Genomic DNA, 106,904 nt, shown 5'->3' with positions numbered 1-106,904 from the left:
TTATGTGGTTTGTCCCATGCCCTAATGAGATATGCACTTTTATGGAGCATTGTAAAAACCTTTTGGTTATAATGGTCCTTTTATGTGTTGGTAAAAAAGGATGAGGAGTTGCCACAATGTTGAGCAATAAGTTTTGCTCAGTTTTTTGCACAACTTTGATTCAATTCAAGATTTCTATGAATACCTCATTTGTTTGGTACATAGGTGTCATGAGCTCGCAGCACTTTATGTGAGAATCCCAAAATGAAGGCACTAGAATATCAAGTGTGTTTTTTGGATCATTGCATATCCAGCGACCACGCACAGGGCTTGCCTGACAGAGATCTCCGCAAAAAATTAAATCCAGTATAATAACCCTAGGAGCTAGAGACGTGGATCCTCCACCCAACAGCCCATACTTATAGGCTCTTAGCCCTAGGATCCCCTGTCCACACTGCTAGCTGGCCCGTGACCGGGGTCCGTGACCCCCCCTTAGGGTAGGGCCCTGCTCGTAGGACCCGTGTCCTGACATTACTCCCCCCTTTGGAAGAGTTTTCGTCCTCGAAAACAGAAGTGGTGGTATCTTCATAAGAACACTAATGTTTTCCACCGTGGCATCCCTCATGGATCCAACGGTCTGTTGAATCGGAACCCGGTTTATTGGGAGGTTCAATGAAATCAAGAATAACATCTTGATTTTCCACATTGTTGTCCCTGTACAACCGTCTTGATTAACCGACCCATAACCAACATAATGGGAAGACTCCATTTAAAACTCACTTGAGAATGCTAAACGAGTTATCACAACTAAGAGGTGTTTAAATGCATACCCAGGTTTCAGACTTTCTGAAGGTACTGGAATGTGCAATATAACCTCGGCTCATCTTTCCATGAAAGTACTATGCTGACATACTCATTAGCAGCAACCAAGTCCTTGACTTGTGGTGGTTTCTTGCCACTAGTCAACCTCATCCAAACTGATGATTAAGGTTGATAACTTGAGAATAACATGCAGAGACTAGAACTAGCCGTAACATGCCTTTCATCATAAGAAGCAAACTCCAAACCAGAAAGGTAACCGATCTAGTTGTTTCACTTCTTGCTAATGTATGCACTTTGCATATCCTTTAGTGTGCTTTACTAACATATGCACTTTGCATATCCTTTAGTACTAAATAGAATGCTTGTAAGTTGCCCATCCTACGCGGGATGAATAGCAACAGTAAGAGTGAGGTGCTTTCCCCCAACCCCTTACAGACAGTCGCCCACTACTGACGACAAACTATGGCTCAATCATTGAGTATCCAGCCATATACGCGATATGGAACGGAGACAACCAACTAGGTTGAAAGCAGATTGGAGTTTCAAGCAGCCAATCACGAACACCCATACTTAGCTATCACCTTGTATGGCAGGGTGTAAACTCATACTAAATCTGCAAGAGAGATTGCACTGGCAGTGCAAAAAATTGTAAAAACAATAATGTCCATGAATTTTCATGCCGCTTCGAATAAATTTGTGTTAAACACTGGGGCCCATAACACCTAGTGTGCACGCATTTAACACAAACATATCCAAACCGCAATTCCATGACGAGACTTTGGACCATAAGAGAATGTGACAACCCGGTCACACCTAGGTACCAACCATGAGACATTCTCATGTACATAGCATACTTATCTATATGTAGAAACAACCCTCTGTTAAGGTGGTTTCATAGCACTTGTAATCATAACAAGTTTGTACTTAGTACCCGACAATTTCTAGCCACTGAAATTGCTCCTGATACTGTGTGCTCAAAATGGTCGAATCCATGGATGCAACCAGCACCTAGGGACTTCGTCGCGACACATTGTTAGATAGTTGGCGCCAGTGTCAGTCCCAGAGACTCATATTCTCCACATGTGGAATATGTCTCAAACAAGGATATCAAGAAAAGAGACTTCCATCAAGTACGAGCTGGTACTTGTGTGTGGAGGTAACTACAAACACTCTGCGACAAGAGTGAGAGGGACCCTTATTATCATGCTCCACCCGGGCTAAACTGAACTCCTTGAGTTCCTAGACCATGTTGTATCCCATGTGACAACATGTGCCAAATCGAACCCTACAACTAGGTTCGTAACAGCATAAGGTATAGTGGACGCTACGGTCCAAAATACTTTGTTCCAACATGCCCTTGGCATGGCTTTGAAACATTCAAGCGTATTTATACAACTTGCATTGGAAACCGTGGGTGTTGCCTGCGCAATCCAACCCCTTTGGTTAACATCTACGTAGTCAAACCCGTTGGTAAGACCCTCTGTAGAAACTACTCAACTAGCATGCAACGGTAACCAACATAGTTAACCGTGTACATAATGATTGGAATCAACTCGAAAAGTTGAATTCGTGCACTACCGTGTGGTAGATTGCGGAATTCTTTCCGTGAAAGTTTACCTGAGAGAGATCAAACTGTGATCCTCAATGCCTATGGGGTGATTTAGCAGTCACCCTCTGGGTCGTACCCCAAACAATAATGTCCATAGACACTCCGTAGTGCTATAGAGAGAGCAAGAAATCCACACAAGTGAATTGCCTAGCTCTTGTGGACAGCCATGCTCTCTCAACTGATTGCTGCATCTATACTTCCTTGTAGATATCAGCGGATGTGAGTTGAAGATTATCAAAAACTCAACTTGAGTGTCGCACTGAAAACATGTAGTGCAAAAATGATACCCTAAACATCCGTAATGACAAGACTCTTGCTTGTCCATTAACGTTGATGTGTACTCCCCTGGGTAGATCTGTTCAATCTGGAGAACAATCACCCAAAGAATGCCAATACTTGGGTCTTACCCTTGGCCTGATAGTGACTCTTAGCCTGTGTGGCTCATAGCCCTTGTGCCGTTGAAGACGAATTTGAGTAGCATCTTAGCCACATGTTAGCTGAGAGTTAGAGCACCTTGGCTCAGGCTGACTCACGAGCAAAACACGTATCAAAAGCTTCTCAGAATATTTTCATGTTTCCCTTAAAGAGAGAGAGAAGTCGAGAAGAAGAGCATGCTGGGCTGAGGAACTTTCCTTAAGTTTTTTGAGTGTGTGCCCAAGCTATGTGCTCTTACGCATCTTATGCCTGACTTGCAGCTTATCGTATAAGCATTCCACAGTTTTCCGGTATGACTCGTTCATTGAGAGAGATAACAGAAAAACACAACCACATCTTGATCTACCTGCCTTGCAAGGTTGTGATTGTATGAAAATGACATAGCATTGGCACTTTGCCTGTGAAATAAGTTCTAGATTTAGGTTCCTTTTAGTGATGTTGGGTGTTGATAGCAACCAACCATCAGGTTCAACAATCCATCACTTAGTCTGTCCTTGACAGAGTTGCGAGTGTGAGAGTGGAAGCATAATGCATGAAGTGGTGGAGTCCATGCCACCTGCTTAGCATGCTTTGCATGCAAAAGCATAAGCCCTTGGCTACTATGACGGTCTCAAGCGTGAGAACCAAAACCATAAGTGCCTTGCACAGTCCGCATTGGTAGTGGGACATCATAACGAGATATCACCACACCTAAAATGGGAGCAAACTGTTGGTCATACCAGTTCCCCAAACTTGTGTGCCAATGTCCTTGATTCCAAATCAATGGCAATATCGCAGCACAAGGGAGAAGCCGTGGTTCATGTAAAATTGCCAAAGCACTTTGCTTTGCACAATGACAATAATTGCCAAGTAAAGTGTAAACATGGAGAAAAAACAAGAAAAACTTAAACTTGGCTAACCCTAGGAGCTAGAGACCTGGATCCTCCACCCAACCGCCCATACTTATAGGCTCTTAGCCCTAGGATCCCCTGTCCACACTGCTAGCTGGCCCGTGGCTGGGGTCCGTGACCCCCCCTTAGGGTAGGGCCCTGCCCGTAGGACCCGCGTCCTGACATCCAGCCCAGCTCCCAACACTTTATGTGAGAATTCCAAAACGAAGGCGCTAGAATATCGAGTGTGTGCTTTAGATCTATTGAATATCCAGTGATCACGCACAGGGCTTGCGTGGCAGAGATCTCCCCAAAAAATTACATCCAGTTCACCAAATGGTTGAGTGTGTTTATGCTTGAGCACTCGAAGTTGTGTATCTATAATATGAAGCAATCTATTGCCTATCAAAGAGGCCTTGTCAAAAACAACTAGCTTGAGATTTATATACATTTGCGATAGATTGCTTGAGGTCTCACTGGAGAGGTTTAGTTGTTGGCAAGTCAAGATCAAGTTTATAATTGAATGCCTCTTGATGACTCTCTCTTGTGGAAGAATTACATGAGGATTGTTGTTTGCTACTTGTTGCCAAGATCTCAACTTTCATGAACTTTTTCTTATTGTCAGTAATTGTGGCAATGTTGGAGTCAAACTTATATCTCCATGTTGTAATACATGCATCAAACTCAGACTCGTTGCATGTGAAAGGGAGAAGGAGTAAGCAAAGCTCATGATAATATGTCTCAGCATCAAGCTCTCTATTGAAGTTTGCATATCTGATCACATGAGACTTTTTTCGTTTGTGTTCTGCACCATGTAAATTGCTAAATTGGCTCACAAATTTAGCCAAACACAGATGTGATAGATGTGGTGGTCTTTTGGTGTGTTTAATGACAAAATCATCAAAGAGAATTTGTGTGTCATCAGGATGAAGCATCTCTAGAGTGGCTCGTCTTTTAAGCAACAATGTCCTTTGAGATTGAAAGTCTGCTCTCTGGTGGCGCTATGCAATGGCAAGGAGAGTGCAATATATGAGCTTGTTGAGCTGAGATTTCTTGGCTATTGATGAGGGTACTCCCCGTTTTTTTAAAGTCACTCCAAGCTGGGCAAGTTGTTTTTCTAACAATTGCTGAGGACATTTCTTATTGCCTTGCTTGTCGTTGAGTCGTGTTTTGTCATGTACAATGTGAAATATGTTGCAACTCCATGAGCATTGAAAATAAATTGGATATCAATATTACCATCCCATAAGGTGCACAATGATTTATTGAAATTATTTATGTAGATATCTTTTGGATGTCGTTTAAGCAAAAGTGTAGGTTCTATCAACGTCGAACAAAGTGTCTCAAGGTATGATTCCTCATCCATAGATAAAGAGTTCAACCATTCATCGAAACTCAATGTTGGTTCATGGCCAAGGCTTACAAGTGTTTGATCGAGCCTCTTTTTGTTTTCAAAGATTACCTTCTTTCTTGAATCACTTGTCTCAATGGGATGCAGTATAATCGTTTTCCTCATAGGTGGACGAGAAAATCCAAAGCGGTAAAGCTTTTCTATGACTTTTGCACGTCTTTCAGTGTGAATGGGTTTGAACATTTTTGAGCTCGTCCACTAGTTCATCCTTGTCGTTGGAGATGTACGTATCAACAAAGGTAATGACATTGTGATCTTTAGCCACACCAAATTGTGGTGCATTCTCGATCCAAAGCAACCCATGGTCATGTTGGCTTCCTCTATGTTGGAATTCAATCACCAAAAAGAAGTCAGCAATTTTGCCAAGTATTTTCGAATTGCGCTGGAGCTCTTTCTTCAAAGCTTTGAATTTATGAACATAGTAGCGAGTTGTTGTTGTGGGATCAAAACGCACCAAAGAGCATATGAAAGTAGTAGTGCTCAAAAAATCACTTGCTTTTATCTGTGGATTGAGTAGTGCAAGACATTTATGTAGAGGTTCCCACCTTTGTTCTACACATGATATGGTAATGAAGAATGTGGGTTGTCCTACCTGTCGAATCATTGCAAAGATATTGCGCTTAAGCTTTGGCTTTGTAATCACATGATGTGCGCAGAGTTTCAAAATCACGATAGCCAAGGTGTGACTGGAGAAACTGCTGAATGTTAGTGTTGCCTTGGATGTTACTTGCACCCAATTCTTTTCCTTGTAGTTTTCCTTTTTGGAGACGAACCCATATAGAGCCTAAAACCTTGGTAGTGATGATTTTCATGACCTTGAAGAAAATATTTTCAATGTCAAAAGTAAAACGTCTATCTTTGTGAGCAACCTTTTGATAGTTGGTCTTTGCAAGTTGGGCATAAGTTCTTTTCTTCCCAAAGAATAGACTTGGAAATGATAGCTCTTCACATGCATCATCATCAAATAAGCTAACGGGACTAAACCTTTCAGATGGTGCAACACTATATACATGCACACTATGATCAATCACTTGTTGTGAAGAGTAGATCCCATGCACAAGTGTACTAGATTGGTCAGCCATTGATTCCACAAACTCACTTTGTTCATGCAACTCGACATCAAGGCACTATTTGGATAGCGATAGCCCAAGATTCATTTATGGAAGCATTATGCTCGATAAACAACGGCGTTCGAACCAATAACACCAAAGCTTGGAGCACATAAAATGGGCGGACTACTCCACTAAGATATGCATGATGAAACTCAAGCTTTCGTTTCGCCTCGACAAGGATTGTTGCATGTTCATCCGCAAACCGGGGCAGTATTCTTTGAACCCTGGATAAATCTGCCATGACATTCACCGCACTCCCACGCAAACCATATTGCCCCTCGTAATTGAGCTCTCTTGTCTGCACGAAGGGGATACGAAGTGATACAAGCCGTCTCTCAATAGGGTTCAACATCAAGACCTCATCAATTGTTTCATTGAACTTAAGAGTAGCATGCATACAAAGAAGAGGACTTTTTAGGGCTCGCATATGCCCCCTACAACCTTTACAAACTTTTACACTAGCACGCAAATTGGACAAATCTTGCTCTAAAATGTTTTGCAGGCAGTCCACTTCTGACGGAGTTAAACGGTGCAAACTATTTCCAAATATGAGAGTACCACAACACAAACAAGGAAAAGAAGGTGTATCAAGTATTTCTTCTAAGTATTTTTGTTTCTTGGGCTGTTTACATGAAAGGAATCCTTCATTGGTGCCTAATGATTTCCATAAAGAATAAATCTTTGTTTGGATTTGTCTCAAGTTGTAAGGGCAAGCTACTTCCATTTAAAAACTTGATGCTATCTCAACAGCACTACGTTGTGGAAGAGAATGAATAAAATCTTCTAAAGTCGACACAAGTTCTTTTGACCACACACAACGCTTTCTCTTGGACAACAATTTATTTTGAGGGAAGAAGAATGTGCTAAATTTGAAATTGAACAGAAGCAAAGCTTCTCTCCCTGACACCGCAAGGCCAAATGGATAAACAATCACAGATTTCTCAAACTTTAAATCATTGAAAATGTGAACAATGCATGTTTCCCTTAGCACATAGCATGCAAGAGAGATTAAATGATTGGACAAGATTGAAGATGTATTACTCCTTCTCAAACAAGAATGTAGCACAACTTGAAGTGCAACTACGCTTGAGGGTCGAGGCGTACAACCATGCTCCCAAATTTTCAACCATATACCTAAGGTTTGTTCATTATTATCTCCAACATCTTGAACTATCAGTTGGACAATAGATTCATGCAAAAAAACACACAACACATCTTGATTAAGACAATATTTCTTCAAGAAAAGGGGATCAATTTTAATATTTTTGCCATTGACGTCAAAACCTGACTTTGCATTAAATACCATATGTTTTTTGCGGATGCAAGACATTATGGATAACTTGGTTAGTTGGTTGGAAGGACAAAAAGGTTGCAAATCACACCAACAAAAGCAACTATGTCTCTGGCTTGTAGCTTGTTAGATAGCCTTGCTTGTTGATGGAGAATGTACCAATCTTCTTAAGAGTGCACTTTAGATCAACAAGGTTGGAGTCATAGAGATGGACAAAACTGTGAGGCAATCAAAGGACCTCATCAACCACTTTACCATGCAACACCACAGAAATCGCTTTAGCATCACGATCTACCACTCGGGCTTGGACAATGGGGGCATAAACGATCTTCACAGCTTTGTTGCATGCTAAAAAATAAGGGTTAGAGGATTGACAACTTACTTGACTGCTCTTACAACCACCACAACTGTATAAAATCCGAGTCTATTTACTTTGACCACCTCAAGAGTGCCAAAGACCTAAACACAAACAAAAAATTAGAGCTAAAGTGTATAACAGGCAACAAGAATCCACTAGAAATTGAATCTCACCTTACTACTAAATCCTAAAAGGGAAAGCTGCTTAACATGTACATCCTTGAAATTTGTTGTCAAGCTTTCGGGCAAGAGACATAAGATAGTGTAGTCCACAATAGAAAGAGTATTAGAAAATTGCTTGTAGACGTTAATGTTGCGTGCTACACACACATAGAATCCATGTTCTTGGACTTCATTGACCATGTGATGGTAGTCATCTTTAAGGTCTCTTGGGATAGTTTCCTACGTCGTTAAAACTCACTTATTCTTCTTCTTCTTCTCCTAGATGGAACAAAAACAAGCTGCGGCAAAAAAAATTAGACAAAAACAAGAGAAACACGCCACTTAAACCACAAGGTACTCACACTTGCTCTATAGGTGAAATCCGGTCCACCAACAATAGTCAACAAAGAAGAGATTGTGCCATCACACGATTTCTCCCAAGGAGAGCTCGCGATCAACTAGTTCTTTGATTTTGTGCTCGGGAAATAGCACCAAGGCACAATCTAATGGCTTGCCCTTCACAATGGAGGTAGTGGCATCGGCATACAAATAAAAAAGGAGATGTTCCTCCATAATTTGCATTTCTTTTTAGAATAACAGCACCCTCTATGTGCACATACTCACCCGCTTCAAAACACTCCACAAATTGAGAAATGCATCTCTCACTAACAACGAAAGTGATAGTGTGATTAGCTAGCCGATCAGTCAAATCAGCTTTTAAGAGCCTATTGTAGGTTGCCTTTTGGACTTTATAAGCTCCATACTTACCCACGACCTTACCCTCAAATGCAAACCAAGAATGGATAGAGTCACAAAGCTCAGATATAAGCAATGATGGCAAGGGCTTAACAAGAGCAAGTTGAGAGCTGAAAATTTCATCAAAAGGCTCAATTTTGTTTGGACTATGCACACCCACCTCCCCACCCTCGAAGGTTGTCTTAAAATCTCTAGCAAACTTGCTAGAAAACACACCAGCACTATCGTTCGCTCAGCGTGCATAGAAACTACAATCAACACCTAACACACTATAAACTCACAAAGCAAGTTGAAAATTACGTATGACAATGGATAGGGCCTTTTTGATAGCATTAGAAGGAGAATATTTCTCTAGCTTGTATTTTGGACTGAGAAACTTGGATGATGAAGTACTTGGTACACCAACCACGTCAAGTGAAGGGTTGGCATCCACAAATGGGACATAAGAAAGAACTCTCTACCTTCCTATTAATTTTGCATATATCATCAATACCTTCGTTTACCAAGGGATCATTCTCCACATTTAATCAAGAAACAAAGTAAGATTCAAAGGATTTAAAATCAAGGAAGCAAAGTAGATTGAGCAAGGGGCTAACCATTCATCATGGAATCCATTCAAAGCTACAAGAGAGGTGAAAATAGGGTGTTGACTCCTTAACACAGAAGAAGCCTTTCCCAACTTTCCATTTTTTGTATCACTTATTTGCTAGAAGCAACATGACATTTTGTAATGGGTTAAGCGGCCAATATTCTTTGTGAGAACGAGCCTCTGAGGAATTGTATATAAGCCAATTTTTGTAACCCTAAGACAAACTTTTTGAATTAATCTAATCTTACGTTTACAGTGCGGTGTGTCTATGAGAGAGAGAGAGAGAGAGAGAGAGAGAGAGAGAGAGAGAGAGAGAGAGAGAGAGAGAGAGAGAGAGAGAGAGAGAGAGTGAGGCTTCTTATTTTCCCTACGCACTCTACGAAGCTTCCATTGCAAAAGCGACACCACCATGCGTTAGCAATGGGGGGGTTTCAATCCAACACCAAGCTTGCACGATTTCGATGTCATCCTTAAGCGAGCTCCTATGAGATTCCTGGGTGAGTTTTTTTGCAAATCGTGTGTCCGTTTGGTGATTTCTTTGTACCTGTGGGTTCATGGTGAGTAGAGCTACATATTAGGATCATACAAACCAAAAAGTGATGACCTACATTTTGTTACATGTCTTCATACACGATTATCACACGAGGTGGTTCTAGGTAGGATATCGAGTCAAAGTCCATAGAGTATGACCTCTTGATGAGAAGAGTATTTCCTACGAATTTCGTGACTTTTCAAGTGCGTTTGGTCTAGTTTCAGATAGCATGAGCATTTTAGGTTGAGTTGCATTCACAAGCGCATAGGACGTCTAGATTTGGTTTCCTTGAGTAGAGATTGTCTTAGAAGGTCGAGTAGGTGATTGACACGCATATCCTTGTTTCCATGTGCCTACGGGTTGAGCTTCGTCCTTGGCTGACATAGAGTTGTTGGTCTTGTTCTCGCTATGCTAGCATCCACTCGCGGAATATCCGCCAACATTGGCGTCATTGCCGGGGACGAGAGCCCTAGGTAGGTGACCTTAGACCAATCCTACGAGGTAAAAGTCTCTCTGGTTCACCAAAATTTTACTACTTTACTTTAGGTAGAATCCAAATGTAGGACTTTTGAGATCTTAGGGAGGTGTGAGTGGGCATACAGCTTGCCCAGGTCATCGGCATTTGACAGTTTTGTTGTAGTTGGTGTAGTTAGAGAGTGAGTGATTTGCGAGGTGTTAAAAGTGTAAACTAGTATGTGTGTGGCAGTACTAAAGCGTTTTTCTACTCATGAATACAAAAAAACCCATATGATGTGTAGGAGTAGGGTAAGTAGAACTTGTGATTAAGATCTAGAGATGATCATCATAGAATAAGCTTGCTTGTTTGCATTTGCAATCTTAGGAAGAAAAATGCAATAAACAAGCATCAGTGGTTGTTGGGTGTTGTTGGGCATAAAAGATTACATCTGCAAGAATCTAGGTAAGAAAACTGTAATTTTTCATCAGCAAACATCATACGCGTATGATGTCTTAGGGCATACCAAGAGACCAAATTTGGCAAAACAGACTACACCAGAGTGTTGTAGAGGGGTGTCTTACCTCAAGTGCAACTTGAGACCAAGGCTTTGACCAATGGTTGATACCCAAAAGACAAAAGCCAAAAGGTCAAAAATGGAAAACTAGGGAACTGGTGATTCTGAGCACATTTGGTTGCATAAAAATTGGTAAATTTTTTTGAAAATCGTTGCTAAGAACTTGTGGAAGCCTGTGAGTGAAATCTGTGAAAAAATCCATCAAGTAGACATTATACGCGTATAATGTCTCAAAAGGTGATCTGGCAGTCAAATTGAACCTTTTTCATACGCACATTTTGCATGTTGTATGGAGCACATTCACCAAGTTTCATCTCATTTGGGCAAATAAGTTAAGAGTGCATGTTACTCTTTTTGAGAAGTTCCTGGGTAAAAAATAGTGAAATTGTACAACTCTGATATCCAAAATTGGATATGAGCACATATGCATGTTGCACATATAAAGGGGCAGATGTGGTAGAAACATAACTCCATTCAGAGCCAAAAGACATCATACGTGTATGATGTCTTAGAGGTCAGAATTGAGTCAAATTGTGCATATGAGTATACCCTTGTGATGATCTATAGCAGGTAATGAGCACATAGGACCAATTTCATCAAGTGGGAAGCACTATTGCAGCTAAAAGGTGCCAAAAGATGGTTTAAGGCAAGTGAATGATTGCATTGTTCATATCTAGCACAAAAAGTATTGAAACTGAGTTTTAAAAGCTTAAGAGAATTGCTTGCATGGTAGAGAACCTCTGGAGTGGAAATCTTCACATTTTGGCCAGATAGACATCATACGCATATGATGTCTCAAGGGCACATTTAGAGATCATAGCTGACTTTAGGGTTGACCAAGGGGTCTAGCGCCTCAAGGCAAACTTAAGGACCCAGTTTCACCTAATTTGAGTCATTTTTGTTCTAGAAAACCTCTTAGGGAATCCAGGTGTTAAGACCATAGAAGGAGATTGGATTTGAGGCTTAACACATCAAGGAGAACGTAAGATTTGAATTTGAGTTGAATCTGGCACATAGACATCATACGTGTATAAATGTCTAGGGGCCAGATTTAGGACTTATGTGGTTGAATTGAGTCTACCAGAGTTTTCCAACTAACTCTAGCACCCCCTTTGTCAATTTAAATCAGTGTAAGGAACATATATAAGGAGCCAATCCTCCAAAAAAAAAAAGGACGAAAATTACCCGCAAGGTCATACTAATCAACATTGAATAGTACTAAAGTGAGAATCACTATTTCACAAAGATTTACAGAATCTAAAGTTTTTTACAGATAGCCATCAACAAGGTCCAACAAATCGAGACCAATCTAAAGTACAAACATTCAACAAACTGGAGAGCAGTTTGAAGACTAGACTGAACAAAGAACGACTATAAGCAAACTTTTGAGGTGAAAGGTTTGGATTGATAGTTGAGTGTTTAACAGAGTTGATGTATTTGAGATCAGGTAGAAATCTCCAAAGAGATCGGAGATCACTAGGAGACCAGGCCAGCTTCGTATCTACTGAGGAGAGTGTGACCCAAGCAAGAATAGATCCACTAGAACCAATTATAGAGGATGATAGGGGAACTGACACCTCGTCAGAGCAGTCTTTTTACCTCATGGTTGACCAAAACATCACTGTTAACCAACAGAACCAAGTGGGAGGAGGTAGCACCTCTAGGAATTCCACGCGGACAACAAGCTCTACAACCCTATTCTTAGAAGGACCAAATGGCCATAGAACTCTGGTTTATGCCGATGCAAGGGGATGCAAAAGCATATGCACAAAGGAAAAACCAGCCGACGGAGTGGAAGCCCTTCTAGTGTACGATGATGGGGGTAGATTTCGTGTGATGATGAGGTGTATAACACCCTACACTTTTGAGTTAATCTACGAGTGTACGAATGGTAGGGCCAAAACATATTTCAGGTGTCTAGCACCCTACGCTTTTGAGTTAAGCACGGAAAAGATTTTATACTTGTTTTTGTAGGAATCAGGTGAAGAAAGTCTCATAATATATGTTGACAAGTATGGACGGGAGTATGCGTTGATAGAAAAAGCAGAAGTAGCAAGAATGATAGGCACTGGAGTAATTACAACAGATCCAGTTACAACTCAAAGTCCAAACCCTACCGCTAGCAAGTCTACAAATCCCTTTGAGAAGTGGAGGATACTGCCAGGTTTCCATCTAGTTAAGCTAGAGGGGTTGAAACACCAATTTTTCCTTCATGTATGAGCCTAAACGCTGAAACCTTGCAATCATGGTTGCCTCCCATAGTGACAAGGGAACAAGAATTCTATAGAGGAGAAATCCCTATCACAATAGGATCATATGTGACCCCATAGTATCACCGATGCCCACTTATTCTTACTCTTATCCCAAGGAGTGCAAAGGACCGACAATGATGCCAACCATAGCAGGATTCCCCTATATGGAAAGGATAAAGATTGAAAGAATATTTGCCGCGGAACCACCTATTGATAGAACCTATAGAGGATACGAGTTGGAAGAAGCATTTGATGCCATATCTAGACATGAACAAGGACCTGTAAGAGGAGAGGATGAGGAGATTTTACAGTAAGGCTGGTAGACCATAGACGTGTTGAACCCTTTCAAGTCCAGAAATGAGTTAACAAGAAATATTCAGGGGAAAGAGGGTAATGGAATTGATATTTTGTTATTTTTTGTAGTTTTGATAGGTGGAAAATTCATAGCTGCTCTATATAATGTACAAATGATACCAGATTCATTATCATTGTATTATTAAAGAGATCTTTGTGAGCTATAGTCACTTTATGTCCCAGCGGACAATGTGTATACATTTTTGAGCATTCAAAAATCTATAAGTAAATACGTGCAAGAGGAAAATGCTCACTCTTGCAAGGGGGGAGATTGCACCCAGTGTCTGCATTGTTCTTCTCTCCTCTCCACTCTTCTCTCTGTCAAAGTCGACCATGCGGAAGCATAGAGAGCAAGGGGAGTGAGCACGAGAGAGAGAGAGAGAGAGAGAGAGAGAGAGAGAGAGAGAGAGAGAGAGAGAGAGAGAGAGAGAGACTCGAACCAATCAACCTTGACAATGAATAATTGAGTGTGTATACAATGGAGGCAAAGGGGTTGCTTATATAATAATCCCAGTAAATTGCCCTACCCAAGACTTTGACAAATAAGTAAAATAAATACCTAAAAGCCAAACTAAATGATGCGATCACATTGGGCAGTTCACTTGAGATGCCAAAACTTTAACACCTCTCTGCAGTTCATAGTGGACATCAATAGTGAGACCAAGTCGATGAAGAAGGTACCATAGACACCCCAACACCGGCCGAGATACTGGATACACCTCGGTGTTGCTCTCCTCAACTTTGTACCGAAAGTAATGCCATCTTGAGCATCGGTTGCGTTTGTAGAAACTTTGAACTGTAGACCACACTATGTCCAATAATCCCTATTCGTGAACTATGAACACATCACGTCCAAAGCATAAAACTCCAAGATAATGAATTGTTGGAACACATCCTATCCATAATTTGACCAACAACAATGGATTGGTGCACTCATCCATAGTGTTTTAGACGTCTGATTGGTTCCATGCTAGATGCATGTGCATTGAACTTCGACCTACTGGTCCAAATACCAATAACTTGAATTCCAACACAAGGGTCCAAATTAATTATAGGGAGCATTGCTTGCCCCTCTCTACCACTCACAAGCCTCTCTCTGGCTGAAGCTAGTGGTGACACATGTCATTTGACTAGAAATCTGACGTCGAGGCCACTGTGGCCACCACCACCAGTGCCATGCCGATCTCCTCTGTCAAATCTTTATTACCATAATCTCTGTCCAGCTTGCCTTTGTCCTTGTCTATCTATGAGTTCATGCTTTTGCCTTTGGCTTCAAATTCTCGAGACAAACAAAGCGTTGAGTCACATTCATGACAACTGTGATTGTACCTCATGGGTACCGAGGCAGCTAATTGAGTATTGGTACTACCATCCTTGTCCAACTGACCTTTTTTGCCATCCTCTAGCGAACTCCTCCATTTGCTTTTGACTTCATGAACTCGAGACAAACAATCTGTCGTGTACCTTGAGAATTGTGCCGGTGCATAGGCCGCTAAATGGACGGTTGACGATATGTTATCTATAGCCACTTGTTGCTTTTGGTCGTTGTTGTCGTGGGTTTTCGAGCAAGGGGAGGCCATTTTGAAGTTGCAAGATCTGGTAATCGGGTACCTTCTCGCACTCCAAAAAAATAGCCGTACAAACCAAGCCGAAAAAGATCCAAGCCGATTCAATTCCATTGTAAAGGAAACTCCACACGCAATGGGCTCCGCTCAATCTGCTATCCCTCTCTGAAATCCAAAACTCTATCATCGATAGCCGCTTCGCACGTTTGCCCTGTGGTAAGCCTTGAACAAATACAAAGATCCACAATAAACTGTGCATAATAAGGGCTAAGAGTTCCGTCCAAGTTGCACAAAATCCCCAAGCCACTCCTGTCCTACTCTTCGTCTCCCAAGCCGGCTCCGTCGCTTCCAATCCGAACACCAAGAAACTTCTTCAAAAGAATAGCCGCATGATTGGCTCAAAGCCACTCCCTTGAACCATGATCTCCTTTGTCCTTCTCGTGCCCCACACTGCTTGTGGTTCACTCTTTCAAGCCACTATTTTTATTCCCAAGCCTTTTAGGCTCTAGCCTTTTAAAAACGTAGCAAGAGAGAAGGGGAAGGGGTTGGTGCAACGTTTCAGCATGTAGGAGTAGAAGGGGACAAGATCAATGGGGTCGGCAAAGGCTTCTCCTGCGTGTGTTTCAAGATGCCGTTGACTCAAAGAGGCTGCAAGGGGTGGTGTTTTAGAACGCTGCGAGCAGAGAGAGGAGTGCCTAGTAGGCACTGTCGGGCATCATTTCAAAACGCACTGGACAACGACGTCGGGTAGCGCTATAGGGGGGAGAATAGTCGACACCAATTGATGGAGTTGCCAACCTAGCGTCTCAAAACGCTAGTGAAAGAAGGTGAGACCGGCGCCGTTGTGTGCAACTTTTTAGAATGCCGATAGCAACATGGGGCGTTGGATTGCTGGCAACAATTGTGGGTCTCCTTCTCACTGTTGCGGATTGCTCCTCCAAGCCAAGGGCTTCTTCAATCACCAAGATACAGCAAGCTTTGATACCATGTGAAAGTCGACGATGCGGAAGCGTAGAGACCAAGGGGGGGGGGGGGAGAGAGAGAGAGAGAGAGAGAGAGAGAGAGAGAGAGAGAGAGAGAGAGAGAGAGAGAGAGAGAGAGAGAGAGAGAGAGAGAGAGAGAGAGAGAGAGAGAGAGAGAGAGAGAGAGAGAGAGAGAGAGAGAGAGAGAGAGAGAGAGAGAGTCTCCTGAACCAATCAACCTTGGCAATGAATAACAGAATGTTTATACAATGGAGGCAAGGGGTTTCTTATATAGTAATCCCAGTAAATTGCCCTACCCAAGACTTTGACAAATAAGTGAAATAAATACCTAACAACCAAATTAAATAATGGGATCACATTAGGAAGTTCACTTGAGATGCCAAAAATTTAACACTCTTGCTGTGCCGACGTAGCACTCCGCACTAGGAGGTGTGCCTACATGCGCTCTCTCGCTCTCTCCTGCTCTCTGTCTCTCACTGTTCGCGTGTGATTCAATGATGGGCTACGAGATTCATTAAGTATGTAGATTTGTCTATTTTATGGATTCCAATATATTGTTTTTTAGTGTTTTGCAGGGCTCTCCGCGCTCCTGTCTGTAGCAGTAGTATTAGAGCCCATGTTACGCTCTTGGTAACAAGGAAAAAAAAACACTTGAAGTGTACGGTTTGCCATTTGACAACATAGCTCTTCGCGATTGCACAATAAAGCTAAGTCGATCACATGGTTCTATTTTGTTTTACTCAAAGTTTTTTAATTCCTTCTTGAAGTTTTATATATGTTAATGACAATACTTTTTCAATTTGTAATGAGGGAAAGTAACATGAATAAGATAGTAAGAATGATAATATCTTAGGAAAGCCTAAACATTGTTAATATAGTAATTAGTTCTTGTTCGCATCATTATAATTAATCATGAGGTGCATATGAGGACGTATGCAATTAGCAAAATTATTTAATTAGATCGAAGATATATATATGTGTAAGAATAAGAACCAAGCGGAATTGTAGTGGAAAGGAGCAAAAGAATTTATTTGAATATGTTTGGATCAATCTTAGACCTCTTGCTTCAATGCGAGCTCCACCGTTCTCTCTTAGCCGTGGGAACAGAGCCCCAAGAGACTTCCAAGGTATCAAAAGTATAAAATTGTCGTTTATTAATTTGACAGATTGGCCTGGCTTGGCGATAGTAGCCATAGCTTTGAACTTTGCATGGTCTGCTACACCCATGAGAATCGATCGTCATCAGTAATGTCATCCATAGCCAATAAACAGGAGCAATCATAGCACCAATCGCTAGCGTCCGACCAATCACCTGCTAACGACGACTCCTCACGGGCTTCGATACTTTGGCTGTGTACCTTCAGTTAACTACGGGTTTGCCAACCTCGCATGCCCTCGTACTTCTTGCAAGCCTACGACTGCAATTGGATCGATGCACACCTTGAAATCCAGCTCCTCTCCCTCTACCGCTCCACTTCATGCTTGTGCCACAATATCACATCCATTCACAAACTCTCATAGGCTTAGGTCATGTCAACCACCAACATAAGATTTCCCTTCCTCTCAACCAGTCGTCCCACAAACCACCCTCTACACCCGTACCTACCCCAATCAACTCTTGGCCCACCGCATGCAACAAACAAACTGGTGTCAGCCAACTTCTCTCTAGCTCACAACCACGACACACACAGAGTCCAACGCCACCATAGGTCATCGACCGTATCAAACCTTCATGCAGCACCCGCTTTCGCATGCTTTACAATGTGTCTCTCTCTCTTTCAACCACCAAAGCCACTAGAACCTAGAGTCGACACTACTTCTTGTCGTAACATAACCATTCCCATGCACACATCCACAGACAAGCAGTCAAGCTCACTCTCTCCCTCTCCACAGACCGACAGTTAAGCTCTCTCCCTCTCTCAATTGCTCATAGCCATGAAACATCATGCATCTTGTGGTTGACACGCGTCACCTGCCCTCACTCCCCATCTCGCTCTCTCCCAGCCGTTGAATTCTCTCTCTCTCTCTCTCTCTCTCTCTCTCTTATCTCTCTCTCTCTCTCTCTATCTCTCTCTCTCTCATGGCCACCCACAGAATCATTGTCTCTATCTTGACTTCAGCTCGCCAACGGCCATCACTTTTAGCATGCAACTTCTTTAAATATATGGAAAAGCCCCTCGGCCACTCTTGGACATGGTGTCGTTTCCCAGTGACACTACAATTCCTATCTCTTCACTCTCCCTTGTCAACATGCAATCTCTCTCCCCCAGTATGAATGCGTACAGATATGGACATTGCCGAAGCTCCTCATCGACTGCTCCAATACTTTCTACGACCACGGCTGCAACAACGCATCCTCAAGCATCAATGATGATAATTTCTTTAGTCTTTCACTTTACTTTATTTTATTTTGTACCCAAACATTGTATTAGATCCATAAGGCTTGTATCAGTTGGTCCCATAGGCCTTTGGAAGACGACATTTTATTTCATTTCTCTCTTATTGTTACCATATACATGTGGTAGTGATGTGTGTGAACACACTTAGGATCGTCGGGGCATTTTTTCCCTCACTAGGAGGTTTTTTTCCCCGTGCATTGTATATATGCCCATCACTCTATTGCTATCTATCTTTCCATTGCACATTAAGTAAAACACTCTCTATTGTGTGCCTTGAGCTTCCTTAAACTTCTCCAAGCTGTGTGTGTTTTCTTGCAACCCTGATTCCAACAATTGGTATCAGACCAGGTTGCGTCCTCTCGGGCTTAGTTGCAAGCAGCTCCAGCACGTGCCTGCTCACTTTCTCTGATTTTTGTGAGCTTTGGCGAGCGCTCACAGGTCGAACTTTTTTCTTATTTGGGCTCATTGCGGCCTCCATTTCCACTACAGGCAATACTGCACATGCTATTTCGTCATTTTGTGCAAATTTTTTGTTAGTGTCGTTTTCTACATAACAGGTCCCTTACAGTCTTCGACAATTTGTGCTATATAGCACGTGTTGTTCACGCTTCTTTTCTCCTCTTTTCGGGCAGTTTTCACATTAGGTGCAGGCATTCGTCATGGCCGATAACAACACAGATGTGTTCAAGATGTTTGCTGCTAAGAACAAATTGGATGAGGACAATTACCCTATGTGGGCTTCCATGATGCAACATGTTCTTGTGTCAAAGGTTGTCTAGAATATTGTGCAGGGCATTGATGTACATCATGGTTCCATGGTTGAGCAAGAAGCAACCTATTGTGGCCACTTCAAGTTGTGAGGCTGAGTACATGGCAGTCTTCACAACTATGGTTGAGTGTGTATGGCTCAGACGGCTTATGGCTGATTAGGGTGTTCAACAGGGCATTGCCAACACTATCTACACTAATAGCCAGAGCGCATTGGCACTTGCAAGGAACCCAATTTTTCATGCTCGCACAAAGCACATTGAGGTGCATTACCGCTATGTCAGGGAGAGGCTCTCAACAGGAGAGATTGGCTTGGTTTATGTGCCAACACATGACAACCTTGCAGATCTTTTCACAAAAACATTAGCTTGTGAGAAGTTCAATGCTTTTCCCAAAGCTTTGGGCTTACCCCCCTTTGTGTACTGATCATGTCCTCATGGCGCGGCACTTCCCTTTACTCTATGTGCCAGAGCTCTCATTCACCGCATCACTCCAGGGGGGATTTGTTATCATATACATTTGGTAGTGATGTGTGTGAACACACTTAGGACCGTCGAGGCAAATTTTCCCTCACTAGGAGGTTTTTTCCCCCCGTGCATTGTATATGCGCCCATCACTCTAGGGCTATCTATCTTTCTGTTGCATACTAGGTAAAACACTCTCTATTGTGCACTGTGTGTGTTTTCCTGCAACCCTAATTCCAACACTTACCCCTCCCAATTCGAGTCCTTATCATGACAGACATTGAAGAAGCTCTTCAACGACTAGTACAATACTTTCTCAGCCAACATCAGATGCTGGCCATCCTGGAGCATTGACAAAGATGATGACTATTTTAGTCTACTTTACTACCCAGACATTGTACTAGATCCATAGGGATTCTATGGGGTTGATCGCATTTGGAATACGGTTAATATCACATTTCATCTCTCTCTCTCTCTCTCTCTCTCTCTCTCTCTCTCTCTCTCTCTCTCTCTCTCTCTCTCTCTCTCTCTCTCTCTCTCTCTCTCTCTCTTCCCCCTCCCACTATGACTCCAATGCAATACTTTCCCTGACAACGTCCGATGTTGGGCATCCACGTGCATTGACGATGATGATGACGATTTTCGTCTGACCTATTTTAGGGTTTTAGTTTTAGTTCTTTTTAATTTTGTCTTTCACCTTAGTTTATTTTATTTCGTACCCACACATTGCATTAGAACCAACTAGATTGTATCACTTTATTTTCATGAGTTGCCCTTTTAAAGACGGTTCATATAACATTTCATTTCATTTCTCGCTCTCCCCCTCGTCTACTACATCTGACTCCCCCACGACAGTGACATTAAGAGTTTATTATCATTTGTATTGTCTTTAGTTGATACATTCTATGTATTATTTACATTTAGTGATATAAATAAGATGTAATGTATATATATCATGAATTAATGACTTAAATCTATGTTTTTGTTTATTAATGAGTTAAATTATGTAGTTGTTTATCATATAGGTAGTAAAATGTGCTTATTAATATGATATTCAAATATGCTATTTTGAGCAAGGAGGCAATACGACCCATCTATCATGATTGCATTTGGCACACTATCCATGCCCATTACTTGTGTAACAACACAAACACATATACTGTATGAGTGTCTCGTTGATACGCAAACTGGCATCCCTACTTGAGGGATCCTTATTCTTCTATTCCAACTAATTAGACATTTACTTCACTTAATTTTGAATAACAAGGCTCTACCTTGTGTGATCTACGTTATCTGACTTCAAGGCATTATTTTGCCTAGTTTACATACTTTGTATAAGCTGCAGACTCCCATACTACCTACTACAAGTTTAAACGAGAAGTTTAAGTATGTGGTTTTGCAAGGCATTTTCTTGATGCATAGAAACCTCCATATTTTATGTCGAACTGGCCATCCCTGTCGTAAATAGAAACTTCTAGAAAAGAAAAGCTAAGATCAAATTAATTTTGCGCTGTTCATAATATGCTGGACCAATCAATTCCATCTCCCTTTCTATTCGTTTCCAAGGCTAATCATCGTAGACGTCTGTAAGTAATCAATGTAATTTTGTCTCTTACATTTTTGTTAGAATTGCATAATTTTTTCTCTCGCTAAGTTGTCTCATGTTTCCGTTTTTGCAAGGTTATGGATAAATTTTTTATTTGTATTCCAGCTTAATTTATTTTTAACTTTGCGATGGTCGGGTCAAGGTGCCAACACTGTATGTTCTAAATGTGTAATCAAACACTAATATTGAATCAAGTTCTAGATAGGCAGGATATTATTTATTTCATTGCAAATTACTAACACAAAATTAACCCATTTTGGATTTGTTAACTATACTTTGGTGTAAGTTTGATAGTTGCATCTTTCTCTTACTTGTGCCTCCATCCACATGCACACAGACCTTAGCACAAGAAGAGCTCGTAGATTTACATCCTATGCCAGAATATTTTGAATCTTATACCACAGGGGAGCAAAAATTTGTGTATGCCAAAGCCGAACAAATGCCTACCAATGGAAGTAGTGGATGTTACCATATACATGTGGTAGTGATGTATGTGAACACACATAGGACCGCCAGGGCATTTTTTCCCTCACTAGGAGGTTTCCCCCCCGTGCATTGTATTTACACCCATCACTCTAGAGCTATCTTATCTTTCCAATGCACACTAAGTAATACACTCTTTGTTGTGTGCCTTGAGATTCCTTTGTATTCTCCAAGCTGTGTGAGTTTCCTTGCAACCTTATTTCCAACAATTGGTATCAGAGCATGTTGTGTCCTCTCAAGCTTAGTCCCCAATAGCTCCATCACATGCTTGCTCACTTTCTCCCATTTTGGTGAGCTTTGGCGACCTTAAAGCTTGCGGAGCTTGGTCTACTCAAAATTTTCATTTGGACTCGTTTCGGCCTCCGTTTCCACTACAAACAATACTGTGCAGGCTATTTTGTCATTTTGTGCAAATTTTTTGTCAGTGCTGTTTCTGCATAATAGGTCCCTTACAGTCTTCTATGCTTTGTGCTATATAGCACATGGTGTTCGTGCTTCATTTCTCCTCTTTTCAAGCAGTTTCAAAATCAGGTCTAGGCATTTGCCATGGCTGACAACAACATAGATGGTTTTAAGATGTTTGCTATTGAGGAAAAATTGCATGGGGACAATTACTCTAAGTGGGCTGACATGATGCAACATGTCCTTGTGTCAAAGGGTGTGTGGAACATTGTGCAAGGCATTGATGTACGCCCTGGTTCTGTGGATACATGCAATGTTGAGGATGCTACAGGTTTTGCTAGCAAGATTACAGCTGTTAGAGCTATTTTGCCTTACGACAGAGTAAGCTTGTTGGGATGCAAGAGATGCACATGCTCATACATTGATTGTGTTGTTTGTGAAGCACACTATTACTCCTCACATTCGTTCAGCAAAATCTGCAAAACAAGCTTGGGATATTCTAGTTGGTCTTTATGCAAGTGACAATGAGGCTAAAATTGCAATGCTACGTAAAGAGATGGAGTCAAAGATTATGCATGATCAAAATGAAATGGACACTTTCCTTGCTGGTGTCGAGGATATAAATGAGCAACTTATTTCTGCAGGCGAAGTCATTTCTGACAGTTCCCTTGTGCAAACTATTCTTCATGCTTTGCCAGATTCTTACCAGACTTTTGCTAGTACCAGGAGACTTATAACCCAAGGAAATCTTGAAGGTGTCAAGTTTGGTGCATTATGCACATTAGTGTTGCATGAGTCACTTTCTAGAAAAAACATGGCTAAACATCGTGCAATTAAACAAGATTTTATTACTTCAATATAACCACTTCTCATGGTTCTTCCGTGAGGTGAAAATATTATGTTCCTAATGCTTCTATTGGTAGCACTTCATATGGGAATTCTGGTGATAAGGGAAAAAAGAAGATGCATTGCCATTATCGTAAAGCTAATGATCACTTGATCAAGCAGTGTTCAAAATTGAAGGCAAAAGAGGCTAAGAAGAAAGAGGTTGGATCAACTACATGGTCCAATACAAGTGCAACTATTGTAGAGTCTTCTGTGGAAAGGAGATTGTGATGCTGATGTAGATGCAGAGTGGGATTTTAGTGCAGAATGTACTTATGATCCTATTGTCCATGATGCATGCATGTCAGTTGCTACAGATTCACTTGTGTGTTATTTTGACAGTGGTGCTACAAAGCCCATCACCTCACATTGTGATTTTTTAACCTCTCTTGAGTCTGTCCCTTCCCTCATGGTAATAATGTCACTTGTGGCAACAATGCCTCTTATTTGGTTCAGAGAGTTGGAAAGATTGTGTTTATTACTGCAAATGGAAATTCTTTCACACTTCTTGATACATTGGATGTACCTGTGATCAAGAAGGATCTTTTGTCTGTATTTGCACTTGCTAGACTTAGACTTGTAGTCAAATTTGTGGATGACATATGTACAATACATGATCTCAATTTTGGTAATAAAATTATTGTAGCTGACATTTTATGTCGTGGACTGTATAAGCTCACTTTGTATGAGAAGTGTGGGAAGAAAGTTTGCAAATGCAGTTGTGGATTCTAAGGCTATTTCAAATACAAAACCTTGGCATGCTGTTTTGAACATGTGAATTTTGTTGATTTGCTGCGTTTGCAAAATCTAATATGGTTGCTTCTTTGCTGCCTTTTGAAGCACCTATGATTCTAGGCTATTTCAAATACAAAACCTTGGCATGCATGTTTTGAACAAGTGAATTTTGCTAGTTTGCTGCGTTTGCAAAATCTAATATGGTTGCTTCTTTGCTGCCTTTTGAAGCACCTGCGAAACATGTTTGTGAAGGCTGTATTTTGGGTAAGATGCAGCGTTCAAAGTCTTTAAAGGATGGTTCAGTTAGGGCCACATGCAAGTTGCATCTTGTGCATAATGATGTTTATGGGCCCATGCAAACTCCGTGCTTGGGCAATTACTTTTACTTTGTGAATTTCATTGATGATTACTCCAGGCGTGCATGGGTGTATCCGCTTAAAGCAAAGTCCGAAGTGTTTATGTGCTTCAAACAATTTTTGGCTATGGTTGAAAATGTCTCAAAATGTACTATGGCACCCTCCGTTCAGAGGGGGGGAGTATATGTCTCATGAATTTAATGAATTTCTAGATAACCGATAGTAACACCTCAAAAAACTGGTGTTGTTGAGAGGAAAAATAGGTCACTTACAGAAATGGATTGATGTATGGTCAAAAGTCAAGCTTTTCCGCATTTGTTTTGGCTTGAGGCCATCATGTGTGCCACTTGTGTACTTAACAGATGTTCGCAAAAGCTTTGTAGTCTATGACTCCATATAAAGCATGGCATGATAGAAAGCCTTGTATTGAGCACATCCGAGATTTTGGTTGTTTGGCTTATGCTTTGGTGCCAAAAATGCAATTGGATGATAAGACTGTCAAATGTATTTTTGTTGGTTATAGTGCCAAAAACAAATGTACAAGTTGTAGCATCCGCAAACAAAGCGTATCAACTTGGTTTCACGGGATGTTGTGTTTGTGGAAGAATTTGTTCAACCCTTGTTGTCATGTACTAGAGACAATAATGTAAGCTCACATGACATTTATGACAATTTGTTGCCTCTTTTTGTGGTGGAAGTTCAAATGTAATTCCAGTGAGGCAAATGTATAATCTATGGGGTTTTTTGAAAATGTTATGGATCAGCCTATTACTGATGTAGATGTACATGATGTACTTGATGAGGAAAGGGCTAAGAATGAGTAGGCTAGAGGTATGCCAAAATGGCTGGTGCATACTTTGTGTGATAGTAAATTGGGTGCACTTTTGTCTAGTCATAGTTGTTCAGGTTCTCACCATGCATCTTATGCATCAGATTGTTATGCTATGGCTCTGTCTAGCTTATATGATGTCGAGGAACCTCTATTTTTTGATGAAGCACAGAATTCAAAAAATTGGATGGCAACCATGCAATCTGAATATGATGCACTTATAGAAAATGACACATAGACATTATGTATTTTTCTCCTGCAAAAAGGCCATTGGTACAAAGTGGGTTTACAAGTTGAAACACAAGCTAAATGGTGGGATTGATCGCTATAAGCTTGACTTGTTGCAAAGGGTTATGTACAACAAAAAGGCATAGATCATGAAGAGACTTTTGCTCCCACTTGTCGTATGACTATTGTGCATTTTCTATGTGTATTGGCACCTCATTTTGGTTGGGATGTACATCATTTAGACATTGTGACTACTTTCTTGAATGGTGACATATTTGAGGAAGTTTATGTAACAGGATCTTGCGGTTTTGTTAAGAAAGGACAAGAGGATAAAGTGTGCAAATGTAAAAAAGCTTTGTATGGGTTGGAGAAATCTCCTCGTTCTTGGTATGAGAAAGCTGATACTCATTTGGTTAAACAAGGCTTTCATAACAATCTAATAGAAAGCACATTGTATGTAAAAGCGTGAGGGTGATGGACTTCTCATTGTCGTTCTTTATGTGGATGATTTGCTAATCACTTGACCAAATGAAAAACATATTGCTAAATTTAAGACTAATTTAAATGTTACTTTCAAGATGAAATATCTGGGGCTATTGCATCATTATTTGGGTATATAGTTTAAGCAACGTTATGGTGGTATTGCCTTGTGTCAGACAAGTTACATAGAGACATTGTTATGTAAGTTTGGACTTGAGGATTGCAAACCTATTGCCACTCCCATGGAAACAAGTTTGAAATTGAGTCTTCATGATGGTGGTGATCTTGCCGATGTCACTCTGGAGTCCTCATTTATGTATGCAACACGAGGCCAGATATTCAGTTTGCAGTCTCACAAGTCAGTAGATTTATGCATAGCCCAGGGTCTAAGCATTGGCACGCTGTCAAGAAGATTTTTTGCTACTTGATTGGAACTTTACAACTTGACCTGTTTTATCCCAAGGGGGGGATCATTGCCGCTAGATTTACATGCTTTTTCGGACTTGTGTTACGGGTGTGCCCTGGACACTCAAGGTGACACCTTCACCAAGAGGTTGAGTGTCCGTAACTTAGAGCACGTGGGCTGGGAGGTTTGCATCTAGCCAACTTGAGTCCCCTTTGGTGGCTCATTGATGGGCTTGTCCAAAAAACGGCCCGAGATAACGTATAGCTCGATGCGCATGGGAGCCTTCTTGGCACCGCACGTTTGAAATTATGGAAGCATCTTTAGGATCATATTGAGTGAACGAGGCTATTCGAGCCTTGAGTGCATGTCTAAAAGGTCCCTCTGGAACTCTCTCAGGCCACTTTGAGTGTGGGATTAGTTTCTAACCTCACTCCTATCTTATTGTAGACATAGCGAGAACCACGAGAATAATTGTCAGTCCATGGGATGAAACTGATTTGACTAGTGCATAGAGGCTACAAGAGGGTGTCAATTTCTTGGAAAACAATAGACTATTAACATCTAACACAAGCTACACTCAAATGACCTAAGTCATCAAAAGCTAGTCACCAATCGGCAAACAAAACATGACTGTTACAGCATCAAACGACATTTAAATGTTATGAAACTTCTAGGACAAGTATATAAGACCTAAGCACACATGCTTATGGTCTCAAACATCACTTTTGATGAAGTGCAAAAAATACGATTATTAACAATAGTGAGTTTTTGACCTAGTCGTTTTTGATCCCGAATGCATCTAAATGCTTAGCAATGATGCCCCAATACCCCGCCTACGCTTATTTTTTGATTTCCTAGCTTAAATTGCTACTTATGAAATGAAATTAGGCTGCAGGTTGGTGATGCCAAAAGCTATAGTTTACCATGATATGTTTACATCAATACTGTGTAGAGCTCTTACCTACGGTTGCAACGCAGTAGATGGCACTGCAATGTGACAACCGACAAGGGAGTAGGAAGCATGAGAAGGAAAAGAAATGAGTGCCGTTAGCTCACGCTATGTATTTCTTATCCAAAACATAATCAAAACTTTACAAAGTTGGCTTTTATACCTTAGCCAAGGTTTAAAATGTGTAATGTCTTGGCGCCCAAGACCTTTGAGGCTCCACAACTTATTGTATCTGCAACCTAGGTACACTACCTGACCTATTCCTTACATCTTGGAACTCTTATTGATCCCTAATACGTTACAAACAATGGCTAAATAAATCGGGAAATTAAAGACGTAGCCATTTTGGAAAAAGGTGAAAAGTGTGTAACTCTAATCTTCACTACTTCTTCATATTCATCTTCGATGTCCATTCATAAAGCTTCAATCTTTAGGTGCTCATGTTAACTGATGTTGGCTCAATTAACATTCACCCCTCTCGATTTTAGTGGCCGTCCTCGAGCACTTTTGAGAAGTGTTCGTGGAGGCAATGGAAGGTTTTGATTAGTTGTTGATGGGATGATTGTCTTCATTTGTCGTTGAATTTGTTGATGAAGTTTATTTTGATGTAGCATCTTCATTGGTCCAAAAATGTCTCATGTGAGAGATGATGTTGTATTTGTCCGTTGTAATAACATAATGATGAGATTGCTGTTTATTAAAAGTATGCACAAGGGAAGTAGAACGATAAGGATCTAAATTAGGGTCTAATACCTGGATGACCAAAGGAAAAAAACCTCGTGGGAAAAAAGTACCTTTGGGAACGCGCATTATTGGAGTACTTATTAGCATGGAAAATATTAATAAAGTAGTCAAGGGATTATTTGCTGATAGATATGGAATTAAAAAGGCCGCAAATATGAAAGGGTAGCATGATGGAACATTGGTTTGCCTGTTGTAGTCCAGTCAAGGTGCATAGGCGGAAGAAACAAGAGTGTCTAATGCTTATTATCCAATGGTGGGACTTCCTATATATGCATACACAAAAATGCATGGAAAACAATATGATGTGCAAGAAATATGTTTGATGGGTTCTTCAGAAAGAAGGTGTAGCCATGAAAGCATATGTCATGGCTTTACAAGATGGCGCCCTTTTAAGAATGGTTTTCGTTGTCGAGGATATGTGCTCTCATCTTACTGTGCATTGTGCGTGAGTGTTGGACTCTATGACACTCCACCAATTGTAAGTTAATAGACTTTGACTCTTATGCTCATCTCATCTAACATGAGTGACACAACTTAGATATGCTCAACTCTTCCAGCTTGAGCGTAAGCCTATTAATTATGACTCTTAGCACAGAGTTTATTACGAGTTGAACCTTTGGGACTATTTTTTTGCTCATTTTTTGGCTCAACAGCCTGACTTTGACTATGCCAAAGAGTGTGTTTTGCACCATGGCGACTTGAATTTTTACATTCTTGTGCTTACTACAAACATTTCTTCAGGTAAAAGTAAGTTTGAATCCTCAAAAAGAGGATTAGTGAAGGACCAAGTTGGCAATAAAATTTTCTTTTGCCATACCTGTTTTATCATCTTTGAATCAAAAGATTTGTTAGTTGGGTTGTCCTTCTTTGATTGTGAAGACTTCATTATCTGTTTGATTCTCCAATTAGAGATGTTGATAGGAGTCTTTGAGATTGCTATAGGCCTCTGTTGGTTGTCGACATCTGGCTTTTGACTCGGTTCATTGGAAGACTTATGAATCCAAATCTCTTGAGGACCTTTGTAACTCCTTTGTTGACTTTTCTTAGCTCTAGGTCTTGTTGAGTTCTTGAGATCTTCATGCAGGTCTGGTGTAGTTGCAGTTGGCTTGTGATTGATTGGTAGCCAAATCTTTGTATAACCTGTGTAGAATCCTTGTCCAAGAGGATGATTCTTTGAGATCCATCTCTGTTCTGTATTTCCTTGTGAGTTGTGGCATCTTTTGATGTTGTTCTATTGTATACCTTCTTGTTAGGTATCCTAGGATATTGTCGAGGTTGATACTTGGTGGGCCTTCTTTCTTGGGAGGGACTTGATGTTACTTCATCTCCTTACCTAAGGTTTTGGTATCCATATCTGTTTATTTTCTCTATAGTACTCTTGTTCCTTTAAGCTCCATTGTGATGCTATCCATCTCATGTGTTTGTTTTTCTATGTTGATTTCCTATCTTTAATCCAAATCGGATCATTGACTTTGACTGAATTGCTTTGAACAAACACTTAATTTACTTTCTCTTGATTTCTTGAGTACTTGGGCTGACATATCTTTGCTTTTCTAAGTGTCTCTTAGACGTTTCAGTTGGGTTAGCAATTGACTTGAAGTTTTGAAAGCCTAACTTGCTAGAAGTATCTGATCCACGAGGGTTCTTTGATATAGAGGCATATGCTGTCACACCATTTGTGCTAATTAGTGGAAGGTCCACTTTAGCTTTACCTTTGTGCGCAAGATTTGTCTTTGATTCTTGTGACTTTTGCAGCTCTAAATCTAGCAGTAACGGTACCTGTAAATGTTTATGGCTACCTCTTGGAAAAGAGAGTATTATCACTGTATTTTCTTTGTGGGCCTTGTGTTGGTCTAACCACTGATGTCCAAGGATGACATCTGCATGCATGTGTTTTAAAGACTTTACTTGAAACTTTATCTTCTCTTCATGCTTTTGGATGCTAAGAATAATGTTAGCAACAAGTTAACACGGATACCATTTTTCGGAGTTCTCATTGTAAAACACTTATTATTTTGATAAATCGGGAATATTATAACTCCTATTTTCTCGAATAAACTCTGTAATTAATGAGCTGGGGCTACAAGCTTCTAAATTATATCAACCTATCATTACCCATCTTTGGTAGAACTCCCAGATTATTAGTTTTGACCACCAAAAACCTTGGCTAAGGTATAAAAGCCATATTTTGTAAGTTATTTTCAAGTTTTGGATAATGAAATACACAGCGTGAGCTAACGGCGCTCACTCCTCTCCTTCTCGCGCTTCCTACTCCCTCCCCGGTTGTCACATTGCAGTCGCGTTTGTTGCATCGCAACCGCAGGTAAGAGCTCTACGCATTGACGTAAGCAATTCACAGTAATTTGTAGCTTTTGGTGTCGCTGACCTGCGGCCTAATTTCATCATAACTAGGAATTTACACTTTCAAATCAAAAACTAAGCATAGGCGGGGTATTGGGGCATCATTGCTAAGCATTTAGATGCATTTTGGGTCGAAAACGACTAGGTCAAAAATCCACTGCTGTGAATAATCGCGATTTTGAAACTTGACCTAAAGTGGGGTTTGAAACCAAGCATGTGTGCTTAGGTCTTATAAACATGTTCTAGAAGTTTCGTTATGTTTGGATATCATTTGATGCTATAACGGATGTGATTTGTTTGTCGATGAGCGATTGGCTTTTGGTGATTTCAGTCATTTGAGTGTAACTTGAGTTAGATGCGAGTTGTTAGTTGTTTTCCCGAGAGATTGACAACCTCTTGTAGCCTCTATGCACTAGTCGAGTCAGCTTCGTCCCATGGATTGACAATTTAATCGTGGTTCTCGCTAATACAACAATAAGATAGGATGGTGAGGTTAGACATACGTCCCACATTTGGCCCCGCTGCTGAGGATCGAAGAGACCTAAACTAGGAAAAAATACGAGTGTCTTGTGAAGTTATCCTTTAACTTCCTTTAGGATCGCCTAGAGTTCAAAACTTTCTTTTAGAAACCGCATAGCTTAAGATTGTCGTCTTTTGCTGTGTAGAGGTAGCTTGGAAGTAATCATACTTGCTGAGTGCCTTTAGGATTGTAAGATTGTAAGATTGTAGGATTAGATTAGGATTTTGAGGATGATTGGTAGACAAAACAAGTCTTAAGATCAGTGCTCAGAAAACCATAAAAGATAAGAAAATGAGTGTTTGTGGACACTTTTCACAACTCCATTGCATGGGAATCTAGGAGTAGGGTAAGTAGGATCCGAGGTGGATTTCAGAACATTGCTCTCTTTGAAAGAATAAAGTGTGAGTTGTTATATGAAGTTGCAAAATTTTAAGTCTACGGCTAGAAATAGCACAAAAAGACTTGAAACCACTCAATCCGACCAGAGAGTAAGCTTAAAAGTTGTCTGAACCAGTTGGTAAGCTCAAGGACACTTCGATGTAAAATTTTCAAGAGTTGGCCAAAACTCAGATTATTTACTTTTTCTTGACATTTTAGGCCAAATTAAGGTTTGACTTGATTCATAGGCTTAAATAGCTCATGTAAAGAATGTCTTTGAAAAAATTGCAAAAAAGTGTTCATTTCAAGCTTGAAGTAAATAATCGCGATTATTAACTTTCTGCTCCAAATTGACCAAGGTTCATACCATTGACTCATTGCATGTGTACAAACAACTTTTGTAAAGGCCCAAAAGATTTGGATCACCAAACTGACAAAAACTTGGGTAAAAACTAAAGTTTGTACCGACTTTTTTGAATCTTGAGTGTAAATTGGAAAAAATTTGTCCAAACTTGTTGAAAATTGATTCATAGGCTTATATTGATGTGATAAACATGTGTACATGCTCAATTGACCAAAAAGATGCAAAAAATTGACAGTTATAAATAATCGCAATTATTTATATCTGTCCCATTTTTCAACTTTTTTGACCAAGTCAGCATACCACTAGTTTTACCATGGTGTAACAAGCCCACAAACAAAATTTGGTAAGATATGGATCACTAGATTGAAAATTGTGACCAAATTTGCAAAGTTAGTCTGCGGACGGGAAATTGATGACCATTTGACAAAAAATTGTCCAAACTTGATAAAACTTGGTTAGGACCTTAACTTGAGGTACTTAACAGATCTGTGTCAAAGTTGGGACAAAAATTTGCAAAAATATAGTTGGAGTAAATAATTGCGATTATTTAGATCTGCTTCAAAACTTGAAAATTTTGCACATTTGAGTATACCACAAGGTCAAGCATATCAAGTAGACCTCACAAATCAATTTTGGTGAAATTTAAATCACAAAAGTGAGACTTAAGCCAGATTCTTGAAATTAAAATCTGCGGACATAAACAGTTGATAAGCTTGATCAGATTTTGTCCAAACTTGTTGAAACTTGTTCAGAGACTTTAACAGGTTGTATACTTGCCAAACCAATCCAAAAAGTGCAAAAGACTAACAAAAGTAAATACTCATGATTATTTATTACTGCTACCCAGAGACATCAGTTTTGATTTTTGAACTTGTACAGTGTTAGACTAACATAATACAAAGCTGCCGCGCAATTTTGGATTCAATAGGAGATCCAAATTGGTGCATGTTCACTCTGTTTCCAGGTTGCAGATTAATCCTTGATTTTTTGCTAAAGTCGAATCTAAAAGTCAGTTTGACTCACATAGCTCGAGTTGAAGTGATACACGTAGACCAATCACGAAGCTTAGCAAAAAATCTACTGTCTTTATAGAAGAATAGCTAACTTGATCAAATTTACACATGAATCAGGTTGCAGACGAGGAATCAGTGGCTTGATAGAAAACTGCAATCGAATCAAGTGGAAATTGACGACAAGTCAATCCAAAGGTGAGTATTCTATCCAAAGCTTCGTAAGTCTTTATGAACCTGAGATCTGGTCGTGTACTAGGAAATCAAGGCATACTGGGGAAACCTCCAGTAGAGTATCCACCGAAGAAAGCGTGAATCAAGGCAATTCCTTGCACACAATCCTTGAAGAAATCTTAGACACTTTTTCGGATTCAACATCTAAAATGTCTTCTTACTCGACTCATTCGAAAATCGGAACGACAATGCGCTATAAGCATTTACTCTCTTTTTACAAGACTAACAGCCATGGAGGCCACGTTTACTTGGACCCTAACGAGGATTATGCTATTCCATTGATGACCATGGTATTGAGTTTGAAGAAGAGATTATGGAAAACAAACAAGAAAAAATATACATGGACACAAACGGAACTCAGTATGTACAGGCCGAAAACCCTGATGTGGTAGACAAATAGGGGTTAGAAGTAAACACCATAATCCTAGATATTTAGAATTCAAGGGATACGATCAAGTAGATTTGAAGCTTTTGAAACGGCTTAGTACGGATAATCCTAGGATTGGAGTCTATTGTTGGGAGGATAGAAACATAAAAGATCTTCAGTGGACTTTGCATGCCAAATGAGGACAACTAACGGCCATGAAGATCATCTATATCTTCAAGATCAAAGATAAGGGATCAGCATACCTACTAACCTACCTGTTTAGGGATTGTTATAACAACAACTTTGTTATGATGACTCCTGAGGAGGTAGAACAAACCAAATACCAAGGGTATTCCGTAAGAGATTGGATATTGGGACAAGGACCAGAAACCATTCCAAGAGATAAACATCGTGAGAGATCATCTGAGAGTAATGTGAAGAAACTAGAAACCACCTCATCACGTAGAAAACCATGTGACACTAAGGCCAGTCTAGGGCCACATGAGTCACTATTTTCAATAGACTGGTTTGAAGGACTCGGAACAGGACCAACTGCCAGGAGACCGGGAGTTGAACCAAACAGACGCGTCAGACCAACTGATTTTCAAAAATGGGTTAGAAAATATAGCAGATCAGGGGATCCATACGACTACTTAGCAAGCTTTAAGCAAGTGCTAAGAGCAGAATGTATATTCGATTTCCATAATTCGAGGGGTTTGGAATGACATTAGAAAGAAAAGCATTGACATGGTTCCAAAACATTCCACCAAGGTCAATCATGGATTTGAACACATTAGCTCAAGGATTTGTAGCTGCTTGTTCCAAAACGGGGATCAAACATAATACGGTAGCTCAAATCTACAGCTTTAAACAGAAACATGGTGAGTCTGTTAGGGATTGTGGGGGGATTGTGCAACTCAAATGAAACAATACATTGCCAGATGCCCAGGGCTAGAGATACCTGCAGAAGAACGACCCGTATCTTTGTTTTTAGAGGGAATGCTAAACAAAGGACTTCAGGCTATACTCTATAGTAAAAAGCATACAACCCTAGAAGAGTGTGTGTCAGATGCTATTGACTTAGGAGACAATTGTGATATTTTTAATGAAGAAGATGTCCCTAAAGATAACCAAAGCAAGAAAACAGCATCCACTAAACTAGCACAAGTGGGAACGACTGCTGCAACACCACTTTCAGCCATAGAAGATATGCTCAAAATGATGAACGGCATGATGAACAACATGCAAAGAGCACCTATGAGGGGACCAGGACAAGGGATACCTTAACCGGGACAACTAATTAGGCTACAAAAATGATGTGAAATTGAGGGTAAATGGACCAAGCATGAGACCCACGAGTGCTACTTCAGACAAAAGTATGATGGGAATGTTCAGTACGTGCCTATGAGGCCACAAGGACAACCCATGTACAGATATCAGCCTAATATGGCCCAAGCTCAGAGACCACCAATGGGCATGGAAAGACCTCAACCTATGTTGGGACAACAACCTCCGTTCTCAGGACATAATGCAATGCCTGTAAAGTACATGCACTCTGAAGGAGTCATAGATGAACAAGCATCAGTGCCTGTTACACCCTATGCAGAGCCTAGTCCATCTACAGTAATGGTAGAAGGAGATTGATATAATTCACATCCACCACCAATGGAAGAAGCCGTTATTTATGCTCCACCAGAGCTCGCACCAATGTATTATGTAACTAATCAAGGTGGCAGACCTCCCATGGTCATACCCATGATTAAGCCAAGAACTGGAAACTGTCACAACTGTGGTGTTGATGATCACTGGAAAAATGAATGTCCATAGCTTGACAAAAACCTCAAGCCAGTTGAAGCCTATTGCATACAATGTTGCAAAAAGGGAGGACACTTTTTGGGAGATTGTCCTAAACATCTTTAAACAAGGGTAAAATAGTAGTAAATATAGTCCAAGTGATACCTAGTAGCTCATCAGAGAGTGAACCGATTGTTCCAATCAAGGTAATCACTAGAGCCCAAGCCAAGAAAAAGAAACACAACTCCTCTGATGATTCAAAAAATAAAAAAGTTTCCTCTCAAAGAATCAAAAGAAGCAAAAGCAAAAGATATGAGATGAGAAAACAAAAACAACGGGTTGAAATAGAGGAGAAGGCAAAAAAGCTATTCCAAGAAAATGAGAAAAAAACTGGAAGTGAAATCAAGGAAACAACCGTGAAATCTGGAGGATCCATTCTAGTTGATAAAGTTATTGAGACTATTAATGTTGCCTTGAAAGCCTACCAAGCAGGACTTAAAGCATGCCAAAACATGGAAAACAAATGGAAAAACTATCCTTCTCCAGACATGGAAGCAGCTAAGCTGGAAGCTTATCAAAATTTGGTAAGAATCACGCAAGAAATGCTGGAAAAACAAAAACCCAAGCTTGAAAGTATTGCAAAACCTGAAGAGCTTGTGGTAAGAGACATTAAAGAAAAACCCGATGTTGTGGCATGACCCCGCCTTGAAACAAAAGAACTAGAACTTATAGTGTTGAACAACGAAGATGCAGTAGACGGAATTCCATTCGTAGAGGAAGACTGACTAGGACACTTATGGGAAAATGTTAGAGAGATCAATGATGGGAGCCTAACTCTAAAGTCAGCTCCTATAGAGGAAGTATGGTTGGATAACCTACCTATTGATTTGAACATGGATGTACAATCCTTGTATGGGGATTGTGGACTTGAAGCTTTAGGAATGTCGAAACCATTGACCTTAAAAACATTACCTTCTTACTTGGAAGATAGCGAAGATGAATCCATAGTGTGTAAGACCACTCAAGTAAAAAGAGCTGAACATACCCTAGAAGTAGACAACATTCATTCAATCATGTCTACACCCATCCAGTGCACTCTTACCTTGGGAGAACTGTTAAAACTCAGACATACTTATGGAATGTTTTACAGAAAACCCTAGAGAAGGTGGGGATAATGGGGCTAATCTCAAGAAATTTGGGAAAATTGAAAAACGAAATGGACAACAAAGAGATTTGATCTATTCCCATGAACAAAGTCGAAGAATATTACGAAGGGAAAGAAGGAAACACCACCCTTTTAGTGAAATATAATGACATTGAAACCATGGCAATACTGAATAGTGGAGCAGGCATAGCCATAGCCACGAAAGCAGTATGGGAATCTTGGGGACAACTAGCCATTAGACAAACTCGAATGAAATTGCATTTGGCTGACGGACACATTGAGAGACCATTAGGATTGCTCGAAAAGGTGATAGTCAATTCTTGTGGAATTGAATATCAACACACTTTTGCCATAGTAGACTTTGGAAAAAAACTCAATTATGAAATCATATTGGGAAGATCTTTCATGCGGTAGGTACAACTTATCCAAGATTGGGGAAACAATTATCTGTACTTGAAGCAAGTGGGATCTATAACAAGAGTAAATATAAAAGATCACACTTATAGAGATGTCTTGAAAACACCCATACAAGAGTTTGACTCAATCTCTTCAGCTGAAACTAAGCTTCCATCCTGGTTAAACAAAGATACTCTTATTTGGATATGTGGAGCTTCAGAAAATGGAAGTTTAAAATGAGAAGAATGTATCCTAGAAAGGGACTGCACAAACGAAGCCTATGTACTTGAGTTTGAGCCATTCGAGTGGACTCAAATTTTAGCGACAATGGATGTATGTGTGAATACATCTTTGCCTACTCAATTTAGCAATGAGGATGGCTATGACATAATTCCCATCCAAATGTTTTCAACCCTCAACATCGAAGAAGAAGATGAGGAACCCAAGGATTTGATGAAAGCTCAACAAATCTTTTCAAACCTCTATTACGATGCAACAAATGAGCTAGATGAACACTCAGCTACCTCAGAAGGTTCGAGGTCAGAAAAAGAACATATGAGAGCTAAGCTACTCTTGAAAGGAGGGGAGGAAAAGTTTTTAGACTTTCCCAACCAGAAATTGAGAAGACAAAAATGGTATAGACGAAAAAGAGACACCAAAAACGTGAAAACACGACCTATGCCATCAATCTCTAGTAGAACACAATTCTCAATGCAGATAGATGCAAATGATTGTGTCAAGGACAAAATCACTAGTATATATCCTTCAAACAAAAATTCAGAAATGTCTAAAACATGATACTCAAGCAAACCCACAGGATAAGAAACCAATCATGACCCGAGTCGAGCGGAAAAAAAATATCAAGAGTTGAAAACAACTCTAAAGGAGATATGTACGATCGAAATGGAAACCACGGAAGAGGATGGTAAGGATGTAATGAGCGTTCCATCCCATTACAAAAAGTATACTCTCCAAGATCAAAAAATCATAGTTGAACAACCTGTTAGGGAACTATGTAAACATGGCGAGTCCTACGAAGGGCCTGAAAACGCTAAAAAGATAGACCTAGCTGAACTAGGAGAAGAGCCTAGACCGGCTTACATTGCAAATGACCTAACAGAAGAAGAAGAAGAGCTTTTGCTAAGCTTGCTAAAGGAATACCGAGATATCTTCACTTGGTTTTACAATGATCTCAAGGGTGTTGATCTAAAAATCTGTCAACATACCATACCCATGAGAGATGATGCAAAACCAAGTAGACGAAGGCCATGCACGTATAATGAAATATTTTTCAGGAAGATAAAAGAAGAGATTGAAAAACTAAAGGAAGTCGAATTCATTTATGAAATTGAACACACAGATTGGGTGTCTCCCATTGTCAAGAAGAATGGAAAATTACGAGTGTGTGTTAATCTCAGAAAAGTCAATGCAGCTACCATTAGAGACAACTTTCCTTTTCCAATCACTAAGCATGTTTTAGAATGAGTTGTAGGAAAAGAAGCTTACAGCTTTTTAGATGGCTTTTCGGGTTACAATCAACTTTTGGTTGACCCAAAAGATCAGCATAAAACTGCTTTTGCAACAGAATGGGATATTTTTGCCTATCGGGTTATGCCATTTGGGTTAACTAATGCTCCAGCCACATTTCAAAGGTTGATGAGCCATGCTTTTAAAGAATATCTTAGAAAATTCTTAGAAGTATATATGGATGATCTATGTGTACATTCAGCAATCCGGGCTGATCATTTTGAACACCTCAAAAAGGTATTCAAAAAATGTAGACTTTATAGGATTTGCTTAAATCTTGAAAAGTGCACATTCATGGGTAGACAAGGAAAAATTCTTGGACATATAGTGTCTAAAAATGGGATAGCTATTGATATTGAAAAAAATCATGCTATTGATGATTTGCCTAGACCAACAACAGTTAAGGGGGTACAAGCCTGCATGGGGCATTGTGGATATTACCAATGGTTCATCTATATGTACGCTATAATTGCAAAACACATGTATAGCTTGATTACACACTTTGAGTGGACCGAGGCATGTGAAGAATCCTTCATGAGGCTTAAGTAAGCTCTCACTTTAGCTCCTATATTGAAAGCACCAAATTGGAAAAAGATATTCCACATACATGTAGATGCTTCCAATTCTGCTATCAATTGTATACTAGCTGTTACCATATACATGTGGTAGTGATGTGTGTGAACACACTAGGACTGCCGGGGCATTTTTTCCCTCTTTAGGAGGTTTTTTCCCCCGTGCATTGTATATACGCCCATCACTCTAGGGCTATCTATCTTTCCATTTGCACACTAAGTAACACACTCTCTATTGTGTGCCTTGAGCTTCCTTCGTCTTCTCCAAGCTGTGTGTGTTTCTCTGCAACCCTAATTCCAACAATTGGTATTAGAGCAGGTCACGTCCTCCCGGGCTTAGTCGCCAGTTGCTCCAGCACATGCCTGCTCACTTTCTCCGATTTCAGTGAGCTTTGGCGAGCGTTCGCAGGTCGACAAAATTTTTGGGATTGCTCGAAGAGCTTGGTCTGCTCAGAATTTTGATTTGGGCTCATTTCGGCCTCCGTTTCCACTACAGGCAATACTGCACAAGCTATTTCGTCAATTTGTGCAGAATTTCTGTCAGTGCCGTTTTCTGCATAACAGGTGCCTTATAGTCTTCTACCGTTTGTACTATATAGCACAGGTTGTTCCCGCTCCATTTCTCCTATTTTCGGGCAGTTTTCACATCAGGTGCAACATTTACCATGGCTGACAACAACAACACAGATGTGTTCAAGATGTTTGTTGCTGAGGACAGGTTGGATGGGGGCAACTATCCTATGTGGGCTTATATGATGCAACATGTTCTTGTGTCAAAGGGTGTCTGGAACATTGTGCAGGGCATTGATGTACGTCCTGGTTCTGAGGATGTAGGCGATGTTGAGGATGTTGCATGTCTTCCTGCAAGCATTGCAGCTGTTAGAGTTGTTTTGCCTACGACATAACAAGCTCGTTGGGATGTTAAGGATGCGCAGGCTCATGCATTGCTGGCGTTGTCTGTGAAGCGCACCATTGTTCCTCACATCCGTTCAACAAAATCTGCAAAACAGGCTTGGGATATTCTAGCAGGTCTTTATGCAAGCCGCAATGAGGCTAAAATTCCTTGTTGCGTAAAGTGCTGGAGTCAAAGACTATGCATGAGGAAGATGATATCGACACTTTCCTTGCTAGTGTCAAGGATATCAATGAGCAATTTATTTCTGCAGGTGAAGTTATTTCAGACAGTTCCCTTGTCCAGACTGTTCTTGATGCCTTACCAGATTCTTACCAGACTTTTGCTAGTACTTGGAGACTTATGACCCACGGAAATCCAGAAGTTGTCAAGTTTGATGCATTATGCACATTGCTGTTGCAAGAGTCACTGTCCAGAAGAAACAGGACTAGACAGCTTGCAGTTGAACAGGCTTTTATTGCTTCTCAAAGAAAGGGTGGTAATAGCAATGCAGCAACTTCTTATGGTTCTGCTGCCAGTGGCAAAAATTATGTTCCTAATGCTTCTGGTGGCAGCAATTCGTTTGGAAATTCTGGTGATAAGGGCAAAAAGAAGATGCGTTGCCATTATTGTAAAGCCAATGATCACTTGATCAAGTCGTGTCCTAAGTTGAAGGCCAAAGAGGCTAAGAAGAAAGAGGGTGGTTCCACTGCAAATGCTGGTTCCACTACAAATGCAGCCATTGTTGAGTCTTCTGTGAAAGGAGACTGTGTTGCTGATGTTGATGCAGAATGGGCTTTTAGCGCAGAGTGCACTTACAATCTTGCTGTCCATGATGCATGCTTGTCAGTTGCTGCAGATTCACATGTGTGGTATTTCGACAGTGGTGCTACAAAGCACATTACCTCACATCGTGAATTGTTTACCTCTCTCGAGTCTGTCTCTCATGGGAGTTCAGTCACTTGTGCCAACAACGCCTCTTATCCAGTTCAGGGAGTTGGAAAGATTGTGCTCACTGCTGCTAATGGCAGTTCGTTCACACTTGTTGATGCACTTTATGTACCTGGGATCAAGAAGAATCTCTTGTCTGTATCTGCACTTGCTAGACTTGGACTTGTAGTCAAATTTGTGGATGACAGATGTACAGTTCATGATCTTAGTTTTGGTGATGAAATTGTTGTATCTGGCCTTTTGTGTCGTGGGCTGTATAAGCTCACTTTGTATGACAAGTGTGGACAAAATTTTGCAAATGCTATTGCAGATTCAAGGGCTATTTCAGATGCAAAACTTTGGCATGCACGTTTTGGTCATCTGAATTTTGCTAGTTTGCTACGATTGTAGAAATCTGATATGGTTGCTTCTTTGCCGCCTCTTGATGCACCTGTCAAACATGTTTGTGAAGGCTGTATTTTGGGTAAGATGCAGCGTTCTAAATTTCCAAAGGACGGTTCAGTTCGGGCCACATGCTGGTTGCAACTTGTGCATAGTAATGTTTGTGGGCCCATGCAAACTCCGTCCTTGGGCAATTACCTGTACTTCGTGACTTTCATTGATGATTACTCCAGGCATGCATGGGTAATTCCGCTTAAAGCGAAGTCCGAAGTTTTTATGTGCTTCAAAGAATTTCTACCTATGGCTGAAAATGTCTCGAAATGTACTATGGGCACCCTCCGTTCCGATCGGAGGGGGGAGTATATGTCTCATGAATTTAATGCATTTCTGGCTAGTCGTGGGATAAAACACCAATGTACAGTTCCTTATACACCTCAACAAAATGATGTTGCTGAGAGGAAAAACAGGTCATTGAAGGAAATGGCACGATGTATGGTCAAAAGTCAAGCTTTGCGCATTCTTTTTGGCTTGAGGCCATTATGTGTGCCACTTATGTACTTAGCAGGTGTCCTACGAAAGCTTTGCAATCTATTACTCCATATGAAGCATGGCATGATAGAAAGCCTTCTATTGAGAACTTGCGTGTTTTTGGCTGTTTGGCATATGCTTTGGTGCCACAAGTGCAGCGCAGAAAATTGGATGATAAGGCTGTCAAATGTATTTTTGTTGGTTATAGTGCTTGAAGCAAAGGTTACAGGTTGTTTCATCTGCAAACAAAACGTATTCTGGTTTCTCGGGATGTAGTGTTTGTGGAAGATTCTGTTCAGCCCTTGCTGTCATGTACTACAGACAGTAATGTAAGCTCAAAGGACATTTATGACACTTTGTTGCCTCGTTTCAGTGGTGGAAATACGAATGTAAGTTCCAATGAGGCAAATGTACAGCCTATGGGGGTTTCTCAAAATGTTTTAGATCAGCCTATTACTGATGCAGATGAACATGATGTACTTGATGAGGAAAGGGCTGAAAATGAGTAGGCTAGAGGTATGCCAAAATGGCTGGTGCACACTTTGTGTGACAGTAAATTGGATGCACCTTTGTCTAGTCGTACTCGTTCAGGCTCTCGCCATGCATCTTATGCATCAGATTGTTATGCTTTGGCTGTGTGTAGCTTACATGATGTTGAGGAGCCTCTGACTTTTGATGAAGCACAAAATTCAGAAAATTGGATGACTGCCATGCAATCAGAATATGATGCACTTATAGAAAATGACACATGGACTTTATGTGATTTGCCTCTTGGCAAAAAGGCCATTGGTACGAAGTGGGTTTACAAGTTGAAATGCAAGCCGGATGGTGACATCGATCGCCATAAGGCTCCACTTGTTGCAAAGGGTTATGCACAACAAAAAGGCATAGATTATGAAGAGACTTTTGCTCTCACTTGTCGTATGACTACTGTGCGTTTTCTATGTGCATTGGCAGCTCATTTTGGTTGGGATGTACATCAATCAGACATTGTTACTGCTTTCTTGAATGGTGACATATTTGAGGAAGTTTATGTAACGCAGCCTCGCGGTTTTGTCATAAAAGGACAAGAGGACAAAGTGTGCAAATGTAACAAGGCTTTGTATGGGTTGAAGCAATATCCTCGTGCTTGGTATGAGAAATATGACACTCATTTGGTCAAACAAGGCTTTCGTAACAGTCCAACAGAAAGCACGTTGTATGTAAAGCGTGAGGGTGATGTACTTCTCATTGTGGTCCTTTATGTGGATGATTTGCTGATCACTGGACCAAATGAGAGATACATTGCTGAATTTAAGGCTGATTTGAATGCTACTTTCAAGATGAAAGATTTGGGGCTGTTGCATCATTACTTGGGTATACAATTTAAGCAGTGTGATGGTGGTATTGCCTTGTGTCAAAAAAGTTACATAGAGACATTGCTATGTAAGTTTGGACTTGAGGATTGCAAACCTATTGCCACTCCCATGGAAACAGGTTTGAAGTTGAGTCTACATGATGCTGGCGATCTTGTTGATGTCACTCTTTACCAGACTGCTGTTGGCTGCCTCATTTATGTACGCAACACGAGGCCTGATATTCAGTTTGCAGTCTCACATGTCAGCAGATTTATGCATAGCCCAGGGTCTAAGCATTGGCAGGCTGTCAAGAGGATTTTCCGCTACCTTAGTGGCACTTTACATCTTGGCTTGTTTTATCCCAAGGGGGGATCATTGCCGCCAGACTGACATGCTTTTTCGGACTCAGATTGGGCTGGTTGTTTTGACACGCGAGTGTCCACAAGTGGTTTTTGTTTCATGCTTGGCAGTTCATGTATATCATAGTTGAGCAAGAAGCAACCTACTGTGGCCACTTCGAGTTGTGAGGCTGAGTACAGGGCAGTGAGTACAGGGCAGTCTTCACAACTACGATTGAGTGTGTATGGCTGAGACGCCTTATGGCTGATTTGGGTTTTGGACAGGACACTGCGAACACTATCTACACTGACAGTCAGAGCGCATTGGCAGTTGCGAGGAACCCAGTTTTTCATGCTCGCACAAAGCACATTGAGGTGCATTACCACTATGTTAGGGAGAGGCTCTCAGCAGGAGAGATCAGATTGGCTTATGTGCCGATATAGGACAACCTTGTAGATCTTTTCACAAAGGCATTGTCTCGTGAGAAGCTTGAAGCTTTCCGCAAAGCTTTGGGCTTACTCCCCTTTGTGGACTGATCCTGTCCTCAGGGCATGGCACTTCCCTTTACTCATGTGCCAGCTCTCGTTCACCGCATCACTCTAGGGGGGATTTGTTACCCTATACATGTGGTAGTGATGTGTGTGAACACACTAGGACCGCCGGGGCATTTTTTCCCTCTTTAGGAGGTGTTTCCCCCCGTGCATTGTATATACGCCCATCACTCTAGGGTATCTATCTTTCCATTTGCACACTAAGTAACACACTCTCTATTGTGTGCCTTGAGCTTCCTTCGTCTTCTCCAAGCTGTGTGTTTCTCTGCAACCCTTATTCCAACACTAGCTCAACATGGAGACGGGAAAATTGATTTTCCTCTTTCTTATGATAGCCAACATTTGAACATGGCGAAAAAGAATTACACCACCACTGAAAGGGAATGATTATGAATGATATGCTGTTAAAAAGTATAGACATTACTTATTAGCCAACAAGTTTGTGTTCTTTGCAGACCACCAAGCTTTGTTGTACTTGGTTAACAAGCCATGCAACACATGAAGAGTAGTGAGATGGTTCATCATTCTTCTAGAATTTGATTTCACTGTGTAAAAAAGGGCACTACACATCAGCGAGCAGATCATTTGTCAAGGATTGTTTCAGGAGTATCACCTAAAGGGGTAGACGATAATCTACCAGATGCCTATTTGTTCTGCATGGAAATGATACCTCGATGGTCGGAAAAGATTGTGTCATTGATGACAATAGCTCAAGTGGATTCATAGATACCACTTTCTATTACGATCGGATTAATCGAGCAATCGGCTGTGTATCAATTACTAGTTGGTAGGCTATACCAAAGAAATGGAGACGGAATATTGCTCTTAACCATTAATCCTGAAGAAAAAAAACAGTACTTAAGTCAAATACATGTTACCATAGTAGGACTTCACTTTGCGGAAGACCAAACTATGCAACGAATCTTGAGACTTGGAGTCTTTTGGCTGACTATGAGGAGTGATGTTTGATCTTTTGTAAAGGATTGTCCTCAATGTCAAAAACAAACACCCATACCTCATGTAAGATTGTTTCAAATGTCACCCGTTCCTAAGTGGAGTAACTATTTTTTTACTTACTTATCAAGGCGAACATTGCCTGAGGATATGAGTAAACGCCGTCAAAGAGCAATTGAAACTGAAGCAAGAGACTATGCTCTTATTGGGAACCAATTGTAACGGAGAGGTAAGAATCAACATTTGTACTTTGTGCAAATGAAGAGGAGTATATTCCGATTATAGAACAAGCACATGCTGGATTAACTGGAGGTCACTTTTCTAGTAAGACCACCGCAATAGCAATCTTGATGGCAGGCATATGGTGGCCAACACTTTTTGCAGATGCTAAAGAATATGTTCGAAGGTGTGATGCTTGTCAACGAGCAAAAATGCCAACACATGTAGATAGCATACCCTTAAGACCAATGATGTGGGCTAGAGCTTTCACAAAATGGGTTATAGATTTTGTTGGGCCAATACAGCCACCTGCTTATAGAACCAAAGCTCAATATATCATTGTAGCTACAGACTATTTGACCAAGTGGGCTGAGGCTAAAGCAACTCAAAAGAATGATGCCAGAACCACTAATGCATTCTTATATGAGTATGTATTCATGAGATATGGACTGCCAATAGAAATTGTCACTGATCGGGGAACTCATTTCCTAAATGAGGTAATCGAGTATTTTCTTAATGAAGTTATAGTCATCCATAACAAATCAGCTCCCTATCACCTACAAGCAAACGAACACGCTGAGCATAGGAACAAAATTCTTAGCTCGGCGCTGACCAAAGTTGTTAGTTTAGGAAGGAAAAATTGGGAAATAAATCTCCATGCTGCTTTATGGGCTTATCGAGTTTCATTCAAAACAGATTTAAATGCTACACCCTTTAACCTTGTTTATGGTTTTGATGCCATACTGTCAATAGAATTTCTATTGCCGACATTAAGGGTAGCACGGAATCTTGAGTGGGTTGGACATGAATTGTCAAAAAGACTTGAAGATTTGGAAAAGCTAGATGAGCAAAGGCTAACTGCTGTAGCTCACATCTATGCACAAAAGCGAAAACAAAAACAGTTTTTTGATTCCCACGTAATCACAAAAATTTCCAAGAAAGGGGACTTAGTTTTAGTCTATTCCCTTAAGCAACATATTCCCGAGTTTAAGAAAAAGGGAAATGGACCGTTTATCATTGAAGATGTATCTCCAAGTGGAACCGTAAAATTGTCCACCCTAGATGGTGAACCAATGGCTAATTGGATTAGTGGATGTTGTTTAAAGAAATACAATTTGCCGCTAACCAATGAATTGCTAGAAAGAATGCATGCAGCCAAGCAAAGGAAGATTAAACGACAGTAGGTTAATGATGAAGTCCAAGAGGAAGCTCGACTTTGGGTACTCAAACGGAAAGCTGCTCTCAAGAATCAATAGATACCAATTCCTATCAACACTCTGGAAATAGATGATCGACAATCAAAATTATCGAACGATGCCGTTTCAATAGATGGTGACTAGTTAGACGGAATGGACGTGCGCATCAAGGTACAACTCAACAATCATAGCACCAATGCTTTGGTCAACACAGGAGCTAGAGTAAATGCAGTCAATTATTCCACGTACAAGAAGGCAACAAGTCAAGCATTGATAGCAGGAATAGCGACAATCAAAGGATGCAACAAAAAGATGAAACAAGAACCCAACCCCAACATTGGGAGTAGTCAACTTGAACGTGATAGTACATGGATGTTCATGTCCTCATCAATTTGTATGCTTACCAGATGAACACATGAATGAGACGATGATTCTTGGAATTCCCTGGATGCGGACATACAAAGTAGTACTAGATTGGGATACAAATCAGCTCAAGCTAACACCTCAAGGTGGGCAACTCATTGTTCCAATTGCACCAAGCAAGGAGGAATGGAAAGGAAGAAATCAACAAACCAAACCACGAAGTAATCAATCTTCTCCATCCCCTTGACAAGCAAATGCTACAAGTAGCATGCAAGGAGTCAGGCAAATTTGGGTACCAAAAGCACAGCTTAAGGATAAGCCGATTCACATCTGGGTGCCTAAAACTTCACCGACAAAACAAAAGAAGGTTCCAAGGGTAAAAACACAGAGACGAGCATCTCTGAGAAAGGAACTTAACTTGAAATTGGTTTGGAAGAAAAAGGAGCACTTATCTTCTCCACAAATTGTAAAACCAATCATGCAATGGCGAGTTAAGTCTCAAAAGACTCCACCACACCATACAGCACCAAGTAGACCAAGCTACCAATGGAGAGAAAAAACTCGACAACAATCAAAAGTGCTACCAACAGTTCAAGCAATCAGCATGCTGAAGCATCCTGATGGTACAATCAAACAAAGAGCACACAAGCTACAAGATTTGCTCTTTGGAAGACATCAACAACAAACCTCGACATCAGAAATCCTTGAGTTAATTACTCAAGACCCAGCTCTTGCACAGCATAGTGGTTTGAATTGCATTGATCTTCAAAGCATGGTAGAGCCAACCATGGCTATGCATAGACACAATTTTTTCAACCCATGCACACAGTTGTCCCGGAGTACGTCATCTAGGAGGGGTAGAAGGGCACTAAGTACTAACTAATTAAAGGCAATGTTTGAAGAGGGAGAAAAAAGTTCGATATTCACGTGTGATTTTTTGAGAAATTACCTAATAATGCCCTTATAATTCATCATGAAGGGAAAATTCACTGATAATATCTTCCCGATGAGTGTAAATAGTGTATACACTATCAGAAAATCATCAAAAATCAGTTCTTTTTGGGTATTTTTAATCATTTTTATTGATAATGAGACTTAAAAATAGAAAAATCCAACAAAAAACAATAAAGTTATGTTTTTCAAGGATTTTCTTAATTATTGGATTTTCACTTTACTTTTTTAGAGCATTTTGTTATTTTCTTTGATTTTTTAATAAACAGGTCAAAAATTAATAATAAATAGCAAGGAAGCTCTGATGGAAAAACAGATTACACTATGGTGATCAGAAAGACAAGGCGGACCACAAAAATTTTCAATGAAATCAGAAGATGGAAGCGGGAAGCCTAAATTAAGCGATCAGACCTACTTTTGCAAAATTCTTGCAGAATGAGCTATAGGAATCAGATCAAGGAAATTTTTGAGTCTAACATAGATTTCACGGCCTAGTAGGACTAATGCGGGAATCTGGGGAAAATTGGCTCGGGAAGTCCGGGTATAGATATCCAAGGTAGGCTAAAACTACCTCATTTCCACTTGTGGTCATTGCAGAGAGAGCTTTTCGACCTCTTTCGTGCATCTTTTCCGGAGTCTACAGTTGTCCGTTTTCAACGCCGTCTCACACGAGACATGAGGGGTAAGTTCTTTACTCGTCAATGATCCATTTTGTATGGCCGGTAGCTAGTCTAAACCCCTAGAAAAAACCCTAAAAACCGAGCAGTGCACGAAGACCTACGACCAAAAACTGACCATAGCAGTCTGTCAGCTCGACCAAATCAAATGGGATTTGAACAGCAGCATGCCCTAACATAATAGAACCTTTCTATATCATCAGTTGACCATTCAGCAGGGGTCGAGTGGGTCCTAGTAGAAAAGCTAGGTTTTTGACAAATGCCAGAATTTCGATTTGACTCCACAAACAGCTTGCCTACGAGGTTCATATACAATGTATATGATTGGTGTTACAATATACATGTGGTAGTGATGTGTGTGAACACACTAGGACCGCCGGGGCATTTTTTCCCTCTTTAGGAGGTTTTCCCCCCCGTGCATTGTATATACGCCCATCACTCTAGGGCTATCTATCTTTCCATTTGCACACTAAGTAACACACTCTCTATTGTGTGCCTTGAGCTTCCTTTGTCTTCTACAAGCTGTGTGTGTTTCTCTGCAACCCTAATTCCAACAATTGGTATCAGAGTAGGTCACGTCCTTCCGAGCTTAGTCGCCAGCTGCTCCAGCACACGCCCGCTCACTTTCTCCGATTTCAGTGAGCTTTGGCAAGCGTTCACAGGTCGACAAATATTTTGGGATAGCTCGTAGAGTTTGGTCTGCTCAGAATTTTGATTTGGGCTCATTTCGGCCTCTGTTTCCACTAAAGCCAATACTGCACAGGCTATTTCGTCATTTTGTGTAGAATTTCTGTCAGTGCCGTTTTTTGCATAACAGGTGCCTTATAGTCTTCTACGGTTTGTGCTATATAGCACAGGTTGTTTCCGCTCCATTTCTCCTATTTTCCGGTAGTTTTCACATCAGGTGCAGCATTTACCATGGTTGACAACAACAACACAGATGTGTTCAAGATGTTTGCTGCTGAGGATAGGTTGGATGTGGACAACTACCCTATGTGGGCTTATATGATGCAACATGTTCTTGTGTCAAAGGGTGTTTGGAACATTGTGCAGGGCATTGATGTACGTCCTGGTTCTGAGGATGTAGGCGATGTTGAGGATGTTGCACGTCTTGCTGCAAGGATTGCAGCTGTTAGAGTTGTTTTGCCTACGACAGAACAAGCTCGTTGGGATGTTAAGGATGCGCAGGCTCATGCATTGATTGTGTTGTCTGTGAAGCGCACCATTGTTCCTCACATCCGTTCAACAAAATCTACAAAACAGGCTTGGGATATTCTGGCAGGTCTTTATGCAAGCCTCAATGAGGCTAAAATTGCTTTGCTGCGTAAAGAGCTGGAGTCGAAGATTATGCATGAGGAAGATGATATGGACACTTTTGTCAAGGATATCAATGAGCAACTTATTTCTGTAGGTGAAGTTATTTCAGACAGTTCCCTTGTGCAGATTGTTCTTGATGCCTTACCAGATTCTTATCAGACTTTTGCTAGTACTTGGAGACTTATAACCCAACGAAATACAGAAGCTATCAAGTTTGATGCATTATGCACATTGCTGTTGCAAGAGTCACTTTCCAAAAAAAAACAGGACTAGACAGCGTGTAGTTGAACATGCTTTTAATGCTTCTCAAAGAAAGGGTGGTAACAGCAATGCAGCCACTTCTTATGGTTCTGCTGTGAGTGGCAAAAATTCTATTCCTAATGCTTTTGCTGGCAGCAATTAGTTTGGAAATTCTGATGATAAGGGCAAAAAGAAGATGCGTTGCCATTATTGTAAAGCCAATGATCACTTGATCAAGTCGTGTCCTAAGTTGAAGGCCAAAGAGGCCGAGAAGAAAGAGGGTGGTTCCATTGCAAATGCTGGTTCCACTACAAATGCAACCATTGTTGAGTCTTATGTGAAAGGAGACTATAATGCTGATGTTGATGCAGAATGGGCTTTTAGCGCAGAGTGCACTTACAATCTTGCTGTCCATGATGCATGCTTGTCAGTTGTTGCAGATTCACATGTGTGGTATTTTGACAGTGGTGCTACAAAGCACATTACCTCACATCGTGAATTGTTTACATCTCTCAAGTCTGTCTCTCATGGGAGTTTAATCACTTGTGCCAACAACGCCTCTTATCTAGTTCAGGGAGTTGGAAAGATTGTGCTCACTGATGCTAATGGCAGTTTCTTCACACTTGTTGATGCACTTTATGTACCTGGGATCAAGAAGAATCTCTTGTTTGTATCCACACTTGCTAGACTAGGACTTGTAGTAGTCAAATTTGTGGATGACAGATATACAGTTCATGATCTCAATTTTGGTGATGAAATTGTTGCATCCGGGCTTTTGTGCCGTGGGCTGTATAAGCTCACTTTGTATGACAAGTGTGGACAAAATTTTGCAAATGTTGTTGCAGATTCAAGGGCTATTTCAGATGCAAAACTTTGGCATGCACGTTTTGGTCATCTGAATTTTGCTAGTTTGCTACGATTGTAGAAATCTGATATGGTTGCTTCTTTGCCGCCTCTTGAAGCACCTGTCAAACATGTTTGTGAAGGCTGTATTTTGGGTAAGATGCAGCGTTCTAAATTTCCAAAGGACGGTTCAGTTCGGGCCACATGCTGGTTGCAACTTGTGCATAGTAATGTTTGTGGGCCCATGCAAACTCCGTCCTTGGGCAATTACCTGTACTTCGTGACTTTCATTGATGATTACTCCAGGCATGCATGGGTAATTCCGCTTAAAGCGAAGTCCGAAGTTTTTATGTGCTTCAAAGAATTTCTACCTATGGCTGAAAATGTCTCGAAATGTACTATGGGCACCCTCCGTTCCGATCGGAGGGGGGAGTATATGTCTCATGAATTTAATGCATTTCTGGCTAGTCGTGGGATAAAACACCAATGTACAGTTCCTTATACACCTCAACAAAATGATGTTGCTGAGAGGAAAAACAGGTCATTGAAGGAAATGGCACGATGTATGGTCAAAAGTCAAGCTTTGCGCATTTTTTTTTGGCTTGAGGCCATTATGTGTGCCACTTATGTACTTAGCAGGTGTCCTACGAAAGCTTTGCAATCTATTACTCCATATGAAGCATGGCATGATAGAAAGCCTTCTATTGAGCACATGCGTGTTTTTGGCTGTTTGGCATATGCTTTGGTGCCACAGGTGCAGCGCAGAAAATTGGATGATAAGGCTGTCAAATGTATTTTTGTTGGTTATAGTGCTGGAAGCAAAGGTTACAGGTTGTTTCATCTGCAAACAAAACGTATTCTGGTTTCTCGGGATGTAGTGTTTGTGGAAGATTCTGTTCAGCCCTTGCTGTCATGTACTACAGACAGTAATGTAAGCTCAAAGGACATTTATGACACTTTGTTGCCTCGTTTCAGTGGTGGAAATACGAATGTAAGTTCCAATGAGGCAAATGTACAGCCTATGGGGGTTTCTCAAAATGTTTTAGATCAGCCTATTACTGATGCAGATGAACATGATGTACTTGATGAGGAAAGGGCTGAAAATGAGTAGGCTAGAGGTATGCCAAAATGGCTGGTGCACACTTTGTGTGACAGTAAATTGGATGCACCTTTGTCTAGTCGTACTCGTTCAGGCTCTCGCCATGCATCTTATGCATCAGATTGTTATGCTTTGGCTGTGTGTAGCTTACATGATGTTGAGGAGCCTCTGACTTTTGATGAAGCACAAAATTCAGAAAATTGGATGACTGCCATGCAATCAGAATATGATGCACTTATAGAAAATGACACATGGACTTTATGTGATTTGCCTCTTGGCAAAAAGGCCATTGGTACGAAGTGGGTTTACAAGTTGAAATGCAAGCCGGATGGTGACATCGATTGCCATAAGGCTCCACTTGTTGCAAAGGGTTATGCACAACAAAAAGGCATAGATTATGAAGAGACTTTTGCTCTCACTTGTCGTATGACTACTGTGCGTTTTCTATGTGCATTGGCAGCTCATTTTGGTTGGGATGTACATCAATCAGACATTGTTACTGCTTTCTTGAATGGTGACATATTTGAGGAAGTTTATGTAACGCAGCCTCGCGGTTTTGTCATAAAAGGACAAGAGGACAAAGTGTGCAAATGTAACAAGGCTTTGTATGGGTTGAAGCAATATCCTCGTGCTTGGTATGAGAAATATGACACTCATTTGGTCAAACAAGGCTTTCGTAACAGTCCAACAGAAAGCACGTTGTATGTGAAGCGTGAGGGTGATGTACTTCTCATTGTGGTCCTTTATGTGGATGATTTGCTGATCACTGGACCAAATGAGAGATACATTGTTGAATTTAAGGCTGATTTGAATGCTACTTTCAAGATGAAAGATTTGGGGCTGTTGCATCATTACTTGGGTATACAATTTAAGCAGTGTGATGGTGGTATTGCCTTGTGTCAAAAAAGTTACATAGAGACATTGCTATGTAAGTTTGGACTTGAGGATTGCAAACCTATTGCCACTCCCATGGAAACAGGTTTGAAGTTGAGTCTACATGATGCTGGCGATCCTGCTGATGCCACTCTTTACCAGACTGCTGTTGGCTGCCTCATTTATGTACGCAACACGAGGCCTGATATTCAGTTTGCAGTCTCACATGTCAGCAGATTTATGCATAGCCCAGGGTCTAAGCATTGGCAGGCTGTCAAGAGGATTTTCCGCTACCTTAGTGGCACTTTACATCTTGGCTTGTTTTATCCCAAGGGGGGATCATTGCCGCCAGACTGACATGCTTTTTCGGACTCAGATTGGGCTGGTTGTTTTGACACGCGAGTGTCCACAAGTGGTTTTTGTTTCATGCTTGGCAGTTCATGTATATCATAGTTGAGCAAGAAGCAACCTACTGTGGCCACTTCGAGTTGTGAGGCTGAGTACAGGGCAGTGAGTACAGGGCAGTCTTCACAACTACGATTGAGTGTGTATGGCTCAGACGCCTTATGGGTGATTTGGGTGTTGGACAAGACACTGCCAACACTATCTACAGTGACAGTCAGAGCGCATTGGCAGTTGCGAGGAACCCAATTTTTCATGCTCGCAGAAAGCACATTGAGGTGCATTACCACTATGTCAGGGAGAGGCTCTCAGCAGGAGAGATTAGCTTGGCTTATGTGCCAACACAGGACAACCTTGCAGATCTTTTCACAAAGGCATTGTCTCGTGAGAAGCTTGAAGCTTTCCGCAAAGCTTTGGGCTTACTCCCCTTTGTGGACTGATCGTGTCCTTAGGGCATGGCACTTCCCTTTACTCATGTGCCAGCTCTCGTTCACCGTATCGCTCCAGGGGGGATTTGTTACCATATACATGTGGTAGTGATGTGTGTGAACACACTAGGACCTCTGGGGCATTTTTTCCCTCTTTAGGAGGTTTTTTCCCCCGTGCATTGTATATACGCCCATCACTCTAGGGTATCTATCTTTCCATTTTCACACTAAGTAACACACTCTCTATTGTGTGCCTTGAGCTTCCTTCATCTTCTCCAAGCTGTGTGTTTCTCTGCAACCCTTATTCCAACACTAGCTCAACATGGAGACGGGAAAATTGATTTTCCTCTTTCTTATGATAGCCAACATTTGAACATGGCGAAAAAGAATTACACCACCACTGAAAGGGAATGATTATGAATGATATGCTGTTAAAAAGTATAGACATTACCTATTAGCCAACAAGTTTGTGTTCTTTGCAGACCACCAAGCTTTGTTGTACTTGGTTAACAAGCCATGCAACACATGAAGAGTAGTGAGATGGTTCATCATTCTTCTAGAATTTGATTTCACTGTGTAAAAAAGGGCACTACACATCAGCGAGCAGATCATTTGTCAAGGATTGTTTCAGGAGTATCACCTAAAGGGGTAGACGATAATCTACCAGATGCCTATTTGTTCTGCATGGAAATGATACCTCGATGGTCGGAAAAGATTGTGTCATTGATGACAATAGCTCAAGTGGATTCATAGATACCACTTTCTATTACGATCGGATTAATCGAGCAATCGGCTGTGTATCAATTACTAGTTGGTAGGCTATACCAAAGAAATGGAGACGGAATATTGCTCTTAACCATTAATCCTGAAGAAAAAAAACAATACTTAAGTCAAACACATGTTACCATAGTAGGACTTCACTTTGCGGAAGACCAAACTATGCAACGAATCTTGAGACTTGGAGTATTTTGGCTGACTATGAGGAGTGATGTTTGATCTTTTGTAAAGGATTGTCCTCAATGTCAAAAACAAACACCCATACCTCATGTAAGATTGTTTCAAATGTCACCCGTTCCTAAGTGGAGTAACTATTTTTTTACTTACTTATCAAGGCGAACATTGCCTGAGGATATGAGTAAACGCCGTCAAAGAGCAATTGAAACTGAAGCAAGAGACTATGCTCTTATTGGAAACCAATTGTAACGGAGAGGTAAGAATCAACATTTGTACTTTGTGCAAATGAAGAGGAGTATATTCCGATTATAGAACAAACACATGCTGGATTAACTGGAGGTCACTTTTCTAGTAAGACCACCGCAAGAGCAATCTTGATGGCAGGCATATGGTGGCCAACACTTTTTGCAGATGCTAAAGAATATGTTCGAAGGTGTGATGCTTGTCAACGAGTAAAAATGCCAACACATGTAGATAGCATACCCTTAAGACCAATGATGTGGGCTAGAGCTTTCACAAAATGGGTTATAGATTTTGTTGGGCCAATACAGCCACCTGCTTATAGAACCAAAGCTCAATATATCATTGTAGCTACGGACTAGTTTGCTGCGTTTGTAGAAATATGATATGGTTGCTTCTTTGCCGCCTCTTGAAGCACCTGTCAAACATGTTTGTGAAGGCTGTATTTTGGGTAAGATGCAGCGTTCTAAATTTCCAAAGGATGGTTCAGTTCGGGCCACATGCAGGTTGAAGCTTGTGCATAGTGATGTTTGTGGGCCCATGCAAACTCCGTCCTTGGGCAATTACCTGTACTTCGTGACTTTCATTGATGATTACTCTAGGCATGCATGGGTATTTTCGCTTAAAGCGAAGTCCGAAGTTTTTATGTACTTCAAACAATTTCTAGCTATGTCTGAAAATGTCTCGAAATGTACTATGGGCACCCTCCGTTCCGATTGAGGGGAGGAGTATACGTCTCATGAATTTAATGCATTTCTGGCTAGTCGTGGGATAAAACACCAATGTACAGTGCCTTATACACCTCAAAAAAATGGTGTTGCTGAGAGGAAAAATAGGTCACTGATGGAAATGGCACGATGTATGGTCAAAAGTCAAGCTTTGTGCATTCTTTTTGGCTTGAGGTCATCATGTGTGCGACTTATGTACTTAACAGGTGTCCTACGAAAGCTTTGCAGTCAATTACTCCATATGAAGCATGGCATGATAGAAAGCCTTCTATTGAGCACATGCGTGTTTTTGGCTGTTTGGCATATGCTTTGGTGCCACAAGTGCAGCGCAGAAAATTGGATGATAAGGCTATCAAATGTATTTTTGTTGGTTATAGTGCTGAAAGCAAAGGTTACAGGTTGTTTCATCCGCAAACAAAACGTATTCTGGTTTCTCGGGATGTAGTGTTTGTGGAAGATTCTGTTCAGCCCTTGCTGTCATGTACTAGAGACAGTAATGTAAGCTCACAGGACATTTATGACACTTTGTTGCCTCTTTTCAGTGGTGGAAATACGAATGTAAGTTCCAATGAGGCAAATGTACAGTCTATGAGGGTTTCTGAAAATGTTTTAGATCAGCCTATTACTGATGCAGATGAACATGATGTACTTGATGAGGAAAGGGCTGAAAATGAGCAGGCTAGAGGTATGCCAAAATGGCTGGTGCACACTTTGTGTGACAGTAAATTGGATGCACCTTTGTCTAGTCGTACTCGTTCAGGCTCTCGCCATGCATCTTATGCATCAGATTGTTATGCTTTGGCTGTGTCTAGCTTACATGATGTTGAGGAGCCTCTGTCTTTTGATGAAGCACAAAATTCAGAAAATTGGATGGCTGCCATGCAATCAGAATATGATGCACTTATAGAAAATGACACATGGACTTTATGTGATTTGCCTCTTGGCAAAAAGGCCATTGGTACGAAGTGGGTTTACAAGTTGAAATGCAAGCCGGATGGTGACATCGATTGCCATAAGGCTCGACTTGTTGCAAAAGGTTATGCACAGCAAAAAGGCATAGATTATAAAGAGACTTTTGCTCCCACTTGTCGTATGACTACTGTACGTTTTCTATGTGCATTGGCAGCTCATTTTGGTTGGGATGTACATCAATCAGACATTGTTACTGCTTTCTTGAATGGTGACATATTTGAGGAAGTTTATGTAACGCAGCTTTGCGGTTTTGTCATAAAAGGACAAGAGGACAAAGTGTGCAGATGTAAGAAGGCTTTGTATGGGTTGAAGCAATCTCCTCGTGCTTGGTATGAGAAAGTTGACACTCATTTGGTTAAACGAGGATTTCGTAAAACAGTCCAACAGAAAGCACATTGTATGTAAAGCGTGAGGGTGATGTACTTCTCATTGTGGTTCTTTATGTTGAGGATTGCTGATCAGTGGACCAAATGAGAGACATATTGCTGAATTTAAGGCTGATTTGAATGCTACTTTCAAGATGAAAGATTTGGGGCTGTTGCATCATTTCTTGGGTATACAGTTTAAGCAGTGTGATGGTGGTATTGCCTTGTGTCAGAAAAGTTACATAGAGACATTGCTATGTAAGTTTGGACTTGAGGATTGCAAACCTATTACCACTCCCATGGAAACAGGTTTGAAGTTGAGTCTACATGATGCTGGCGATCTTGCTGACGTCACTCTTTACCAAACTGCAGTTGGCTGCCTCATTTATGTATACAACAAGAGGCCAGATATTCAGTTTGCAGTCTCACAGGTCAGCAGATTTATGCATAGCCCAGGGTCTAAGCATTGGCAGGCTGTCAAGAGGATTTTCCGCTACCTTAGTGGCACTTTACATCTTGGCTTGTGTTATCCCAAGGGGGGATCATTGCTGCCAGACTTACATGCTTTTTCGGACTCAGATTGGGCAGGTTGGTTTGACACGAGAGTGTCCACAAGTGGTTTTTGTTTCATGCTTGGTAGTTGATGTATATGATGGTTGAGCAAGAAGCAACCTACTGTGGCCACTTCGAGTCGTGATGCTTCGTACAGAGCAGTCTTCACAGCTACGGTTGAGTGTGTATGGCTCAAACGCCTTATGGCTGATTTGGGTGTTGGACAAGACACTGCCAACACTATCTACAGTGACAGTCAGAGCGCATTGGCAGTTGCGAGGAACCCAATTTTTCATGCTCGCAGAAAGCACATTGAGGTGCATTACCACTATGTCAGGGAGAGGCTCTCAGCAGGAGAGATTAGCTTGGCTTATGTGCCAACACAGGACAACCTTGCAGATCTTTTCACAAAGGCATTGTCTCGTGAGAAGCTTGAAGCTTTCCGCAAAGCTTTGGGCTTACTCCCCTTTGTGGACTGATCGTGTCCTTAGGGCATGGCACTTCCCTTTACTCATGTGCCAGCTCTCGTTCACCGTATCGCTCCAGGGGGGATTTGTTACCATATACATGTGGTAGTGATGTGTGTGAACACACTAGGACCTCTGGGGCATTTTTTCCCTCTTTAGGAGGTTTTTTCCCCCGTGCATTGTATATACGCCCATCACTCTAGGGTTATCTATCTTTCCATTGCACACTAAGTAACACACTCTCTATCGCGTGCCTTGAGCTTCCTTTGTCTTCTCCAAGCTGTGTGTGTTTCTTTGCAACCCTAATTCCAACAATTGGTTTAGTGAAATCAATCAAGCAAAGCCCTCAAAAAGCAGAAAACGGCTCGAAGGTTACAAAGCGTCAAATTCAACATACGAAGTCAAACTCACTCCAAATGAGCCAGAATTGGATGAGCTGCTTCACAACTATGCTGTAGACAAGTCCAAAGCCTCAAAATTGACTGACCAACTCTACAGGCAGTGTAGTCATAGAAATTGGTGATTTCAGAGTCGACAAAGCACAAAGTGATGCTGACAAGACCAAACTTGACCAAATTCAATTTAGGACTTGTTTTAGGTGTATAGAATGTGTTTAGGTCAAAATTTGTAAGTTTTGCAAAAAATTTGTCACTGTTGTAAATAATCGCGATTATTTACTTTTGCACTATTTTTGCTTGAAATTGTATCATCACCTCACCGAGGAAATCCATACACCGAGCAAAAAAAACCGAGCCTATCATTTTTTCGAGCGAAAGTAAAGAAAATTGTAGCACAAATTGATTTTTTAATGAAGCCTCGCCATAATGTGACGCACGGGCAGTCCAACAAAATGGTCAATCCATAGAGGAGTGAAAACTCCAATGCATGAAGGTGATTACTGCTACAATATAAAGTCATGCTTGATTAAGTAACATAATCTATCAAAATTCTAGGCACCTCTCTTGCAATGGCAATTGCAAGGAATCCAAGAAAGATGGCCAATCCAAAGAGGAATGTAAACCTTAGCTCATAAAGCCAATGCTATGTTGAAACACTGGCCTCACCCAGTCCCTGGAACAACTCCACTTTTGTTAGTATAGCCAAATGCACACACTCATGAGCTATAAAGTCCAACCCAAGGACACAAAAACACACAAGATCATACATTTGCAAGGCACACTCATGAGGTGCTGGTTGTCTCTTTTTTGTAAATCCTTACAAGTACATCGAGGGAATTTTGAAATGTTCACAACATATGCCATCCCTTTTGGAGTCCTTACATGTAAAACATGCAACACATTAGGCACCCAATATATAACCTCTCTCATTAGCTGTGCTTGCATGCTTCAGCCCAATGCTATCCTCCCATTCAAGTCTTTGGTTAATTTTGAACTCCATCTAACATGATTTCATTTTTTGAATTTAGCACAAAAAGAACTAGGTTGTGCTCCACATTGCCTAGTCGTTGTTGAGCTATGTTGTTGATTTATCGTCTTCTTGTAGCACAAATCCATTTTTTGTGTAGCATCTCAACCTCCCATGAGAGCAGGTAGGCAACTAGCTTCCCTCTTCCACAACCCACATCCTCGGGGCTAGCCAAGGGATCTAATAATCATATCATCAATATTTGAAGCATGAGTGTTACTATCATTGCAAAACCATAAGAACTCCTCCAAAATTCCTCCTGGTTTGGCAACCACAATTGGATTTTTTCTCCTTTCCCAAAAGCATGGTGCAAGAACACATTTTGCACATTATCTCAATTGTTGTTTATGAACCTACCACAATGTACTTTCTCTCTGGGAAGAACAACAAAACGCGTCATTTTTCTACCAGGTTTTGTGCGTCTAGTTTCCCAAACTATTTAAGGCACCTCTTCTCCGTCCAGAGACTCAGAGAGGCGAAAGCATGGCGTACCCCCAAGGCAAGGTCAAGCCAAGCCACTGTTGCACATTCATAGAGAGTAGGTAGAAGAAAAACACATTGTTGATGACAAAAATCGGAGTGTCTGTGTGTATATCTGATATCAGTCTAGAATGTATATAAGTCTAGAACCTAAAAAAGTAGAGAGAATAATAGGGTTGTCCACTCAAAAAGTCATTTTCTCACTCAAGAACCTTTTTCCCAAGATTCCCTTCCTCCATAGCCCCTTTCCATAACACAAAGCTCCCACTCTCTCTCTAAACTTTTACACCTTCCTCCTTATTCAAGCTCTCCATTGCAACTTTAAGCTCCCACTCTCTCTCTAAACTCTGTCTCCCTCCTCCTTCCTCAAGCTTTGTGCTCGTTATGTGGTACATTGTAAACAAGTGTAGTGAAAATAACGAACTTTGGTCTAACCTTTGGCAATTGGCACTTTTTTCAATGGGCCCATATTTCTTGTCACTATTAGAGAATTGAATTTGTGGCTTACAACTTCCAAGATAAGCAGCTCGTGTCGGCATGCTAGCTAGAGAGGCAATGCTTGTACGTACAAGAATAATGACAAAAAACCTTTGGCAATCGACACTTTTATTTAATGGACCCACATTTCTTGTCACTACTGGAGAGTTGAATTTATGGCTTACAACTTCCAAGATGATCAACTCCTATCATCATGCCAGCTACAGAGGCCATGCTTGTTGAGCTCCACGGGGCACATTCACACCGCAAACCATGTGCTTGAAGATCAGCGTGTGGAGCTGCAACTCTTGGAGTTGTCTAGGTGTGAACATGACCATGGACTATTGTTATTGTTGCTACAAGATTGTCGCCTCGCATCCTCGCTCCATCTCTCCATAGGCATTGAGAAGTGTTGTTGGGGGTGCACTGAGAAGACATGTATGAGAAAACCATGTTTTATCTTAAACATGCATCGTAATAAAATAAATTAAGTACGCCGTTTAAACTCTCTCTCTCTCTCTCTCTCTCTCTCTCTCTCTCTCCCCCCGGATGCACCCTTCCTATCTTTCACACAGAGATCACTATACATCAGGATCCAATCCATCTAGATACTAGGAGCACTTGGATATAGCCAACACAAGAGTTGGGCACGAAGATGGCTTGTTATAGAGAACATATTCTCCAACTAATAGAGGATGGATTTGTGATCAAATCGGCCTATATGGACACTCATTTATCCCATGGGATATGATGTGCGATTGGTCATATGCTATTGGTCAATTGTGCACATCATTGCATCACTTAGAGATTGACACTGGTAGATTTAGGAGAGTACCACAAGGCCAGGATTTGTGAGTTGTGTCATATAGAGCCAGAGATAGAATTACATCACGTTTGTCATTGTCCAGTATACTATAAGATACAAGGGGCCCTCTTTCATTGTTTATTCAGAGAGGGCATTGAACCGTTGCCTAAACCGTTGCCTAGAGTCATGAGATATTAGGATCAAGATGCCACGGGTTGTTTTTATTATAGCTGCACAAACACAGGGAGAGTCTCTTAAGGAGTTCATGTAGAGGGAGACATTCACAGAAGAAGATCACTGACTTCTTTAGAGCAGGCACTTGGCAGTCTGAGAAAGCTTCACAACAAATTTCAGAGCCCACCTATACCAAAGGTATAGGTGTTGATAGAATCAATGAGCTCAAAAGAGCTAGATGCCCACGTCTACAAGGGCGACCACGACGCCGATGGAGGCTCCGTCAGAGGATCGTGACTACCCTAGCATGACATTGGAGACATCTTGCATGGCTATTTACAGAGGCGGACATTGACGATGCTCTTCGACAATTGATGCAATACTTTCTCGGACAAGGTCGATGTGGGGCATCCTTGGGCATTGATGATAATGATGATTTTAGTTTTTCGCTTTACTTCATTTTTATTTTGTACCTTGACATTGTATTAGAGCCACTAAGATTGCAACAGTTTGAACTCATACGACCTTTTGAAGACTTTTAATATAACATTTCATTTCATCTCATCTCTCTCTCTCTCTCTCTCTCTCTCTCTCTCTCTCTCTGTCTCTGTCTCTCGCGCTTCAGTAGCGGCAGCAGGCTCTGTTATACTGGAAACCCTTGCGCTTCAGCAGCGGTAGCGAGAGAGAGAGAAGGGAACATCGGAACTGAGAAAAGCAATAAAAAACTTGGGTTGAGGGTTGCTTTGCTTGCAAGAAAAGCTACAAAAAGCAAGATACAAAGTTGGGCACAGCAGTGGCTACTGCCCTCTCCGTCTTTCTGAGTATCTCTTATTCCCTCTGTTATATCTATATTTGGGCCTCAAGCTGTTGAAGCAACAAATGGGGACAGGGTGAAGGATGAGTTTTAGGGGAGCTGAAGCAGCTGCTACCTGTATAACCTGCCGACAACAAGCGGTGCTAGTCCATACTGCATCGGTGCGAGACATTTATGGCGCGATACAGTGTGCCTGCAATGCTGAAGTGCAGTGTGATTGTCGCTAGCTATAGCGCCGGGACCTGCCCCTAACCCGTACCGCGTCGGCGCGGGATGGTTTAGGGAAGGAAACTAACTCTCTTTTCTTTATCGAAAAACAGTGTGTTATAAACAAAATACTTAAAGCACGGAAGGCAAGTAGAGCCAGTCACGGCGTTGTTTAGGGGGGGATTTTTTTTTTCGAGTTATCAGAGGCATGCTGCACCGCCCATTCAACCATACGTGCACAGCATAGAGGTATGGCAATGACCCGCGGTGGAGACGAGCTGAGTTTGAGATGCATACACTGCAAATGTGTTGACCTTTTGGTCAACTACTCTCAACCGATTTCAATCACCGTCAATCGGCTTGGCTTGCCATGCCACGCCGGTAAGCTAACCGATATATAACCAAACCCCATAAGACGTCGACGTCGGTGAGATATAGTGCGACTACGAAGCCTAAGTGCAGTGTGGTTGCCCCTAGCTATAGCGTCCGGACATACCCCTAACCAGTACCGCGTCAGCGCAGGATGGTTTAGGGCAGAAAACTAACTTGCTTATGTTTATCGAAATAAATAGTGTGTAATACAAAAATTACTTAAAGCACAGAAGTAAGTCCATACGACATCGATGCGGGACATTTAGGCAACGATACAATGTGACTGTGAAGTCTAAGTGCAGTGTGGTTGCCCCTAGCTATAACGTTGGGACGTGCCCCTAACCAGTACCGCGTCGGCGCAGAAAGGCTTAAGGCAGAAAACTAACTTTCTTATTTTTATCCAATTAACAGTGCGTAATAAACAATTTACTTAAAGCCCTAAATGCCTGGGAAAATGTAACCTTCATGCCACTCCTAGATCTGTAAGAGTAAACATGCATACAACACTGACCCAACATTCACATTTAAAAGAGAAGTGTATGGTTTAATGAAAGTGAAGTTCACTCATGAAGTCATCAAGTACACTGAAATAAAATTAGTAGTGTATTCAGAGTAGAGAAGAAAACTAAGCATCAAATGTGACTTGGCTCTACTCAGTACCGTGTCGACATGAGAGGGGTAAGGGTGGAAAACATGCAATCTATTGAGCTTGCAAATCAAACTTAGTATCATGTGGGACATGCCTCAATCAGCATCACGTGGGACACAGTATGGTTAAAGGGGATGTCTTGGTTCAGAGATGTAATGTACATCGCATGCTTAAGAGTTATTCTCAATGGACATCCTCAACTGCTTATCAAAATGTGCCACTCCTCATAATTATGTGGATATGAAAATGGGAGAATAATTCGATAAGGAAGAGGCATAAGAAAGGTTACTAGGCAAACCTGTGAAAATGAGGAGCTTGTGTCTTAGCTTAAGATATACAAATCATGTTATGGCTATGCATTAATTGATTATATCACCATAATAGGCCTATCCTTTCGATCATCAGATTGCTATGCATTAATTAATTATATCACCATCATAGGCCTATCTTTCCTATCATCATCCTATGGCAAGGCTTTCTGGGACACTAGCCTAAACTATCCCGTGTCGGCGTGGAATTGTTTAGGAAAATGTCCAAGTGGGTAGCAAGATTGAACCACAATGTTGGCATGATTGGACGTAAAGGAGAGATTGACATTGCCATGTTTAAAGTTGAATAAATTTCGGTGTTCATGCATCAAGGTTTAATTCTAATAAACAAAAGTAGAGAACATTATTGGGTGAACTGTATATATTTAATTGAAAGTTTGTTGAGTATTGCTTTTTAAATTTTTGATTTGATGTTGTATATTGATTCATTTTTCTTGATGTTTGAATGTAGTCCATCTTCTTCTAGTGCAAATCCTAGAAGATGCTCCGTGAGTGGATCCACTCCAAAACCTATTTGTAGTGATCAAGTAAGTTCAATTGTCGAAACAGAGTCGTCAAACTATAGCGATAGTCATGACATTGCTTTAGGCTCTTTGCATGATGTAGATCAAGAGATAGCTACAATTGAAGCTGTTATGCAGACAATACCATTTAGAATGAGACATGATGTACCACTTTGAAGGCTTATACCACATGATAAAGAACATGGTTTGAGGTCAGATGTCAGTGGCTTGAAGCTTGCATTTTCTAGAGAAGGATATATCAAAGAGAAAGGTGCATTTATAGTGTCATTTTACTCTATATATCAAAAGGAATAGCATATATCCATCCACTAATCATCATTGATTACAATGGGAGCTAGATCATTGTCCTTGGTGGATGGACATGTATCATAACTATATGCTTGTTTGTGAGAGAGAGATTGACAGTGCAAAGAGGACATAACATCCCTCCATTGCTCTTTCCACCTCGGTGGGGACGTATAAAGTGAAATTGATGTGATAGAAGATCCGATCATACGTGCGAGTGTCACTTCAGTGATTTTTCTTATAAATATAGATACAACACAAACTTTTTGGAATTTTGTACATTGCTAGTGAACATTCAATTGTAATTTTTAAACATTTTCGCTCCCCATTTTGGGTCACTTTTCATGCAATTCTGCAACAATGTTTAGCAATTTTTGTCTGCATTGATCTTTGTAGGTGAGATGAATGTGCCACCATGAAACACTTGGAATATGTACATCATAAAACCAAAATAGGCATCTTATCAAGTGTTAAAACACACAATTGTGCCACATGTAGGGTCACGACTCCTCCAATAGGTATGTACATGACATATACTATAGTAGACGCTTCAACATATATCACAATATGTACATTATTGTTTTTATTCCCATCCATTGAGAAGTGTCAAAATTGAGGTAAATGTTTTTATTTCACATTGTGTACATGCCACGACATGACAAAGTGTCATGATAGCTTCACTACTTAAAGATTAAGGGAAGCAACACGAGATAGACGAGGACCCTGGCATGATAGGTGTGTCCATAAAAAATATGGTTTACTAAACTCAAATAGATTTACTAACCTCACTGTGCTTTTTATATAGACTATGTTATGCATCTATGATTCACTAATTTCCTTGTTGTTTCTAACGGATATACTCTATTGGCACACGGAGCTTGTTGTTTCTAATGGATATACGCTATTGGCACACGGAGCCTGGCATGATAGGTGTGTCCATAAAAAATATGGTTTACTAAACTCAAATAGATTTACTAACCTCACTGTGCTTTTTATATAGACTATGTTATGAATCTATGATTCACTAATTTCCTTGTTGTTTCTAACGGATATACGCTATTGGCACACGGAGCTTACTTCGTTCAATACGATTTGTTTTCCCTGGAGAGAAATGTGTTTTGTAGGCACCAAGAGATCATAAATGCTTAGCTATCTCAAGGGATTACATTGCCAATTGCATGTCAGTTTCGATCGAGTATGCAATCACTAATATGGATGCCTCTACACGAGCATATGGTCAAAGTTTGGACTACATCCCCATTACACGTGAGCTTTGATCGATTGTGCAATCACCAATATAGATGCCTCTACACGAACATATGGTCATAGTTTGGACAGTGGTAGATATAGAAGGGATAGTAGGCTCATTTTGTAGGTTGTCAATTTGCTTTTTTTTTTTTGGATTTTCCTTCTGGAGGTGCCTCTTCTTCATTCCTAGTCTAGAGGGCAAGATAGGTAGGAGGCCTCGACTTCTGCAGATGTGGTGGATGCAGAGAATAGATCTCTCATTGGGAACTATTCGATCACTTGAGCATTCCATTTATTTTGGTCATGGACATGTTACTTTTTAAGTATCTTCCCCTACTTAGATTTTTCTTTTTCAGGATATGTATGCTAATTGCAGTATTAAAAAAAGTAAGTCGAAAACTCATGCAATTTTCATTGATTTTGGAAAAACCTTGTTTGCATTTTTAAGGTCTATTGATGTAATTTGATGTGTTTATTTTTTCTTTATTGAAGTGCCAGTGTACATTGGGGTGGAGGAAAAATCATGGTGCACAATCCATGGTACAATGTTTAGAGAAATGACAAACCACGTCATGCATTCATCAACAACGAGTGTGATTCATGCTAAAGTATTGTGTTTTGTACTTGATAAAACCAAATGTGAGAATTACTTTTTTGTTAAGAAATCATGATATTTAGTGTTCACTAAAGTGTTTCTCTTGACTTGGATATGGCAACAAATAATTTCTTCTCCTCTCTCTCTCTCTCTCTCTCTCTCTCTCTGCCCGCCTAGATTTTGCTCGGTTTTAGTATTCGCTCGGTAAAGTTTGCTCGGTGCTTGGTAAGACTCCACCTCACCTATCATGTGTACACACCTATTACATGCCAAAAATCAAGTATGAGCCAAAATGAGCACCCATAACTTGGAAAATTGTCATAAAACGCAAAGAAGTCTTTGCAAACCAATTTTTGGGTTATGGATCACATTTCTTGATCCAAATCACCTCATATCACATACGCAGGGTCTATACAATGCTTAGAACCAATTTGTACCAAAAAATATTGATTTTGGTAGAAATGTTAATAATCGTGAAATGTTAGAAATGTTAATAATCGTGATTATTTACTTTCTAGCCATAATGGGGGAATTTTGATATGTTGCCATCATACATTTTGGTAGAAATGTTAATAATCGTGATTATTTACTTTCTAGCCATAATGGGGGAATTTTGATATTTTGCCATCATACATCCAAAGTACATGACGTGTTAAGCCCACTAGCCAAGTTTGAACCAATTTGAAGCTCAAAATCTCAAATTTCCATTATATCTATTGTTTCAGAGAGCTAAAGCCAAAATCTGGTACCATTTTCATCCTATGCATCCAAATGAGCCCATATTTCACTCACAGTATGTATTTGGTAAATACTTCAAGCCTGTGATGCCAAGTTTGCAAAATGTTGAGGAAATTACTCAGCTGTACATAATCGCGATTATTTACTTTGGTTGTAAAATTTTATTTGGACTTTACAATTTTGTTCCCTGCATGTTTTTATGCATCTATGCTTGTTCAAAAATTGATTTGAAGCAAATTGGACAAAAATTGTCAGCATTTTAGACTCAAGGACATTTCAGAGAAAAATCCGACAAATCTGCTAGCTTTGACACTCTATTCATTGAACGGGGGCCATGCAAGCAGCAGAGAGGGCCAAGAAGAAGCTCAACCAGAAAGAAAAGTTGCAGGAGCTACCCGCATACCAATGGATCCAAATTCAATCAATCCGCCAAGGCAGCATATCTTTCAAAAGAACAGCTAGAAGAGCATCACACCACAATGTTCACCGGCAGATTCAAGAGTGAAGAGGGACACCAAGTAGAGTTGCAACTCCTATCGAAAGAAGTATATGATGTTGCCGCGAAGCCTGAGACCAAAGAAGCCAACCGTAGGCTAGGACTCAGAGACTTTTATGAACAAGAGCCGTGTGGTGTGGATTTCCAAAAAGCTTACGAGCTTTTATCCATGATTAAAGAATATGGAACTACCCAAATTTTTGAGCTGCAGGAAAATAAAGTCAAAGTGGTAATAAACAAAGAAATAGTGGCAGAAGCACTCAGACTGCCCACAGAAGGAATGACGATGAGGGCAAGGGACAGGAAAACGGCAGGTACTTTCACCAAAGAAACCACTGTGCCACTTTTGCAGACCTAATTCACAAGCAAGTGGAGGAGCTAGCTAGGTTATACCACTAGCATTTCCACTTCCTGGCTAAAAGGCCACCAAGGTATACCATGCCACCACTTTCACGCAAGTCCTCAAGTAAACAACCAGGCAACTGGTGGACCACGCACAATACGTCTTGACCACTCTGAAAGGCACAAAGAAAGAAGGAAAGATCACTTACCTGGGTGCACCCGAAGTCTTGACAAGGATTGCATACCATGCCATCGGCATGGCCGACAACCTACCACTTGCCCCAGACCAAAACACTTGGATACTGTCAGCACAACCATCTCCTCGAGCTACAAGATCAGCCAAGAGATGTTACAAATCTAATGAAGAGTCTACTGAAAGCTCGCCGGAAAGATATAGCAGTGGAAGCTCAGATAATGAGGAAAAGAGAGCACGAAGAGAGAAGATGAAGAGAAAAGCCGTGGCGGCACACCAAGAAGAGCCCGTGCAAAAGCAAGCCCACTTTGAAAGAGAAAAACATGCCTACCAACGCAGCCGACAAGCACAAGGAAAGGACCCGGAAAAATGGATGCCTAGTGGACTTAAGGGACCAAGGATAAAGCATCACACCAGGAAAGAGGATGAAGATCCAACAAAATCTTTGGGAAAAAATGTATCAAGAAGCAGAAGCCCTGAAGTTGAAAGAAGCCCAAGAAGAGACAAGGAAAGCCAAAGAGGCGGAGAACCAGAGACAAGCTGAGGAAACGGCAAGGGAAGAGGCACAACATGACCAAGGTCACGAGTCTCCCCGACCCACTTCACTGCCTACGAAACAACAGGATAACCCTATGCTGAGCCCACCACCATCACCAGCAGGTAAAGACACCACAAAAGAGCCAACTAAAGAGGCTGAGCCTGACGAGAAAGCCACGAAAGATGAGCCCACCAATGAGACAGAACTTGAATCAAAAGAAGCAGAAGAATCTGCACAAGAGGCTATTGCTACACAAGAGCAACAAAAGGAGAAAGAAGCTGAACCTAAACAAGAGGCTGAACAACAAAAGGTGGACGAATCTGCACAACACGAAACAAGTACTACACAAGAGGACACAACAAAATTCAAGCCAAGTTCTCTACCGCAACACAACATGAAATGGTTGAGGCATCCACAAAGCCTGAGGATGACAAAGAAGAAGAAGGCCAATCCTCTGCCTCCACGCAAGAACAACCAGCCACTATGACGCAGCCGAGAGACACACAAGAGGCTGCAAAAACATCAAACTATCTAGCAAGAAATGACGACTGGCAAACAAATGATGAGGTAATCATGCAAGTCAACGAATACGCAAGTAAGATGCAGGATATGATGGAAAGACTCCGATCAACAACACTTAGCCGCAGCACAAAGGCTAAAGAACTAGAGATGGTGATTGACGCTCTCCAAGGAGAGTTAGAAGACAGATTGAATGTCATCACCGATCTTTAGAGGCAAGTGTAGGAAATGAAAGCTGAAGCTGAACAACATCAGCTAGCAAGAGATAGACAGTAGAAGGAGATGGAAGAGTTAGGTGACATGCTTACAAAATTGTCCAATGCTTGCAAAGCAAAAGATGAATAGCTGATAGAAGTTACAACGAACTTCTAACGACAAGCTTGTCAGCTCAGAAAATTCAAGTACAGTTGGATGTCACGAACGCTTCTTTACAATATTCAGAACGAAGAATAAATGATCAGGCAATTTTCTTACGGCAAATACGAGAGAATCCAGTCATAGCCTCGATCAAAGGGACAAATGAAGTGTACAGAGCATTAGAGAAAAAGAACAAGGACCTCGAGCTGGAGCAATCTCAACGCCAAGACCTGGCCTTGATGCGGGTCGAGAGAAAAGAAGAGTTGCTAAAGAAAATAGCCAAGCTTAAAAGAGTTAACCAACTGATGAGAGAGGGAAAGCCGAAAACGCAAGAAGAGGCGACACTTCGGAGCAGCCTCATATAGAGATCCCCTCAGTATCATTTGCTAAACTGGAGACACAGTCCACAGTAGAGTTGAGTGGGGAGGAAGATTTTCAGGTAAACATTACAGAAGAAGACACAATGTCCATGGTTCAGCTCTCAAAGGCTGAAGAAGATGCACTGAAAGAAAAGATTACACAAGAGGTGGATAAGCAGTGGAGGGCAGCGATGGATTGGTAGTTGAGAGTTCTTCACTCCGTCAACGTTACACAACCCACTCCCAATCAGATCAATGTGCAATGGCATTAGCAATCCCTGCCATACCCTCTGATAAAAGTTGAGTTACTACAGGTTAAAGAAAGGCTTTACGTAGACATGCAGATAGATGGCGCAGATAAAGACCACCCGAAGTGGAGGTTGAGCTGGCTGAGGTACTTGATTTTGTTCATGAGAGAACCTGCGGCCCTGCAAAGAGATCTGAGCTTTTGTCCTGTACCAAGAGTAAGGACTTGGCAAGCACATGAGGCACTAACAAAGAAGTGGCCAACCTAGCTAAACTATCCGAGATTTCCAGTTCCAGAAAAGGGACCGGCCATAGAGGAATACATGGTGAAAACCCTAAAGGGCGCCATGTCATTCTTCAAGAGTCTACCTAATCTATCCTATGCAATGTTATATAAAATTTGGAGAATGCTTCTCACTTGCATCGAAGTATTTCATGAGCCAGAGCAAGTAGGCACCCCTTGGATGTCTTTCCTCAAGGGTAACAAAGGTTTGTGCTATGATCTCAGTGGCCAACCTTCCGAAGAATTCCTCTATGGCTTCTACGTCAGATGCATGTTTCTACCGTCACACAGTATGTTGGTGTTTGAGGAAGCATTCTACACGGGATTTTTCACTTGGCGAATGAAGATATTTGCGCCAGTGATCAGCAACCTCACATCCACGTTTGTAGGCTACTCAACGGTGGAGCTAAAGAATAGAGTAACCATGCAATTTGTGCAAGTGCCAGATAAAGAAAGGAAAATCAGATACCAAAAAGCAGTGAATGCGCTTAAAGACCGCCTCGCCAGGCGCCAGCCCGAAGACTATTTCAGCCCATAAAGTTGTGTCAAGGGATGAGACAGGCAAGGAGGGGGGGAATGTTAGCAGCAAGCTAACACGGATACCATTTTTCGGAGTTCTCATTGTAAAACACTTATTATTTTGATAAATCAAGAATATTGTAACTCCTATTTTCTCAGATAAACTCTATAATTTATGAGCCGGGGCTACAAGCTTTCAGATTGTATCAACCTGTCATTACCCATCTTTGGTAGAACTCCCAGATTATTAGTTTGACCACCGAAAACCTTGGCTAAGGTATAAAAGCCAATTTTTGAAAGTTATTTTCAAGTTTTGGATAATGAAATACACAGTGTGAGCTAACGACGCTCACTCCTCTCCTTCTCACGCTCCCGGTTGTCACATTGCAGTCGCGTTTGTTGCATTGCAACCGCAGGTAAGAGCTCTACACATTGACGTAAGCAGTTCACAGTAATTCGTAGCTTTTGGCGTAACCGACCCGTAGCTTAATTTCATCATAACTAGGAATTTATACTTTCAAATAAAAAACTAAGCATAGACGGGGTATTGGGGCATCATTGCTAAGCATTTAGATGCATTCTGGGTCGAAAACGACTAGGTCAAAAATCCACTGCTGTTAACAATCGCGATTTTGGAACTTGACCTAAAGTGGGATTTGAGACCATAAGCATGTGTGCTTAGGTCTTATAAACATGTCGTAGAAGTTTCGTTATGTTTGGATGCCATTTGATGCTGTAACGGATGTGATTTGTTTGTCGATGAGCGATTGGCTTTTGGTGATTTCAGTCACTTGAGTGTAGCTTGAGTTGGATGTGAGTTGTTAGTTGTTTTCCGAGAGATTGACAACTTTTTGTAGCCTCTATGCACTAGTCGAGTCAGCTTCGTCCCATGGATTGACAATTTAATCGTGGTTCTCGCTAATACTGCAATAAGATAGGATGGTGAGGTTAGACATGCGTCCCACAAATTGACAATTTAATCGTGATTCTCGCTTATACTACAATAAGATAGGATGGTGATGTTAGACATGCGTCCCATATTTTGTGGGATGCATGTCTAACCTCACCATCCTATCTTATTGCAGTATTAGCGAGAACCACGATTAAATTGTCAATCCATGGGATGAAGCTGACTCAACTAGTGCATAGAGGCTACAAGAGGTTGTCAATCTCTTAGAAAACAACTAACAACTCGCATCCAACTCAAGCTACACTCATGACTGAAATTACCAAAAGCCAATCGCTCTCATCGATAAACAAATCACATCTATTACAACATCAAATGACATCCAAACGTAATGAAACTTCTAGGACCTGTTTATAAGACCTAAGCACACATGCTTATGGTCTCAAACCCCACTTTAGGTCAAGTGCCAAAACCGTGATTATTAATAGTAGTGGATTTTTGACCTAGTCGTTTTCGACTCAGAATGCATCTAAATGCTTAGCAATGATGCCCCAATACCCCGCCTATGCTTAGTTTTTGATTTGAAAGTGTAAATTTCTAGTTATGATGAAATTAGGCCGCGGGTTGACAACACCAAAAGCTACGAATTACTGTGAACTGCTTATGTCAATGCGTAGAGCTCTTACCTACGCTTGCAATGCAATAAACGCAACTGTAATGTGACAACCGGGGAGGGAGTAGGAAGCACGAGAAAGAGAGGAGTGAGCGTCGTTATCTCATGCTGTGTATTTCAATATCCAAAACTTGAAAATAACTTACAAAACTTGGCTTTTATACCTTAGCCAAGGTTTTTGGTGGTCAAAACTAATAATCTGGGAGTTCTACCAAAGATGGGTAATGACAGGTTGATACAATCTGGAAGCTTGTAGCCCTGGCTCATTAATTACAAAGTTTATCCGAGAAAATAGGGGTTACAATATTCCCGATTTATCAAAATAATAAGTGTTTTACAATGAGAACTCCAAAAAATGGTATCCATGTTAGCTTGTTGCTAACAAATAAACATGACTGTTATAGCATCAAATGACATCCGAATGTTACAAAACTTCTAGGACAAGTATATAAGACCTAAGCACACATGCTTATGGTCTCAAGCCTCACTTTTGATGAAGTGAAAATAACACAATGGTGAGTTTTTGACCTAGCCATTTTTGACCTCGAATGCATCTAAATGCTTAGAAATGATGCCCCAATACCCCACCTATGCTTATTTTGTGATTTCCTAGCTTAAATTCCTACCTATGATGAAATTAGGCTGCGGGTTGGCGACGCCAAAAGCTACAGTTTACCATGATATGTTTACGTCAATGCGCAGAGCTCTTACCTGTGGTTGCAACGCAACAGACGGCACTGCAATGTGACAACCGACAAGGGAGTAGGAAGCATGAGAAGGAAAAAAGTGAGAGCCGTTAGCTCACACTGTGTATTTCTTATCCAAAGACATAATCAAAACTTTACAAAGTTGTCTTTTATATCTTAGCCAAGGTTTATAATGTGTAATATCTCGGTGCCCAAGACCTTTGAGGCTCCATAACTTACTGTATCTGCAACCTAGGTACACTAGCTAACCTATTCTTTACATCTTGGAACTATCATTGAGCCCATAACACGTTACAATTATCACAATGGCTAAATAAATTGAGAAATTACAATACTTGGCTATTTTGCAAAATGTGAAAAGTGTGTAACTTCAATCTTCAATGCTTCTTCGTATTCATCTTTGATGTGCATTCATAAGGTTTCAATCTTTAGCAGCTCCTATTAATTGACGTCGGCTCAGTTAACATTGGGCAAACTTGAAAAATAGCCAAAAGTACCCTGGACCGTAGGCTTGGCCAAATCTATAGGCAACCGTCGGTCGCAAACGAGGGGTGCCTCGAGTGCGCATTCATGAATGTGCACGGCTGTTCTTGAAGAGGAAGTCAAGGTCTTCGTCCAGAATGCACAACCTATTTGCTTGTAGTGTTGAGCCAACGCTCGTCGATGAGACCCGCCGACGAAGAACCGACGGTCCCAAAACTGGGCCTATGGAGTCCAAGAGCGAGGCTGACTCCCTGGATACCTCCAATTGTGCATTTGAAACTAAAATGGTTATTTACACAGTGTATTTTGGTTGCAAAAAACAATATATGCTCACAAAAGAAACTCATCTTATAGTTGAAGCTACCGCTTATATGAGGGAGACATAGATAAAGACAATAAAGAGTGTGAGAGTTACAAAGAGACATAGATCGCTGCTAGCACATTGCAAAACGTATGCTTGGATCAATAAGGAAAATAAATTAATTTGAAGCACATTCGTCGTGTATTAAGAGATGCCCTCTTTGAGGCCTATCGCTACTCCATCACTAGGTTGGTCCAAAGTCATGCTGGAAATCTATGATTGTGCGTGGTGGAAGGTATGCAAAGGGTGCTCCCCTCATCTAGATAGCGTGTAGCTCTCTCTCCCTAGCAAGGACATATCCTCTATCCATGTTGATCCACCATGGACAATGCTCAAGCTCCCACTGCGGGATATGATGCATGCTTGTGGATACAACTACTTGCTACACAATAGTCATATGATTTCATGCCCATACATAAACCAATTTTCCCAATAGTGATTCTAACTGCAACTGAGAAGCTTTCTCTTTGTACTCTCTATTTCTATCTTTCCATAGAGGGTCCATGTATCAATGACATTATCTATGCTCAATAATAAACCACACAAAAGAAAATCTTAAAACAATTCAACCAAAATCATGATATAGTTCACAAAAGAACTTTGAAATGACAATGATTACATGTCACTAATGTCATCTAAGTTTTGGATGTTCACATGGAGACTATAAAGGCCCCATTTTTCCTTCATGTAACCCTCTCTAGAAAATGTAGGCTTCGGACCTGAAATATCAAACTTCAAACCACAAACTCATGCATATGGAATGAACCATACACCCTTGTTGTTTTAAGAATGTCCTCTCCCTTGTCAATTTGCAAGTGACTGTCATCCATGTCATTTAAAATAGCCCCACCTAAGATGCAATATGAAATGGAACTAACTGCATGGTAGCTTATTGCCTAGATAAATGAGAATCTACATTATTAAATGCCCCTAACCCAATGCATGTATTGTGGCTCTCATCACCATGAAGATTGGTATCATCGTAGTCCTCTGTGACACTAAACTCAATTGATCACAACAAAGTGTATGAGCAATAACATATGATCTCCCTCTTCAGGAGCCTTTTCCAATTGCAAGACTACAATTCCTTTTCAAAGAAAGTGAAAACATTCCAGTAAACATATACAATAATTAAAATTTTTGGTATTTTCACAGACTAAAATTAACTTTGAGAAAATAAATTGAATGAGTTTAAAATGTAGATAAACTAAATCCAAAAACAAAGATAATATCCCATTTCAATCTAATTCATAATACCATACTCTCTTGAATCATATAATTGAGGACGCAGGTGTGGGTGAAGATTATTCCTCCCTTTGTCAAGGACTGTGTGGTGAAAAAAACAAAACTCACCCGCTTTTTCACATTTATAACCTCGCTTTATCGACAAATTTTGGAAGGAATTTCTAGCCAGAGCAGGTCTTATCTAATTTTCACACCCATCACTCTTCTCCACGCTCAAAGATGCGAGCCATAACCCGTACTCAAATAAATTCTACTCAATTTGTATAGTTTGTTCCTACCATTTCTTAGTGAAAACAATACACTAATGCCCCATATGGAAACTTTATATTTCATTGGGAATTCTGTTAAACAAAAGTTCCTTTATTTATTTATCCCTAAATTAGCACTGCCAAGGTGTTTCGGTAGCTCTGCCGCTCAAGGCTGCCCGAGAGCTTCAGCTCAATAGGATTTTCGGGAGGAAGGTTTGAGAGTGAGGTGTGAGTGGGCAGGCTGCAATGTAAAGAATGAGGATGCAAGAGAGCTACACAAGACAAGCACAAAGCACACAGATATGGAAAGCTTCTTCTTCTTCTTCTCAAAAGAGAGAGTACAAAATGACTAAGTGCTAAAGCTGAAAAGTAGCACATATGTACATGCGGTCACTAAGTGTGAACTCGCTAGAAGCGTACTAGGCTGGCACTATAAGTGTAGTCCAGCTGTAGAATCACTCGCAAAGATCCTCCATGTCGGTCACCTAACGCGCCAGTGAGTAAATGCCGTAAGCGGCCAAGACCCGTAGTGGATGCCAGCTCAAGGTGTAGAGCTCGACATCTCAACATGCAACTCTAGTGTACTCCTTGGAAGATGGATGACTGGCTAAAAGGGATATGGGCCACCTCCAACCTTCTAAGTGAATGAAGGCCCTTTAATTCAAACTCCCTTTATGGGGCTTATGGGGGATCCCTCTTAGCCTAATTGTTCCAAAAAATTTCCCATACAAACTTCTCTAGCAAATTACCACCCCCTACTCCTAGGACAATGAGTTTAGATTCTAGAGGCAAGACTCCTCCCGGAATAGCGCCTGAAAATAAGTGGAAGAGGATTCCCAAAAGTTATACTATTCCATATCAGAAGAGGACAATGATGGAAAGAGTTATAGATGGACAAGATGACCATAGCAAGGTGAAGAAGCAGCTTGCTATATTGATAGAGAGAGATCCATGTCCAATTTGATGTAGGATTTGACTCAAGCTAAGAGAAATGTTCACAAATTAATAATGAAGCTCAGTGGGTACGTGAATGGTGCTTGTCAGAATGACAAACTGCATTATGTGGAGAATCACAATGAAGTTTTCCTTGAAAAGGAGGGCTCACAAGTAGAATTGGATGCTATGAAGTTGTGGTATGAGTTGAGACTTATGGAGGTACAAACCGATAACCATGCCATGGAGAGCTTGTATCATGAACTTATGGTTTGTGTGGAGGCTAAAGATGAGGTAGTTAGGCTAGTTGGAGAGGCCATGAGTGCACCAAAGTCAACAACAAGGCAGATTGAGGAGCTCTTAGTAGAGCTCTCCATAACAAAGGGGTCCACTTTGTTGAGTAAATGCACAACACCTAGGATGGATGAATTGATTGCTAAGCTCCTAGAGTCCATGGAAAGTAGTTTGCTAAATAATGAGGTACTCTCAAGTCAACAACACATAAGAAAACATTGCAGCCTCTTGTTGTTGTAGAAGTTAACAAAGATACAATTGAATCTCTCAAGTATGAAAGTGTTTAGGCCAACATCAAAGATCTAAAAGTGGAAGATGTATAGCATAATGACCAAGAGATGAGTGATTTTCTCACTAATTAGCAGCTATGAAAGAGGCTGAGCATAAGGCCATACAAAAGAAGATATAAAAACGATGAAGGTGGAAGCAATAAAATCAAAGAATTTCAAATCAATTGCCTAGGATTTACTTACCAAAACATGTAGACAATTGGAAGAAGCCAAAGAAAATCTTGCCAAAGAGAGTGCGGAGGATGTTGCTCTCCTTGCATCTCTTGAATGACTTAAGGTTGAGCTTGAGGAGAGCCAACATGAAGCTATTCAAACTTAATAAGATAGGGAGGCAGCTACAAGAAACAAGACAATGGATGTGCTTGACCACATGGAGAGGATGAGGGAGTCGAGCCAAGCTCGACTATCAATCTGAAAAGAGAAGGAAGCTTCTACCCATGCCATGGTTGATTCTCTGTAGATGGATTTTGAAAGGCTTAAATCAAAAGAGACATTGGAAGCTCAAAAGGAGGGATTCAAACCAATTGAACTATCGAATTGTAAAGAGAAGAAAGCTTCTACCCGTGCCATGGTCGAGTCTCTATAGATGGATTTTGAAAGGCACAAATCATAAGAGACATTGACAGGTGAAAAGGAGTCGATAGCACCTGCCAAGGTCTGAAAAATGAGCAAAGAGCTTGAAAGAAACAACTTTGCACTGATTGAGCATCAAAAGCACTCCTCCAATGAGATTGCTACTTTAAGCACTCTAGCTTACGGGCAAAGCTTTATGCAAATCAAGCTAAGCTAGTAGCCCCAGTAGGAAATTTTTAGGGCCAAATTTTTGGTATGCCTTTTTTTGCCTTGGAAACTCTGTACTTAAATGAGGGTTGTGAGCATAGCATGAAAGCCATTTTTGCTTTATGGGGATGATGAGATTGCCCATATCTCAAGTATTTGGTTTAGGCAATGGTTCATAAGTCTGAATTTCTAACAATGAATCAGTGATTTGTGGTGGTGATTACAATATTCATGACAACTATTTTCTTCCAACATTTTAGTACTCATTCTAGTATGTTGTCAAATTTGCTCGAAATTTTTCTGTGCTTGGTGTTTTTGGCTCGCTAATTAGAAACCCCTGCTTCTGTCCTTGCTATCTGCTTTAAGCTTGTCTTGAATTGAGCTTGAATGCTCATATGTATCTATTTTGCTCTTGAAGAAATTTGACTTGTTCTTCACAAACCTACTTTCATTGGCCACCAAAAATAAACCCGAGAATCACTTATCTTGGGTCTTCGTGTTTTCCCTTGCTTGGATCCGCTGTGATCCTGATGAAGGGTTGCATGCGGTTGAATAAGAGGGTTGATGGTTGTTTTGACACACGAGTGTCCACAAGTGGTTTTTGTTTAATGCTCAATAGCTCATGCATATCATGGTTGAGCAAGAAGCAATCTACTATGGACACTTCCAGTCGTGAGGCTGAGCACATGGTAGTCTTCACACCTATGATTGAGTGTGTATGGCTTAGATGCCTTATGACTGATTTGGGTGCTGGGGACAAGACACTACCAAGACTATCTACACTGATAGTCAGAGTGCATTGGTAGTTGCGAGGAGCCCAGTGTTTCATGATCGTAGAAAGCACATTGAGGGCATTACCACTATGTTAGGGAGAGGCTCTTAGCAAGAGAGATCAACTTGGCTTATGTGACAACATAGGACAACCTTGCAGATCTTTTCACAAAGGCATTGTCTCGTGAGAAGTTTGAAGCTTTTTGCAAAGCTTTGGGCTTACTCCCCTTTGTGGACTTATCATGTCCTCAAGGCATGGCACTTCCCTATACTCTATGTGCCAGCTCTCATTCACCGTATCACTCCCAGGGGGAATTTGTCACCATATACATGTGGTAGTGATGTGTGTGAACACACTTAGGACCGCCAAGGCATTTTTCCCCTCATTAGGAGGTTTCCCCCCTTGTGCATTGTATATACACCCATCACTCTAGGGATATCTTATCTTTCCATTGCATACTAAAGTAATACACTCTCTATTGTGTGCCTTGAGCTTCCTTCATCTTCTCCAAGCTGTGTGTGTTTGCTTGCAACCCTATTTCCAATAGTGGAGTCTATGATGGTCCGACTATATTTAGGAAAATAGAATTAGCCAAACCAAGTGAGGAGTCTTAACCAATCTTTATTGCTCAAGACCGTACCAATATTGAAGAGGCTATACTTAAAGAGTTTCTCAAATAATTCAAGGATATATTTGATTGCATAATATGAAGGGCGTTCCACCTTCCGTGCTGCGATTGCAATTCCCATGATTAGCAGTGATAAACCATTCCAGCAGCGTACACAATGAATCCTAAGTATGCAAGTTTGTTCAAGAAGAGATCAAAAAATTATCTACGTGGATTCATATATCTTATTGAGCACTTGGAATGGCTTTCTCCGACAGTCATTGTGCCAAAAAATAATGGGAAACTCAGAGTGTACGTGGACCTCAAGAAGGTTAATGCAGCCACTAGGAGAGATCATTATCCCTTGCCATATTTGAAACATGTGCTTGAAAGACTTGCAAGCAAGGAATCTTACAAATTTTTAGATGGAAACTATGGTTACGATCAAATCATGATCACACTAGAGGACCAAGCTAAAACTGCTTTTATAACAGAATTTGGAGTGTTTGCATTTCGTATTATGGACTTTGACTTGATAAATGCCCTTGCTACATTCCAATGATTAATAACACTACGTTCAAGGAATATTTAAGGCAGTTTTGTGAAGCTTTCCTAGAAGAACTTTGTGTTTATTCATCTTGGGAGAAGCATCCATCATGTTTACAAAAAGTGTTTGAAAGGTGCAGAATGTATTGCACCTCATTGAATTCTTTCAAATGCCAAAACATGGAGTCATTTTAGGGAATATAGTGTCAAAGAATGGGATTTCCAAAGATGAGAGAAAAATTAAAGCCATTGCCAATTTGCCCCCTCCTACAAACTATAAGGGAGTTCAAAGATTCATGGGCCATGTTGGTTATCGTTGACGGTTTATTTTAAACTTCGTCGAGGTAGCTTGCCCATTGTACAAGATTCTTATCGAGTTTCACTGGACTGAAGAGTGTGTTCATACTTATGAGTTATTAAAAAAGGCCCTGACAAGTGTCCAATTCTATGAGTGCCCAATTGGAACGTTATTTTCCATGTGCATATTGACGCATCAAACTTTGCTATTGGGTGTGTTCTAACTCAATCAAGAGAACATAAATTGGACTATCCTATTAGCTTTGCAAGTCGCCAATTAAATGAGTTCAACATGAACGACACCACTACAAAGCGAGAAGGTTTAGCTATGATTTATGTTGTAAGAAATTTTGATATTACCTTCTAGCTACCAAGTTTGTGTTTTATATACGTTGATCATCAAGCGTTGTTGTATCTAGTAAACAAACCATGTTCCACGAGAAGACTTACACGATGGTTATCAATTCTTCTCGAGTTTGATTTCAGTGTTGTTGTTGTAAGACCTGGAAAAAAACATGTTATGGAGGATCATTTGTCTTGCATACCCAATGGTGAAGCCCCTACTAAAGTTGATGATGAATTGCACGACACTTTCCTATTCATAGTCGAGACAATGCGTGAATGGAGTGAACATATGTCAACTTTTTAGTTAATAGTTTTTCCCCCAAAGAGCCTCAAAAGGATTTAGCTCAAAGGTTAATCAAGGAATGCGAACCTTATTCCTTGGTTGCCGGAACTCTCTATAAGCAAGAAAAAGATGACATTCTTAGGCGTTGTGCCCGTGAGGATGAATATTTGTACAATTTGCAAGATTCGAAGCACATATGGGCATAGATTGTGGCCACTTTTCAACAGAATTGACTGCTAGAAAGGTATTACAATCAGGCTATTGGTGGCCCACTTTATTTAAGGATGCATCACTCTTTGCAAAAGGATGTGATGAATGCCAACACTATTCAAAACTACAAAGAAAAAATAAGATGCCTCTACATCCTGTTAAGGTGACCCAACCAGTGGGGCTTAGCCTTTGTAGGTCTGATTAGTTTGGCCCGTAATACTCAACCTGGTATATCATCGTTGCTACTAACTATGTGACAAAATGGACTAAAGCTAAAGCTACATGCAAGGATGATGCAAGGACAACAACTAAATTTCTCTTTGAAAACATAATTATACAATTTGGATGTCCCTTTGAGATTGTGAGTGACAATGGTATCCATTTTATAAATGAAGTGATAGAAGAACTCACAACAGATTTCATGATATCCCCTCCATAAGTCTCCACCTTATTATCCACAAGAAAATGGCCAAGCTGAGAGTACCAACAAGACTATAATTTCTATAGAGGCATATCGTACAGATTGGGACTTGAAGCTTACATCAGCTCTATGGGCTTATTGTACTACTTATAAAGTGGCTATTGATTGCACATCGTTTAAAATGGTGTATAATCAAGAGCAATAATGCCATGGAAGTTTATCATACGCAGTCTATACCTTATTATCCACAAGCGAATGGCCAAGCTGAGAGTACTAACACGACTATAATTTCTATCTTGAGTAAGACGGTAGAGGCTCATCGTACAGATTGGGACTTGAAGCTTACATCAGCCCTATGGGCTTATTGTACTGCTTATAAAGTGGCTATTGATTGCACATTGTTTAAAATGGTGAATGGTCAAGAAGCAGTAATTCCATGGGAGTTCGTCATTCCCAGTCTTTGAGTAGCTTCTCAAGAAGGTTGGGATAGTAACCCATCAGTCGAGATTTTATATATCCTCGAAAGGCTAGAGGAAGAGAGGTGCTTGGCTGTGCGGAATGCCCTTGTGGAGGAAAATAGGAGAAATACGGTGGCAAAGGGCCATACAAAGTATGCAAAATTACCCACAATGTACCCTTCGTGTGGAGACTCAAGACAGAGTTGAAACCATTGTATTCCTCAATGGGAGTAAATTCAAAAGATACTATGATCCCCTAACCCAAGAGGAATTCCGTGCCATCCATAAAAGAAAGCATCAAAAGAACAGGCTGAGTTAAAAGAGATACAAGCCAAGATTGAAGCTTGAGAGCGACAACAACGTATTCGGCACCAACAAGAAGATAAACTTGGAGTCACACATTCATTCCAAGTTGAAGCAGATGATGATTCTATAGACTCTGAACCACAACTCCGATGCCCAAATGAGTTGAATAGCTCTATGGAAAAGTATTATATAATGCATTATTGGACGCATGAGCTCAACATAATTTGCTGTCCTACGGAGTGTGGTGTTAGCTAAGAGAACCACCCTTATCCACAAGTACCATCCAAGTCAAGGGTTTCAAAAAGAAGAAGACCACTATTTTCAAAATCCTACACACTCCTGTGATTTATGGCAATGAGACCATGGCTCAAAGATTTTCAATCATGCCTCTTGGCCTATGGAGGGTAACATAAACCTAGGGTGCAAGTGGATATCTACAACTAAATGTAATATTAATTAGGAGAATGGGAGTATCATGACGTAGAAACAACTCTTAGGCCTACTGCTTAAGGAATGACACTTGAATTATCACCTCTCGATAACACAAAAGACAACAAAATGTCACAAATCCAAGAATTTGAAACATTCTTACCTGTAGCACAACCCTCTAAAGCTTCAACCTCCATGACTATGACAAACGGTGTTACACCCAAGCCTCCACTTGTTTGGACACAGTATACATATCAATGTGTCCCCAAGGCATCGTTACTAGACCCTCCTACACTTCAAGTTTACTCCCAGAAGAAACCTCAAAAGAATATATCCACTCAAATTAAGAAATGCAAGGTGATTTTGTGTTGGGTTTCTAAACAACTATTAGAAGCCTAGGGCTACTATGATGGAAATGATCAAATCTTGGTACCTAAACGTAAATTGTGCTCTTCCTTGTCACCTATAGATCCATGTGAGTCAAACCATGTAACTCCAAAGCCAATTGAAGACCATGGGAAGGGAAAGATAACGGAATACTACACACCTGTTTAGGAGTTGGTTTGGGTTCCAAAGCGAGACCAATCTATTCCGCTTAGCTCAGGAAGGGGGGAGTCACATGAAGCTTCTAGCTCCTCATGTAGCACATCCATAGATGTAAAGCTTCTCCATAGCCTCCACCCATCAATGTGGTTCTCCACAAAGCTACAAGAGAATCTACACCTCCCATTGTTAAATTATCGCATGATGAACCACTTCAACTTTGTTACTGCCTTGCCACCCTTGCAAGTAAATGAGGCACCTAATGTAATAGAAAACTATTGGCTAAAATTTCCACCTATTACCAACTGGAATAATTGGTTTCAAAGGGTGATGACATCTTTTTAGTAGGTATGATCTACCCAAGGAAGGGGGGAATGCACTTACCGTGTATCTTCTTGTGAATTTCCACTCATCCTTCCTTCCCCAACTTTTTAACCTCCAAATCTTAGAGAATGTATATATATATCCTTATACTTAGACTAGCCAAAAAAAGGAAACAAAAGAAAAGAGCAAGAGCCATCTATAATGAGAAAGAGACATCAAAAACCCACAAAACTCACAATGTCACATCATGCATACCATTGCCCTAGAATTACTTGAACCTAAACAAAATCTGTCTATATTCACAGATATGAATACTTCACCAGAGTCATCCACTTCTACACTTAGAGAGGTAGCCTCTTTACTTTTCTCAAGTGTTTCACATGATCTACCCTGTGCTTACCTTTGAATGGGATTTGGTAGATAAGTAGCATGTGAGAAAATTTTTGAGGAATTAGAATGGCTGATATATTTATTGACCACAAGTGATCCCTACTCAATAGATAACGTCTCCTTGATTGCAGAAGCTTATCCTTTTGAGCAGATGAATATCCAATCTAGTGAAATTCATAGTGAACCTATGTGCATGGGATGATGAGGAAGATTTATCAGATTTCACGGATGAAATCCATGGTCCCATTGAGTATGACTTTATTTATCTTGACGATGATGAGGATAGAGTTTAGCTTTGGGTTGCCAGACAATCTATATCGTATATCCTCTTCCTTTGATCTATCTTCGTCTTTCGTCGCCTGCACAATATCGCAAAAACTCAGATCCAGATATGCCTTTTGGTGCTCGGGTATTTTTTACCCCAACTGTCGGCGTTGAGTGTCAATATAAGCATCACTATGTTCGTCTCTATATAGCGATGAACACAGCGATGTTCATAACGACATCGATAGCAATGCCGATAGTTTTGAGCGTCGCACAACGAGCATTGCCAATCTTAAGAAGCTCTTGTAGTGGTTGTTAGATGACAATTTGGAGGTGTTGGTTTATTCTCACCTTGTTCGTTCATAAAATTTTCATTGTCACCTCATCCTAGTAGCTCTAAGCTGTATCTCATATCACTTGATGCCAATGAGTCAGTTTACAATAGTATGCCACTCAAACTATAGCTACATTAAGTGCACAATGATAACGAAGGGTTATTTCTATATTGTTATTTTGGTAACATTTTTACACAACCTATTTTAGTAGAGTGTAACATGAAGCATAATGGTTATACATTAACCTTGTTTTACATTGATCATTTTTACATTAAACCTCTTTTAATAAAGTGAAGCATGAAGCATAATATTTATACATATACCCTGTTCTACATTAATCATGTTCATAAAACATGCACGCTGTGCAAAACACAAGTAGGTCTCCATTAATCATGTTTGTAAAAATCTACAATGTGTGAAGCTCAAGTAGGTTTGCATTGAGAGACAAAAGATACAATCTTCATTTATCTTAATTTTTGTCTAGGCTCCACAAACAAGCGTTCGCTTGTTTTATAGCCTCCTCAACATACTAGAGAGTGTCAACATTTTGGGTCTTCTTCCATTATGTCTGCAACTTCTTTGCTTCTCACATTTTCTTCTTCAACTCTGCCACAATGAGCCCTTGGATACATGCTTGCATTTTGGTGTATAATGCTCTTAATTATTTTAGAGTTTTATCTACCATTTCAAATCATATTGTTGTGAGTCTTTTCAAGACCTTGACTTCCACTTGTTCAACATTGTTGTTTGTGTTAGGAAATATGACATAGCTAAATAGATATTTGAGTAGATTCTGACCGTGAAAATTTTGGTTTCCGATGAGTGATTTTTATTTTCGGCGAGTGATTTTCCTTCACGCACGATGGCTTCTCCTCATAATGGGGGCCTTACAAATGTGCATTTTTACCATAGAAAATTACAAGGGGTAAATCAGGCTCCATACTTAACAATCTCCCACTTGGAGACTGATCTCCAAACCAAACCTGTGACTGCTTTCCGTCCTGGCTTCTTATCCTTGAAAGCCGATTGAAGATGAGCAAAAGCTCAACTTCTCCTTGCTGACCACCTTTGTAAACATGTCTGCATGATTTTCACTTGTATGCACCTTTCCTAGCTTTAGCTGTCCCTCTTCCAAAAGAGTGCGTATGAAGTGATATCTCACCTCAATGTGCTTTGTCCTTGAATGAAAGGTTGATTTGTTTGCAAGATGGATAGCGCTTTGGCTATCACTGTACAAGACACAATTGTCTTGTTGAATCTAAGCTCTTCTAAGAATCTGTGGCCACATAATTTCTTTGCTTGCCTCCGTCATTGCTACATACTCTGCTTCTGTGGTAGAAAGTGAGACCACTTTCTGCAGCTTTAAAGCCCAACTTATTGCTGTGCCTCCAGCCGCCCGTGAAGACATAGCCAGTAGTGCTCCTTCGAGTATCTTTGTCACCTGCCATATACTGCATTAGCATACCCTTCTAGAAAAATATCAATTCCTCCAAAATAGAAAGCATTTGTTGTTATCCCTTTTAGTACCTAAGTATCCACTTCATAGCTTGCCAGTGTTCTTTACCTGGGTTGTCCATGGACCTACTCACAACTCCCACTGCATGTGCAATATCTGGCCTTGTCCATACCATAGCATACATTAGAGAACCTACCGCTGCAGCATATGGAACTTTAGACATTTAGGCTATCTCCTCTTGTGTCTTTGGACACATATCCTTCGTTAGTTTAAAGTGACCAGCCAAAGGTGTAGAAATTGGTTTTGCATTTTGCATTGCAAACCTTTCTAGTACCTTCTTGATGTAATCCTCTTGAGATAGCTTTATTGTGTTCTTCGTCCTGTCCCTTGATATTTTCATACCAAGTATCCTCTTTGCAGCACCTAAATCTTTCATTGAAAAAGATTTAGACAGCTCCTCTTTTAGGTCTTTGATGTCCTGCATGTTAGCACTTGCAATCAGCATGTCATCAACATACAACATTAGGATGATGAACTTCCCATCTCCCAAATTCTTCGTGTAAACGCAATGATCTGAGTTGCATCTTATGAATCCATGATTTAACATCCATCCATCGAACTCAAGTACCATTGTCTTGATGCTTGCTTTAATCCATATAAGATTTTCTTTAATCTGCTAACCATTTTCATTTTACCTTTTACTTCATACCCCTTTGGTTGAAGCATGTAAATTTCCTCCTCTACGTCACCGTGAGGGAATGCCTTATTTACATCCATTTGCTCAAGATTTAGATCATGAGCAGCCACAAGGCTTAAGACAAGCCTAATTGAGTTCATTTTTACAACAGGAGAAAATATTTTATTGAAGTCAATACCTTTCTTTGAGGAAACCCTTTCACCGCAAGCCTAGAATTGTACCTTTTCTTCCCACCATCTTCTTCCTTCAGCTTGTACACCCATTTGTTTTGAAGTGCCCGCTTACCTTTAGGAAACTCAACCAACTCTCATGTTTGGCTGTGATGTAGTGAGTCCATCTCCACTTGCATGCTATTCGTCCATTCTTCTTTGGATTCATGTTGCATAGCTTCTTTGTATGATTCCAGCTCTCCAAAATTTGAGATCAAGAGATGGTTGAAGGAAGGAACAAACATTTCTGGAGGTCTACTTGCTCTTGTAAATCTTCGGGGAATAGGTTGAGGCTCCTCATTTGGTTGACGTTGTTGCACATTGTCACCGTTTGCAGTCCTTGAGTCTTCACCGTCCTCAAGCTCCATGTACTCATCACCTGTTTCTTTTGTTTGTTTTTCTTTCCAAGTAATCTTTGTACATATTTTGTTCGTTAAAAATTACATCCCTACTCCTTAAGATTTTACCATCTTCAGGGTTCCATAGGTGATACCCAAAGTCACCTTCTCCATAGCCAATGAAGAAACACTTTTTGGACTTTGCATCTAGCTTTGATCTTAGGCTTCTATCTATGTGCATGAAAGCCTCACACCCAAACACTTTGAGAAATGCATAATTCACCGGTTTACCTATCCATGCCTCTCCTGGAACTCCCCCATCCAATGCCCTTGAGGGTGACCGGTTGATTAAGTACACAGACGTACTTACAGCTTCTGCCCAAAGCTCAAGCGGTAGGCTTGCATGTAGCCTCATGCTTCGTGCTCGCTCCATGATTGTCTTGTTCATCCTTTTTGAAATCCCATTTTGTTGAGGTGTCCTTGGGGTTGTCGTTTGCCTCCAAATGCCATTGCTAGCACAAAAGCTTTCAAAAGCTTGGCTGCAATATTCGCCTCCATTGTTGGATCTGAGGCATTTAACCTTGGTACCTATTTCATTCTCCACAAAGGCTTTCCACCTTTGAAATATGGAAATACATCGGACTATTCTTCATGACATAAACCCATGTTTTTCTAGTCGCATCGTCTATGAATGTCACATAGTACAATGAGCCACCAAGTGATGGTGTACTTGCAGGACCCCAAACATCAGAATGAACCAACTCAAGTTTTTTATTTTTTCTTTCATTTCTTGAATTTTGAAATTTTACCCTCTTTTGTTTACCATAAATAAAATCTTCACAGAACTCTAAGTCCACTTCTTTCAAAACTGATAGAAGCTTCTTCGTTTGAAGGATTTGCATTCCTTTGGCACTCATATGCCCAAGCCGGTAGTGCCACACCGCACTATCAACTTTTGTAGTTGCTGCACAAGTTGAAGGTTGTGTGTTGATAGTACACAAGTAAAGTGTACCGACCTTTTCTCCCTTGGCAACCACCAAAGATCCCTTTGAGATCTTCCACCGTTTGTTTTCGAATGCAATGTTGTGACCTTCATCGTCCAATTGTCCTGTAGAGATCAATTTTTTCCGAAGAGAAGGAACATGCCTAACATCTTTAAGTTTCCATTCATTTCCGTTAGCAGTTTTGACAGATTCTGTATCTTTGCCGACAATCTCAAAAGCTTCATCATCTCCCAAGTATACATACCCAAAATTACCTTTGGTGTAATCTTGGAAATGTTGCTTGTGTGGTGTCGCATGGACTGAAGCCCCAGAATCTACTATCCAGGAATTAAACAGATTTTCTAATGAGAGAATTAGAGCATCTTGCTCTACTTTACCTGCCACATTGGCCTCCGATGTTGGCTTGCTATCTTGAGACTCGGTTTCCTTCTTCTTCTTGGACCAGCAATCCTTCTTGACATGGCCCTTCTTGCCGCAGTTCCAACATTCAAGAACTGACTTTGTGCGTGACTTGCTCCGTCTTGAGCGATCACCACCCTTTTGGTTTTTGAACCTCTCCTTAGGCCTTCTCTTGTTTCCACTGACAGTGCAACACTTGATGATTTTCCTGAGCTTCTCCTTCGTATTTCCTCGCTTAGGAGAACACCCACAACATCATTAAACTTAAGAGTATTTGTGCTAGAAATAGAATTACTTACAACCATCACAAGGCTGTCGCAACTATCCGGTAGAGATGATAGTATAAAGGAGAGCTTGCACTTGGTCATCAAAATTGATTTTCACCGATCGAAGTTGACTTATGTTTGTGTTAAAGTCATTTAGGTGTTCTGCAATTGAACCATTCTCTGCCATCTTTAGATTGAACAAGTGCTTTATAAGAAATACCTTATTGGGTGCTGATGGTTTCTCGTAGAAGTCGTCAAGTGACTTCATCAAGTCCTTCGTGGTCTTTATCTCCAAAACATTGAAGGCCACCATTGACGCCAAGCTTAACTGGATTGTTCCCAGTGCCTTTTGATCAAGGACAATCCATGCTTCATCTGCCATTGTTGCGGGCTTCTTCGTAAGACCGCCGAGTGGCAAATAGAGGTCCTTCTATTAGAGATAGTCTTCAATCTGCATCTTCCAATGTTGGTAGTTTTTGCCGTTGAACTTCTCAATCTTGAGCTTCCCTTCCTCCGCCATAACTCCCACTCGATTCAAGGAATCCTTTCCTTGAGATAATTTAGCTACGAGCAAACCTTGCTCTGATACTAGTTGTTAGGAAATATGACGTAGCTAAATAGATATTTGAGTAGACTACTTAATGGAGAGAGATAGATTTCACACACAAGAGATTATAGAGTAGAGAGAGAGAGAGTATACACGATATACGTGGTTCACCCAATGTGGGATACGTCCACGGGAAAGCAGCCACTCAATGGATTTAGTACTTCAAAACAAGAAGTAGTTTACAAAGGGATTATATCCTTAATAGAGCTCCCGCCTTGATTCACTCTCACCACCTCACACCCACCTTGTTGCATCAACTTCACACTATAAAATGTGTGTAAAAATGGCCTCCTTTTATAGGCCGAAAGGGCTGCCCTCTCTCATGAGAGGCAGCCATGTGTAGCCGCCCTTGTGTAGATAAGTCCAAATCAGACCCTCCAATCTGCCCATGTGTGGCCGCCCTTGAGGAGACAAGTCCACTTTTGAATGCGGCCACCGGCCATTGAATTTCGACCACCGGTCACCAACCATTGACCATCGGCCAACCGGCCAACTGATCGGTCGTTTTCCGACCACTTTTTAGCCGCCATCCGGCCATAATATTCTGGCAAAATGGAATATCCCAATGAAGGGCCATGAAAATTTTGGTTTTCGACGAGTGATTTTTATTTCCGACGAGTGATTTTCCTTCACGCACGATGGCTTCTCCTCATAATGGGGGCCTTACAAATGTGCGTTTTTACCACAAAAAATTGGAAGGGGTAAATAAGGCTCCATACTTAACAGTTTGATGGTCCACTAAGTTTACCTCCATCATAAATTTTCACAAACTACAAAGGGATGAAAATTGTGTATATTTTTTACCCTTTCTTTCTCTTAATAGTATTGTGAAGTGGTATGATCCACATATTAGCCGGTATGAAATCGATAACCTTCTTGAAACCCACCCTAAACCGAAAGTGACACCTTTGATGACAGTAGTAGGATATGTTAGTGCTTTGAACCCCTTACTTAACTATATGATACATGTTAGTAATTGGTATGATACTGATGGGAAACCACTCTGATACACATAAGTAACTGTTATGATACTAGTGTATGACCAATTTGATACACAAAAGTAACTAGTATGATACATAAAAGTAAATGTTATGATACGAGTGGGTAATCACGCTAATACACATAAGTAACTAGTATGATACTAGTGGATAAACATTCTAATGAAAGCGATGTGCTTCTTGAAACAAACATCAATGAAAAGTGATATCTTAATGATTCCAATACAATATTTCAGCAATTTAAAGCCCTTACTTAATTGGTATGATAAATGTAAGTAACCAATATAATACTGATGAATAATTGGTAAAAAGAAAGTCATATTTTTCTTGAATACAACCATAAACCAAAGGTGACACATTGATGAGACTAGTGTGATATGCTAGCACTTTAAACGATTACCAAATTGGCAGGATGCATGTAAGTAACCAGTATGCAGCCATTGGGTAACCCTTTAGTAACGTCATATGTCCTTTGGTAAATGGTATAATACATTTTAGTAGCTATTATGATACCTTTAATAACCATATGACACACTTTGGTAATTGATATGATATCCTTCAATAACCAGTCTAATACACTTTAGTAATCAACGTGATATACCTTAGTAAATGGTTTGATATACTTTAGTAACCATTTGGTATGCCCTTTCGCAACTGGCTTGATACACTTTAGTGACCATTACCTGTATATGGCTTGTGTGAAACACAATATTATAAATGGACTTGTCATTTTCCCTTTTCCAATACAAGAGCTAAGGGGTCCAAGTGCACATTATTAGTAAGTAATAGAAACAAGGAGTGTCCTACAGAGAACTTATCTTCTTCACCTTCTCCAAAGAAGGGAAAGAGGAAGAAAGGGAAAACAAAAGATCAAGCCAAAAAAGAAGAGAGTGACGTGGAAGAGATAGAAGAGGAGAGTGAGGTCAAACAGGAAGAGGAGGAAGCCAGTTTCAACGTTTCAAACTATCTCCAAGATTTGCCAACATGGCATGCAACCTATTTTTTCTGTTGGTTTCTATGATGGCATGGACTATTTAGAACGATTACAATGACTAGTCGATACCACAATTGACCTAGAGAAGTGTGCAAAAAGAGATCCAATTTTGAGACAACTAATAGACAAAGCACAAAGTCTCCACTGGGAGCGCTGCTTGAAAGCTAGTTTAATGACTAGTGGTTTTACGTGTCATGTCAGTGCTTAATAAACAATAATCCAAATTTAAACTAGTTTTGTGACTAAGAGGCATTAAAACCATTGGTTTTGATACACTTGTATGCCACCAAAATGAAATCAATAAAACTATGCTTATATCCAAATTAAACTACACTTAACACTTAATTTAAGGTTAAGGGACAAGGTAATAATGAACTAAAATGGAGAAGACAATACATACATAGCTTGGTAAATTTTTTCCATTAGTTGTGTATAGTTATAGGAATTTAGAAATGTTGACAATTACATGACTACTGCAGTGATAATAACGATATTCTCTCGGTAACTTAACCCTTCTCTTATATTCTTGTTCTACAAAAGTGCCCACATTGCATGTTGCAACATTGAGAGTAGTGTCTTGGGTATACTTAAATCCATCTTAAACACAGAGCCACCTAGCTAGCTAATGGATGATTGTAGTTTTCCAAAATGATGGACGGTCTTGCAAACTCTAGCTTTCAATCTTGGGAAATGCTAGATAGTAGCCTGGATCATTCCACATAACTTTTTAGCCACTACCTTTGCAAATAAGCATATCAACAGGTAATTGTTGTATTATTTTTGCAAGTTTTGCCAATAGATTTTGTGGCCGATAGCATATCAAAGTCTGTCTGATAAAAAATGATTTGCATAAGCATGTACTTGAATATATGCAAATGGGGTAGGAAACTATCCGTAGAGCACGGTCAATAGTGTGTTGCAACCCAACAAACCATACCCACACTTGGGAACAACCTGAAGTAGAAGTCCAAAATGCATCAGGTTTGACCATATATGTTTCTTTATTGCTCGCATGAAAAAGCATCTCTCGCTGCTAGTCAAGGAGGTCACCCTAGTCCTAGTCATCAATCTACATGTACAAAAGGCGGTTGAGGTCCAAAATAAGCACCCCATGTTCTTTAGAAAGGGGTGGTGGTGGTCATCGATACACCACTTACCAAGCTGGCACTAGCTAGCCCTTTCTAAAACACATTCTTCTCGTTTCAGACTTCCACATTTCGAAGCTCCACACATCCATAACTCCTTGGGTTTACCTAACCAAGCTGGAAATTCGGATCCCGCCAAAGTAGCTGAATCAAACTCCTCCACTGGTGTTCGGTTCACATCTTTGTAGCTATGGTCTTTCAGGTTCACACGTGTAGTGGTTTCCATATTTCTCAAGTATATGTGATCGTAGCCCCAATCTTGGACCATTTTCAACTGTCTCATGAATGGTCTTCCCAATATGATATCATAGTTATTCTCCTTGGCAAAATCGACAATAGCAAAAGTATGTTCGTATTCAATGTCGCAAGAAGTCACTACAACTTTCTCTAATAACCCCATAGGTTTCTCCATGTGTCCATCTGCTAATTGGAGTTTCAACCTAGTCTTCCTTATTGCTGGTTTCCCCCATTTTTTCCAGATTTCTTTTGTAGCAATGGCTACCCCAGCTCCGCTGTCTAGTATTGCCATCGTCTTCACTCCTTGGAAATCAACTGGTAAGGTTGTATTCCCCTCTTCACCTTCGCAATACTCTCCGACCTTGTTTAAGGGTACAGGCTTAGCGTTCTTTTGTGGTTTGCTCAGCTCCTCTATGCCCTCTTGCAGTCTCGATGTTGGATCTTTTATCCCAAATTTCTCCAAGCATTTTCCTACAGTGGTCCACATATGTGGTCTTAGTCTCAAAAGCTCAGCTAGAGTGATAGTGCATGTCACTGGTGTTGACAAAATCTCTATCAATCCTTGCGAGTCCATGACTTTTTCTAATGAGATTTTTCGTGAGGGAAGTGCTCTAATCTTGGATTTTGCTTCATACTCTCCTAAGTATGAAGGTAAGGTTTTCAATGAATGAAGTTTGCTCTCCATTGTTCTAACAGAGCCCCCATCTCCCCAGTAAGATTGCAGATCCAAGTCTACTTGAGATCCTGCCTCAAATTCCACTATGGGAGGATTCCTGATGTCCTTTTCCCAATTTGTCTGATTAGCTTGGCAACTTAGCTCGTTTGCAAAGTTTGCCTCTCTCACTTGTTTCCAAAATTCATTGTAATCCTCATCTTTTCCGTAGATCCTCTGTATGACTGGATGAAAACTCTCTATCTCCTGATCGGTTGTGTTCAATACTATGCGGTCATCCTTTTGTGTATTTTCAGGCTTTTGTGCACTGGGAGTCTTTTCAGCTACCCGTGAAACGATAGTCTCTTGCTGAATTGGGTTTTCCTTCCCACAATTCATTGTTTCTTTTGGTGGTTCTAATAAGGCTTGTGCAGTCTCGATCATTCTCTGGCACATTTCAAGTCTCTGCTTTTCCAATTCCGCGTTTGGGTATGTCATCCACCTCTGTTCTTGTGTTTGGTTGTTCTTTAACCTAGCTTCGTAAGCTCTCATCAGTGCGTCCAATGGTGCGTGTACTTTGTCGACTAGCACTGATCCCCCTGAGCTTAAGTTCGTTGTTTCTTTGATACTCTTTTGTTTCGTTCTTTCCGGGCTCATCTCTCGTTTCCCGTTTTGACTCTCAAGTTTTTCTAATTTAGCTTTAGTTTGCTTTAGTTCCTCAGCTAGAATAGCGTCTTCACGTTCTTTTCTCAACTTCATGCGTGCTTTTCTAGCTTTCCATGTGTTTTTCTGACTCCGCGGTCCTTGACTAACCACTTCAGTCGCTAACTTTCCATTCTCAGGTTCTCTAGTGGTTTTCTTAGCTTGAGCTCTAGTAACAACTTGCGTTGGTATCAGAGTTTCATTTTCAGACCCACTGCTGGTAGGAATAGTTTCTAGCATATTCAATGTCGTCTTTTGCACTTTGTTTGGATTCTTTGAACAATCCTCAATGAAGTGAGTAACCCCACACTCAGTGCAATAAGCGTTAAATCTAATGATTTCCGTATGTGGGCAAACATTCATCAGATGGTCACCTCCACACTTGTAACAGGGTCCTAGTGCTGGTCTTGGTCCCATTTGATTCGTCCTTTGTGGATAGGATGGTCTTTGTCCTGTTAACCCTCCATGAGCTATGAACATCAATGTTCTTGCGTCCAAATTGTATCTCTCTTCATCAGAAGCACTTGTAATTGTTGGTATTCCAACATTCCCAATCATGCCCCATGGTTCTGGTTGTTTGGGTTCTTCTGGTGGGTAATACATAGTTGGAGACATGTGTGCACCCGATTCTTCATAATAGGCTTGAACAGGCACTAAGGCTTGTTCTTCCTGATTCTCTAAGGTTGGTGCATATCTAATGCCCACTGGTCTTGCTCCTGGTAAAGGTGGTTGTTGTCCCAATACCGGTTGCGGTCTTTCTATCCCCATAGGTCCTGGTACATTTCCCGTTGGGTATCGAGGTATTGGATGTATCTGAGGTGGTACTAATTGAGCAGAAGGTGCATACTGGCGCTCCCTTACATACCCTTTGTTGTAATAGCACTCCTCTGTTGGATGATTTGTCCATTTTTGTTCAATAGCACACCATTTCAGTGTTTTTGGCAATGGTTTTTGGTATGGTGCCATCCTTTTTAGAGCATCTTCTATCATTTGCTCTACATTTGGCATGGTTGTTGTTTGAACATTATTTTTAGTGGTAGTCTCGCTCGCTATGGAGGAGGAGCTACTGGATGCAAAATCTGTATCCGCTGACACCTCTCCATAAACCGTACAGTTATCCACTAAGTACAATGCCTCTCTCGTTACTTGCTCGAAACTTGTACAAGCTTTCAAGTGCAAGTCCTTCTTGAGAGTGTCGTTCCTCAGTCCCTCAATAAAGAGAACAGATAGTCTGTCATCTTGTGGTCGTTCACGTACTGGACATCTCTCAATGTATTGTTTGAAGCGAAGTGAAGCTTCCTTCACTTTTTCGTGTTCTCTCTGTTTAAAAGCATATATTTGTGAGACCGTATTGTGCTTAATCCCTCGTTTTGAGAATTCCTCAGCAAACTCTCTTAGCAAATGGTCAATGTCATGGAATCCCCCAATGTTCATTGGTTGAAACCATGTCAATGCAGTACCTTCTAGAGTAAGACCAAATCCCTCGTATTGTGTATGGAAATCTGTTATCTGCTCAGCTCTTAAGACTTGCTTAAAGAGTGACACATGTGCATACGGATCTCCTGAACCACCATACTTCTTTGGCATACACTTGGCTACTTGAGATGGTCTCATACGTCTATGATCTGCTACCAATCTCATTGCTCCTGTGTCTCGGCTAAAGCTTTCTCTAGCATCATGGACTTCATGGGTCACCCTTGTCAGTTCCCCTGCCCTGAATCTACTACTGGGAGGTAAATGTGATGGTTCCGCTTCAAACCTTGGACCTGGCGTGGTATAGGTGGGGATTGGAACTGCACTACCTCGATTCGTCTCCATTGACTCTCTGGAATGTAATGATCCCATTGGTCCGAGCTTCGAGTCCCAAGGTTGACTAAAAGAGTCAGCAACCTGAGTTCTTTGTCCTCCTGTTGTCATTGAGTTTTGCACTCCAGTTGTTGGTGCTGGTCTATGTGAGCTAGAAGTAACATAATACTGATGAGTGGTCCCCCAAAGTATGTATATCCTTCTAATTCTTTCTTGCCCATTGTTGAGTATTGCCTGCCATACTTATCGTAAGCGGCAATTTTCACTTCCGATCCCTCTGTGTAGGTAAAGACATAAAGTCTTTTTTGGTCTGTCAACTCTCCGGTGTAGGGTTCTTCACATCTATAATAGAGATCTTGCTCCCCATTATTATATTTGTACAGCCCCACATAGATGTTATCAGTGTTGATCCTTGTAGTTTCATTCTCTCTTCTTAACTTCGCATTAGGGAAGTTCATTATTGGTGCTTTCTCCTCGAGTTCTTCATCTATTTTGGCTTTGGTGCCCATCAATCCCCACTTGTCCACAATGTTAGGGTTTAGGACTACCAAGTACATGGTACCCTCGTCATCTAGATATCTATCTCCGCTATAGCTCACAGGCACTAAGTCCTTGAACTCACTAGGTCTATCTTCTATCTTTACACAATAGCGGTCCATTCCATCTTTGTAGATCTTGGCACCTTGCTCATTGTCGTACTGGTATTTTATGAACAATAGCTTCATGGTGGCGGAAGGGTTTGATGATCCTGCTGCCATATTTTCTCTGTTGTTCAGGTTCAAGTGTTCCAAGTTTTCAGTGAAAATCTCGTAAGATCTCTCCGAAGAAGTATCAGAGACACTTCCTTCAAAGATCGGCTCTAATGGTTGCACCCAACTTTGGTTTACACTTCCCTCGGTTGATATGGCACTTGCTGGTTCCCCTTGTTTTGGTTGATTATTCCGGAGATTCCTGCCCGATCTCAAATTCATCAATTCCCCTAAAGGACTGTAACTTTTCCGTCTCGGCAATTTGTTTTCCCCAAGTTTTTGTGGTTAGAATTGATCCAAACTGACTGATACTTGGTCAATTGTTTAATCTTGTCAGTTGGACAACTTCTGTTTCATCAAGTGAGAATTTTGTTACTGTTATGCTGAAAAAGACATTATACGCGTATGATGTCTTTTTTCACAGATTTTGACTATTTTGGTTATGCTCACTCTCAGTGGCCCCTTTATGCTCTGTTCACTCACAAAATTCAGTTTGAACTCTGTTTGAGCAAGTTATAGCTAATTTAGGTTTTTCTTGGCAATTTTCCGCTTTTGACTTGTTTTTTGGGTCAATTGTGATCCAAATGGGATGAAACTTGAAATATAACCTCTAGACAGCTATTACAATGGATCCGTGTTAGCAAAGTATCAAAATATGTCCAAAATTAGGTCAAAGACATCATACGCGTATGATGTCTTTTTCATCAATTTGGGTCCAAACTTGATATTTATGCTTCCTACAGTGCCTGTAACAATCTTGTCAGGTCAGATATCAAAAATAAGCAGTGGATGTGCCAAAAGACATTATACGCGTATGATGTCTTTTGTCCCAGATTTTGACTATTTTTGGTTTTAAGCCTTCTCCAATGTTTATAATTGAGTTTCAAGTGTTTTTGTCAGGTTTGAATGTAAAAACAAGATTTGAATCCAAAATTTCCTATTCTTTGCGTTTCTTGGACTCCGACATGTCTTTTTTGGGTTTCTTTGAGTGTTAATGCTCTTGTTTTAAGTTGATCTTAGGGTAAAACCCCCCTTCTAAACACTCTGGCAATGTCAAATTTTCAATTTTAGTCTCTGTTTAGGTCCTAAGACATCATACGCGTATGATGTCTAAAGTTGCAGATTTCCCGTTTTTCAGCACAGAACTCTTCCAATAGCTCTTTTAAGTGCTCAGCAACAATCAGTTACACAGAAAATTTTTCTGAACTTTGTTTATTGCATATTTCACTACCAAAGCGACTTTTTCAGTGATCTAACATGCAATCAAACACATCAAGCAAATAGAACACCAATTGATAGCTCTAGATCAGGATCAAATCAGGCCCTACCTAAGCTACTTCTAATCATAAAATGGATTTTTTGCAATTGAAAATATAAAGAGATTTACTACCACACAAGGAGTAGCAAATGCTTTTTATGTCAACAACCACTTAATCACCATCAAAAACAATCTAATCTAAGCTAAACTAAAAATACTGTCAACACGGAAGACCCAGGAATACCCCACTTCCTAGTATCTCTCGAGACCTTCGGAGTCCACCACTCCTAGATCTTTTCTAACTAAAGTATACAAAGTAGTTTATACGACTCACCTCGTAGGATTAGTCTAAGGTCACCTACTTAGGGCTCTCGTCCCCGGCAACGGCGCCAAATGTTACGGCGGTTACGCCGCTAGCGGAAGCTAAATAGCGAGAACTCAACCAACAACAGAATTTGTCAGACGAGGACGGAGCTTGACCCGCAGGCGCATGGAAACAACTAGGTGGGTGTCAAATCACCTACTCGACCTTCTAATGACAATCACTACTAAGGAAATCAAATCTAAGTTCTAAAATACGCAAGTGACTGAAATCCGTACTACGAACGAATGCTATACGAAACAGGATCTAGAATCATTGAATCGATCTCAAACTCAAGGGGAAGTCTATACACTAGGTAAGAACAACACCCTAAAGACTTGAACTGCAAAATCAACCTATAACCACTCCGTGCGGCAAACACGTATGAAGACAGGCCGAAAAATACAGGTGACCGAAACTTGACCCCGATGGTACTAATGTGTAGCTCTACTCGTTGTGGTTCTATAGATATGTTGCACGCTCTATTCCGACACACGAGTTGGAAGAAAACTCACACCGAAGCTCGTAGGAACTTACCACACATAGAAGCCGATAGCACGCACTCTTGGTATCTGTGCGTAGCTCTCACCGTTGCTAACACAATGGTGGTGTCGCTTCTCCAATGGTGGCCCCGTAGCCCGCGTAGCAAGAAGATAAGACTCTCTCTCTCTCTCTCTCAGACACAGTTACCGCGCTCAAAAAACTCACTTTGATTAATAATTGAATCTCCTTTAGGTTACAAAACTTTGGCTTATATACCTCAGCCTTGGAGGTGAGAACATCTCTAATTATTTACATCAACAGGTGAAATTACTTCGGGATTACAAGCTGGAAACTCAATTGAGTCCCGTTACTTAATGAATGGCTCAAATCAAAATTAATGTCGGAAAGACATTTATTACAATCAATGGTTACGAAATGATGGGTGTGAGCAAAAATGTGGGTGTGATCCTCAGCTGGCTCAACAATGTGTTTGTCCTTATCTAAAGTTGAGCTCCATTGAAGTTTCTGGGAATTGGGTAGTCAAAAGTTTTAGGTTCTTGCACGTGTGTTCAAAGGGGTTATCAAAGCATTGAAACTTGGGTAGCCATGGCTTTCTCTTATCCGGAGTTTCATGGAAGAAGTGATGAAGATGTGGAAGAATGTTTGGAAAAGATGGAGGTTGCCTGCATTAGCAACCAGATTCATGACCCTGCACAGATGTTACGCCTTCTCCAAATTTGTTTGAAGAGTGATGCACGAGTTTGGTCTAAAGCATTTGAAGAGGAGTTGCGTGTGGCTGATCCACCTGTAAGGTTGAGTTGGGACAATCTACGACATGGGTTGGAAGTGGAGTTTGTGAAGATGGAAGATCCTGACAAAGTGTGGCAAGAAGTACAGGCTTTGGTGCAAAAGGAAGGTGAGCCAGTAGATGCGTACATACGTAAGTTTTCATTGGCATGGGAGCGAATGTGCAAGGCCTTAGCACCACAGGTACCCCCGCCTGACATGATGAAGAAGGACAGGTTCTTAGCTAGTCTTTGGGAGAATATGCGTTGGAGAGTGGAGCTAAAGAAGCCTAGGACATATGAAGATGCACTAGAGGTATCAAGGAACAAAGAGTGGAAGTTGAGGAAAATGAGCCAGTTAGGGTGGAGTCTTTGCCCATGAGGTCTGAATTTCAGCCTATAGAGTCTTTACAAGGTCGCATGTCAGGGGTTCATCACGAACCAGTGGTTCCTGTTACTACTCAGGTTATGCCAGCTGTGGTCACTACAACAGTGCAAGATGATGGGCTAAGGCAAGACATGAGGCAAATGGTAGATTTGATGAAGAATCTCAGCCTAAACATGCTAGGTCAAGTGGGAAATAATCGAGGTCGAGGGAGGTTTGCAAATCAGCCAGGAGGTGAAGAAAGGCCTAGGAATGGTGTTGGACAAAGCAATGGTAGGTTTTGGAGGCATACGCCCACATGTTATAATTGTGGAGAGTTGGGTCACATCAGCCCGCAATGTGATAAGCCACCAAGGATTGGGGGAGACATGTATCCATTGCCAAGACAGGTGCTAACTAGGTCAAATGATTATGGCATCGAAATTAAGGGAGACGAAGGAACCAGTGGACTGACCAAGGAGGAAAAGGGAAAGACAAAAGTGCTAAGTGTAGTCACCTTGGAGAAGGCATCAAAGCTAGAGGATACATTAGTAATGCCTATTGGGAAGAGGACCACAGAGGATAAGGAAGGAAGAAGTGCCCCAGGTCCTAGTAAGAAGAAAGGAAAGAGCAATGAAGGAGAGGATGTCAAGGCCAAGAGGAAAAGGAGAGCTCGTCGAAAGTTTCATGTTTCAGATTTTCCACTAGGGGATGGGCAATTAAGCTATGACTTGAAGGAGGATCTGACGAGCATGAAGGCAGATGTTACTTTTGGGCAGCTTATAGAGATGGTGCCTAAGCTAAAGCGACAGTGGAAGAGGATGGTTAACCCAATGGAGAAAGAGCCAGAGAGAGGTTCAGTAAAGGTGTTGGCAATGGATGAGCTACCAGACATTTGTCCAATAGTAGATGTGTGGCATAAAAGGAAAAATTTGGGACAAGGTTATGTGGATGGCGGAGCCCAAATATACTTCATAGCACACTCATGCGTTGAGAAGATGGGTTTCACAGTGGTTGGGGTGTCAGGTTTTCGGATCAGATTGGCAAACCATCAAAAAGTAAAATGCTTGGGTGTTGTAAAGAGCTTAGAAGTGGAGGCATATGATGCAAAGGCAGTGGTTGATTTTCATGTGATGCCAGAAGGGTTGGGAGCATATCCTATTATCCTGGGCAGACCATGGTTACGTGCAGTGGGAGCTCTTCAAGATTGGCGACATGGTGCGATTAGCCTCTATGGAAAGACGGGTACCAAGAAGCTTTATAATATGGACACAAGGAAACGATTAGAGGAGCTTTATGAAGATGAGGATGAGTCTAGTGATGAAGACTCTTCCACGGTGATAGATGAGGAGAGTGATAGCACTACCAGCAGTGATGATGATGTTGATGTTGCATTTCTTTTGATGGACAAAGAAATCCAAGAGTTTGGTTTAGTTGCATTTGCGAATGAGGTTCGAGATGAAAGTGAAGGGCCTTATGAAGTGATTGAAGGGCTGATGCAAACTAAGGTTGAGTTGTCAAAGAAGCACGAATTGATGACACAAATGATCAGTGGAGACCTCTCAGCTATGGAGAAGGATATATATTTGCACATGCTGGCTAGTTTTCCTGATTTGCTCATTACTTCATATGAAGAGATCAGAGGGTTCAAGGGTGAAGAGATGCATATAGAGCTGAAAGAAGGTGCTAAGCCAGTGCAGCAAAGGCTAAGAAGGATGGTTCAAGAGCAAATGGAAGCCTTGCGAGAAGAGGTGGACAAGTTGTTGAAGGCAGGGTTCATAGTCCCTGTGGAGACCACAGAATGGGTGAGTCCAGTAGTAGTCAGTCCAAAGAAGGATGGGAAGTGGAGGATTTGTGTAGATTTTAAGCCCTTAAACGCAGCCACTAAGAACAACCCATATCCTCTTCCATTCATCGATCAGATCTTGGATTCAGTGGCACGTTATGAGAGGTACAGTGTGTGTGATGGTTTTTCAGGCTATTTTCAATTGAAGATTGCTCTTAAAGACCGCACAAAGACCACTTTTATTACGCCATGGGGCTGCTATTGCTACACAGTATTGCCATTTGGGTTGTCAAATGGACCTTTCTTCTATCAAGAGAGAGAGAAAATTGGGTGTTGGAACCATTCATTGGTAGTTGTGTTAAAGCTTTTATGGATGACTTCTATGTTTATAGCAGTAGGGATGAACACCATGAGAAGCTGCAGATGGTATTGGCTCGATATGATGAATGTGGAGGACAACTAAATCCAAAGAAATGTTATCTAGCACAGCCAAGGGTGAAGTTATTGGGCCATATGGTGTCATAAAATGGCATTGAGGTTGATCCAAATAAGGTTAAGTCTATTATTCTTCTTCCATCACCTACGAGTACGAAGCAATTGGCAACCTTTATACACAAAGTGAAGTACATGGAAAGGTTTATTCCATTGTCTTCTCAAATTATTTATCCATTACAACAAGTGGCAAAGCATGATCCATTGAAATGGGATGACAAGTGTGAAGAAGTGTTTCAAGAGGTGAAAGAGGTGTTAGGGGGTTTGTCAGCCATGCAGGCTCCTGATTGGGAGAAATTTTTTTATGTAAATCCCTCAGTAGGGGATGATGCCATTGGAGCCATGCTATTGCAAAAGGGGAAGGGCAGCCATTATATGAGGCCAGTGTATTGTGCAAGCCGAGTGAAGTTGGTAGCGGAGAGAAAGTTCTCGGAAGTAGAGTTAGTGATGGCCAGTGTAATATTTGCTTGTCGATGATTTCGTCATTACTTGCTACCACGGCCTTTTGTTTTCTTGACGAGTTATGCCTTTTTTCCACAGTTAATTAATGGTACTAACATGTCAAATGTGGTGAAGAAATGGGTAATTGAGCTTTCAAGAGTTTGAGTTCTCTTTTCTAGTAGAAGATAGTACAAGGGCTACCCTAGCTGATTTGTTGACCTACAAGGAGAATCCCCTTATTGTTAAGGATGAGGTGGTGAGAAAGGTAGTTGAAGAAGTGCCACAAATCAGCAATGCACATGTGTTGTTCTTTGATGGTTCATACAGAAAGAGCCATGATGCAGCTTCAGGGGGTATAGCACTTTATGATCCAGAGGGGAAGCTAGTATGCAAGAGAGGGTTCAAATTGGATGCTCATAGTAACAATGAGGCTGAATATGCTACTCTGGAAGCCGGATTACACATTTGTTTGAAGCATGGGGTTCGGAGGTTGAACATAAAAGGTGATGCCTTGTTAGTGGTGAAGCAAGTGCTGGGTGTGTGGAAGAGCAAGAACACCTCATTGAAGGAAATGTGCTTCATAATTAAAGGCCTGTTAAAAAAGTTCAAAGCATGGAGCATCAGACACATTGAACGTGCTCTAAATGGAGAGGCACATGAAGCAGCTCAAGGCATGATTGGGGAGCTATTTGTGTTGAGGACCACTTTACCTCTTTATCATGGCCGGGAAAGTTTGGATCAAGAAGAGGAGTTTTTGCTAACAAGAATCATTCCAAAGGAGATTCAGAAGTCTAAGAAGTATGGCTTTGTGCGTAGAGCATACAGGTACAAATTGATTGGTGATTTCTTATACATGAAAGGGGCTGATCTCGTGTTGAGACGTGTACCTTGGCGGGAGGAGCTTTACAGAGTGTTGGAAGAGAATCATGAAGGCGCATGTGGTGGCCATTTTGCTCTAAAGATCACCTTACATAAGATATTGCAAGAGGGGTATGTATGGCCTAGTTTGCACAAGGATGTTCACCATTGGTGTAGGTCTTGCAATAGGTGTCAAGCATTTGGGAAGAGAGTGTTGAAGCCAGAGCTACGAAAAACCATTATGGCGTTTGATGTGTTTGAAAAGTGGGGGATTGATGCAATAGGCCCGTTACCTATCACAAGCAGGGGCAAAAGCTATATCTTGGCGGCAGTAGACTATAGCAGTAAAACAGATCACTGCAAAGGATGTGGCCAAATTTGTGTATGATGAAATATGTGGCAAGTTTGGGGTGCCATTAGAGCTACTTTCAGATAAGGGGCCAGGATTTAGAGCTAAACTGCTAGACTTCTTATGCACAAAGATGAAGATTAGGCACCAGCATACCACTCCTTATTACCCGCACTGTAATGGCTTAAATGAAAGATTCAATGGTGAGTTGGTACAAATTCTTTCTAAAGTGACAGAGCACCAAGGAAAGAATTGGGATTTGGAATTGCCTAGTGCATTATGGGCTTACCGTACTTCGGTGAAGACAGGTACTGGGTTTACTCCATTTCATTTGGTGTATGGAAAGGAAGCACTATTGCCTGTGGAGGTAGAGTTTCCTGCGGTCAAGATGTTAGAGAAGTTGCTTGGGCCGCCTAGTGATGCATTCAAAGAGAGGCTCTTGCAGTTACAAGAGGTCCAGTTGGATAGGATGAGCGCATTGGAGCATTATGGGCAGATGCAGGATAAGGCTTTGGCAAAGATAAATGAAAAGGTCAAAAGTAAGGGTATCAAGAAACATGACTTGGTTTTGCGCTACAATAGTAAGCTGGATAACACTTTCCAAAAGAAGTTTCAAATTAAGTGGGAAGGCCCTTTCAAGGTAGTGGAGTGTTTCCCGAATGGTACATATCAGTTGGCTAACCTGGATGGGTTTCTACATAAGTCAAGGGTAAGTGAATTGCGTCTTAAATTGTATCATGACAGGTTGATGATGGTCGAGCAGGATGAGCTGTATGTGGATCAAGGAGTGTTGGTGAGGGATGAGGAAACCTGTGATGCGGCGAGTCTCATATCTCTTTTTGCTGATGCTGATCATGAATGATCTAGCAGGCTAGGGGATGGGCAAATTATGTCAGGAGTTTTTTGGAGCAAGGGATTGCGCATATGTACATACACATGCATGGTGCATCGAATAAAGGATTGCCCAATTTCCATAGCCAGGTGGTTACGTGGGGCCCACATGTGTACAAGTAGAACAGCATGTACATAGTGCATCGATTTTCACTATCACCAGTACCAGTATGTTTTTTCTACAATAATGAGGAGTTTATAGCGCGTACAACTTCTCAAGGAAGCCATCCCAGGCCGACGACATGAGGTAAGCAAGTGCGTCAGATGGCATCTAGTGACGTCAGGAGGGCTAACAGGGTCAATATTTGCACGCGGATGAGGATGGACACAACGTGGGTGTTTTCTTGTGAGAGTTATGCAGAAAGGTCATCATTAGGACCACTTTTTGGGGCCACTTCACGTGGTTGCGAGACGCATTATTGAAAAGAAATGAGTGCCAGGTGTGCAGATGATGCAAAAAAGGTGACAACTATGCACTGCGAGGTCAGTTTTTGGCCTGTTCGGGGTCCGTTTGAGGTCATCTAAAAGGCCAAGGGTGCCCAACTAAAAAAGCTAAGTGTGGGAACTGAAAAAACAGAGAAAAGACCAGAAAAAACGTGGAGAAGAGAGGAGGAACAACCGCAACTGTGTTTTTGGGATTTTTGGAGCCTGTTTTGGCCGTAAACTGCTCCTCTGAGGTCGGATTTGAGCACTTTGACATTGTAGATTGGGGTTTTTGGGCGTTCCGGACGCAATGGCGCTGTCCATTTTGCCAAATTCCTCACAGATTTTTGGCTGTTTTTTTGTGTAATCTTTTCCGGTGAGTGAAGCCTCTTTTTAACTTTGTGGTTGTATCTGGTGTATTTCCTCAATACTGTGTAAATTGTTTGCCCAATTGGTGTTGGGATGAGCTTCATTGAGTCTAAACAACAACAATTTGCCTCCTTTGAGCTGAATTGAGAGTGTGTGTGTGAGTGTGTATGTGTGAGTGTTGAGTGGGCAAGTGGGAAATCTCTCTCTTCTCACTCCGTCTGTGTGTTTCCTATTTTGGCCAGGCTGGTTGTGTAAGCCGAGTGGTGCCCCATAGTGTGTGTGTGTGTGTGTGTATCATTCCAAGAGTGTGTGTTGGGTCGTTATAGAGGCGCTGTGTGTGTTTTCATCTCGCTCACAACGTGTATGATGTCTAGGTGGTCAGAATGGACTTCTGTTTCTACCCAAGGTAACCCCTTGCTGTGTGTTCGAATTACGGTTGCAGAGAAACACACACAGCTCGGAGAAGACGAAGGAAGCTCAAGGCACACAATAGAGAGTGTGTTACTTAGTGTGCAATGGAAAGATAGATATCCCTAGAGTGATGGGCGTATATATAATGCACAGGGGAAAAACCTCCTAAAGAGGGAAAAAATGCTCCGACGGTCCTAGTGTGTTCACACACATCACTACCACATGTATATGGTAACACATCCCCCCTGGAGTGATGCGGTGAACGAGAGCTAGCACATGAGTAAAGGGAAGTGCCATGCCATGAGGACATGATCAGTCCACAAAGGGGAGTAATCCCAAAGCTTTGCGGAAAGCTTCAAGCTTCTCACGAGACAATGCCTTTGTGAAAAGATCTGCAAGGTTGTCCTGTGTTGGCACATAAGCCAAGCTGATCTCTCCTGCTGAGAGCCTCTCCCTGACATAGTGGTAATGCACCTCAATGTGCTTTGTGCAAGCATGAAAAACTGGATTCCTCGCAACTACCAATGCGCTCTAACTGTCAGTGTAGATAGTGTTGGCAGTGTCCTGTCCAACACCCAAATCAGCCATAAGGCGTCTAATCCATACACACTCAACCGTAGCTGTGAGGACTGCCCTGTACTCAGCCTCAAACCTCAAAGTGGCCACAGTAGGTTGCTTCTTGCTCAACCATGATATACATGAACTGCCAAGCATGAAACAAAAACCACTTGTGGACACTTGCGTGTCAAAACAACCAACCCAATCTGAGTCCGAAAAAGCATGTAAGTCTGGCGGCAATGATCCCCCCTTGGGATAAAACAAGCCAAGATGTAAAGTTCCACTAAGGTAGCGGAAAATCATCTTGACAGCCTGCCAATGCTTAGACTTTGGGCTATGCATAAATATTCTGACCTGTGAGACTGCAAACTGAATATCTGGCCTCGTGTTGCATACATAAATGAGGCGGCCAACAGCATTTTGGTAAAGAGTGACATCAGCAGGATTGCCAGCATCATATAGACTCAACTTCAAACGTGTTTCCATGGGAGTGGCAATAGGTTTGCAATCCTCAAGTCCAAACTTACATAGCAATGTTTCTATGTAACTTTTCTGACACAAGGAAATACCACCATCACAATGCTTAAACTGTACACCCAAGTAATGATGCAACAATCCCAAATCTTTCATCTTGAAAGTAGCATTCAAATCAGCCTTAAATTCAGCAATATGTCTCTCATTTGGTCCAGTGATCAACAAATCATCGACATAAAGAACCATAATGATAAGTACATCATCCTCACGCTTTACATACAATGTGCTTTCTGTTGGACTGTTACAAAAGCCTCGTTTAACCAAATGAGTTTCAGCTTTCTCATACCAAGCACGAGGAGATTGCTTCAACCCATACAAAGCATCCTTACATCTGCACACTTTGTTCTCTTGTCCTTTTATGACAAAACCACGAGGCTGCGTTACATAAACTTCCTCAAATATGTCACCATTCAAGAAAGCAGTAACAATGTCTGATTGATGTACATCCCAACCAAAATGAGCTGCCAATGCACATAGAAAACGTACAGTAGTCATACGACAAGTGGG

The 106,904-nt window shown here is 40.9% G+C and overlaps 1 pseudogene; it reads left to right on the top strand.

Annotated features, from left to right (window-relative positions):
* The first annotated feature begins 13,341 nt into the window (after window positions 1–13,341).
* LOC147442421 (uncharacterized) lies at window positions 13,342–77,278 on the top strand (annotated as a pseudogene).
* Window positions 77,279–106,904: the final 29,626 nt, after the last annotated feature.

The sequence above is a fragment of the Adiantum capillus-veneris genome, chromosome 14 (genome assembly GCF_014529385.1).
Source record: "Adiantum capillus-veneris isolate H3 chromosome 14, ASM1452938v2, whole genome shotgun sequence".
Lineage (NCBI taxonomy): Eukaryota > Viridiplantae > Streptophyta > Polypodiopsida > Polypodiales > Pteridaceae > Adiantum > Adiantum capillus-veneris.
This window is presented reverse-complemented; position numbering and strand designations above follow the sequence as displayed.